Source organism: Aythya marila, assembly GCF_965140915.1.
Source record: "Aythya marila genome assembly, chromosome: 16".
Taxonomy (NCBI): domain Eukaryota; kingdom Metazoa; phylum Chordata; class Aves; order Anseriformes; family Anatidae; genus Aythya; species Aythya marila.
In genome coordinates, this window is record NC_139057.1 from 5,824,747 (window position 1) to 5,968,338 (window position 143,592).

At 45.0% G+C, this 143,592-nt stretch overlaps 2 protein-coding genes and 1 long non-coding RNA gene across 4 annotated transcripts; 1 reads left to right on the forward strand and 2 right to left on the reverse strand.

Moving 5' to 3' along the window:
• Positions 1–34,356: 34,356 nt before the first annotated feature.
• PCK1 (phosphoenolpyruvate carboxykinase 1) lies at positions 34,357–42,140 on the reverse strand. Its single transcript, XM_082773470.1, has 10 exons — positions 41,984–42,140; positions 41,510–41,785; positions 39,924–40,105; positions 39,103–39,306; positions 38,594–38,781; positions 37,471–37,633; positions 37,116–37,340; positions 36,891–37,022; positions 36,058–36,153; positions 34,357–35,463 (listed from the first exon to the last, which is right to left on the reverse strand). The coding sequence occupies exons 2-10, from the start codon at positions 41,731–41,733 to the stop codon at positions 35,009–35,011; spliced, it is 1,869 nt and encodes a 622-aa protein (XP_082629596.1). The 5' UTR covers positions 41,734–41,785; positions 41,984–42,140; the 3' UTR covers positions 34,357–35,008.
• A 22,991-nt stretch (positions 42,141–65,131) lies between these two features.
• On the forward strand, positions 65,132–85,252 carry LOC309884605. 2 transcript variants are annotated; one of them, XR_014318647.1, is made up of 5 exons: positions 65,132–65,253; positions 66,974–67,107; positions 69,708–69,816; positions 79,264–79,385; positions 84,256–85,252. It is a non-coding gene; the product is annotated as an uncharacterized lncRNA (long non-coding RNA). The 2 variants fall into 2 exon arrangements; XR_014318648.1 differs by having other exon boundaries at positions 79,267–79,385.
• Positions 85,253–121,543: 36,291 nt separating this feature from the next.
• On the reverse strand, positions 121,544–134,928 carry RBM38 (RNA binding motif protein 38). Its single transcript, XM_082773175.1, has 4 exons — positions 134,695–134,928; positions 134,151–134,274; positions 133,469–133,523; positions 121,544–123,005 (listed from the first exon to the last, which is right to left on the reverse strand). Exons 1-4 carry the CDS (start codon positions 134,860–134,862, stop codon positions 122,705–122,707), a joined length of 648 nt encoding a protein of 215 aa, XP_082629301.1. The 5' UTR covers positions 134,863–134,928; the 3' UTR covers positions 121,544–122,704.
• Positions 134,929–143,592: the final 8,664 nt, after the last annotated feature.

The following is a 143,592-nucleotide window of genomic DNA, read 5'->3' on the forward strand; positions in this document are numbered from 1 at the left end:
GGGAAGGCTGTCCTAGCTGCGGAAACCTGCCCTGCCAGCAGCCCAGTGGCAGGACCAGATACTGGTGGCTCTGTGCTAGCAGATAACCTTTAGGAAGCAAAACGTGCATTTCAATGTATGTGTGTGCATGGTCCAAAATGCACAAATCATGCATGGGGTCAAGCAGGTAGTCAGGCTGTGATTTTATCTTCATCACAATCGTCATCACCTCCACTCCTACATACAGCCTGCTTGCAAGCACTGCCACCAACAGCTCTAAATACAGTGGGATCTCCATGGGGCTGTAAAGTGCTCATGGAAGATCAGCCCCTACCATAAACCCCCACAGATGTCTCATTTCATGTACTGTGAATAAAATAATAATAAAATAGAATATATATATAAATAATGAATATATATATATGTATATATAATAAAAAATGAAAAATAAAATTTCTCCTTGCTCAGAGCGTAACACCATGGATGTGAGCCCTGAGGGAGCAAACAGCAAGGCCAGGAGATGGTGAGGAAGAGCCCATGTGCTTGAACATCCCAGCGCTGGGGGCAACGAACGGGGTGCTGTGGGCTTGCTGTGTACAGTCCTTGCAGGCAGCAGGGCAGCGATGTGCTGGAGCAGTTCCTGAGCATCCCAACCACTTGCCGTCCTCTTAGTTCACCCCAAAATGCCCAACTTATGTGAGAGGGGCAGTGCCCCCTCCCCAAAGCCAGGCTCACACGTACCGAGGTAGCAGCAGCCACCTTTCCCCAGGCCCACGGGCTGTGGGGAAGGGCAGGGTTTTGTTTTCAGTCTCTGTTTTGGAATGACAGCTTTTTCATTTTTGGATTTACAGCTGAAACCGACGTCTTCCCACAGAAAATGAGAACTGAGATGAAACCACATTTTCCAAAGGGGATTTTTTTTTTTAATGAAAAAAAAAAAAAGGCTACAAAAACCAAATCCAACCAACACAGTGCGTGGGAATGGGCAGAAAAATATTGTTACTAGGCTACCTTTCTGCAGCTAATAGGGTGATCTGGGGACACTGCAGCATGGCTGATTGGCAAAAGATTATTTTTAACTTTTTTTTTTTTTTTTTTTGTAGCTCAGCGGAAGAAACAGTTTTGTGACTTTTGGAAACCACAAGTGGCAAAGGCTTTGATTTTAAACAGATTTCTGTGCTGCAAATTTAATAGAACTTCAGCAAGGAGATTCAGCTTCACCCTGCGCTTCCAGCACTGAGGCCCTTTTTGCAGCGTTTCTGGCTTTGCTCACTGGAAGGTGCAAATTCCAACTTCAAAGCATCCAAACTTCACAGCAGCTTTATTTTTTTTTCCCCCTTTTTTGTCTCTGTATTTTATCCGCCTGTCCTAACCCAAACCTTGGCGGTGCCTTCCTGGAGATGCTGTGCTCACCCACCCATGCCAGCCTTTCCTTGGGGCGGCTGTGCCCAGTGGTAGCTCTGTGCTGGGCACAGGGGACGTTTCCCCATCCAGCCTTGGCACTGGGGCACAATGCCCTGGCAGTGCTTGTGCTGCTAGACATGATCAGGCTGGAAAACCTCTGCCTGAATCCATTTTGTTTGCAGGTTGCTGGGGCAAACTGGCATCACCCGCCCTCTGCCCCCGCTTGGGAGCCCTGCAGCAGCTCGATCCTACAGCACAGGATGTGTGGGGCTGGTCCTGCAAAGGTGAGCACAATCCCACCCTGCCCTGGAAGCCAATTTAAGCTGCCCCAGTGATAAGAAGGCTTGTTGGATCCTCTGATCCACTGATCCAACAAGCAGCAGTCTTCTCTGTGCTTGTTCTTCTGAGGTATGCTTGGGATTTATGGCATTTTTTAGGGCACCCTGCAGGAGCATCACAGGTGGCTCTGAGTGCACTGACAGCCTGTGGTGCTGCTGGTTCCTGGGGCTGGGTGGTGGCTGCTCTGCTCTGCAGCATTCCCCCTGCTTCAGCATGTGGAGAGCCCCTGCTCAGGAAAGGTTAAAAGTGCCCACGTGAAATTTGGAGCTCTGGCTGAGCTGATGGCTCTGGACCAGGCAGAGGAGCTGTGATATAAGGCACAGAGGCTTAGGAAGACAGAAAGGTGATGCAGTGTGCTTGGAGTAGGCTTTGAGATGAAGAGATGAGGGAGAGCCTCTGTTGCTGGTTGGGATTCATTGCTTGTCAGCTCCCGGTGGGTGCTCGGCCCTCTCCTTGTGCTGTCCTGGCTCCCGGCTCAAACACAAGCAGCTGCCTTGAGACTGATGGCTGGCAGCAGCCATAAATCATGATTGCAGTGGTTTGCGGTGAGTTCTAGGTGCCAGTCAGAAAGCAGCTCCTCAGGGTGTTTGTCCCCTGCGCTGGGGAGCCTGGGCAGTGAGCAGTTAACTCAGTGTGGCTCTGGGGAGCTGTGTTTGGTTACGGGAATGACTGAAGTAGGCAGCCACTGCCCTGGTGTTGGGCACACTGCTAATGAGGAGCCTGGGGGATGAGGCAGCCCCCCCATGCTCCTCACCAAGCCACCAGGCCTTGCCTTCCCCTCCCTGCTGTGGCCTCACTGCTGTCAAGGTGTAAATGGGAGAGTTTTTACCTTCTAGGTGTACACCCTGAGCTTAGGGCACATCAGGAGCATTGCAAGGTGACCATACATGACCCAGGGTCAGGGTGCCACCCTGGGGACCCACACAACCCCGGGGGGGGGGGGGGGGTCACTGTGCTGTCACAGGTGGGTAAGCTCCCTCTGTCACAATGTGCCCCCGAGGAAGGTGGGCTGTGGCCACAGATCCTTCTCTGATACTCGAAGTGTTGAGTTAAAGATCTCCGCACAGTAATGACAGCATTTTTATATGTGGTCCCCTTAAGATGGGTAAGGATTAGGTATCCATGCCCTTTAGGAGCTCTGGAGTAGTCATGTAAGGTCACCTTCAGGGTGCTTTGTGTTCTTTTGGGGAAAGACTGTGGGGTTTGGGGTAGGCAGCAGGGCTAGTGTGGATGTGAGGAGAGCTGGGGTGGGTTGTGCCTCAGGGTGAGCACACACCGGTGGCATCCTCACAGGGGATGACAAGCCCTAAGCACATGTTCACACCAGAGAGCTTGTTCGTGCACTTGTCCATCACAGAGCACACAGATTACTTCTTGAATTCCAGAACAAAGCTCTGCAATATTCAGATGAGGAGAATCAGGCTAAAAACCAAACCATGTATGACCATGATTGGCCCCACTGCTTTCTTCCTCACTCCTATTTCTGCTTCTGGAGACCTGCTCTTTCCCTCTGCCCAGCTGTGTGGCTCTGTTGGTTTTTCCCAGCTGAGGAGGAGGAAGGTTTGATGTTCCCTGCAGTGCTCGGGCAGCTCTCCCGTGGGTGGGGTGGGAGCTAAATATAACCTGGGGAGGGAAAACAGGGGTGTGGGGTAGGAGCGAGAGCTCTGTTTGTTTTCCTTCTGATCTCTGAGCCCTGTTATGTTTCATTGCTCTGCAAACAGGAGGTCTGGAAAGCTTCCTCTTCCTCCTGTGCCACTGCAGGTCAGCTGGGAGTGTAGTCCCCACACTGGAAGAAAAACTTACTAAATATGTCTATATTTACAGTAACGTTGGAAGAGCGGCATGAAACTGCACCTCTATTTACCTTTTTCCAGGATAGATTTTACTGTAAATGTTCAAATAAACTATTTGTATAAACAATTCCTGCAAATTTACGCAGTGCCTGGATGTACTCGCACCTTGCTGCTGAGAACTTACACCCGTTGAGTAACAACGGGTTGTTTCCTACAACGGGGAAACAACCCGTATTGCGGAAAAACCCACTGAAGGCAATGCAGACAGGTGCTTTCTGTGCACCACATCTCGAGGAAAGCGAGGGGTGTCCAGTACATTTGGTCTGCATGTACCTACAGGGATGTGATCCCCATTGCTTACAGCCTGGCAGTGCTTCAAAGGAAGCCCTGCCATCGCAGGGAGCGTGGTTGAGTAGGTGCACCAGAGAACAGAGGTGCTGTGTCAGGAACGTAAGCGATGCTCGTTGTGCTGTAGAAAAGGCACGACGTGAAGTGAGGCTTTAAGGAAGTGGACTGACTCCTTCGGTCTGTTCAAGGTTGCTCAGCTCTCCTGATTTCTCAGATACCTGACTCTTTAGGAAGTCTTCTGCCCAGAAATGAAGTCTTAGTGTCACGATCAAATGTGACCAGTCATGAGCAACTGCTGTAATCAAATGTGAGTTTGGAAAATTGACTTTGTCTTTTCTTTTAAAGTCTTGGTTTATGGGAAAATGAACTGGTTTCACTTTCCTGTTCTGGCTTCCAGTGCTGCCTGCACTGGAAAAAGCAAAGCCGTGAGCGCTGACCGTCCATGAGGCTTTCTCTGGTCTTCAGCTCCTGGATCAGTTATAGGACTTCAGCACATGGCACAAATGCCATCTGGCATAGGTACAAATTGCTTTTAAAGCAAGTCTATATCACTCTGTTATTTTTTTATTCCTACACAGGGGGAAAAAAAAAATCCCTGGGGTACTGCATCACATTGTCTTCCATCACCACGAGCCATCTGTGTGTGCTGTCCTTTGACTTTGTGTTCTCCCTAACTCAGGGCATGCAGAGGGGATGTGTGAGTGAGCTTGTCCTGGGGCCTCACCCTGACCATGGCTGATCCTGGCAAATGTGGAGGAATAGCTTAAACTCTGTTACTTTTTGAATCGGACACAACAAAAATGTTCTCTTCTTCCAATTTCTCTCTTGAACATTAGATCCATGTGAGCTGGCAAGTGGCTGTGATGTGCAGGGAGCTAAGGTTGCAAATGTGTTCCTGCACATTTGTGATGAGGGTTGCCACTTCTTTCTCCTCTCAGGCTGGGTACTTCAGAGCTGTGTGAGCTTCCCCATTATTTCTTGTCTCTCAAGGATCAAGGTTTGGCTGCAGGAACATCCCAGTTCCCCATCTCTGTCCTTTGTGGCTCAGTGCCCTAGTGGCAAACTGACTGCAGCACTCCCCATTGCCGCGACCCCAGTCTGTGCATCCTGGAGGCGCTCCTTTATTCTCCAGACTTGGCAGAGATGCAGGGTGGCAGCATAGGACTTGAGTGGAATCAAAATTGCATTTTAATTGTAAACATTTGTCCAGAAATTAATGTTTCTGAACTAATGTTTCTCTCCAGCCACTGCATTCAGAAACAAATGACTCTTGCTAATTGATTTTCCCTATATAGCAGGAAATGTACTTGTAAAAAATCATCCAAGCATAATTGAAAATTCCCCCTCTTTCAGCAGGTATCCACATCATCACTCAACTGATGCATTTGCTCGTCCTCTGGCAGTTATCACCTAGGACTTGCATAGCTGTCTGTGGAGGAGGGTTAACTTTTCCTAATGTTTGTTTGTTGAGCTGAATTTTGTGACAAAAATCAATATATACATGGAAGACTTCTTAAGTTTGTTTAGAGTCCCAAATAAGTGTACCCACAGGGGAAATGTAGTTGATGGCTTCCTGCTTTGGTTGGAAAGGTGTATTTGTGTTTTCACACCTGAGATCAGCGATGCCACCACTTGTCCCAGTATGTAAAACAGTTTTGAGCAACATCCAAAGGCCTTTAGCAGCCCATCACTGGCTCCTCCCGCAGCAGCTGAGCTCGTTTCCAAAGTCCCTTTCTCTGCAGTGCCAAGCCAACCGTCTTGACACCCTGGAATCAAAACTTAGAACCTTGTCTGAGCTGTAAAACTGAAACAGACCTATTGTGTTCTGCAGGTGGTGGATGCTGAGGGGAAGGCAGGGAAGCTAAAAGCCTGCTTAGGAAGAATGGATGATATGGTTGTGTTCAGTGGCTGCTTGAGGACCAAATTCCACCTTTGGGTACCCATGTAAGATTTGTATGTGATATGAGGTTATAGGATTTGTTTTGCACCAGGAGTGACTGCATGAGCAATGTTTGGGGCTCCTTTGGAGGCTGGGGCTTCCAGGCAGCAGCTTCCCAGCCATGGATTGACCTCTGATGTCTCAGCCTTGGAAATGCTGAACCCCAGGAGTGTGGGGTGTATACATTTCTAGCAAGCGTATGGCTTGCAACAACAGCTTGTAGTGCCTCTAATGGTACAAGTCCACCCTACTTCACACAACTTGCTTGCTGTGCACCTTCTGTGGCAGCCCATGGCCAGCCCTAGCAGTCACGTAGTGCTTTCCAGTGGCTTCCCTCTGATGCTTTGACCTCTCCTATCAGCCTGAATAGATGAACGTAATCTGGGTTTGTTCAAAAGAAATTTTGTGTTGGAGCGTCTCTTGAAGATCAGATAATCTGCTTTTATTTTGATGTTTTTTAATAAAGCTGCATAACAAAGGGTTTCCTCATTCCAGTGATACTGACTGTAATGTGCTTGCAATAATTAATGCCACTACTAATGGAGGATTATAATTCTGCCTTAATTATATCATTAAGATACATTTCATGCATTTAATTGTTTTCGTAAAATGACAGCTAAGCTCTCCTGCCTCATATTTCCTATTTCCTGATCCAATTACTTCACATGCAAGGGCAACCTGCTAGTAATGGTGTTTCACAGCTTTTTGCTTTCCAGGGGAAATCAAGTGGTTTTTGGTTAGATATGCCAATACATTTCAGGTTAGAAACACTTCCCTGTGCTGTTTGTCAGTGTTGGTGGTGAACAGATGCACTGAACTCTCTTCTCCTTGCTGGCCTGCATTTCATGAAAAATAGGAGTGTGGGGGGAGAGGCATCAAGGCAGGCCTGGAAGACCAAAAAGGTTTAAAATCAACCCTAACACATGTCCTGCTGCACCAAGGGAAGGTTAAACTTAGTTGAAATGTGCCATGTGTGGCCCAAAGGCAGGATCAGGGACTTAGGCCCTGGGGACTTGGGCCTCAGGCCTCAGCAAGGCTGACCTGTGGGCCCAGGGAATCACTAGCAAAAGTTCCTGGTCTATGACACAAAATGCAGCTGGTGGAGAGGAGTTGGCAGCTCTGAGCAGGTGGCATTCCCTGCTGTGAGGAACAGAGCTCAGCTGTGAGAAGAAAGGCTGGGACTTGTCTTTGTCCCCAGCTCTGTAGCTGGTCTAACTGGCACAAAGCAGTGTGACCGCAACAGGCGGGGCTGCAGCCCTGGGCCTTCCTATGGGGCAGCAACAACCAAGAGGTTCAGGACGACCCGCTGGACACATGCAAAGCTTTCTGCCTTCTCTCTGAAATAAAATCAGCCTCTGTCTCATCAAGGCCTGAGCCACTTGCCCACTGCAAGGCCAGTCTTCTGATGAGGCATCTAGAAGTCATACAAATCCATGTGGCCCACTGTGGTCCAAAATAAGCCCTAGCACTCATAGCAGTGGTGATGTGCGTGCATGTGTTTTGGATGAGTAAATGCAGTTTTCACTGGACAGGAATTTGTTACGTTTGTAATTCCCAGCTGCTCAGAGGGATGGGAGTGGTGCGCGCACTCTGCTCTTTGGGCCTTCTTTGACTGCCACTCCCTCCCAAATCTGTAGTTATTGTATGACTGCACAAAAACAAAATTCGGGACAAGTGGTTAGGAAACAGGGAAATCTGACTACGGTAATCACTATAGAAAATAGTGTTAAGTTGCCTTGAGGGGGAGATATCTTTTTGCTTGAGCATTGCCACTGGATTTTTGGAGCATCTGAGAACAGTCAAAACTTCCCATAAGGCCATCTGGATTGTTGCTGCTGTTTGCATTACAAAGCCAGATGCCAACCAAGTGTTGTACATGCTATTTGATCAAAAGAAGATATTCAAGTGGATTTGTGCAGATGACAGAGGGAGAACATCCATGCCATGCAACAGATGCAGCAACTGGTAAATACCTCAAATCAGTCAGCGATGAGTTCTTTCCAAGCCCAGTTCTCCTTAGGTTGGAGACCACTGACTACTCTTCGGTACTCTTTGGTTTTCTTACTGGTGCTAAGAGCTATCGCTGGATTTATCTTTAACCTTTATGGCTGGGGAGCAGGGGGCTGGGTCTGAACTGCCTGTGCTGTGGCAGGGAAAGAGGACAGCAGGTGAAAGGAGACTGAAGAAAACACTGAGCCCTTCCACCCTCTGTAAAATATGGCTAAGTATGAGACACCATGTGCTTTTGGCCTTCTGTAGGGAGGAGACACTGTAGAAATACTGATTTATATCATAAAAAGAATCCTGAGTTAACTAGAGTTTCCCTCTATCACCAGGTAAGTTGTACTTGCCTTCAGCTCCTTCCCACTAAATGGCACTGAGAAATTAGAGACACCAGAAACCAGAGAGCTGAATAAGAGATGTGAGGACACTGATTTGGATTTCCACACTGTGGAAAGTACCATCTTGCATCCCTCTGTTAAGAAGCTGAATTTCTAGTTCAATTTTGCTTACAGGTCCTGTCTGTAGCATTGTGTCATTGAATAGCTTCCCCCCTTCCCCCTTCTTGTTGTGATTATTAGTAACAAAGTTTTCGGTTTGTGTTTTATTGCAGGTTATCCAGCAAATTTTGGGACAAAATAGACAACCATTAATTGTTTTCTCAGAATAAATCAATATAAATTCTCAACGTGGCCATAACAACAATGGTTGTTGCCCTCTGTTAAAATACTCAGGTTGGAAATAACGACATTATAAATGAAAATAATGGTAATTACTCTCTGAAAAGGCTTTTGTTGCTACACTCAATATCATCTTTGAGCCCTTCCATGAACGTAAGTCACCATAAGTAAAAATAAAACTAAAAATTCGTTTTCCTAGAGATTGTTGCGTTACATCTGTTGTGTGGGAAATAACAACTCTGACTTTTTGTTTTGTTTGGGATTTCAGAGTGGTTTGTGGATGGGAAATTTCAAACCAATACCATCAGGAGAAATCAACTGCTTTTATTTAGCTAAATTTGAAATGTTACATGATATTATGAGTATTTTTGTATACAGTGTGTGTATACATATGTATACACACCTTGAGATCAATATTAATATAGAAACAAGACATTTACTGTATCAAAATGAGAAGAAAACATCAACATAGTTCTTCACACTTTCCTACTGAAAAATGCCAAATCGTGCATGTTGTCAAACTGCCGGCAACATATTGAGCTGGGTGCAGCTGAGCTGAGCCCAGGCTGTGCTGTGGGGAAGGGTATTCATAGAATCATATCCCTTCCTGGGCTCAGGACCCTCGGTGCTGCTCACACCTGGTGCTCAGGGCATGGCAGGGGCTTTGGGAGGTCTCTCACATGGTCCCAGCACATTTTGGGTGGTTGACCCAAGAGGGTTGGGTGCAGGTCCCCGTGCTGATGGACACCCAGGAAATACTGTAGAGGATTCAGTGTCTGCCCTGACTCTCAGCTCAACTGCACAAATGCACAAGAAGCCTGGCAGCCCTGGGGTCTCCCTCTCCTCTCTCTTCATGCAGACCTTTGCAGCTTCTCTCTGTAGGAGGTTTGACTACTACAACAGTCCTTCCCTGGAAAGTAAGAGACCATTGCATGGAAAGGATGTTTTCAGATTGAATGAGCAATAAAAAGGGGAGGGATAAGTACAAAATACAATGTGACACCACCCTCCTGCGCTACTGCAGAGCCTGTGGGTGAGGTGCCTTCCCCAGTTCCTCCTTTCCAGCAGGAACAGGCACCTCCTGGGAGGAGATGGGCTGTCCCCATGAGTTGTCACCGACCCGGGGCTCTGGAGAGCGTCATCAGCGGATTCAAGAACCAAATGTGTGTTTGGGATGTTTCTGACCTGGATTTGGGGCTGGAGGAGGCAGGCAGGAGCTCGAGGGGGAGCTGCTCAGAGCTGCTCTTAGGGCACAGTCCAGGCACCAGCTCCATGTGGCCACTTAATGCTTCCCCTGCTCCTTAGTTCCTTGTCTCACCTTAATCTATTGAAATGATTCCCTTATGAACTAGTTCCTGATGTCCTTATTAAACGAGGAGTAATTAATTATTAATTAAGCAGCCTGGGCTACTTATTAATTCAACTTGTTAATTAAGTTTAGGACATTAACGAGGCAGCTTGTTAATTGAGGTGCTGGGGGTAGGCGAGGAAGGGGAGGCAGCAGTGGAGCAGGGAATGGGGCTCCTTGTTGAGCCGTGGGTTTGTGGGATCTTCCTGGGCCTGCTATCATCGCCCCACAGCAATCCGTCCAGAAGAGCCACCAGGACCTGCAGGATGATTTCTTAGTGATTTACTCAGGGCTGAGCCGTGCTGGGATGAGGACAGCACCAGCCTGATGGGTGAGGATAGCTCAGAGGTGTGGGTGGTGATGGGGAGCTGTGGCCTCCTGCTTTTGTTGGCCTTACTGAAATTCACAGATAGGAAATGTGCTCGTCAAAATGACTTCTGCCCAAGTTGAAAGATCTACAGTTTAGAAACAATAATCAGACACAAACAAGGAGCCTCTGCTTCTCCAGAGATGTTGCAAAGAGAAAGAGTCCTGTATCTCTTTCTGGGAAGCTGTTCTGAGGTCAGAAAGAGCAGAAATATGGAGTCACGTTCGTCCCAATTGAGTTTTTGAAGACTTGCACTATTATGCAGATGCTGAAAAACCAGTGCCACAGATGGGCATGCTTCCAGTGGCAGCTACCAAAACCCAGCCATGCTTGCTGCCCTTCTCAGCATTGCTCACCAGGTTTTGAAGGCCATGACTCAGAGAAGAAGTCCTCTAGCTAGTTTTTCGGGGTGGGTTCATGGCTCAGGGTGGCAGGAAGATCCCAGGCTAACCACCAACGAGGTGACCATTGCAGCTGCTACTCTGACTCGATACTGGTGCAGCCTTCCAGGTAAAGAAGACTCAGGGTATGTGAGGGGAGTGCACTACCTGCTAAGAAAGGCTTTAAAACAGCAAAAAAAGAACTCCTTAAATGTTAAAGCTTTGTGAGATAACCCCATGCTGACATCTTACTGGTATCTGGTAATCGGGAGTGGTTTGGTAATTTCAGGATGGTTTCTCTGAGGAGCTTGTTGATGGGCCACTTCTTGGCAGGAAGGCTCCAATGTCACTGGGTTTGTTCCACTGCTAATGCCATTCCCCAGGTTAGCTGAAAATAAAACCATTTCTAATAATTTCTGAAAGTTTCTGAAAGGAGCTGGGGGAGGGAGAGAGCTAATGAGGAAAACACACAGTGTTAGAAAGAGAAGTGCATTCCCTGAAGTCAACAGCGTAAAAAAAATTTTTTTTTGAATATTCATTTCTACGGAGATTTTCCATCCCTATAATTAATTTGTCGCAAATACACTGACAAAGCACTTCTGGTGCTGTGATGAAGGCTAGAGGCAGAGGTGTGCTCAGCCTCTTTTTGAAGAAAAATAACCAGCCATCAAATAACTTTAAACTCCTAAAGCTTTACCAGCCTGATCTTACTGCTTTCATCAAAGAGCGCTACTTGCCCTCGAAGACAGCTAAAGCTATTGAAAAATCGTTATATGGCTTTATTTTTTGGTTGATCCAATCCCCTTCTGGTGTACTGGCCTATTATCTGCAGCAGTGCTTGGATTCAGGAAGGGTGGAGGACAGCTGGAGATTTTTTCCCCTGCATCCCTCCCATCCCAGCCCTGCTGTGCCTGGGTGCGCAGCACAGCCCAGTGGGCATGGGGTGACTCCTGCCCCTCAGCTGCTGTGACAGACATGGGGGTTTTTGTATGTTTTTTTGGGGGGTGGAGGGGGAAGAAGAGAGTGAAATCTTTACAACACCCAGGGCTGGTGGCTTTCCCCTCCATTCATGCAGGGAGCAGTGACGTTGGGACCCTGGGACTCTCACCTGAAGAAAAAGACCCCTGACCGCACCAGGCAGCAAATCGATGTCAAATGTCTGCAGTGGCTGACAGGTAATGACATCTGCCTCGTTAGGTCACACCTCTGCTCCCCACCAGGAGGGATCAGTCGGGTTGGGGAATTACTCCTCACAGAATCACAGAATCACAGAATTTCTAGGTTGGAAGAGACCTCAAGATCATCGAGTCCAACCTCTGACCTAACGCTAACAGTCCCCACTAAACCATATCCCTAAGCTCTACATCTAAACGTTTTTTGAAGACTTCCAGGGATGGTGACTCCACCACTTCCCTGGGCAGCCTGTTCCAATGCCTCACAACCCTTTCAGTGAAGAAGTTCTTCCTAACATCTAACCTAAAACTCCCCTGGCTCAACTTAAGCCCATTCCCCCTCGTCCTGTCACCAGGCACGTGGGAGAACAGGCCAACCCCCACCTCGCTACAGCCTCCCTTGAGGTACCTATAGAGAGCGATAAGGTCGCCCCTGAGCCTCCTCTTCTCCTCAAGGTTTCCTCCTTTGTCTCCCTACCTCAGAGCCCGTACTGCACGAGTAAGGGGCAGACACCCTCATGGGCCCAGATCCTTGGGACTGCTTTCTGATGGGAGAAGGATGAGACCTGACTCCGTAGCCATTACTCACACCAAGCAGTACTCGTTCAGTAAGTCTGTGCGTGTAAATAAGTCTTTGTTGACGTGAGTAATGGTGGCAGATTCTGGCCCTGAGTTATTGCACGAAACTATCTGAGGCTCAGGAGAAAGCTGCATGATTCAGAGCTAGCCTTAAAAATAAAAGTTCTAAATCCCAAGTTATAATGTGCCATTTGGCTCCTGCTAAAGTTGGTCTAAAAAGGCTGTGCTGAATAATAAAAAAGATCAAGCTTTTGATGTTGAGTTGCATGTTCAAGCATAAAATCCAGCCTTGATGAAGCTTAGCCTGGCTTATTTCACTCAGGCAAAGACACTAAACAAGAACCTTACACTATTTCTCATTTAGAGGAAATGTCTGTGCATTTAAAAAAAAATACTTGACAGATAAGTAATTAGGAAACATCTGGCCAAACCAAAGGCAACAGAAGTGATTCCAATCAAAGGTGGCTCACTGAAAGCTTTTCATCTTGACTCCAACAGAAACGGCAAACTTAGCGCTTAAAAAAAATTCCAGCTTTCTGATGAAGTGTTAAAAAGGCAGACAGCGAAAAGTGCATATACAGACACCCAGCACAGGAGGCCGAACACAGGAGGAGAAAAATACTGGGCTGTGCATACGTGGAGGTGTGTGCCGAGGGCCCTGAGGCAGGGCCAGTGCTTTGACACTGCTGCGGTGTCTCTGATGGACTCCCCAGTCCATCCCTGGTGCCATGACCGACACCTTGTTGGGAAGGGTATGGCCGTGGCTGCCTTGCAAGCCCCAGGACCAGCACCAAGTGGCACGTCCTGCCTTATGGGCACCTCTAGGGCAGCAGGGGTGAGGCTGGTGCTGGTGCCAGGCTGGGTTGCAGGAGCTGAGGTTGCTGCAGCCCTGGCAGATGTTGCAGCATTTATCTTCCTCAAAAGTTTCATCTGAGCTATGCATAGAGCAATGGCACAGCCTTATCAGGGGTTGGGGTGAGCAATGCTCCCGTTCAATAGTCTCTGTTTTGTTTGGCATGATGGTTTGAAGATCTTTTCCCTGCATTTAGTGAGTGGCAGTGGTTTGAAGGCTCTGTTAAAAGAAATACCTGAATTGTCTGTCTGCTTCCCTGCACTGATTGTGCTGGAAGGACTTTGGTGTGCTCCTCAAGAGGAGATGTTTTCTGATAACACCTTACCTGTTGCAGCTCCTGTTAGAAATGGTTCCCCATATATTTTTTTTAATTTCAAACAAGCTTCATTTTGGAAGTTTTGGGCAAAGTTTTAGATTTATTTCTCTTTCTCCCTGGCAGGTCTCTGCAGGTCTAGACTCTGTGTCCATTCCCTCATGGTGCTCCCGTGTGGAGCTTCAGCAGAGGCTTTGCAGGCGCTCGGCATGACGAGGATGGGAGGAAGGAGAGGATCGGTGCTCCGACACAGCAGCCATTTTAAGCTGCTTCTTCCACAGCTGGAAATCATTGCGATAGCATCAGCTGCCAAGGAGAGTTATGAGATTTGGCAGGATTCAGAGGGAAAGAGGTAGCAGCTAAATCACTTGTGAATAGCAAGCGCTTCAAAGGCAGAGCGCGGGGCCCCGGCTGGCTGGCGGGTGCTGTGCTGGGACGGATCCGGACCCGGTGAGGGTGCTGGGGGCAGCACAAGGCTCTGAGCAGGGTGAACGGCACCCACAGGGCCTGACCTGCTCTTCGTGGCCCCACCGGTGCGTCCCCAGGCACAGGCAGCTGGGACACCTCGCAGCTGGAGCTGATGCATTATTCAGCAAGGAAATAAGTGCTCTGCAACCCCACCGCAAAAAAAAAACCTCAATAATGCAAGGATAGGAAGCATACAATATATTCCTCTCCAAATTAATTGCTATTATTTTGATTAAAACACATTATCATATAAATATTTGATTAAGAATGTGATTAAATCTTTCTTGCTTATGAACTGTGACAACTTTAAAGTCTAACCTTTTATAGCTTGGCACCACATCATTATTTTGCTCATTAGCTACGTTTAATAATTCGATCTCATAATATGCTTTGCCATTTGGAACCTGCCTTTGTGTGCCAAGTTCAAATCGATGCTGTTAGTTATTTGTGCCACTGCAGATAATTAAACAAAAATTAAAAGCAATTTAACCTTGCAGTCTGGCTGCGGGTGGATCGGCGTTTGAGCACAAGTCAGCAGAGTTTGTTCTGCTGATGGGACCTGCGTGGGAAGGGGGGGTCTGAGGTGTCTCCTGGGGCACAGCAACTGCAAGCATGTATGGAGGAGCCCAGCCAAGAGCTAACCTCCAAGGGGAGACATTTTCTATTCCCCCAGGAACAGAGGTAGATGCAGGAAAGGCTGCTGCCCCCCCACCCTGAGTCCTTCTGGGGGCTCCAGGCAGTGGGAACAAGGCTGTTACTTTTGGGCAGGGCTATGTGCTGTGGGTTCCCCTTGTCCCTCAGCAGGATCAGGCCCTCGTAGGCAGTCTGGATGCAGAACGATGCCTCTGTCTCTCCCAGCTTACTCCAACCAGCCAGAGCCCACTTTCCTAATTTAAACCGCACACAAAAGCTTGCCTTACATGGTCACGGATGCTATTTTTAGGTTTGCCAATTAATCCAGCTCCATTTGAGCTGGATTAGAAATCACATACCCCCTTAATTATAGGTGTATAAACTCCAGACTGGCAGCTGTTTTGACATTCTCAGCTGGGAAATTTGCCCTAAACAGCCGCCCCCTCCCCGAGCGGCTGCGGGAGCGTGAGCCCGGTGCTGCCTGCCTTCGTGCCCATCTGCTGCGGTGGCACCGCGCCTGCTCGCGGCGCGCTTGGACGCCTGCCCTGGGACACAGGTGCCAGGCAGCAATGAGCTGAGATGGGCAGCCTCCCTCTCCCTCTCCTTTTTTTTTTTTTTTTTTTTTTTTCTCCCTGCAGGAAAATCTCCTCTGTCCCCCAGGCCTTTTCTTTCTGCTGCAGACAGTTTTGTGGTGGGGTCTCTTGGGGAATGTGGGAAGCACGTGCCCCACATTTTGGGGAGTGGGGCCAGCTCCTGGCGCTGCAGGACACTGAGAAAAGCTAGTGGCTGGGCAAGCTCTCACTATCTCCACATATAGAGCATGGGCTGTTGCTGCTGCTTTGAGCATTGCTCTGTGCAGCTCCGGCTGTGCCAGAGCATGTGGGGCTGCCCGCAGCACCTTTCTGCATGCCCATGGATAACACAGGTGGTTATGCTGGTCTGTGAGGGTGCTGTGTGGTCCCCAGGGGCACAGAGCAGGCAGAAGCATGCAGGCAGCACTGGGAGTCCCACAGCCACTGATCTGGGTGTTGAGCAGCGGGATGCTGCCCCTGGCCCCAGGATAGTTCCTCTCTGGGGAAAGGGAAGAGTGAGAGAGGGGAGATGGCTAGAGGCAGGGCCAGGCAATAACGTTGTTGTTGTTTTCTGGGCTTTTAACTGTCGTGCAGCCTTCATACCCTGTGTAAATCAGTCCCTTGGGTCACCGAGAGGAGACGTGCCCTGGCACAGCTGCTGGGGCATCGCTGCTAATTGTGGCTCCAGCGGGACCGCAGCAGCTGCGGTGGATATTTGTGAATGAGCCATACCTGAGCAGTGAGTTAATTCACCCACCAGCCCTGGGTGCAGCTCATGGGGCAGCTCCTGAATCCCCAGTGTGAAGCCCTCCATCTCCTCCTCATTTTAAAGCCTGGTGGGCTTCTCTTTTCTTTTGTTTTTTTCTTTCCTGGTAGCTGGAGTTTTGACAATAGCTGGCATAAATGCTATTTGGTCTTAGCAATGCTTCTATTTTTTGTTTCCATGTGATTTTAAATGCTTGTGAGTGTGCTGAGCGAAGTGCCCTGCTAGGCTGAGCTTGGCAATGCTCCTCCTGTGCTTCTCTCGCAGTGCAGGAGGGGGGCATCCCCATGGGGCTGCGGGCTCCCTCTTACCCCCATCCACTCCCTGCACTCTCCCTGGCAGGCAGCTGAAACATCCCCTTGAAAGGAAAAAATAACCCCTTTTTGGACCCTTCTTGAGCCCCTGCACACCCTCGTTGTTTATGTTCAATCCGGCACGCTCCGTTTTGCAGGCCAGCTCGGTGACCAGGTGCAGGCACCCTGAGCAGTTTTCCGTTGAAGCCGTAGCCGTATACATTTGCTCATCATAGTTTCCACTGCCCATTGGAAAAAAATAGGTGAGTGTTATGACTGCCAGTGCTGCCTTCAGAGAGGGAGAGATTTAATTCAGCGCTGTGTCAGTGCGTTTGGCATTGCTTCTGGGCAGAGGCACTGCGAGACCCGCACGGTGGAGCTCCTCCAGCCCCAGGGTGCTGGTTTATGGAGCCATGGACCCTGCTGAGCCCCTGCCAAGGAAGGGAATGAGCTCTTGGTGCATAACACAAGGATACCAGCTCCGCTGCTTGATGGTGATACCCCAGGTGCTGGAAGGAGGCACGGTGTTGGGCTCACACTGCCACAGCACCTCCTCAGACCAGATCCAGAAGGGAAACAAGCAAGGATTTCCCAGGCTTTGCTGCTTCTGGTCAAACCAGCCATTCCCTGGCAGGCCACCGCTCCCACCTGCAGCTTTACAGAGCCCTTTGGAAAGAAATGTGTGTGTCTGGCAGGGGTTGGGAAGGGAAAAGTGGAGGTACCTGCTTTTACGAGCTCTGGAAAGTTGTACACATTTTGGAGGAGTTCTGGGGGGAGGTTTGAGGCCATCCTGGCTGATCCCCTGGTTTGGGGGCAGTCACAGGGATGAGGGGCTGCCCAGGGCTGGGAGCTGCCTCCCCATCCCGGCTCACCAGGGGCTTCCTGCAGCTGCCACTTTTGCCCAATGTGCTGTTTTACTTGTCCTGGGTGTCCCCACAGGCCAGCACCAACAAGGCCGGTTCCCAGAGGCCATGCTGGCGGCGCCAGCCCCGCGCCTGGCAGAGAGCCCGAGTGCCCTGCTCCTGCCATGAGTCACACCAGTGGCACCAGCCCCTCTCCCGCCGGGCTAAAGAGAAAGAAAAAGCAGGAATGTTTCATCTTTGAGACTGATTAAAAACGGTTATCAGGGGGTGACTCAGGGGACGGCAATTCTGCCCATCCTCACCTGGCTGCTCACAGAGCAAGGGAACGCCAGCAGTGAATTCCAGAGGCTTTATGCATCGCCCAGGTGGCCACCCTCATCGGGACCCACACCCAAAACCTTCACCCAGAGGCGGCTGTCAGACGCTGCTGAGAGTGGGGCTGCTCCCGGAGCAGGATCTGGAGCAGGAGAACGTTCCTGGTCCTGGCTGTGGTGGGAGAAGGTTGCTGGAGATGTTGGCTCCCTCCGTGACCTTGCTGGTGGTGGTCACGCATCCAAACTCTCATGGGGAATCGATTATTTTGGAGTGGCAGAGGGAACTGCCTGTGTCAGAGCAAGTTTGAGACCTTGAAATTCCCCTCATCAATCCTCCTGGGAATAAATGAGCATCAGAGCTGCAGACAGGGGTCCTCTCCGAGGCTGGAGCCTGCAAATGTCCCCAGGGTCCTGTCCCCGCCGGGCAAAGCAGAGGCTCAGATCCTACAGCCCATGTGGAGCCGGGTAGCTGCCCTCAGATGTGCTGCCAGTGCCACCTGCGGTGTGGTTATGGCAAGCGCGTGGCCTGAGATCTCGCACGGTGTGAGCAATCGTCCTGTTCCTAACCACAGCCTGGAGGCAGCTCGGGTCAACTCGCCCTTGGCAAGCACCAGCAGGCAGGTGGGGCTGGTAGGGCTGCGGGATTTCCATGGGTATAAAGGAAATTGCTCATCAAAGCAGCAAATGTTCCCGCTAAAGCCCCTGTTGATGTCAGGGGGAGATGGTCAGGAGGCAACATGCTGCTCCTCCCTCCAGCATTTCTGGACCCACAGTTTGCAGACATCCTATAGCAAGGCTGGAAATTAGCAGCTCTGCATGCAGTTAGCCTCAGACCGAGGAGGGAACAGGGGCACCTCCTGCAGTCCATGGCTGCGCTCTGCTCATCCCACAAATGAGAAAGCCAAGTGGGAGAAGAAACTTTACAAACCCCTGCAGTGGGACTGGGGCAGAGACCTGCCAGCTCCATCTCAGCGTGCCCACCAGCCCCAGCCAGCCCCGATGCTGGGAGCATCACAGCACCCGGTGCCATCCAGAGCCCCCTTCTGGTGCCAGAAGAGTGAAGAAACCCCCCACGAGATGAGAGAGGCCCCGCCAGCCCCGCTGCCGTGCCTTCGACTTCTTGCAATAGCCAGCAGGAACTGCAATTAACGTCTGCTGCAATTTCTTCATTATCATAATGACAGTGCTCAGCAAAATATACGGGAGATATTGACGGTGACGCCCAGATGCTGGAACCATACGATGCCACATGGAAAATCATGGCAGGGTATAAAAACTAGGCTTTTATATGGTACAGCTGCCTCTGCATAATGCCCTTGTAATTTATCAGTGTACAGCATCTGGTTCTTTGCTGTCATTCTTCGACTTTCAGACAACCATAATCTCAAGTGTCTTAATAATAACACAGACCTGCCAGACAGGGGGAGGAGGAGGCTGGGAAGGGGGCGGCGAGCAGAACGGCTCCTTTTGTGCCGTTTATCCTAACTGAGAAAAAAAAAAAAAAAAAAAAAAAAAAAAAAAAAAACAGAAAAAGGGTGAGCATGGTGGGGACTGGGAGCGCTGCGGGGCAGGAAGGTGAGGGCTGCTGGCAGAGGGGCTAGGGCAGGGCCTGCAGGACCCTGCCTGCAGGGGCACGATGCAGAAGCTGCTGCTTTGGCCTGGAAGAGTGCCAGGCATTGGCTCTTTCTGGGGCTAATTTTGCTTTGTAGGTCTAATGAAAACCACTCGGCTGAGCCTGTGGTTGGAGTGTGTGCACAGCGGTGGTGCAGGGCCTGGCCCCACAGAGCTTTCTGGGGCTCAGCCACCAGCCCAGGGGCGGTGTGGGCTGCAGGGCCAGCACCAGGCCTCCCAAAAAACGCTGCTACGAGCGTAGGGCATCAGCCCTGGGGCTGCAAACACTGGGGTGGCTACAAAACCACCGCACTGCAAACAAGGCCCGCCTGTCCCTCCTCCATCGTGGAGGGGCTGTTGTGGGTCCAGGGGTGTAAATCCACCCATGTCACCGCCGTTGGGTTGTGCTCACTGTGGGACAAGAATGGGGGCCGTGAGACACTGCCAGGTGGGTCTCAGCGCCCCGTACATCTGTGGGACTCCAGCCGTGGGGCTGTGTGGCCACGGACCATGTCAGGCTGCCCGCTGCCACCACGAGGTGGCGAGCAAAGGAGCCCGTGGGTGGCCGGGCTGTCCTCTAGGAAGGGCGCTCAGCCTCTCGCCTGTGGCAGGGCGAGCCCAGGGGCTCGATTTTTCCATGATCAGAGATGAGTGCGAGGTGGGAGCACACATGGGGGCACCTGTGGGAGGGCTCGCTGAGAACCAGGATGTCCAAAATGAGCAGAGCAGGGCTTGGGAGCATAGGGCAGGGCATCCTGTGGCCCCCCAGCTGAACCCCAAGGGGAAGGCTGGCACTTTTCATCCCCAACCTCCATCTTCTTCCCCATCTTCTGCAGCTGGGCTGGGGGGGAGCGGGCTGGGGGAGCCCTGTTAGTGCTAATGAGCCACGCCTGGAGGGGGGAGGCTCCACCAGAAGGAGCTGGGCTGGGGCTGCTGCTGAGGGCTCTTTCTGGGTGCTGTGAATGTGCTACCACAGAAGGTAAGTGGTGGGTGCTGGGGTGAGCCCTGGGTACGGTGTCAGGAGGCTAGTGGTTAGCTACAGGCTGAAGTCAGTGTGGCCCTGCTCCTGCCTGTGTCAGGCTGCAGGTGTCTGTGCCTTGACAGCTGAGCTGTGGAGCAGAGGACAGCCCTCTGTGGGGCTGTGACCCTGCAGGCTCCACCAGGAGCCGTGCCCGTGGCCCTGCACGTGCCTGGGAAGCTTTAAAGGGCTGCCCAGCTGTGACTTGCAGGCTCCCGTGGTGCTGGCTGTGGGCAGGCTGGAAAAGCTCATCCTGCAGTGCAGTCCTGGTGTCTGCCCCCCTGCACAGAGGTGTGGGGATTTGCTGGAGAAATTTCCTGTGGAAACCAGCTGACACCTCCACTGGAAAAGATGTCTACAGAAACAAAAAGGGCATTTTATTTAGTAAGTGTACCCGCTGACTTTGTGTGTGAGCCGTCCAGATGCCTCCCCAGCGCTGTGATTGGGGTGGGCACTTACATGACTGCCATTTGCCAGCCAGGCTTGGTGCTGCTGCTGGCAGCTTGGCTGTGAGAGCCCCAGGAGCACACCCAGCACCACAGCACTAGGGCTGAGCCCAGGCGGGTTTGTAGTGCACAGAAATTTATGGCTACTTCGTCCTTTTGAGGCAGGAGGTGAGCAGAGAGACATTTTGAGGCAGTAGGTGAGCAAGGAGATATTTTGTGCTGCTCTTACCATTTATGTAATAAGAGATAAGTAGCATATTATGTTAACAACCAGATGATATGTAATAAACTGGAGCTAGCAGTCCTAGTGGAGCCAGAAAGCTTTATCTTGGTTGTTAGAGGGACCACAGGGGTGTCCCTGGCTGGAGTGAGCGCCGACACTGCCAGCTTTACCTTGCCATGGGAGGTGAAGTTTGCTCAGGCTCACCCGGAGCCCCTTGGCAGGTATCCAGGGGGGAGGTCAGCTGAGGTTACCGGGGTTAAACATTGATGGCAACGAGGCTCTGATGCGCGAGCGAAGCACTGTCACCTAGTGGTAGCATTAGCTGAGCCACAGGAACCAGCGCTGTGGTGCTCAGAGCCTGTGCTGGGGCAGCCCAGCCTCCTGGGGGAGATTTAGGCTAACACAGCACTGAGAGTGTGCCCGTGGCCAGGACTGCACCTGGGAGGGGTAATGGTAGCGTAAGTCCTGTCAGCGTGCTTGTGCATCCCTGGGGGGGCTCCTTGCACCATTAATGCCCAGCCTCCCTCAGCGGTTACCTGAAACGCCGTCTCTGAGACAAGATGTACTTTTAACACAAACAAGCCACCCGGCAGCACAAACAAATCCCGCTCTCCTCCATGCAGTACCGGTGCTAAGTGACCCAAGGCAGCCTGCCCTCTGGTCGTGCTACTGCCTGTCCTGGCTGGGTGGGCACCCAGCCTCGTGTGAAGGGACTTTGTGCTGCTTGGTGCAGGATGGGGCCATGCCGTGCCCACCCCATGGCTTTGTCCGGCAGGGATCAGTGCCAGAGGGAGTTTGGGCAGGGAAGGAGCTGTTGGGTAGGCAGCAGTGTGGTGAGGCACAGGCCTCCCTGCAGCCCTCCTGCAGTCCCTGAACTGCACACCCCAAGTGCAGCACTGGCCCCATGCCCTTCGGCAGCAGACCCCTGCCCTGGGGAAGGCTGTTGTGGGGTAGGGGCTATTTCCTAGTGCCCCTTGACTGTACAGATGAATACACACGTGCTTGGATTTCTTTGCTCCCAAGAACTGAAGCATGCTGGCAGCCTGGGCTATCCACCCCTGGCAGCCGTGGCTGGAGCCACCCAACACTTTCCCTTCCCTGGTCTGCCCGCTCCAAACCCAGCACAGGACTACAGGTCCCACAATGGTTTTTGCAGTATGGGATCTGGACCCCACCAGCCTGGTAGGGGTGAGGGGCTCCAGCATGCCATGACAGCTCTGCCAGCCACCTGCTCACACGGCCAAGCCCCAGGGGCCAGCACGATCCCTGCAATTTCTGCAAAACTGACATCATCTGCCCTGGGAATTTGCCGAAAAAGGCTGAATACAAACAAAGCCGATACGTCCCTTGGTCGATTTAACAAAGTGGCGCGCACGTTCCTCTCGGAAAATAAAATGTTTACTCTGGTGGATGTAGTGCTAGGTTAATACATTTGGGTGAAATGTTCTTGGACCAAAGTACAGCCGTACAACCGATGCAGGAGTCCGACAAGTCGCAAAGCAAACATGTTACGCCAGCGGGTGAGCTGGAGCCACATTCCTCAGTGTTTGTGCCCAGCATGGACGACCCTGGGACGGAGGAGCTGGTGGGGGAGCTGCTAAGTGACCCCTCCTTTTAATTAAAACAAGTGTCTCAGTAGGATTTTTAGGTTTCAGCATAAATTAATATGCAGGTATAAATTCACTTATTTTAGAGCTGCCTCTTTCCTACACTGATGGTCATGTTTTTGTGGTCAGTCTTGTATTTGTCTCCCATTGCACTAATTTTCTTTGTGCTCATAGAGCTGCTGTGTGAGGGGGGCCTGGGGAAGGCTCTGCCTTGGTCCCTGAGCTGCTGCCAGCGCTAGTTTGGGTCAGCACAGGACCTGGGGCTCTGCTGTCCTCCAGCCCTGCCAGTCCCTTCCCATCAGCTTCTGCCCTTGCAGTAGTCGGTGTCAGGCAGCCTGGTAGGTCTGGGGGTTGCCAGCGAAGATCATCATCCAAAGAAATACACATTTTTTGACTAAAAACAAACACTGAGTGCTGTTGAGTTCTCGCTGCTTGCCTGGGTCAGGCCTGAGGTCTGCTTAGTCCCTTCCTCGGGGCTGGAAAGCTGGAGATGTCCCACAGCCTGGAAACAAAACCTGCCCTAGGAGGAAATGCCTTCCTGCTGCCCCGCTGGGAAGCCTGACTTTTTCTGTCCCTTTTTTAAAGCATCTTTTTAAATGTGGCTTATCCACCATTTCAGCTGGAGTCAGGGTGGGGAACGCTGCTGGAAAATAGGGCTTGGATTTGGGAGTTTCCTCTGTGAGACCTGGAGGGGGGTGTTGTCTTATCTCTCCTCAGTCTCCATTGGCAACGTCTATGTTTGAGCTGCTGAAATAGTTACTTCATCTTAGCCTTTTGTTTTGTTTCACTGGAAACCAATACTTTGGCCGTGTTAAGGCTTGAATTCTTCTGTGGCATTTTTAATCCAGGTTCGATGGCTTGCTCGGGTCCCAGAGGTAGAAAGCTGAGTAGAAATAAATACAGGGAAAGAATTGTTGGGATGTAAAAGAAATTGAGGGGAAAAAAAAAAAAAAAAACTGGTCACAGCAATTTGGCAGAAAACCTCCATCAGTTCTTGTAGTAAGGCTCATAGGACTGCATGAATCTCTGTTTAAAGAGGAGGGAGATGGTTTGAGAGCCTCTGTAAAGGCATGGGGAGGTTGGATGGGCTGTTGTCCCATCTTCTGGTGCCCCTGTGTCCCCTGCCCTCGTGTTTGGTAAGCTAACAGCACCCTTACCCAGAGCCAGCCAGGGGCTGCCTCCTTCCCTGGGGCTGGAGAGCTTGGCTCGTGCCTGCAGATGCATCCTCCGGGGAGGACTCTGGACATCTCTGTCTCCTCCCAGCTCCCTGCCTCGCCTGTTTTGCTGCTGATCTCCGGACAAGCAGCTTTTCATGGAGACAGGGGGTTATTGTCCTGTTTGTGCCTGGAGGTGCTGTTGTTGCAAACAACCAAGGCAGCATTTTTGCTGTAGCCGAGCAGCCTTTGCCCAAGTGTGTATTTGCATCAGCCTGGAGGAGAGTTTCACTTGCAGCCTTATCAGCCTTATCTATTCCTTCCCTGAAGCCAGTGCAGTGACGAGTGTTTTCTTCTCATTTATCTGTGTACCTGCCTTAGTAGTTGGCCAGAAGAGATGCGGAATGCTGGGGATATCTAAACAAATCACTTTCTTCTGGTGCCCATAATTTACCTCAGGAATCAATTTTACTGAGTTGCTTATCAGTCTGTGTAGGGCACTGCATTTCCCACTGCAGGGCTCAGCTCCAAATTGGAGCAGAAGCTCTTGGAAAGTTTATCTAGGCTTTGATTTCTAGTGAAGATAGGCATTATCTGCACAAAACAAACCTCTTTGCCCTATAACCCCCAGTGATGGGAGGCTGTGACGGGACTGCCAAAACAGAGATGGACGTAGGGCTGTTTTGCCTTTGCTTTTTTGGGGTCAGGCCGTGCTAGCAGCAGCATTGCTTGGCTCTGCCAGCCAAACTGCAGCCTGACTCTTTGGTGCTGCTCAACCTGTCTTTAGATGCTCCTCTTTCCTCATTGCAACTCTGCCCTGAGCTCCCTGTGAGCACCCAACCCTCATCCCACCCTGGGGGATTTTATCTCTTCCTTTTCCTTCCTTCCCCCAAGCCCACGCAGATGCGACCCCAGGACCCCAGCACTGTGTGCTGCCGGAGCACAGGATGTTTTCTCCTCCTCCTCCTCTTCCTCCTCCCTTCCTGGTGGTGCTGAGGGAGCCCAGCCCCATCCCAGAGCAGACCCACGTCACACCTGCTCGCTCGCTGCCTTGTCTTTGGCAGCACATCGCTGGTAGAGACACAGGATAGCTTGGCCTAAATAATACATGGCAGGAGCTGCTCTGGCTGTGCAGATCATTTTGCTGGCTTTGTAAAGTTAATCAGTTTACATGTTGCCATTAGGTCAGGAAAGCTAAATTTACCTTAAATAATTAATCCAGATCAATTAAACACGGGGTAATTGTGAAGAATAGTGAGAGGAGGAATGACCCTCATTTCTTCCAGTCCTTTATCTTGCTTAGACAACCACTAGCAGTAACACAGCTTATGGAGCTTGGGCAATGGGAAACTAATTTACATTTATGTTTTGTGATGACAGCTCTATCCTGAAGGTTTGACCTAATTACTGCGTCTTGTCTCGATTTCTGTCTGGGATGTATTGTTGCTGTCATAGTGTCAAATGCAGCTAATGCAAAGACCCAGCAGTCCCATTAAAACGTTACGTGGTGAGGCTGCTCTGCTGGGCAAGTGCAAATGAACATTTCTGTATGTCTGAAAATTTCTGTGATTGTCTTATCAAATATTATCACCAAAACAAATACTTGTTAGAGCTCCTGGAGGATATCTTCTAAATAAGAAACTTTTTGAACATGACTTGTAAAATGTATTTAATAATCGTTAACTGGTTTTCTGTATGGTTTCTATCAGCATTTTTTCTGGCAAAGGTGGATGAAGAAGTGATGTGGCATGCTAGAAAGCAGCATAAAGCACCTCTTGTAATGGAGAATTGAAATGCCTTTTGTGTAGGAGAACCTCACAGAGGCTGAGAAAGCTTTGGCTGTTTTAGCCGCTCTTGGAGCGGCTTGGTGGTAGCTTGCAGTAGCTTACACAGACCGTTTCTTGGGATCTTTACTGCATGAATAAGTTGGTTCAACATAACCGCAGCCAATAAAGAAGCTAGCAGAAAGGAGCTCAGGGGCACACTTCTCCCAGTGACAGTGTTTTAGATGAACTCCTTGGAGGTGGGGGCAGAGGGGACAATGCAGGACGTTCCTGGAAGGCGCCTGTTCCCCGCGCTCCCACTGAGTTACAAAACTTGTTTTCCAATTCTGAGAATCATCCGTGCAAAAAGACCATAAAGAGTTTTAAAAGGACTTTCTTTGGCTTGCTTGTTAGGAAGCTCTTTGTAGCAAACTGGCAAATGCTGCTGCCTGCTGTCAAGATACAAGTGCTCCCCTGGCCTCCTCCCAGAGAAAGGGAAGGATTAGGTAAGGTGGAAATGTTTGCAGCTCTCTTAACTGGTGTAAGAATTACTTTAGTATGGTAATCTCCCTGTCCCTAATTTCCAGAAAGAACAACAGCGAGTCCCTGGGCTATGGCAGACTTCAGGAGTAACACTGCCCGTGTTACAGAGTCTTGCTAACCTTTCTTCAAAACAGAGACTCTTATCCCAAAGTGAAGGCAAACAGTTTCTGGCCCAGGAGGGTGTGCTCAGAGTGCCGAATTACTGCTCTGAAATCTCTGTTGCCACCCTTCGCTCTCGTGGAGTTTGTCTGCTTGTGGTCTGTTGTGACAGCTTTGCTTATTCTTTGTCCTCAGGCATGGTATTTTTATATGGTTACGTCTATATATAACACATTATCAAAAACATACTGTACAGTAATAAATTGCTGATCTTTTCCCTTCTGATAGAGAAATTAGAGGCTTTGTTTCTTTGGCTGTAATTCCTGGAGATCAGCATGATAACAAAGTAGTTGATAAACTTTGGGTTGGATGTTGCAATGCCTTGCTAGCTGTGGTGCTTATCTGGATTACTTTTCAGAGGACTGATGTCCTGTCTGCTTCACAGGGAGGTTCACAGAGCTGTCCATAAATCCCTGGTAATGCATACAGTTGATTTTGTTTTAATGTATAATCTGCCAAGTCCCAGCATACTGCTAACCCGTTGTTGATCTGGCCGAGGTGCCTGCAGCATGGACATAACCCGCATGCGGCATGGACTGTGGTTCTCCTTCAGCCTCAGTCTTCCCACCTGGTGGTCCAATGTGTCCAAGGCCTGGAAATTCTCATGCTGCAAGGACTTTGGTCCTAATGCATGGCTAATATCGTTGGTCCCTGTGTTGTGTGCACCGCGTAACAGCAACATCAGGCACCTGGCATCGGTGGTGTTAGTATTGAGAAATATCTGGTTGTGCACACAGGCAGGCTGCGAACCTTCTGTTAACAAAAACAGCCACCGAAATCCTTGACCTACTTTGTTCCGAGAAATTGCATTCCCTCTTCTAGAGGCTTTTGAGTTTTTGCAGTAAGGGAATGCTTAGCACTGCAGCCAGAAGTTTGCGGGGAGGGAAGCTGGCAGCTGCTGCAGCCTTGGGTGCTTGCAAAGAGTTAACCTGCACCGCTGGTTGCATGACAGCCCCCAGCTGTCTGTGCCTTCCCCTCTAGCGTTTCTCTCCATTATTTCATCAAAGCAACAGGCATGGTTTTAATTTTCCATGACTTGCTTATGAAATACGATCCTTGCTGTAATAAAGAAATGATTTGGTTTGTAATGGATACATAAGAAATCAATTTCCTATTTTTAAATTAGGTAGGATTAACAATGAAGCAAACAATAAGCAGAGCGACGGGGAGAAAGAGGAATGGGAGAAAGACCCAACAGCCCTGAGACAGGGCTGACTGCACTTGGCTGTGTTACACTGCATTTGTTAATTGCCTCACTGAGGCACTCACAGCTGTAGTGTTTCTTCCAATGTATATTCATTTTCTGCTTGAAAATTATGGTTTGGGGAAGATTGCTGAAGATTCATGACTCTCCTTCTGCCTAGCAGTGACATTTAAGGTGCAACACAGTTCCTGTTCAAATTCATGGTTCAAAAACACCCAGCGCCACCATAAATGTCTCGGGAACAGATGTCCTCCCCAATTGTCCCGCTGCGTCTTCAGCAGGGACAGCATCCAGCCAGCATGTTTGCCTGGACCAGGAGGCTGGGAGCTGCTCTCCAGCAACTGGAATAGGAGAAGCTTCCAGCTTCTGCTTTCTAAGGTTAGAGCAGTACAGGGGAGAGCTGCTCGCTGGTAGATACCACAGCGGTGTGATGTAGCCTGTGAAGGGGGGGTTAATTGCCAGTGCTAGAAACTGCCAGGTCCCCGAGTGTCTGGTTTCCCTCATCTACCTTCCCCCTACAGCACCTGCTGGGCAGCTGTCAGAGGTCCTGCACAGGACTAATCAGCACAGTCACCTTCCTGGCACCTGGATGCACTTCTCCCTGAAGAAAATAAATAAATTAATTAAAAATCCGGTCCCTGCTGTAATAAACGTTCCCAGCGCTTGGTAACCCTGTGCTGGTTCCCCATGCTGTGCCTGCTGAGGTCTGCCTGAGGGCCCTGGGAGATGCAGGGAGGTGGCATAGCCCTTCCCCTCTGGGGATGCTCTGTGTGCTCTGTTCCCTGCCTGTCCCAGGACAGCCACTGTGTGCAGGGCACGCAGCAGCTGCAGGGCACCTTTGGCTGTGCGGGGGCCGTGCTGCACGGGCACCCCTTTCTCTCCAGGGTGCCGTTCCTTGAAGTTTGCAGGCGTCTCCGAAGGCGGATTGCCCTTTAGACCTTGGACTGCAGACAGTTGATACAAGTTTCCCTGCCAAGCCACACGGAGCGCTGCCAGCATGTTTTTGTGTCATTAACAGATGTGCTGTTGCTCTGTTTGCCTATCCACGCACGCAGCGAGCTCACTCCTCTGCACGGGGAGCTTGAGGATCAGGCTGTCCTCGGAGCTCTCTGCCTTGGAGTGCTCTGCAGGTGGGGAGCTGTGGGGTAACGAGCCCGTCCGAGTCTGTCCCCCTCAGCAAATTGCGGAATTGCACTCTGGACTTGCTAGAGCTGCTCTTTTGGTGCCAGCATCTCCTCCTGGCCCAGCTCCACGCTTGTGCTAAGTGGCTTTGGAGCTGCCCCAGGGGTCTGTCACGGGTTGGAATTAGAGTTGCATTTGGCTGGCTGGTCTGTCTTTCCTTCCTGGATGCTATTGCTTTTTTTAGCTTATCTCGGTTCTGCATGGGTTTGTGAGTTCCTGCTGAAGTCTCTAACAAGATTTGTATGGTGGCTTCTTTTTCCTCCAAGCAATCATAATTTGGCCAGAAATAAATGTCTGCAAAAATCTTTTTAAAGTCTCTCCTTCATGTAGGTTTCAGCAGTCTTCTTGAGAGACAAGCCATAAAAACTGATGGGACTTATGGAAATGGTTGGTAGGACTTGTAGGACTGGGCAGAAGTCCAAACAATTTCTTGTAATCTTCTCCACATAGATCAGTTATTGCTGGGGCAGGTACCAGATGCATTATCACTACTAATCTCCTTCAAGGGTGGAGGGGTGCCTGAGTGCAGATAACTATGATGAAACAGAGCCAGGTTTCTGTCTTTGCTATAAAGTCCAAGAAAACTCCACAAAATCTGAGGCCTGCTTCTACTTACTAGTGTCAGAAGGATATTGTTTTTGTACTCTTAAGACGCACAGTTCTCAAACATCCTCCTCCTCCCTTTCCCAGCTGCTGTCCCAGGCAAATATATAGTTTTCTTTCTCTCTCTCTCTCTCTCTCTCTCTTTTTTTTTTTTTTTTTTTCCCCTACTGGCTACCTCGCTACCTCTGGAGCTTCCATTAACTATTGGTAGAGTCCCCAGCTGAAGGGACAGAACAGACTAAAACTACAAAAACAAACCCCAGCAGAAAACCCACAGATTCTTCTTGTTAGCTGGGGGTTCTGCCTTCCAATTCCCCTGGTGCGCTGTGTGACTCTTCGCAACCTTGCTGTTTGGTATTAACCTAATCCCTCCCAAGGTGGAAAGGAAGTTCAGGCATGCTTACCTTAACCTGGTCATACTTGAACAAGCTATAGGAAAAGGAAAGTAGGCACTAATTTGTGTCGGAGTCTGGGCAAACCAGGAGTCAGATTGCTCAACCAGTCTGTGCAGCGCGCTGTCACCTCCAGAAGGTTCCCTTGGGTAATTCCTGGGAGAGCCAGACTGCTCTAGGCTTAGCGGCACATAAACACAAAGTCACACTGCTTTTGTAGCTCTAGTGGATACCAGGGGCCATGCTGCTCACCCTGTGGGCTGGAATTTATCTGCATGCCACTTGCAAGCAAGGCTCTGTTGCCTCCTGAACCAGCTGAACTGGCACCATCTTGCAGCATTTAGGCTTCACTCTGCCTCCAACCTTGGATAAATTTAAAGCTGCTATTCATAGCCACTCGCAGGATCTGGAGCTCCAGAACACCATGGGAAGCTTCTCATCTGTTCAGGAAGACACAGATAAATATAGGGATGGCTTCCGGTGGGTAAAATAAGGTTTTGTTGTGCTCGTCACATTCATAGCTGAGATGGCATTCTTACGCGCGTGCTGTCGCTGTGCCAGGCTCCAGTGTGGATCGGGGCCTTCCTAGGATTTCACTGCAGAGATGTGGGGAGCAGCAAGAGTTCAGGCTATTAGTTTAGCTGGTTTAAAGCCCCCAGGGCTATCCAAAGCAGGGGTAAGATCTATTAGCTGTGAATTTAGAAGGTATTTTCCATGGAGGGTGAGCTTAGTTTGCTCTGGAAAACAGCTGTTTATTAGGAGCAAATGTATGGGAAGGGTAATTCCTTGGGCATCTCAACCTGGAGAATGGTGTCTGGTGCTTTACAAGGAAAAGAACAACCTCTAGTAGCTTGGATAAAAACAAAGAACAACAACAAACAGCAGCTTTACAAAAGTTTCCTTTAGCTGAATAAAAGGCCTTGAGGCTGTGCCCAAAAACTTTGATGTGTTCCTTTGGGAGGATTAAACAGATGTTTTCTTTTCTCTTTTTCTCTCTCTTTTTTTTTCTCTCCAGTGGTTAATATTTCACATTTCCAAAGAAGATACAAATAACAATTCTGGGGTGTGTTGACACACCCCAGAAAAAGTTCTGCTAGCAGTTTATCAGCTTGAACTAAAGCTGAAATTAAGTAATCTCGAAACCTACATCTGGTCACATTTATTCTGGAGAGGAGTCATGGCAAGCCCAATGGAGCAAGCATGAAGATGAGCAAAATGACTGCAGAGGTGGCTGGTGGTAGTGAAGGCAGTGCAAAGCCCTTCATGCCATGGAGGGACAGCTCAGGTCTCCTGCACAGCCTCTTACAGCAAAGAAACCATAATGATGTTTGTGTTTTCGGTGATCAGAAACGCCCTGAATTCTGCATATTGGTATACGTGGATTTCTGTAACTTGCTCACAAAATCCTTCTCTGTTCAAGTTTTTCAGCCAAAAGTTATATCCGTGGTGGTTGCAGAATGCGGTAAGGGCATACAATAGCAATTTATTTTTTCCTTTTCTCCTCTGGTTTTATACCTTGCTGTTTTGCATACAGATTCACAGATGTGGTGGGACGTGTTTTGGAATCCTGTTGACTGAGGTTTGCCAGCACCGATTTGACAAATGTGCCCTTTTGTATTGTTGAGGTTAAACCACTGCCAGAAATGTCCTCCATGATCAACAATAATGATTACTAATTTGGAATTCAGAGTGCTCTGCTTTGCCATTCATAAGCAGCATTTCAGTAGCCTTCCAGCCAGGTATGTCTCCAGTCACGATAATTGTCTTCAGTTAGGGAGCTAATTGACTATACTGCAGCAAGTATGGAATAAATCATGTTACTATGGTAGCCAAGGTTTTTGGAAAACACTATTTCCCACAGCATAAATGCCATTCTCCGAATTTTTTTTCTTTCCATGAAAATAGCCCTATCATCACAGAGTTGTGAGATTTAAAGCTGGATTTTGCTTTTTCCCAAGAAGGGCTCTGCAGCAATGTTGCTTTCTCAGTGTTCTTTATTTGTTTTAGCCTTCACACCTCTATTCTGTTAACATGAATGTTGATAACCTGTATGCTTGGACTAATTATGGCCCAGACTGGAGCCTGAGAGAGTTTTGAAGGAACAAGACAAAATGCAGATGAAAATCTGAACCTTGAAACATTTAGAAATGAGTTCAAAGCAAGGTATCCAGCTCAGAGACTTCTCTACCTGTGCAAAGATTGGACTGAGGTCTGGGTCTGAGCTTTACAGATTTTTCTGTACTAATATGGGTATTGGGCACTGAGGACAGGATTTTTGTCTGAGTAGTTAAAAGTCAATTAAAGAGACTGCACTAATTTTATGGGAGTCGAGCAGGGCTTCCATGGATCCGGTGTGTCCATTGCTGTGCCATTTCGTTTCAGTGAATCGTGGCATAAATAAGGTATCAGACCATATCCTCAACAGTATTCATGGTTAAACTGTGATTTTGACTTTGTCTCTCTTCTTTTCAGCCACCGGTACATCCACAAGTGTTTTAACAAAGTATTTTGTTTCTCGCTTCCCAGAATACCAAGTGCATTTCATAACACAGCTGTTGCAAATGTTATGGCTCTGTACACTTCATGTGTTAGTCTTTCCTGTGCTTCCTTTCTCTGAATTGCATTTAATAGGCCAAGTTTTATATTTCTCTACTAATTTGTTGAAATTTATTGCATTTGTTGCCTTCCCCTCTTTCTTTTGAAAATCAAGAGAACTTCCAAATTTCAATTTAAAAGCATTTTGTTCTAATTCATTTTGTTTTTATGGAGCATAGTATTTGTTGGAGGGAGAGAAGTTGAGATCATAATCTGGCACGGTTGACTAAGTTTCTAAATTTTAAACCGCCGCCTTCTCTCTTTTTAAACATTTTCTCTGCCAATACTAAACATTTTGATCATTCAAAATGTAAATTGTACTCCCCATAGATGCTGATGGGTTACAGATATATTTACATACAAAGAAGCTGTTGAATGATTCACGTAAAAAGTTATTTTCTTGTTCTTAGGCTTAACGGTACAGCAGATTTTTTCCCCATTTTCTGTAGTCTTTGGAACGATTCACGTGCCCGCCAGTCTCTGAGCAGTACTTGAGAAGGTGCATGTGGTTAAAACGTGTGGAGCCAGAGAGCCATAAGTGTTTTAAACATTTTTTTGCCAGAATTCCTTGTGATAGCCCTTTCTCATGAGTTACGTGAAGTTATATGGGAAGAGCACCCAAAGGATGAGGGGGAGATGGAGTCTGACAGCCCCCAGGTGAGGCAGCCACTGCTGGAGAAAGCAAGGGTTTAGCTGCAATACCAAATCCAGTGTTTTGTGTTGGGGGATGATGTTTTTGAGGCAGTCAGCACCTTGTACCACAGACTTTGCCAGCTAAGGGTGGGTGTGCTGTACACAATGTAGTTATGCTGATCACAGTGATGGTACCTGCTCCTTGCTGAGCAGCATTTCATGGGACAAGTGTCACTCACTTGTCCCAGGTCCGTAGTTTGCCAGACTTTGGCCTTTGGCACAGGTCCCTGTGGCATGAAGCATGAGCCACTCCTTTTGTCATATTTGGAACATTGAGCCCAGTCAAAAAGGCAGATCAGCATGCTGGAGATGCTCAGAGGCACTCTGGAAAGCCCTGAGCTTCTGTACATCTCCTAGGCACCGCTTCAAAACGCGCTTGGAACATTTCTGCACTGCTCAGGACTAAGATCCTCTCACGAGGCCCTTAAAAAACTCTGGGTCTGTGATTGGCCATAATTCTCTGACATTAGCCTGACAGATTTTCTTAGATTTCCTAAGTATAGGTTTGACCAAGTCAATCAGCTATTTATAGAATTACTCTATAAACAACTCTGTTTTATACATACGATAGCACTCTTTGAATCCCACAGGAGCACATAAACTAGTTTCTGTTGGCTTGCTTTTTCCTCTGCTGAGTTATTTACAGTCTTCCCATTTGGTTTATTTATTTATTTTAATTTGGAGCCCATTCAAGAGTAAGCAGGCTAAAGATGACCATACAGGAGACTTGCATCCATGCAGATATGCTGCTGACCAGCAAAGAGGCCAACTGGTCATCATTTCTACAGAGTCTGTGCAGCCCTCCTTCGCTTTCCTCACAGCTTTCTATTCCGTTTTGTGTTTTTTGTTTGTTTTTTTTTTTGATATTATTATTATTTTATTTTGTGAGATCTATCTATTGACTTGTGTTGTATTGCTCGTTTCAGAGTTGATAATGTTTGTGTTAACTCCTAAATGTGAAGCCAGGAGGTAGTTAGCAGCTCTTTGGGCTATGTGACCTCTCCTAGCAAACTTTGAAGGGCATCTGTTGACCAGCCCTGGTTCTGTTTGCTTTGTGAGGAAGCAGGGTCTATAAAAAGGCTTATTACACAATGTAAGTGATTTTCTTTTTGCTAAGCAAATATTTGCAATATATTTGGGGAGATCAAGCATTCAAAGTGAAAAAGCAGGATACCTGCCAGGCACATTAGAAGCATGTAAAGGACACCTTTATTCGGGAGCACATGGGACAGTTTTAGTATCTTGATCGACAAGGAAACCAACTTTGGGCCCATTTAGCCCCCAATTTTCATTGAGCTCTAAGGCTTTAGGCATCTCGCCCAACCCAGAAAACTTCCCAAACTGTCTTTACTTCAACAGCTCCACTAGTTATTTTTGCAAAAGCCAAGGTATTGTGGAACAGAGAGAAATCCTATGGCTTTACCAAAGGAGCAACAGCCTAATACAGGGCTTTCTTCGAGGGTAGTTTATTTTATAAATGTCTGAAGCAACTAATAATGCCCAGTTATGGAGAGCACATGTCTAGTTGGATGACTGCTCTCAGCTGGTATCATAATCTCTATATCATTTCTTTGGCTTGAATAAAGGTTGCAAAGAAAGTGTGTGGTTTAAACAGTTTTGCTTAGGAGTAGCAGACCAATGCTAGTCGGCATCTAACTTCCCCAAGTGAATTTGTCTCTGTGCTTGGGCCTGCTGTGTATTGACAGCAGGCCCAAATTGTAGGCATGTAGTTTTATAAACAGTGAAAATACTGGAAATGAGGTCATATTTTGTATAAACATTTATTTCAATAGTTTAAAGAACAAGCCATGCAAAACATCTGGAAATCACAGGAACACGAGGCATATATAATAGCAATATCTTAAATATGCATTAGTAATACAAAGTCATCTTTCACTCAACAAGTGATACAAGTTACAACTTCATTTTTCTAAAAAATATTTAAGCCATGAAATATGTTTAGATAATACATATATACAACATTTAAGTCTCATTCTTTCCTCTGCGTGATACTGCTGAAATATGAAAAAATTAATCTGAGACTCTAGTGGCTTGTGTGATGGGAACAATGTACTACACCTTGCGGGGTGGATCGTTTTAGATTGTATCTGCAGAGCTGTCAGCAAGTAATTTAAATACATCAATAGCTATATGCAGAGTTGTGCATGTGAGTGACAGATCAGAGTTCTGAAGACCGTGCACATACATTCTCACAGCTGCTCACCAATTCACAACAACTGATGCAGTTATAAATCATTAGGTCTGGAGATACTTTAGGATGCCCTTATCTATAGCCTAACCAACCTAAGACCTACTTTCATTATAACCCCCATTCATCAGTGTGGCGATTTGGTAAAATGTTTTTGTCCTGTTTTAGTATATGTGGATTGATAAATAATTGTTTTTCTGATCAGCTACAACTGTTTTATCCTCATCTCCAAGGCAAGCATTTCTCTTTCTATTTCGTAGGGAAGGTCAGCATTAACTTGCCCTTCAAAGTATTGTTTGATTTCTTCCACCTCCTTTTCCCAGAAATCTTTGGAGATATCAAACAGTTCAGTCAAGTTGACATCTTCTAAACCCTTCAGGTTCAAAGCAGCATCAGCAGGGATGTAACCTATAGCAGTTGGCTTGGCAGAGGCCTTCCCTTGAATTCTGTTGAACATCCACTCCAGCACACGGGAATTTTCTCCATAGCCAGGCCACAGGAATTTCCCTTGGCTGTCTTTCCGGAACCAGTTAACATGAAAGATCCTTGGTAGTCTTGCCGCTGGGCGATGTGCCATGCTAAGCCAGTGGGCTAAGTATTTGCCAAAATTGTAGCCAAAGAAAGGTCTCATGGCAAATGGATCATGCATAATGATTTTGCCTGTTCGAAACACAAATGGAGAATGTTAAGGAATAAATAGCACATTTATTCTAAGGCACAAAGAGTCAGTTCCTCCCAGGATTTAGTACCTAACCACCTTAGCCCCTTAACCACCTTTCTGCATCGGAACCAAAGAACTTTAAGAAATGGTACAAACGTGAACCTTGAAGTACAAATTAAATTAATTTTTGCAGTCAATGGAAAGTAAATTTCTTAAATCTCAGGCAAAGCAGCTTAAATGAAGATCCTTGAGAGCTGGCTTTCATTGTTCGTGTATTTTTGTTGAGCTCTAGCAGAACAGAAAATGTAAGTTTACTTATCACAGGCTGTAACAGGAACTCTATATCAACTCTTCTGGCAACCCCATGATTGCACCCTGTTCTGCATGCTTGCCACCTAGGGGATTATTTTGCTTAATTTGACTTTTACAGAGAATTTGGCTTTTAATTCCAGTACAAATATTTTCTATCACGAAAATGCACAGGTTGCAAAACTAGCTGCCAAGATTCAAATGTGAAAGAGCAGAGGGGGAGGACAGCTCTCCAGAGAGGTGATTGCTTTTAATACAGGTAGGCAGACTAGATTTTGATTTACCTTTGTGCTCAGCAGCTGCTGTTGCTTCAGATCTCATGGCTGCTCCTATAAATACTCCATGCTGCCAGTTAAAGGCCTCATATACAAGCGGCACACCTGTAAAGAACAAAGTCACTTCAGTAATTAGTGATCCAAAAGCATTTTTATAACAGGTTTTGCTACCTGAGATACTGCTGTATTGTATGCCTTATAGTATGTAATTTATTCTAATTTTTCTTTTTTTTTTTTAACATAGTTCGTTTCCTGCCCTCTTAGAGTAATTTATATGGATATTTTCAAAACTGGTTACTACTTATTGAACACATCTATGTTTAGGTACTCAGCTGACCTGAGTCCTGGGGCCTCAGAATTCCCAGTAGATTTTAGTGGAAACAGATACTGGTTCTGTGGTCACGATCATGGTATTAGACTCAGACCTAGCATTACTTCAGTTTATTTTCCAATGTTAGGTGACCTTTAACAGAACAACTTATTTCACTTAATTATCTGCAAACAGTCTACAACTGGTTTAATTCTCTAAGCATTTCCTATCTAAACTGGTTAGACTCTAAGCAATTTGAGACAAATACAATAATTTGCTACATGTCTATGTATTACCCAGAGTAGTGGGTCCTGATCTCTCTCCTGTCCTCTACTATCACTACCTGTTTTTTTTTAACATCTAACAATTTAGATGTTGAAATATCAGTGGCTGTGTGTGTGTCAAAGGCTAGCATGGCTATTTCCTTGCCTTTGCAGCCATGATAGCAAGACCTGTGTCTACGCCCAGTTGTATTTCAACCCTTCTGTGATGAGCACTTCCAGGCTTACTACAGGGCTGCTGCATCTCTTACCAGCAGGTCTGCGGCCTCCAAATATTATCCCTTCAATGGGGACACCTTCAGGTGATTCCCAGGCAGGATCCATGATGGGGCACTGGCTGGCTGGAGTGCAGAATCGTGAGTTGGGATGAGCACAAGGTTCCCCTGTACAGAATACAATAAAAAGGTCATAATGGCAGATCAAACTTTAATTCAGCAGAGAAAGCCAAGAGAGAATGTGGAATAAGGCAGGGTTACCATTATCTGGGGTCCAATCCTTGTTCTTCCATGAAGTCAGGGTTACTCCTGGTGGCAATGGCTCATCAATGCCTTCCCAATAGACACCGCCATCACTGGTTTCAGCTACGTTGGTAAAGATGGTGTTCTTGAATATGGTTTTAATAGCGTTGGGGTTTGTTTTGACTGAGGTTCCAGGGGCAACTCCAAAAAACCCATTTTCTGGATTGATTGCCCTTAAGTGCCCTGAAAGTTAAATGACAAAATATAAGTAAATAAAACTGTTTCATTTCTCTTCAGAACTTTGTAGCATGTCTTGCTGACCCTAAAAATAAACAGTAGTGGACTGTACTACAATGCAATTTCAGTTCAATACCTTGTTCATCAAATTTCATCCAGGCGATATCATCGCCCACGCACTCAATCTTCCACCCTGGCAGGCTTGGGTTCATCATGGCCAAGTTAGTTTTTCCACAGGCACTAGGGAATGCTGCAGCAAAATACTTCTTCTCACCTTCTGGATTTGTAATGCCCAGGATCTATTGAAAAGCAGATGCAACTGTTAAAAGGGTTTCTTCTTGCATTTTTCATTTTGAAGATTGTCTACCAGCAAGTACTAATGATAAAACATTTAATTATGCAAATTTCTTCCTACAAATGAAGCAGCATATAATATAGTTGACAAATAACGCAAGCTATATTTTATTAATCAAAAAGTCCTCTCTTCCCTTAAATAACATGTGAGGAGACTTTTTTTTTTTTTTTTTTTTTTTTTTTTTTTTTTTTAGAAATGTCAGGTGTATATGATTCAATTTTTATTTATTTATTTTGCCAATTAAAGATATACAGCCTGTATACAGCTGTGTTTCTCAGCTAAGACAAGAAAAACAGGCAATATTTTTTGGCTGCATTATTGCTGTGGAGTGAGAGCACTTTATGTATGGGTACTTATGCACTTCTCATACTATGTAGATACATTTTCCTGAGACTATTCAATCATGAACTTTAAATTTTCAGTGGTATTTTATAGTAGTATGATGTCTAAATGACAACAGAAAGCAAAGGCAAGAAGAGCACAATGCAAAACTCATATAGAAAATCTAATCTTTTCAGATTTTTGAGTCCATTGAATTCTTTATAATATGAAAGACTGCTTTCAAAATTTGCATTAGTCCTTCATGATTCAGTTTGTGGATGCCCGGTGATAATGTTCAGGCTTTGCTCAAGTACATGAATCTGCCTACAAGTAGCCACTGTCAGAAGTTCTAAATCTTTCTTGGTTCCTGATTTTATAGGTCCTACTTTAAAATGTTTGGTACTTAACCTTGCAAGCAGTTTCCTATTTCTGAAAAGCCTGCCATGTGATATATTGATATCTAATGTTTCAGGACTATCCATATGAGACTGTAATTTCATTGACACCAAGATGTGATGCATTTATGTTGCGCTAATTTAGGGTCTGATGGCTGTTCAAACACACATGATTTAATAGCTCTTACCAGCATGTGCTCTGCTAACCAGCCCTCTTCCTTGGCGATTCTGCTGGCAATTCTGAGAGCGAAGCATTTTTTCCCCAGTAAGGAGTTTCCTCCGTAACCGCTGCCAAATGAAATGATCTCTCTGCGATCCGGGAGATGAGCAATCAGCGTTAACTCTGGGTTGCACGGCCAGTTGTTGATTAATGGTTCTGCAGAACAGAATGTTGTGCTCATGAACGCAGCAATTTCCATGCTGGATCAGACTGTGCTGTTTCATCAGCATTGAGCCTCTGACAGCAACCCACACCAGATGCTTCAAAGGAAAGCCCCTGGTAAGTACGAGAGATAATAATCTCCTTTCCATGAAACTATGATTGAGCTTTGATTCCTTTAATTGAGTTTTAAACCTAGTGCCGTTACACAAACCACCCCAGTCTTCTATGGCAAGTGTTTCCTGAATGCAAAGAATGCAGTCAGCTCTAAAATGTGCTCCTGAGAATTTCCATTGGTGAGTTTTTAATCTTCCCTACCTTTGAGTGGTAGAGGACATCCAACCGAGTGAAGGCATTTTACAAACTCTCCATTGCTCAGGGCTTTCAAAGCATCTGTTCCCATCCGCGTCATGATCCTCATGCTGGCCACCACGTATGGTGAATCTGTCAGCTCAATCCCAATCTTGGACAAAGGAGACCCAATAGGCCCCATGCTGAAGGGGATGACATACATTGTGCGTCCTGTAAGATGTGGACAGGAGTAAAATGAATGATATGTGACAAGGCAAACCAAGGAACTCTTGAAAAAAATCTTTATTAACATGGAGGTTGTTTCTCACTTCTTTAAAAGCTGTTTGTCTTGTGGGTGTTTCCTATGTTTAAACATCTAGCTTACTGTTTGTCTGATCATGTTGCAAGTTTTATCTTAATTGTTAAAACCAGCTGTTCAGACAAAATGTCTAACCAGCAGTAAAGGTGGGTGGAGGACAGTTTCTCTGTGGTGTAAATCACTTAAGTTATTGCTCCGGATGGGGATCCTCCATTTTCACCTCATTTGCTATCTGCTGCTGAGTTGTTTTGTGACTTGAAAAAAACATACAAATTTTCCCACCATGCTGTATCTCTCTTTATGAAGAACAGATTTAATTATTTAGTGAAAAGAGACTGAGGACTATCCTTGTGCAGGCATTTGGATCTGTGGTAAAGATCCAGATGAAACTTACAAATTGACTAGTATCTAAGTACTAGTATTTAAGTACCTAAGCCTTCAGCTAACATCTTTTGTTAAAGATCACAGTAATTATTATGGTGTTTCAGTAATCCTGAAAATTCAATGTCAACCTTCCTTTCTCACCCACCTTGCATGCAGCCTGGGAATCTGGTATTGAAGGCTTTCTCAAAATCTTCTTCTGACATCCAGCGCCCCAGCTGGCTAGTTCCAGTTTTAGGGATTGGAGTGGTATCTCTCTGTTCTTGAGTGATAATGACAGTTTTGCTCTCAATTCTTGCTACATCTCTTGGGTCAGTGAGAGCCAACCAGCTGCATTTCAATGAAAGTCAGGAAATTAGATTTTTTAAATTATTATTATTTTTTAAATCAACATGACACTTTTCACCCTTTTTTTAGAACCCCTTTAGTACAAAAGAGTACAATGTTTTGTAAGGCTAAAACTAAAGTGACAGAACTAGAATAACTAAGATAATCTCAAAAATTAGTCAGGCACATTCATACAAATTGTTTCAAGACTTTACAGTATGAATAACAAATTATATGGCTTGGGAAATTCTGGTTACATGTTAATACTCCTTTGCCTCTTATCTCAGCTTTATTCTCTGTTACTGACTTTCAGGAAAAAGTTAAAAATCTCATTTAATTCTCCTTCTCATCAGTATACAGTTGTTTTGCATAGGGACCACAAAGTGATGCCTGAAGCAAAGCGGATGCCAAGCAAGTACTTTAAGTGTTGGTCTACATGCCAGTGGGTTGAGAATCCAGCGTAGGGGATTGGCATTGTCCTTTAAGTTAGAGGCATCACAAAAGAAATATTGACTGTAGGCAGGATCATAAACAGCGAAGGAGTTTATTAAATAGCATTCTTTTTTTCCTTTCTGAAGAATTTTTGCTATTTATTTACATTAGAGAGGATTGTTTTACATTTTCACCTCTGCGCATAGAAATTTTCTACGAATATAAAAATGTTCTAGTTGGGCTGTCATAACCATCATCACTACAGCTAAGCATATAATTAACAATGAATAATTTATCTGGTGAATCTTGCCCTTTTCTCTCCCAAATAGTCTGCAAACAGATTGCCAAATTCCTGCACTTAGTTATTCAAAAGCCTTTGCAGATTTCTTCCATGAAGATTTCTTAGTCGGCACGTAATTCCTGAGCATGTACTTGTTGTTAATATTCCCCTTTCATGTTGGGTTAGTTGGGAGAGATGATGAAATATTTGAAAAAAGTATTTGCTGAATACATTACAGTCAAAGCTCATCGGCATGATATGAATAATGCCTGTACTGAATAATATTTGAACACCCACAGAGCTATTTGAATGCCACAAAAAAAAAAAAAGTATTTGATGAATAAACTAATTGACTAAAATAGTAGAGTTCTTCAAAAGATGTATTTGCTAAATAATATTTAACCATTGCTAATGATTAGTTACATAAGTCTCGTGACATTATTTCAGTTCCCTGATTTATGTAACTGATCAATAGAGACAATGTACAGTTGACAATCTTATTGAATAATATGTTTTATGCTAATTTTTAGAGGAAAAGTTTGCCTTTCCTTTGTATTTCACCTACGTAAACTGCTGTGCCAAAATGTTCATGGAAAGCAAATATTGAAGAATTATGAACAGTTTTAAGTGTAAGTGGACAGAAAATACACGTCACTGTTCTGAGATGCTACTTGACTTCCATTTATGCTACTCACCAGTTCTCATACTTGCTCAGCTTCTTAATCATGCCTTGCTCTACCATGATGTCCAGAATTTTTTTGTTTTCTTCTTCTGAGCCATCACAGATGTGAATGTTCTCAGGTTGGCACAGCTTGGCATTACTTTCAATGAACTCCCTTGCTTCTGGAGGCAGGCTCTCCAGATCCCCCTGGGTAACCTTGGGCATGATGTTTACTTCAGCTTTCAACTCTGGGGGCATTCTTGCAGCCTGCAGTGGATCTTGTTGAGGGATTTGAAATACTGATCACAATCTAAAATCGAACATATCACATCTGTTAGCATGCTATGACATTCTAACTGGTCTTAATCTGCCTCCCTAAGGATGCATGACGCAAAAACAGAATTTGTAGTAGTCTTGATTTCTAAGCAGAAGTATATAATTAATATAAACAATTTGGATCACTGGCAATCTCAAACTGGAAAAAATGTGTAGAAACCATTCTACTTACTGTCTTTGAAAGATTGAGTTGGATGGATGTCAGCAAGTATTTGGCTCCCCTTTCTGTTGATCCAGTTTCACTTGCTTTGGAGTGCTCTTGTTTCCTAGGTGGCTTTCTCCTTCCTTAAATATTGTTCGTGGTGTCCATCCCACTGGGTGAGGTAAGGGAGGCTTGTTCTTTATGTCACTATTGGATATGTCTTTGGACACTGCCACTGACGCATTGTCATCGTGCAGGATTGTCAACAAAGCAGCCCTAACAAGGTAATCATTTAACAGGTTTGATTAATGAATGCTGAAAGCGGTGGCTCTTAGCCCTTGGGTTTGCTGTTTGAAGCAGTTACAAAATATAGCAGTTTAACCAAACTTTGATCTAGTTTGACTTTGAATCCGAAAGCGTCATAAATTCTTGGTGTGTGGGAAAGGTTGAGTACAAAGAGTATCAGGAACTGGGAGCCAAGGGGTCGCCCAGGCGAGGCACAGCTGGCACGCTTTGTCGGCAGATGCTCGCTAGTTGGCTGTGAAGCGGGGGCTCATCCAAGGTGTGTTTACTTACCTTGGGAACGCTGCCTGATCTGTGGATAAAGTTCAATGCTGAGCACTGATCGGCCTGAATAACCGCTAAATATGCCTGCCTGGCGCCTTGTTTTTCTTACTTTTGTCCATATTTTTTCCTTCAAGAAAAAGGCAATATAAATCTAAATGCTGAGTTTCTTAAAGAGCTGGAGAGAAAGTTTTTGGTTATGCCTTACTTTAGGCTCTTGCAAGCTGAGGAATTATATTCCATCTCTACAAGCTCAGAGAAGGCAGATCAGCAACCGTCTTAGTAATTAACCCCCTCCCTCAAATCTTATCAGTAATTTTAGTGGGAGTATTATGGGGGGAAAAATATTGACCCATCTTTAAATTAGTACGCACACAAAAAGGACAAAAACACTCTGAAATGACTGCACCCTTCTTGTGTATGTGTCAAGTGCACTACACGCACATCTACAGATGTAGGCAGTGAATGACACCAACAGCCACTGCTATGCTTGTGATCATGAGGGTGTGACCTCAGTCCCTTCAGGGTCTCTCCTCTAACTCTTCCTCTGGCTGTCTGTCAGCTCACTACCTTTTCCCACTCCATTTTAGACCATTGTACCTATAAAGAGAGGCTGATTTTCATGTCCATTTGTCCATACAGTCAGGATGTGTGAAGGCTGAAGTATTTCAGACAAAGAAAACTGTAGAAGTGACCCTGCTGCCATTTCATCTTCCTCCACTTCCACCCAGTTCCCAGCAATGCCAAACTGGCATTTTTGGTATTGATGAGGCAATTTGTAGAACAGGAAATTTGGGAATCCAAGTTAAGATTTTGGGAGTTCTCTAAAACAACAGATTTGAAGCAGGTGTCTTATACAAAGGATATTCATAACCCGTCACTTGCTCTGGTTCATGCAGTCAGTGATATGTTTCCTGCAAGGCTTTCTCTGATGTAGACAGCAGAGAGCTGCAAGGCCTGAAGAGCCAGGTCTGGCAGAGCAGTGCAGAGCGGAGATCTGAATTTCAAATACCATGGAGCTGAACCTCACAAGTGCAGTGGTCAGAGACCACAGGAACGCTTCTCCTGGGAGTGTATCCTCTATCTCTCCTGCAAAGCCTTTTATTATGTTTTGTAAATGCAAAGGGAAGAAAATAGTGAAGTAAGATTGGCTGTCCTTGATGCGCAGCAAGGCCAAATATTGCTGAAAAGGAAAACAAAAATCTGTTAGGATGAGAGGTGCTAGAAATTGCTTCAGAAGGGGCTCTGCATTAAGCAAAGGTAAAATCAAAGACAATTTAATAAAAACACAGTGTGTTTGGAGTCCACATGCTCCATTGCTGGTGGAGCAGATCGGAAATATTTTGGTCAACCACTTTCATGTTAAAATATATATTATTAGGTACTTTAGTAAAAATAAAATGCAGCACATTCTTCACTAATACTGAGCAGACTGTTTTTCTAGTGAAGTATGAAAATAATCCCAGTCCTTGCTGATGGCCAGATAAAAGTCATTATTGATAGAAATAACCAACTGAGAGTAAAACAGCATTTAAAAACAAAACAAAACAAAAAACACTACCAGTTTGATGCTTTTATTCAGACTTCACCCATGCTGTGATATGATCATTTTCTGGTCCTGTGTAACAGTGCAGGATTAGTCCTAGTGCCTCTTCAATTCTCAGCAAAGGAAAAAATCCCCGAACCCGGAGCATTAGTTTCTGCCAATTAAATTATAGTCAGGCAGGTGTTGTGCAAATTTTCTCATACTGCAATCCTAACCTCCCACAATCTTGCTATACAAACTGTGGGCTTCTCTCGAGAAGACACTAAATATGCCAAATTGGTGGCACTGTGTTATGAACATATGTCCATTAAAAATCACATTAAGGATTCCAAATGTTTTTCATTTGTGATGGCAGCAGGGCTTGAGTGCAGATGTCCACTGGGAATTCTAGACACTTAAGCATCAAATTACTTGTATTTAGGTAACACCTCGTATCAGAGAATCTCAAAGCCTATCACAAACACACAGTAAGCCTCAAGCCCCTATATAAAGCATGCATAGTATTTTATACTATGGTGTAATGAAGTAAGTGGAGCATGTGCAAATCGAGGCCAAGATTTTTTTTTCAAGAATCTTCTAATTTAGAAATTCAGCATTTAGATACCCAACACATGGCAGTAAAGGTTTCATCTGAGGATAGTGAATTCTTATAACCACCAGTGGCTGCCACAAAAAATAAAATCAGAAATGGCATCTCTAATAGATCAATTGTAGTGGTCTTGAGGTGTTCCCCCAATGCCAGCACATACGGCTGTTTGCCACGCATGTGTCTGCCTTCTGGATTCAGTGAGCTGAGAGATTTCACTAGTGAGAAACATGGGAGATGGACTGGGGGAATGTAAGGACTCAAAAAAAAAAATTGTCTTGAATGTAAAGTTTATTTTCCATTTAAGTGAAAGATCTTTAGTAGTAACTATAATACTCCTCTAATAGCTGATACAACTTCTTTGGATTGCACTTTTTGGCACTTTATCTCTGTGCATCTTGACACTTAAAAGTGATGCTCATCAGGTGTCTTCTTGGAAGCTGTCAAATTATTTAAATGAGCGTGAATCTGACATTTCTAGATGATAGTGTTCAACAAGTGCCTTGAAAGGAGTGTTTTTGGGATGTTTGCTTTGATGGACACCATTCAGCCTGTTCAAAATAAAGGTTTTGAGCACTTCAACTTTTTCTGACTTACTAGAACTTAAATAAATGTGAGGCTTCTTAGGGGCAAGGAGAAAGTGTCACAAAGCTTCAGACTTCATTGCTACAGAGCCATAACAAAGCACTCTCAAGGAAATCTGAAAGTTAATGGCATATAACAATCCTCAGAAATTCTACCCCCTCCCATAATAATTATCCCACATATTGTCATTGCAAAAGAGTTTTTATGTCACTTGTTGTTTTGTTAAAGAATGATAGCTTTTTTTTTAAAGATTCTCCCAGCTAGTCTGCTAGCTGAAGAACATTGCTTCCCGATTGTTATTTTTGCTGTGAGGTTGTACTCAGTTGACACTGAGCTTGCTGCAATTGCTGTTTTACTGGGTGCTGCACAAGCCCTGATCCAAGGGCAGCCCTTGTAAATGTACAGCTCACAGAGACCAGGGCCTGCTCTCTCAATTTTAGAGAACAAAACCTGACCTGTGCAAATTACCTGTAGTTGCAAAAGAGCCTGTGACAGAGCCAGGAGTCTATTCCAGACACTGCAGCCCTGTGTGGTATTGCCACCTTACAGCAACTTTTCTTGGGGCTGATCCAGCTGCATGAGATTTGGGGTTGCTTGTAGGATACTATGTTTGTGGATCACACAGGCAGGTTGGTTCCTTGACTATTTTTCTTCTGCTTTGGCAAAAACTATTTAGTCCTTTTCTTTAGAGCTCGCTTTTACAGGTTCTCAGATGTTATAGTCACCAGGGGAGGTGAGGTTCTCTTTTCCATCTTCTCTTGTAAAGGATAAAAACTGGAGCCTTGGCTAGGGAGATACTGTGTGTACCCTTCTTCACGTGATAAAGGATACAGAGGATTTAATTCCCTCATATCACACTGGCAACCCTTATCAGCAACACGAGACACCCAGTTCAGACTCCAGTTTTGCAGCTGGAGCTCAGGTGGGAGACAGCACGCCACAAGCAGAACAAGGCAAGCATTCCCCATTAACGGTGTTTCCTCTCTTGGTGGCTCTGAGCTGCACGTTATTCATTGTTCATCCTTCTCTCTCACCAGTCCATTAGTTCTGGAGATGACATTAATTGACATAATCTTAACCTTGCTATGTAGGCATTCTTTGGAAGCCATTTCTCAAACTGTGTCTCTACTCTGGGGAACACTGTCTTTTCTCTTAAAACCCACGTCAGTAATCAGTGTGAATATCTGGCTGTATCTCTAGCCACTGGTGTCTGAGCAGCAGCCAGGTACATGTAATCCTGACAAGAGTCATCTAAGGAGCTCTTCGAAGCTACTGTATAAGGTCTAATAGGCACGTGCAGAGTTTGGACCCACCAAAGTTTTGTCTGAATTTACCTCAGCCAGCTCAAGGCTGGTAAGGACGTGACTGATTTTTTGCATGGTTAATGCAGTTTTTTTGGCTGGATGCACAGCAGAACCACAGCCAGGAGAGAAGGGGACAAACTGTACTAAACAGAGTGGAAAACAGTCAGCATAAGGTTGTGTGTTTCCCTTCACCTATGCAGCATCTGCTCTGCTCAGTCATACAAAGCCCAGATGGCACCGAGATTTAGCTTTGCAAATAAAAATGGTAACCCTTGCTGGAGTGAAATCTGTTCATCGCAGTGCTGTGTGTTTGCAGCTGTCAAGGACTCCCTGCTTCCTACCTGTGGTGGGGGTAAATGACAAATCCTTATACCAAACCCACACAGTTTCAAGCAGCAGGCTGTGTTTCAACCTCTTGTTCAAGAGCAAGCACTTTTCTAACTTCCTGCTGATTACTGGGATCCTACTAGCTATGCCTTTTGACAGAGATTTCACCTGCTCAGGCCTTATGGAATGAAATGGCAGCACCTTTTAAAATGTAAACTGCTTTTTTTTTCTAGGATGAGATAAACCTGGCTACTGGTGCTTTTGCATGCTGTTCTTTATGTCCCTCTGTGTTCCCTTGCTTGTTATCAGCATTCCATTGTCAGATGTCATTTCAGAGTGACACTGCTCTGTCTACCTGACTGGCAGCATGGTTTTTCTTATTTGTTGAACTATTCTCGTTTACCTTTTGTCTCACTTGTCATTTTTATTGCTCATTGCATGCAATCTGGCCTACTGGACTCGGATCTGTATGTTCTTCATGAGCCAACTTTAAAGAAGGGTGGCTCTGAACGCTAAGAGTGGGTACAGACTCATAATTTTAGGTTCTGTGTCTTCCTCTGCTATGGATTTCCTATTTGACTTTGGATGTGTAACTTTACACCCCCAAGCCTTTATCTTCTCTGTGGGAAGGGGGTTGGGAGCTGATGATGCCAACTTTTCTCTCTTCTTGTGTATTCTTCTTAGTTTGATTGATAGCTCCTGGCCTGAGGAGTTTAAAACCTAATTAGACAAGATCGTTATCTCTTACTATATTTATGTTCGGTGCCACAGATAGTCCCTGCTGGGTACTCTTTAGATTATTGTAATGCAAATAGTATATTCTTATTTGAAATGAAAAACATTTGCTATAACCCGTTTTCTGCTTTGATGGTACAAAAGCACCAACTTGGGCTGAACTGTGCTTTCTGTTTCAAGTAAGATTTGTTCTATATTTTTCCCAGGAAAACAGCTTTGATGAATATTTCAAGCGCTTTGTAACACTGGAAGTGACAACAAGAGGAGAGAGAAGCTGATTGTGCAGAAATAAAGCCAGGCTACATCTAAAGGTCAGAAGGCAAGCGTGCCTATGTCAAGCACTACATACCTATCGGTTCTTGAACCTGACTGCTGCAGGAAAATCAACATTACAAAAACCAATTACCTCTGAAATAGAGCCTGTGTTTATTGGTAAATCCTGATGTAAGTGTTAATAGGTCAGGTGAAATCCTACATAGTCTACATGTATTCTTAGCTCATTTCTAATAGGAAGATGGCAACTTGGGTAGACCACAAGGGGATTTTTCAATGTAAAAACATTCTTGTTTGGCCAGTGTAAATGGTTCCTAACAGACAAGTGCCACAAGTATGACTTTTGCTATAAAAAAACACCCAGTAAAGAGGTCAAGGGTGCAGCTGAGCCCTAGAGATCGTACTTTTTTCTTGTCCTTCTGAGAAGACAGAATTCTGATTTTGTTGTACATACTTCTGTTTACCTACCATCTGAACCTGTCTTCAAATTTATTTATTCAGGATAATTCATAATTATATGACTATTGTTTACTTAAAGAAGAACCTCTTATATGTGAGCTTAAACTAATATGAATAACAACCAACTTGCATCCTGCAAAGAAATTAAAAGCAAGTCATCCATGTGTTAACCTTGTAAAGTTCATGAATTTGCATTGTGATAGCACGAAGGCAGTACCTCCTTATCTGGGGCAAAAACATACACGGCACTCTGCCTAGATATCACCAAGACAGCACAAAACAAGGGTATGAATGACAGATCAACAGACTGTAAGTTAGTAGAGACAGCTCTGAACAAAGTATGAACAAAGTATTATTCACAAAACACCAGTCACTTAGCTGTTCTCATTTGCTTTCTAGGCACTTGCTCATCTTGCTGTTCAAAAAGATTATAAAGAGGAGTACTATAAAGCTGACTTTGTTTATTCTTACAGAAGCATGAAAGATTTACACCTATGGCTCCTTGGTATAGGTATTACTGATACAAGTTCCTGATAGAGATCATAGAATCATAGAATCATAGAATATCCTGAGTTGGAAGGGACCCTTAAGGATCATCAAGTCCAACTCTTGACACCGCACAGGTCTACCCAAAAGTTCAGACCATGTGCCTAAGTTCACAGTCCAATCTCTTCTTAAATTCAGACAGGCTCGGTGCAGTGACCACTTCCCTGGGGAGCCTGTTCCAGTGTGCAACCACCCTCTCTGTGAAGAACCCCCTCCTGACGTCCAGCCTAAATTTCCCCTGCCTCAGCTTAACCCCGTTCCCGCGGGTCCTGTCACTAGTGTTAATGGAGAAAAGGTCTCCTGCCTCTCGACACCCCCTTACGAGGAAGTTGTAGACTGTGATGAGGTCTCCCCTCAGCCTCCTCTTCTCCAGGCTGAACAGGCCCAGATGCACAGGGCTATCTAGCTTTGGACATTAAGTGATGATTTGACATTGGCTGGAAGGAAGACTAAGATTTAAGGTTTCTCTGCTGATAAATATCAAGGAGTAAATCACCTGCCGTCAGTGAAACCACACTAGTATATACGTGCCCTTAAATTCTGTAGTCCATCCTAGATTTTTCTGGATTTTTAAACTGAGAAGCTCAATTTGGGATCCTCAGAAGCTTCAGCATCTGTACAGATTTGTGATCTGAGCTGGAAAAAACTTGCACAGGAAGCCACTGCTCTTCTGAACCCGCCAACCAGTTCCTTACTGCTGATTTTGCAAGGTTTAATGTGCACTTGCTGCATATCCACGTGGAAGCAGAATTTGAACTCCTTTGGGTTGTACATCTCACTTATTGATTTATTAGGACAATGATTTAATAGTCTCATTCTCTGGTGATCCCATTAACTTCCAAGCACTGATGCCTGTTTAGCTGTGCACAAAGAGCTCTTCTCAGAACTGTTTTCCTGATTAAAGATTAACAGTGTGATAAAGGCAAGGAAACACAGGCATCCTTGAATTTTGTTTCTTACATCAGTTGGGTTAAACCTTTACTATCTTTCTCACTGTGTATCTTCGCTTTGTGTTTGGCAATCAAATTCTGCACAGCTCTAGCACGTTTCCTGCAGTTTAGTCAAAACAAGAGGAAAACTTTCTGCCTCTTCAACTTAACTCTTTGACCTTTACACAAACAGCAGCAAAAACCTTTACTAACTAACTAAGGTGAGTTGTCTTTAAAACTTTCTTTGCTATCTCTTGGATTAAAAAGTATTCTGTAAAAACAGAGGAAGTCACTGAGGTGTAGTTAACTGTAACGATGTTAATGTCTTCTGAAATGGAAGTAAAATGCTTCCCAAGTAAATACACTTCTTCCAAACAGACCCAGGCACACAGATCTGCTGTCTGCCACAAGCAGCAAACCATGCATTACTGGATGGCAGAATTTGATCTAAATATATCGCAATGCTAGATGAAACAGTTAATAGATAAATTGCAATTATGGTTAATATTTTTAGACCACTTCCCTGACTTGTGTCTTTCAGCTGTACTTTTTTTGTACTGGTACTTTTCAGTACCCCCTGGTACTTTCAGCTCCAATAAGCTTCTCTTAAATGCTTCCCCTGTTATATATCCTACATCTGTATGCTATTATGCCTTGTTTTATTTTATTTTATTTTATTTTTTTTTTTGTCGTGCTATATAATTATAATTGTTAACAGTATGGAGCAAGATCTTAAAAGCATAGGCAAGACATAAAAGCATTAAGTCCTCTCACTTAATAGAAGTTGTTTAGGTTCTACAAGAACCACTCGTATTTAAAGAGGAGATTTTTCTTCTCAAAGCCAAGAGGAGCACAAAGGAGAGAACAAAGCAAAGCTTTCACTGTGCTTTAGGCACAGCCCGCATCAAGTCAACTGTTTGCTAATGGCACAGTCCAAGCAATTGCTGTGCCTCTGAGAGGGTTCTGCATCACTCCTCACCCTCCTCTTTGCACTGAGAAAGAGAAGTGGTAATTAATACCTGGGCCAGACACTAGTCAGTGAATACCCTCCAGAGTGATTTCTGTTTGTCTTTGCTTTGCTATGCTCTCATTTTCCCTTTGCTTTGGAGAATAAGTAAAGAAAGAAGTAGGGCTGTATATACAGGTAGGACTATATAAGTTTCTGTGTCTGACCAGCTTTTATATGGCTTATATGGGTTCTTGTGCTGTTTTGTGTAGATGAGAAATCCAAGTCAAATCAGGATGCTAAATAATGTCTGCTGGAATCAACTGCATCTCCCATCTCAGAGCCAGATGTCTGAAAAAAGAAAAGAAAAAGATAAAATATTTTAATAATAGTCTTCTTTCCAAGTGATCAGTATCTTTTCTGAAATTCAGAAAGTATAATTTCTCCTGAGAATCTTCTAGGCCAGCACTCTGAAGCACTAAGTTTTTTCTGACTCTGCTACTTTCAGTTGCTTAGAACAGCATCCAAAAAATATAGATTTTTTTTAAATCTATCTCACTGATTAGATGACACACTTTTTTTTTTTTTTTAATTAAGTTTTTTTATGCTCTCTGAAGTAGTGCTTCATCAGTGTGAAAGTGGAACACTAAAAAAAAAGTTGACAACAGCACCAGAAAGTAAAGTGAAAGGATTTCACCATTTAGTGAGTATAACTCGGTAACAGAACAATATTTAAAGAAACCTCATAAATTAGAAGATCATAAAAATATACTCATTTTCTCTGAAATGAGTGATGGTGTAGAGATAGTTATTTACTGCCATTGTTATTCATAGGAGCAAGATTGCACTGCAAAACAGGTGATGAAAGTAGCAATTGTCCCTGGCGTAAGAGCAAAAGTAAAGGCGTGCGTGTTTTCAGACCCATGTTAAGGCACAGAGATACCACTCTGACAGGTGCAGTGTGAATACGACATACACTTGGAAACAAAATTGAGACATTGGAGGAAAGTGAAAATGGAAAACTTTCCAGATGCCAGGTGGAAAATGATATTAAAACTGTCAAAATAAGTCACAACAAAGACTGGGTTTCCTAGTAGACTAACAGGAGTCATGTTCCAGAGAAGAATGGAGTTTTCAACTATGAGAAGGAATATCATAAAACGGAATGATTATGAACATGTGAGGTTAAAGTGGCGTTTATTTATTTGGCTTTTTGCTTTGGTCTCTCTCTCTCTTTTTTTTTTTTTTTTTTTTTTTTCTCAAGTGTACAACAGCCTTGATTTACTCAGAGTTTTTTGGACGGGTCAGAAATGTGTAAATAAATCACACCATTATTGCTTCACATGGTTATCTATCCTGGGCCTAATTCCAAACCCATTTAAATCGATGGCAATCCTTCTGTTGGCATCAGAGGGTGGTAGTTCAGGACCTCTGATACGAAGATGGAGGTGCAAAACATACACAATAAAGGCTCACTATACAGCCTCTAAAGCTATCTGAAATGATTTTCTAAAATACAGGAAGAGAGTGAAACTGAAGATTTTGAACTACCTTCAGGGTCAAATATACTTTATGTTACATCATAATGAAGCTTTTATAAAAAGTCAGCTGCATACAACAAGCAGTAAACATCTTAAATATTATAAAAGGCACTATTCAGATTTAAGTCTGGCAATCGGAATAAATAACCCAATATTTTACTCATTAAAAAAGTCTGTTGATCTGTTCATACTCAAGGGAAAAATGTGGATCAGACCAAAGTTTGCTATGTTTCCTTAGTGCAGCCAAGGGTAGAATATACTCTGCTGATTTAGGGTTTTTGTTTGTCCGCATATTCACCTTCATGCACTGCTAGATTCTTATCAAGAACTTATGTGCAATTTTGTGCTTGAATTTTGTTTCTTTATGTAATGTTATTTTAGCACAAGAGAACTGGTATAAATTAAAATTCTTGCAAATGGAATGTCTTTATATTCCTTTTAAAATATTCCTATAAAAATAATTTGTATTGAGTATGTTTACCCCACCAAATATCATTACAACTTAAAAAAAAAAAAAAAAAAAAAAAAAAAGTAATCGATTCTTCTCATGATGTTTTATGCAGAAATATTTTGTTAGAAAGAAATAGTCAAATAGTCCCTGTAGAGGAGTGGGTAGAAGTCTGATTGCAGTTAGAGATGCCATAAGCAGTATTTGGTAGCTGGAGATTGCATAAACAACATACCATAACAGCCATTGCGGAGCTGTTAACCTTTATTGTGTCAAAACATAATAAGATGGTGCTTTAGTTTGCAGATTGCTGATCCAAGTGGCTCCTTTAAATTCAACCTAAATGAACTGAAGGGCTATTCTGCCCTTCACTTTATAATCCTTGAGTTATAAATCCTTGAAAATATCAGTTTATAATGGAAATAATTACAGACCTTTAACTGTAGCTTCGTGGATGGTGCTGGTATTAATAAACCAGAAGTACAAGGCAGGACAGCTCTTGGACCCTGATGACTGTTCAAGTGCAGAGAAACTCATTTTAATGACCTAAAGCAGGATATATATATATATATATTTTTTTTTTTTCTTCAGTGCCCTTCAACTATCATAATGGCACGATATACGTAGCAATTTGAAAAGACTGACCGGTGCCTAAGAAGTATAATCTCCAGCTACAGTCACCAGCAGCATAATTTTATTTATGTATAGTGTATTCTGTGTCCTGTTCTCTGGTTTTGAGAGCCCACAGATTCTGTAGATTACAAATAATGTGGTAACTATGTTGAAATATTAGCCGTAAATTGCTGGAATGCATATTCTCCCTTAAATAATTGCTCTGGATTTGTGTTGATTCGATGTAACATACTAGTCATGACTAATTTGCAGTTATTAAGTGTAAAAAAAGTATATATTATTCTTGCATTTAGGAGCCTGCAGAATTGTAGATAGGAGTAGTTGTTGTTAAGGGTACTTATGGGAATTACAGGAACCTTCTGTCTCTGAAGATAAGGCCCAGTAAAGTCAATGACCTCAAATCAGGTTTGTCATGAGATTTGTTTTTCAAGATGTGAAGATTTTAATTTGTCATCCTTACAACTTGTTATAATGACCCCACTGAGTTACTTTTCATGGCTACAACTTTTGCAGTAATCTGGATCACCGGCTCTTCCAATGGTGCCTGCTATCTTAGGCACACAAAACACAAAAATGTCTGGGCCAAATTCTGTGGAAAAGGGTACACGTGGCTCCTGGATATGCAGCAGTGCTAACTATATTGTGAAAAACACAGTATAATATAGCCACTGGGCAAAATACCACCTTGTCTGATGGAACAGTACAGCTAAACAGACAAGGAGCATTTGCTACTACTTTGTACTAATGATATGAGTTGGAAATTGCTGTTCTAGAAGGGTACACAAGATTAAATGTTAGTGTCTCAAATCTTGCCAGTTTACCTCAAAGATATTTTTACAATACCTTTGGAGAACTCTTAAATGTAAAACTTCTTGTTCTCCTTGAATAACCAATCCTGACCTAAAGTATAGTACAATGATGCTTACATACTGCTCTACTGCCTCTGCAAATGTACTTCAGTCAATTTTGCAAAATACTCGAGATCCCCGTGTAAGAGATGCTGCAGTACTAGCCGTCAGCCAGCTCTTAAGGAGCACTCCAGCAATGTGAGGCGCAGGCGGCTGGAGTATTTCCGTATGAGAAACATGGGAATCATTTTAAATATTTTGAAAGTGGGGAAACCAATTGAGCTCAGCCCTGCGGTCTCCAGCTGAGCGGAAGCAGAAGGTTAAGGGCCTACAATTAAGTCTGAGAGATCTTCACCTAGGACACGTTGTGACAAAACATCAGGCTGATTCCACAGCCCGGTCACAGGGCTGTGCCACTAGTTCGACACACGAGGAGCCTGGCTCTCTGCCATCCCTCAGGCATGGGGTTTTAGAGGTAGGCCATGGTGGCAATCCTAGATAGTTTCTGAGGTATGATCATATCCAAACTTATCAATTAATAAAAAATGTCATGGTCTTATGACATGATATCATGCCATAAGACAAAGGAAAAAAAAAAAATTGTCCTTTTCATTTAAAAGGCAAATGTACTGAAAAAAATCTCGAAAAGATGCTCAGAAACTTGATAAATTTTGAAGAGTTGGGTCTCAATTTCTGTAACTCTTCAGTGCCTGGATATACTGCTGAATGTTAAATGTGAATTTTTGTTGCAGTTTTGTCCATGATACATAGGATGAAAATGAGTTAGTGGGTTGCTTGCTGTTGATAGTTATTTTGCCACTAGCAACTTTTGATTAAGGAAGTTGAAAAACTGTTTCTTATTTAAATAAATTGACAGAGATAATGATGCCATTGCATTTGAAATTAAGGTACAGCAACTGACCCCATCTGAAGAGGAGGGAGGAAAAGAAATTTTTTTTGCTGTTGGGGAAGCAAAAGGCCTGAGCTGTAAAGCCAGTGGTGATTTGTCAGACACGCATGATGAAGCAGAAAAGTTCCAAAACCCAAGCATCCAAAATCTCAAATGACTGCTCCACATCAGAAAAAAAAAGGTAAAGAATTGACTGCATAATATTTGTAGTTCATTTTTAGATAACATATTTTAAGTTAAATTTAGCAGTGAGGTTGAATTTTTTATGAAATATTCATGCTGTCAATTGTTAAGTTTAGGTTAAATTAAAGCTAATTTTCTGTGGAAATTTGAAAGAAGGAAGAATACCCTTCATCCTTAAATTATTAAATTTATTTGTTCAAGTTGATGTAATCTCTGTTGTGTTCAGGAGCTCCATTTTGGATGGCATTTAGAAGTTAATGGTCTTTTGAACAGAATGCAGTATTTGAAACCTCCAGGGAGACTTCAAAGTTAAAACTGTGTAAAAATGCCTTTGAATAAACCTAATAATAATTTATTTAGCCTTTCCTAGTCCATTCAGGTTCAAAATGCATGTGTTCATGGGTTTATGAATGAACTTAGAAGGATTCCAACTTGTTGGCTGAGAGTGGTAGGCAAATACCAGTGCCTGTCAGCAAGGTATCGCACAGAACCTCAATAAAAGTAACAGGGAATAGCTGTTATAACGTTTTAGGAATGTAGAAGTGTGCTGCAGAGGGCAAGGACTGACATAGAAGGGAAAGGATAAGTGTCTGTTTTCCTAGAATCTGTATGTATGTACTGTAAAAGTTGGATGACATCAGTAGAGTTGAATAGTCTATGGATGCGCGCGTCATAGTATCTGGATATTAAGGTATGTCGGTGGAGGTTGTTTAAAGTATGGATATTGTGCCAGTTGTTAATGCGCCTTGGTTTAGTTACTGTGTTTATAGGAAGCACACTTGAGCAGCTTTAATAAAGCTAACAAAGTTCTATTGTGTGGGCATGAATCCACAATGAATAAATAACAATAAAGTGGTTTTGTTTGCTGTTATTGAAGTGAAGTGTTAGCTGCACATTCTGTGTGGTACAAAGCATTGTATGAAATACATTTTGGTCTCAGCATGAAAATCATTACAGAGTGCACTTGGGAGCTGAGACAACTGTTCTGGAAAGGCTCTTCAAATATGACATATTTGCCATTTTGCAGTTTCAAATCTTTTTCAAAACTGAAAGTGCTGCACATTTCCTCTTGACTTGTTACTCTCTAAAGAAATTCATTACTGCTGTGATAAGAACTTGGAAATGTTACGTAGTTCACAAAGCATAACTTTATTCTTCTATGAATTCATCAAGGTATGAATCTTTCTTTCCATAAAATCAACGTAATTTTAAATAGGCTTTTACATACACTTTACTGATTTGGGACTACCAGAATGCTGAGAATAGTTTAGCTTGAAATATCCAAATCTTTAAACTTAGCACTAGTTACACAGTTGACATCAAGAAATGTATTGTATAGTTTATAGGTACCTTGATGAACCGCATCTTAATGATGCTATGAAGAGAGGAACTTTCATCCTGTCTCAGAGGTGAGAGCTAGAGTAGGAGTTAGGATCCCTGGAATTAGGTATTAAACTGTATCACTAACACATAGCACTATTTTGGGGTGAAATGCTTAAGTCTTAAATGGAAAAAATAATCTCTGTCCAACAGTTTGACTCTTGTAATGTATTTTGAAGCTCTTTTATGTAAAATGTGAAGTATTTTTTACCAAAACCAGAAGAACTATATTGAAATTGGTACTATCTTTGAAACATAAAGTCATTATTTTGTGGCTCATGATCTAAATGTATCTTTGTTCTCACAGGAGAAAAAGCAGTCTTCAAATGTGATTTGTGCACATTCACCTCACTCAGCATATCAAGTATTAACCATCACATGAAAATTAGTTCTGAAGAAAAATATCGTGTGTCACCTTTAGACTTTTCATTCAGCTACTCTCCTGCATAACCATGTGAATGCACATACAGGTATTTAACATGTGAAAATACTTCATCTTACGTATTGTCTGCAAAATTTAATTAATGGGGAAGTGGTTCACATCTTGGAGAGAAGTCTGGTGCAAGTAAACTAAATTCTTATTTTAATGAGTTGACTAGAAATGTTCAAGAATGCGCCTAGTGTTACCCAGGACTTTGATAGCATAGTTCAAAACCTATGTATGTGTTTGGTCCTCAACACTGCTGTTTCTCTCTGCTCTTATTAGACTGTGCTGATTGCCAGTGTTGATGTAATTTTGATGACATTCATGTGTGATGTGACTTTCTGGGGAAGAAGAACAAGAAAAAATTTCCCTTTCTTTTCCCACTATCAATGCCTAGTGTTGTATCACTTTTATTATGGAATTACACCTGTTCATTTCCTCTCCTTGCACATCTGATCATATCCACCTACAAGATGAAATAAATAATAATAATAATAATTCCTGATTAATAATTTAGAATTATTTTAATGATTTTATGCTTCATCAATTTGACTTGCAGATTCTGGAAATTTGCATCATAATCAGCCAAGTAAAATTCTTTAGCCTTTTGGGCATTTTCAGCTAATGTTTAGATTTTGGTTGTTCTGAGGGCTGTTGCTGTTGGATGTTTAGGTCTGTGTGAATTTTGCATTTCTGTCAAATAAGCAGAGCTTGTAAGCATATATTATTTTAATATTTTTATATGTGAAAAAAAACATATGGATGTTGTATTTACCGGGCCAAATTTGCTCAAAGTGGTAGCATGACAATGCATGTGCTACAGAAGCATGGAGAAAATGTGCCAAAATACCAGTGTCCACATTATAGTACCTTTATTGCACAAAAAAGTGATTTGGCTGAGTTTAAAGAGAGGGGAAAAAATAATTTAAAAATAATAATAATTAGGGATGAAGTGTTTCTAATTTTCACTGCTTATAATGATATAAAATATATGTGACTTCAGCATTACGGAATATTTCTATGGAAAAAGTGTTCGTTGTTGATTTACATGTTTCCCCTACAAGGAGATGTGGTGACATCTTGTGGCTGATGTTTTAATTTGTTTAAAATACAAAGTATCAAGTATTTAGCTGATTTTTTATTTTTTTTCTCTCCTTGGTACCTGTGTGATCTTCTGTCTTTCTGTAAGGAGGTACCTCACAAAAACCTACATCCAGGTTGTATGGAGGAGTTACTTCTCAAAGCCACAAAAATAGCCCAGATCTCCATGAAACCATTTCATCTCTCAAATTGCTTTGTTCTCAACTCTGCTTAAAAACTCCATCTAGCTATACAAGGCACTAAAATATATTGAATACTTAAATATATATATATGTTTTTGCATATGGAAAATCAGTTTTTACATCTTAGTCTGAAATTGTTCAGTGTTTAGTTGCTGAGCACTTTGTCCTTATAATTTAAAGAAATACATGTAATTTCATTAATTAGTAAAGTGTAAATTAACTTTAAGTTTGACCTAATCAGCTGAGCAGATGATGGTTTTACTGTGCTTAAAACATTAAAACTCTTAAAATTCTAAATTTGATTTTAACAATATCTAATATTATTTTTAGGTTCTATAACAGTTACAGAACATTGCAGGTGATACAATAAACGGTAATGTATCTTAGCTAATTGAGGTCTTCTCCCAGAATGTAAAAAATAAACGACTGTATAAATTCATTTTCATTCTATATGCAGAAAATATTTTTTTTTCCTTTGTCATCAGTTTCAAACACTATTGATATACAGGTTGATTCTGAAAATATAAATTTAAATTACAATACTGTTTAAAAGTTTTTGTTTGTTTGTTTGTTTGTTTGTTTTCCCCTTGTTAAAACCACAGTTATTTCAATAGAAGCCCCCATAATTTTCTGGGGATTTCATGCATTAAATTTTTGACCTATTCTTGTTTGGAAGAGCGCTTGATTCATATATCACCATACATATATTTCATGTGTAAATTCACTTCTCTTTAGGAAAAAGATGTTCTTGTACAACTCTCAATAGCATTAGAGATTTATTAAGAAATCAGTGTCTTAGAAAAATAGCATATTTACTGTATTTTAAGTGGTGTAGGTGTCCAATATAAACAAAGTTAGATAAAAAATTTAGATTTTTGAAAATGTATGAAAAAGTTACATTAAAAATATTTGGGCATAGAGAGAGGTCTTCAGTATCTATTTGTATTTTCAAATAAAGGTCCCATTTAAATATATTAAGTATTTCAAGGTAGAAATTGAATTATCTACATATGTACAATTCCTTTGTTTGTGTATTTTTTTCAATTTCTGTTTTTATATTATTTGCTACTTTGGGTAGCATTTTGAAATTAATCTTTTTGTGTGGATAAAAGCAGAAAATAACTGGACTTTTCAAAAGGATTTTTGATTTGTTAAACTGCTTAATTTCTCTGGGAACTTAGTGTCTTACTGGAACTTTAGTCATCCAAATTCTTTTGAGAAATTGCCTGTGTTGCCTGTTTGTCAATTTATTTATCAATTTTGCACCTATTGCAGAGAATAGAGAAGGTTTTTTTTTGTGTGTTTTACTCTAGAATAAATTCATTACTCAAAGCTATCCCCAGTCTAACTCTTGTTAAATATTATGGAAATCCAAAATTTACCATTATAATTAATTGCTTTTAATAACTGTTCAGGTGTCCACTTGCAAAATCTGCATTTATACATGGTTGTGGCAATTACATACAGCAACTGTGAAGCTGTTTTTCATGACTGTTATGCTCTTACTCAGCACTAGACAACTCACAGAGATGAAAAAACATTCATATGTGATCAGTGCAGCTACACATGCAAGCAGGTATTTAAATTCACTGAAAAAATATTGCATATTTAATGGCTGATTCAGCAAGGTGGGGTTGGCTTTGGGGATACATTTACTTCAATAAGATAAAACCATTTGTTACTACAATCTAACTAAAATACCACAGTTGTATTTATTTGCAAGACAAATGATTCACAAATGAACAGTAAAATAGGAATGCAGAAAAATACGAGGCTGTCTTGTTAAATCTTTTGTACATGAATTGTTTAGAAGCATAAAGAAAGAGCAATCAATTTCAGTGACATTGTGATGAGCACAAAATAAAATATTTGTGCTTTAAGTGTGATATTCAGCATTGTCAAAGAAAAAATCAATCTAAAGTGAAACATTTATTTAAAAATAATGTACTATAAAAATACATTTAGGATCACGTTAATTTCCAACTCTGAGGAAAGACTGGATTTTGACAGTAGATTATATCTTTAATTGTATTGTTTACCTTTGCTGTCATCTAACTGTACAGCACACAAATACCATAGAAGAGCAGAGTACTTCTTTATGCTGCAGCACAGTAAACACTTCAGTATCTTAAAGATACATTTTTGTTTTCTAACCTCTGGGGAAAAGAAAAAAAGGGGAGTGTGTATGGGGGAGATTGCAAGTCAAAATAAAGTGTGTTAGACTGCTAGGCCAACTGATTGAGAGAAGTATATTCTCATTTATATTTATCTCTGTCAGAAATACTTTTTATACATCTGTAAAAGCTAGAATGAAAGTGCTGGTTATGTTGCATAGTATCAGTGAATGATCAGCCATGAGCACATAACTAAAACACTTATTTCCAACTGCCCTCATTTCAAAGCTTTCCAATTAAATCCCTTCTCAGTCATCTTTGAGAAGTCTGCCATTTTGCCCATCCCCAAGGCCTGTAACAACATGGACCTAATTTTTTGGATCATTTACAGGTTTTTATCTGTTCTGGGTCTGAACAGTAAAATGGAATCCTGCTAAGGGTGCTAGGAAAAAGAGTGTTAGACAATAGAATAAAGTTCTTATGTCATAGAATAATAGAACGGCTTAGGATGGAAGGGGCCTTAAAGACCACCAGCTTTTTAACAAACCTTACATTGCTGGATTAATAAAATACCTTATAATATAATACCTTTTACTTTTAGGTAAAAAAATATCTGCCACATCATAATTTCAGTGTTGGTACTGGTTTGTATAATCCAGTATAGGTGGTATTAATGCTTAGAATGCTTAGTAGTCTTCTCAAATTAAAAAGCAGTGTGAAGGTATAAATTTTAAGAAAAATTGAAGAACTTGAAAAGGTAATTGAAGTGAAAGAGAGCTAGAATTAGTTCAGCGATAAAAATATAAAATTATTATTCACTTCTTCAAAAACTGTATGCTGTGAGAATATATCTCCATTTTTGATTAACCGTGCAGACTTACAAAGCAAATGTAACCTTTTTTTCCACATAGAAGTTTTATCTTATTGCTTATCCATGGATCAGAAAATAAATTTGAATTTATATCCACTAAATTGGCAAAGGTCCTTTAAAGGGTTTTAACATGTATCCTGGACAAATCTTCAGGAGTTTTATGGAAGTTGTTGACTAAGCCTTTCACTTCATGTTCCCAAATTTGTCTGCCAGAACCATATGTGTTTTTTTGTGTGTGCATGTGTTTGTTAAAGTGCTTACATACATTAATATTTGATTCATTTATTTATGCTTCATTATGCTAACAGAATAATATGTGTAAGTATGCTGAAGATTATGGACTGGTGAGGGCAAAAACTGCTACACCCAGAAAAAGAAGCAAGGGCAGAAGGAAAAAATGTGAGAACCTAAAGCGTGTTAAGCAAGAAGGTAATCAGCGAATAAGTTAGAATTTAATCATGTAAATTAGAATCAAGAATAAAAGGCTAAAGCAGTGAATCTCCCCTGCTGTTTAATTACTGTTTCACAATGAAGCTAATTTAAGTGCTAATAATGGAAGAATACTTTAGAACAGCCTTGAATTGTGTAACAGAAATTCCAGTCATCTGAGCTGGCAGTGCTCAGGTACCCATTCTGGGGCTGCTGTTCCCCTGCTCCTGCAAATATCTTCCTAAACTCCATGCTTAGCAATGCTTACAAATGCATTTTTTCTTTTCCCTTTTGGAAATTCATTTTGCCTTTATAAAGGTGGATGAAACATATTACTGAGTTGAGCCATAGTGAGTTTTCTTAAGACCCCTTTTGTAATAACACACTACTTTAATACAGACCAGACTGAAAAATTTAGTTTCAGAACTCAAATTGCATGTTAATCACAAAGCACATCTTAATAAAGAAACTCTGCTTTCTCTCATACTTTGGCCAGATTATGATCAAACATAAAAATTCTATTGATTTAAATAGCTAGTCATCCTTCTGCCAGGATCACTGCAGAGGTGATCAGGCCAATTTACAGAGCTCTTGGTTCAGCACGTCTGTACAATCAGAAAGGCACTTGTAATTACACTCACTGTTACTGAAGATAGCTCTTGAGAGCTGAGTGTTTGTTGCTTAAATTTCAATATAAAATAAAGGATGGTCCATAGTTAATCTCTTTCCTTCTCTTTCTTCTGCTTCCTCATCTTTTGTCATTAGTTTAAGGTTCCCAGGAAGTGAATAAATTTAGGTTTGGGCAGAGCAGAACAGTAGTAGGCTAATTCATCAGTGGATGCTCTGTCAGAGAGGTCTCCACAGCAGTAACAGGAACACCTTTTCTGGTTTATATTAGCAAATTCCTGATACAATCATTTATGTTTTTATCTTCTTTGCAACTCTCAAAAGAGACGAAGTAAACTGTTATCCTCTTAAACCTTAGCCTGTCATCACATTTGTGGTAATATTGTAGTAGTTTCACCTTACAGTCTAAATTTGACCCAGAGGAGGTGTTCGCTTATGTTATTTACGTGCCTTTCTGTTGAGCTAGGCCAAGCATAATATACAGTATTCAGCTAGGAAAGGCCGTGAGCAGGACCCCAGGTATCCTCATACATCACACCTTTTTCATGTCTGTTCATCTAGTGCTGAATCCCTGCACTTTTGCAGGGTTAGAGTTTGTCAGATGTTTCTGAGGTCACGTTCAGAGCCACCAGCACCAAAACAACTGTTTTGTCTGATCAGAGCATCTGGACGTTTTTTTGCCTCTCTGCTTCCCAGATGCTGTTTGAAAGCCACAGTTGTCTTCTTGATACAATTCTCCAGGTGATTTTTATGGACTAAGAAACAAGAATGGCAATACATCTGGGTGTCGCAAAATGTTATGTTTTGGTATAGCAGATTATAACTATGATGATTTGTGGCCAATGACACTGAGATAAAATTTGACGTAGTTAGAAGAAGAAATGTTGAAGCTTTTCTGAATCTAATGAATATATATCAGCAGCTGAGTTTACATTAGCACTGACACTTCTGTTTTCACTGGTAAGGCTGTAATGGTATGGTTAGAGAGAAATTTACAGCTGGAGTGTGCATGTTTTTGCAATAATTAGATTTAGCTGTTTATTAATGTTTTGCTACATGCAAACAATATCTTTTTGGAATCTTCCAGATTGCTTAATCTGGAAGCTTCAATTTTTAGAGCTAAGAAAATGTCTCTTTAGATACTGCGCCTGCAAATTCTCAGTCTGCTAATTGACTTGCACAACTATTAGAGATTTCTGTGCGGGTTCCAGAAATCTTTTCAAACTGTTGACACTTGCAAGTATACATTGCTCTTCTTGCACAACTTGCAGGGGCACAGGGAATCCTGTATGTGGCTTTACAAAAGATTGCATTATCATAAGAGCTATGCCCATTTTAGGAATTACTCGTGTGACCGGTGCCATCGATAATTTGCACTTACATGTATTTTCCTTTTTAATTTTTAGTATATGAGAATTAAATTTCCAGTTAATGCTTAGCTTTCCTCTAATAAGAATATTATGGGTACTAGTCACTAACTTGTCTCATAATATCCAATGTAAAATTTTGTTAAGATAAAATATCTTAAGGTATGATGTTGCTATATATTGAAAGTATTTTTGCCACTAAATTAAATTGCCTAACTGTGAAATTAATGTAATATTTATTTGTCTTTCTGCTTAATTACCACAATATTTAATTTTTGCAAAGCTGACCTGGAATCATTTCAAGACGTCTTGAAATAGGCATGTGAAGTAGATGGGTTTGCTAAAACTGGAGTGTAATTTTTTTCTAGATTCACATACTGATCTGAAGCAAATTTTTTCCTCAATATTTCTATACCATTGAAAGCTGTGTGAACTTCAGTCAATTTGTGCTTTCCTGAGGTGAGCACATGAAAGGCAATAATATTTAAAGGCAAGGAACATTTACTAAAAATCCTTTCTGCAAACACAAAACAGGTGCCAATCTAAAAACAACAACAACAAAAACACAACTAAAAGTTACTAATTATGGAAGAATCATGAAATAGATAATATTGAAGAATTCTATAGTTGCCTCTAACAGTGTCCTCAGATAATTTGGTTATATGAAACAGATGATTTCTGCTTAAATGGAAGCATGCATTCTGAGTATCTTCTGCAAGTAAAAATTGTCTGTGCATTAAACAGTTAATGTAAGAAGAAAAGTACTGTTTCTGCAGGGCATATGAAATGTACCATGCCCAGCAGATAAAAGCAGAGAGAGTAAAAATACTGCACTGGGTACATTTTTACTAATTAGGCTCCATAATATAACTGAGACCTTGGAGCAGAGTAACTCAAATATTAATTTGTGTATATAATGCTGCAAAAGCAAGCACATTTTGATATATCCACTCGAATGTAACTGTCTCCCAAAATTATGAAGAATTGTTCTAAAAAAACTCGTAGAAACTGCCAAGAAGATGATGGAGTGGGGCTGTGACATGAGATGCCTGCCTTCATGGTAGGGTGCAGCTGTGCTGGGTGGAGGAAGAGGAGGCGCTTCCTGTAGATGGCAGTGCAGGTTCACAGCTACCCAGCCAGCAGAACAAATTATATATGTCAAAGGTACTTTGATTTTATATATATATATTTTATTATTATTATGTGGATTTTTTTGGTCTTACTTTGACTTAATAAGGTGTCTTGCTAATCATTTTATGCATGTGATGGCTAAACAGAAAATGTTCTTGCTAGCTTTTTTTCTTCGCAGACTAACAAGTTATAGTACCACCACAAAGTGCAGCCACCAATGCCAGGAAAAAGGACGGGCTGTGCACACCTGCCTGGTAGTAACAAAGTCACTCTGCTGCTAAAGCAACAGTGAGAGTTCCCTGTCCCAAAGTGTAAGTACACCTTCTTCCCACCCTTTTTCCCCCTAATGCAAAGTTAGTATATTTTTCAGGTACTTTGAGGCAGTCTCCCCCACCTTTCCCACATTGGCTTGGTGATGCTGCTTGCTTGGAGGGTCAGCTGGCACCCTTCAGTCTAGAGCCAGAGTGTAAGATGCTGGATTTGTCTCTGGGCTGTACCGAGATAGTTGGTCAAGACGTAGCCAAAATGACTGGCTAGGTTAGATACTGTGCAATCTGATTTTGGAAAATTTATTTCAGTGTGGGCTTTTTACCCTTGCTGAAAGAAGGCCTGATAATATTTTATTTCCTCTTTTTCCTTTTCTTTTTTTTTTTTTTTTTTTTTCCTGTTTTATTATCTTTGTTTTTTTCTTTGTTGTTTTTCTGTTGTTTCACCAAAAAATTTAATAGCTGGCTACTGCACAGCATTTATCATTGGTAAATCTTTCGATAATTTACAGAAATATCCAAAGTACATAGAGGGCACTCTATGTACTCCCCCAAACCCACCTAAGAGGCTAGCATCTGGAAATTGAAACCAGATGCCTTCCATTGCAGTACTCTCCTCACTGGGTAGGATTGTTGACCCACACTTTGATGAAGAAATAGTGAAGATCTACTGTTACTGATGCGACAGTAAATTAACAGACAGGAAAATAATTTTTGTTGTTGTGAAAAAGCCTAGCTGTTTCTCACAACAGTAACTATGGGGTCTCCATTGTACAGATGAAGAAGAACAGAACAAAATTAATCTCTGACTTAATTATTTTGCCTTTAGGAGCAACAAAACCCACTGATGATGCAGTATGCTGCTGCTTATTAGTAGTTTAATAATCTCACTGAACTAGAAATAGAAACTCAGGGGTGTTGCAGCATGTAATGATTAAGTTACATTAGCAGAAGGTGGTGAGCAAATGTGCAAGGACCTAATGACATTAAGCCAGTGCTGTTAATCACTTCCAGAGACATTAAACTCAGAGAATTAAAATTGAAATAACATTTCTAACTTCTTAAAGGTCAGTGCTTAGGCTGATATAAAGGCACTGTGGCAGCATGACTAAAGGCCATGGATGTGACTGGTAGTAAAGTATCTCACTGGGAGGAAATACGTAGGGAGTCTAGTCAGGTGGTAATTGGGAAGGCTCATAAAGGAGATGCAGACTCCTAAGTCTTAAGACCTTTCTAAGGTAGGAAGAGCAAACTGAGTAATCTTTCCTTAGACCCAACTAGACACCCCTTTTGTTGTCTTTCACACTGAATGTAAGCTGCCTCTGTGTGCTTATTGATGAACGGCTGAGGTACGGGTGACCAAATGTTACGTGGCTCTAACAGTAACTTCCACTTGCCCAGTTTAATATCTATTTTTTGTTTGTTTGAGAAACCGAATACGCATTTGAAAGCAATTTACATTAATTCAGTATGCCTTCAGGCAAACATCATTCCCTGTTGTTGTGCTTTTAAACAGCCCAGCTATTGTTTGAAGTTAGTCACTGAAACATTTGGACTCTGTCTAGTGTTATGGGTCTGTGTGATCATTACAAAACGGTAAAGAATTTTCTGACAGTTTTGCTTCAGTCTGTTTTCATTTTGAATGGGTATTTGACAATGACGAATTTAGTTTCTTTCTCCTGTGGTAGTTGACTGTTTGAGTCACCTCTGTAAATTATTTTGACTATTTTTAGCTTTGTTTTTGTTTTTGTTTGCTTGTTTTCAGGTTCTGCCTATCACTAGTTTTATCCCTGCCCTGCCCACACAGCAACATTCACAGCTAATGGGAAGAATGCAAAGTGACCTTGCTGTTTGCTTTCATAAGAAAGAGCCTTGCTTTTATTACCAGCTAATCAAATGGTGGGTAACAGCTAATGGTGATTGTAATTAAGATGTAGAACTGCTATCCTTTTTCTGGAAGAATTTTATGTTAAGCCATCCTTTTTAGGCCGAGGTGGTACTCCATTGTTCTGGTACAGTAATTCATCAGTTGTTTCATGATAAAATGAAAATTATAAAAATGTTTGCAGCAGTTACTTTGCCATCCTATATTAAATGTTCTTTTGGAACTGAGTTATGTATCCCTGCATCACTTAGCATTGCTGACTCTGAGTTAAAATTGCTTAGTTTAAAACGGGCTGTATCCTCCAGGCCATGCCCTCCAAAAAAACTTTTGCAGCAGTTTTATTTCAGCACCAATTGCGTGATAATAAATGTGATAATAATGTTAATGTTCCTATGCTCCATCTTTGCATAGGTGCAAGTTTATAGTAAATCCATTTAGTTCAGTGAATTCATCACAGTTAGATGGGACCTGAGACAGTCGTCTCTTCCTACTGGGGCTATGTTCCAGAAATAATGCATAACCAACAAATCTCATGGAGGACTGAGATATTCAGCACTTTTTCGGATTAGGCAATGCATCTGTGCTTTGCATACAAAAAGATTGTTTCTGCTTGTCTTGAGATTCCTGAGAGAAATGCAGAAGTCTGTGCGAGTGCCTGCCGGTTTTGTCTTGACAGAAGAACAGCACAGGAGTGAACTACTGTTATTCTGTGGCTTGCCACTCTGTCTGGCAGATGCAGGCTAACTACAGGAGGTCATATATATGGGCAGGCAGGCTGTCCTAATAGCGGAGTTTTCTCTTTCTCAGAAGCAGATGACTGAATAGAAACAATACGTTGCTTTCCCCATTTGATGATGAAGACTGACAGTTTGTAGGAGATGAGTCAAAGGTTACTGATGAGAAGATCCATCCAGATAATTGCTGTAATTGTACCCTGAGGACGCAGCTTCTATCGTGGAGCATTGCGTAGTGGTTCTGTTTTGTATATAGATACTTGACAGTGGGCTCTATCCTATGCCTTGAATCAGGAAAGTTCCTTCATGAGATATAAATGAAGAAAATTCTCTTAACTTTTTAAGTCAATCATGTTTTCTTCTGTTGGCAAGTGGCTAGCAAATAGTCCCATTCTGAGACAGACTAATAGTTGTGATTTAGACAGAAAAATGCCACTTAGTGTCAAATGCTTTGATGAACACAATAGCTGTTGTTTTTTCACAACAAATAATGTTAATCAGCATAAATTTGTGAATATATAGCATTCATAATAACTTGAAGGTGCATCTTTTTCTTACAGTGGTTGGTTCTTTTTTCTTGACTTTGTTCGATAACTTTCTTGCAACTTAATACAAAAAGATTTTCCACTGGGGAATGAACAGTATAGACAGGACACAAAAAGTGTCACTGCCACAAAAATCAGCTATTTAATCTATGCCTTCACCACGTGCAGAAATCAGCAACACTAAAGCATTAGTATGAAAATCCATATGGGGAAATAAGAAGCGACATAAGCACATAAATTGTTTATACATATTAATTGCTGATGTTTAATGCATGATTAACAACTGTGAGTTACAACTTAAAAATGAATCTCATAACAGCTTAGAAGCAGGTTAGAAATTTTAGATGTTGTGGGCCTAGCTTCTGAAACTTGTAATTGAGAAGAAAGTGATCTCCTAGAAAGTACACAAGTCATTTCAAAGGAATTTGTGTGTCTGGCAATGCATTAAAACAGAAATGTAACTTTCAGAAGCACCAGTGGCTACGTTACCCATCCGAAGGAGGAGCCCCTGAGCCTGTGCAAGCAGCATGCCCTGGGGCTGCTGGGGGTACCCAGCGGGGTTTCCAGCTGAACAAAATCTTCGGGGCTTCAGCCTGCTTGGTACTGCATTTGGCACAAAACCAAGCCTGAATTTGAGAACAGCCATTGATTAGTGCATACAGACAAAGCTGCTTGGTGTAATTTCCACTGAAATCATTTATCACAGATTAGTCTTTACTTTGCAGGATTCAGATTGATGAAACCTTTATGAAATCAGCTGAAGCCCTGTAGATACCTTGAAAGAAACGGATTCAAGACCAGATGCTATATTTAGAAACTGAAAATGCTTGTTTAAATTACTCTAACTTGAGAAAATATATCTTGCCTGAATACATGAGTACTCTTGCTTAATAAATAACTTGCAAAAGTCCTTGAGCTGCGTGATACAGAGATCGTTCACAATGCAGTGAGGAAGTGATGAAACTTGGTCTCTTCTAAGCCACGCTCTCGGGGACGTACAGCTTGCCTGGGAAGCAGAACGAACTTGGCATATATATGTATTTATTCACATTTACAATAATGCCTGGCAGTTAGGAATGTCTTTTGCTCTTGAATATGACTTTTTTTTTTTTTTTTTATAGCCATAAAGAGGCTATGCACTAAAAATGAAATTGTAAATTTCATTGTAAATGTCAGCATTGATTGCTGACATTGGTTTGTTCTTCCCAGCATAGTCTTTTTTAGTTAGCTGTCTGTTCCAAGCTTATATTTATATATAATCTTTATTTTAATAGACTGTTTCTTTGATTATAGGGGAATTTTTCTTTTCCTTTTTTTTTTTTTTTTTTTTACCAGATGCCCAAGGGATAAGAAGCAAAATGTTTGTTTTTGAAAAAAAGTTAGTGTTCGTGTTCAAAAAAAAAGCTACGTAAAGATTCCTGTTAACCAGCCATTAGTAAGGAAGGTAAGTAAGTACCCACCGTTATGTCCAATCATGTTGATTAACAGACGGGTACATTCAGCGTGCAGCCAGCGTGCTTCAGGTATCAGTTTTCTATGGTTACCAGAAGCCGACAGAATAAAGAAGTGCAGGGGTAACCTGGCACTGCTTTAAATAAAGACTTGTTCCTCTCTGATGCACTTGGGGGATTGTTTGCATGTCGAGGCCTGTTTCCTACTGACAGTTATACAAAGGCCAGGCAGAGTACTGTTTTCTGAAAACTGATTTAGATTTTTTTTTTTTAATTTACTGTTGTTTTCTCCTTCATGTGTTTTTTTCTGTTTTGTTTGGTTGTTTTGTTTTTTCTGCTCAAACTCCAAGGAATTGTGGTAGGAAAGACAAGTACCTTTCTCTAAAGTATTTGTCAGTATAGGTATTATAATAATAATAAAACTTTGCTCTTGTACAGCAATTTATTTAGCAAGATTTCCTTTTTTTGTTGTTGTTCAGTTAAAGTGCTATGAGACCTCTCAAACTGATAAAGGCTGCAGTGTCAGAGACACAGCGGTTTTCATCATATAACTCTCATGGAAACATAAATTTAATCCTGTCTACTGTTATGAGATCAGTAGGTAGTAACACAGTCACAGGAAAAATTGTGCCAACTTTTTTATATACTACTACAAATTGTTTATAGGTTTCAGACTCATTTAGTGCAGTAGATTATGCATACAAGCTGTTAAATCCAATGATTTCCTGCTTACTTTGGCAGAAATTCCTTTGAAATTATAAAAGTGTGGTTCAGAACAGAATTGTATGTTTTTTCTAGTAGTTCAAAAATAGACAAAAAGGTTGATATTATGAGTTTTAGTTTATGCCTTTTGCCAGTCATTCAGCAAAATATGTAGCAGTACTTTAAGCCTACCATGTATCTTGATGTTTAATTAAAATTATTTCAGTGTCTCTGATTCACATATACACTTGAAAATCTCCCCAAAGCTCTTGTACTTGGGAAACTAACAGACTTACACAAAACTTGTCTACCATTATTAAAAGCTACGTGAGAGGCTTGGGAAAAAAATCTTCTTGAAATAGTATAGAAGAATTGCAAAAATTTGAGACTCTTCTTGAAACAGCTGCTGTATAGGAGCTCTGGCAGCTATTTTTGCTGGGAGTGCTTAGGGTAGAAGGCAAACATGGTCAAATTAGCTAGAACGCTGGAAGTTCAGTCAAGGATACTGCCCTAAATAGTTCGCCGAGAAAGGAGAAAGCTTTCTTAGGGACAGCCCCTTCAGGACTCCAATTGCAGTAACAATTCTTAGTAAGATATTGAGCATAGTAATTTTGCTGCTATTCTATTTCATGACAGATTATTGGAATGTTCTGACATCAAGTTTGAACCCCTTTACTATGCAAAACTCCCCGATGTAAATATTTATTGCCAAGAGTAGACCATAGCTGTTGTCCTATGCTAGACTATTGTTTTGCTGGTTTTTTTTGTTTGTTTGTTTGTTTTATTTTCCTACTAATGGCAAAGTTCATATAGCCAAAAAAGAAGGTTGATGATAGTTGATGATAAGATGTTAACATTTAAAGGAAAATGTTTTCACTCCTTAGGCTTTTGTTTTGTGAAGGTTTTTATTTCTTGCCAAATACTTGGTATTTGAGCTCTCTGGGCTCAGATAATACTGACTTAAAGAGCAGTGAAGATTATCTTCTGATACAGGAATAAAATTCGGTATTTGCTCAGAAATATTTTAGTATTCATTCTTGGTCATCTATGAGGAAGATGGGGAGGAGTGAGGTTGCAGGGTAGGTTGTAGAAAAAGAAGGTGCTGCAGCTGTTGGGGATGCAGGGCCTCATTCATGATGCCAGCTCAAGCACGTTTAGGTGTCTGCAGAAGCTGGCTTGATCACCTACCTGTGCCGAAGACAAAGGAGAATTTCTAGAGAATAGCAGCAACCTCATTTTTGCTTCTCAAGGAGATTCTGGTGCTTTTTGATGTGCTGCTTGATGTTACAAGTAAAAGCTTATCAGAGCTCAATTTTGGGGACTCCTGACAGCTGTTAGAGGTGGCAGATGTGTGTGAGGCTGGGCAAAACCCTTCTGTTGCTCAAGGAATGGAGGTGGCTGGGAGTTTCTCTTAGGTAGTTAGGGGCTATGCTCAGCCCACTGGCATTAAAAGGGTAATTTTCAAATGTCAGAAGTAGAAACAATTCTGTAGATCATTTTGTTCAACCCCTTTTCAAAACACAGCCCTCTGTGTGGTTTCAGTGGTCTCAGCAAAGGGTTAACGTGGGCTGTGCACACACCATCCCCTTACTGCCTCTGCTAAAGGAACATTAATTATAGAGAGCCCGAAGGATTCAGAGCAGCTAAAAGGGCTGAGTGGTATTTAAAACCAAGACAGTCAAATAACCAGTTGGGCTTGATCTCTAATAAATTACAATGTTCTGATGATAAAATTCGGTAAGTGTGACAGTCAGCTGGGGGTTTGGCAGCAAAAGTTTTAAAAATAAATAGTCTTGAATTGCAGGAAATTACAGCAGGCAGCTCCTTGGAGTTATTTTTCTCAGCGCATTGTGTGGCTGCGAAGCCAGGCAGCCTGCTGGCAAGCTTTTGACCTTTTGTCTGTGACATAAAATATGCAGGTGCAGTAGTGTGAATGCACAACGGGTGACAGTAACTTCGGGCTGAGGGTTTATGTCATGAGAGCCCCGTGGGGTTGTCTGAGGTGCTCCACATCAGCCACATCACACTTCAGGCAGTGTCAGTGAGAGGCCATGGCTATAAAGGATTGCAGAATGGATGTAATTCCTAGAAGCCTTACTGTATTCAAAATCTGTATGTCAGCTGATGGAAGTCTCGCTTTCAGTTATTTTCCTGATAATTGACTTGGTGCTTTAATTACCATGATCTGGAGGAACTCTTCTCAGGGCACTTGAGTTTAGTTCAGTTACATTGCTGTAACTGTCATTTAAATCTCTGTTCCTTGTATAAAAATTTCCATGGGATGGATTTTTTTCTTCTCAGTGTAACTAATTATATTTGAAGAAAGCCAGGACAAAGTCATATGAAGGCATTTTGAAGGTTCTTTACTGTAGCATCTGAGTAGCTCATAATCATTTACATACTTTTCATTACAAGAAAGAAAAAAAAAAAGAAAGGAAACATTATTGTTTTTGTAGTATTATTATTATTATTATTTTGGTTTTGGAGATGACGCAGTGGAAGACTGACTTACTGTCTAGAGAAGTTTAAGGGGGAAAATGCTGTAGATCTGCCCCAAGCTGTAGACTGAACGAGCAGCATGTTTTTCTCATGAAATCTTTGTCACAGTGAGCAAAATATATGGACCTTCTTGAGGCAAAAATAATTACCTTCTGTTCTAATGTTTCCTTGTCCTCTTTAAAAAGCTTTATGAATTAGATGTGGGATGACTTGCATGCAGATGGTTCTTGCAAATGTATTTGAGGAGCTGTTTTCAGAGGTCTTGCTTTGTGTACCCCACACTGTCACAAACAATTTTGTATCTTTATAAATCTTAAAGAAACAAAAAAGAGAGTTGTACAGGAAAGTATCTAGCCAAATTTTTATCTGCTGATAGATTACATTTTGAAAATTTTCACCTCCATTGTTTTAAAATAATATTTGAAATACTATTTTAAAAAACTAAAGGGTATGCCTTTGGAAGTTTAAATAGCCTACACAGAGAAATGTGTATTCTCATCTGTTTTTCAGCTAAAACCAGTTCTAACTATTATCTGCTGGTGGCACCATTACACCAGAAGAGTTTAATCTCAATGTCTTAAACAGAAAGTATGACACAGATTATACCTTTCAATCTGATTTAATGGAAAAAATTGTATTTTTCGTTCTTTAGAGTTTGCTGCCCATTAGACTATCAAGCTTTTTGTCCATCTTTCTCAACAACAGATGTAGTAAAACAGGTGATTGCAGCAGAATTTATAATGAACATACCAGCATGGCTCAAACAGTTCATAAGGAAAGGAAGAACAAACACTTATCAAGTTGAGTATAGATATTGATATTTTTACTTGAAATACATGTGATATTGATGAAATCTGGTAAGAACTGGTGCCCTGGGACTCTGGCTGTTCTAGGATGGGACTCACTCTTTTACTTCCAGCAGAGTTAAGGGGTTGAGCATAGTTCCACTAGTAAGCTTCAGAGTGGACCAGGCAGGTCAGACAAAGAAGAACTGCAGCATTCTGTCAAAAAAGGTCCATGTCCAAGGCAGCTGGAAAAACAAATGTTAGTAACTGGTAGGTCTTTGACTATCTCTACCCATATGTTAAAATTACTCGCCTTGTAGCTTCAAGAGATAATAACTTTGACAGCAGCATTTGCTTCCATCCCTGACACTCTGGACTGCTCCGCATGCCTTTTAAACAGCTGCAGAGCCTGGACTGTGTGCTCAGTAATAAAACCTCTTCTGAATAGGGCATTTTGATGCCACTGGCCCTTTGTGGGTGACTTTTAAAGAAACGGGCTTAACAAGGAACCTAATGGTGATGTAACAGCGAAGGAAATTGTCTGGCAGCATCACCTAAAGCGGGTCATCCTTTGTGCAATCATACCCTGGTTTCTTCCTGCATCAGAAGTATTTCTACACTGAGTTTTATTTGTGTATTTTTTTTTTTTTGTAAGGAATTTTGGTACAATTAAACAAAAAGGCAGTTTAGAACGCTGTTCATCTTATGGATACCAATGATTATTCTCTCACAACTGCCTTTTTTAACTGGAAGTGGAAAGGAACAAGTCCTTAATCTTACATCTCCTTTCTGAATTTTCACAAAGGTTTGGTTTGTGGTGTGATCCATTTGATAAAAAGCTTCCTGGTAGCTCTTCATTTGCTACAGAATGACAGAACACAATTACATTAGCTTTTGTCTCTGAGGTAACCACAGACATTTGTTTTGTTTGCAGCTAAAACAGGGAGAGCTGATTCCATTTTTTTTTCACAGGTTTATACTCATGAAAACAATCTATGGATTAGAAACAATACCTCATATTTTTAAAATGCCTGTTGTGTTTTTATGTGCAGGGTTTGGGAGTTTTGTTTTTCATATAATAATTTTTGTACGTTCAAAATCTTTGAATACAGATTATATCCATTACATGCATGGTGATTGTGCATGTGTATATTTAATATCTGTACCAAATCTTTCTGCTACCTTAATTTTTAGGGATGATGTTGACTGCTGCAGCTGCATTGTTGCTAAATTAGTGTGGGCTTAAATCATTCCTCTGGCTCAGGAAGTCCCTGAAGAGACTGTGTAACCCAAGAGAATATTCTGGGTCTGTTCATGTCATGTTTACCTTGCTCATAGTACTCCTTTCTGCAGATCTACTGCTGGCTGGGGCTGGAAACAGGTTGGTGAGTTTGGAGGCTCCTCCTCCATCCAGTGAGTCATGCCAGTTGTTAGTTAAATGGTACTTTCTGTGCACTTTTTCACAGAATAGATCATAGAAAGTATTTGAAAGTACATTTTGCCTTTGTTTGCTGGTTCTAAGTTCTCTGAATCATTTGTTTCTACATTCCCTTTAAAACTTGGACTAAAAAAAATTGAGGTGTGAAAATGCCCAGCCTCGTAGTCTCTATTTTATTTATTTCATTTCATTTTTCCTAGTCCTTCATGTCATTTCCTTCACTTTTTATCATCAATATGTGGTGATGTGCAACTGTATGAGCCAATTGCATACCCAGGCACACCATGCACTTTGGCTTCTTCTGTGGCTAGGAGAAGCAATCACTTCCAAGACCCAGAATACTCCATGTAAGTTTTCTCTAACTTTAACTTTTAGATTAATTCTGTGAAGTTTCAAAGCTTTTAGTCATTACTGAAATTTATCTTTCTCCTTACTGGAAAACACAAACACTCCTAATTGAGTATATAATGGATTGTATTAAGGTCTAGCCGTTCTGTTTCTTACAGGAAGCTAATTACTTTAGTCTCCATCCTTCACTCAAAAATGGGGAAATCGTATAACACTTCAGTCTGTTATGAATGTCCTTATCCATGGCACATGGTCTCTGTATGTGTTAGGATTAAACAAGAGAGAAAATTATGCAGTTTATAAATCCTCTTGTAAACCTTGATAACTTTCTTTTCCCCCCAATTTTTTAGAAAACACAAATTCATCCCATGTTGCTTTCTTGGTTAATGCTGGTTTATATCTGGGCAGAAGTAATTTGTGCAAGACATATTGCTTATAGGACAGTGCCTAAAAATATTTCCAAAGGTCATTGCACATCAGACAGGAGGCAGTGCTTGTTCCAGCTACTCACTCTGAGAACTACAGGTCTTTGTTAATATTAATTGTGTATATTTTAAACAGTCCATGTTTTAAAAATACACTGTACAAACATGCAGCAGTGAATGTTTTGTGAGCCCTGGGATTGGATAATGGAGGTCATTTCTTCCCTGATGATTTTAGGCACAAATGTTTGCTGTTCTTATTAACTTCAAGGTTTGTAAATTAGTGCCGTGTTGTGCACACGCTTCCAGAAAAGTGGGGCATATTTCCACGCTCACCATTTCCAAAACATACAAGTGAAATACAAATAGTCACGAAGATCTATGAAGTATCGAGAAGATTTGTAGCTTGTCATTTGCACAAACATTCACCACGATTGTGCTTATAATAGTAACTGTGCACAGCACATGGGAAAAAATCTGCTGGGAGATCAAGACCCGATTCCCTACGTACTCAAAACCAGTTGAGTTTCTCTGAGGAGGCAGACATGCAGCCCTTGGCAGCTCCCCCCTTCTCTCTGCCCGCCCCAATAACCAACGGCCTAAGGAAAGAGAGCTCAGGGCTTACAAAGTGACTGCCGCAGCTGCCTTCCCATCCGGCCCTTGTCCCTCTGATGCTGCCAATATCCAAGGCCAGAAGCAGGCAGGATGAGCTGCTCTGTGGGCTGGAGTTAGGATCAGGCTGCCTTGTCCCCAGGGACTGTTCTTTCTCAGAGGATCTACACGCTGCATAAGGGCGAAATGAAATCAAAAACTAGCTCCAAAATATGTAATACATACTCCACTTTTCTGATAGCCTTTCTGGTAAGCCCAGACAAAATGAGAAAACCCAATTCTCTCTTCATGTGCAAATTATCTTAGAATGATGTTTCTATGAAAGTAGCTCTGATTCTGAGACTTTTGTTTGTCTCCAGAGAAAATGCTGCAATATTTGAAAGACCATGTCAATATTACAAAAAGAAACGCACCTGGACACCATTCCCATCAAGGCCACTGCACTCCAGCATGCGTGGTTTGTTTTGCAATTTAGCCTCAATGAGAAAATGTTGAAAAGGTCTGATTCTGGCTTTGCATCAAAGGCAGCAAAGCAGTACGTGTACGTAGTTGTTTATAATGTGACAGTGCTGCATGGCAATTTACAAACCAAATTCATGTTGCTGTTGAGTCTGGCTTTTTTTTCTTTTCTGAAAACTTGCATAAATGTGTTTACAACAGTAATTATTTGTGCAGATTTCTAAGAAAAAGAATGCTGGAAATATGGAAGGTAGTGACAGTGACAGCATCCCAAGTCTAGAAGGTGATACTCTGGTAGGTACAGTCATTTCAGAAATTCTTTAAATTTTAAGCTTATTAAGACTAATTCTCTTCAGGAAGAAAGTCTGAGGTAAAACAGATAGGGGTTGCCAAGAAAATGGTTAAAAAGGAAGTAATGTGCACATGTTGGCATTTCCAGCTTTTGCATCTTTTTATTTTTTTAAAATAATTTATGAAATAGCCTTGAGTGGAATAGTTGTGTTTATTAGTGTGGTATGGAGGCAAGCATTCCTAGCATCTCAGAAGGGTTCACTTGCATTGCACCTCTTCTGTTGTATTTGAGCACCCTGTTTTGTCCCTGCCCACTAAATGCTTTTATTTTGTTTTTGAGAAGCAGAACTACTTGGGCAGATACTTGGCAGCACTTTGTACTTGTGCATGCAACCCTTTCCCATATGGGGAGGGTAAATGTGAGCGGGACTTCCACCACCTTCCTGTGTCTGCCCAATTGAGGTGGGAGGTCCTCAGCTCTGCCCAGCACACAGGTTTCTCTTCTCTCTCTCTTCCTCCAAGCACAATTACAATTCAGTGCATTCCCACTCTCCCTACCTAAGGATCAGATCCATGAAGTGGGTTGGGAGGGGAGGAGATTGGCAGGTTGAAGGTGAAGCAGTGTCTTCCTCCTACCCCATGCACTTCATGTCTTCCACCTCTCTGCTCCCCAAAGATCCCCAGGATTTTCCCTGTGAGAATCTGCCTCTTCCCTGAGCTTTCCCCCCACACCCCACACCAGTATCATGTAACTCTGCAAATAATGCAAATAATGTTCTGCTGCCTTTTTTTTTTTTTTTTTTTTTTTTTCTTCTCTCAAATAACATTTGAACATATGTTTTATATGGAGATGCTGATGGACAGCAACATCTGCTGCTCCCTGTCAGCTCACGCACTCTTATTTGGATTGTAATTACTTCATCGGCTGCGAGCTGTCCTGTGTTTGCCCACTATCTGTTTCTGTCAGGTCTCCGGCTCCTACAAACTACCCATTATGTAGTGACGATAATTAAATCTCCCCTCCGCCAGGCAGGTCTGAGCAGTGTAAGAAGGGCCTTCCTTGTCCAGGCAGCTGCCAAAGAAGATGCAGTTCATAATGATGCCTTAATCACCTGCCTGCTAGACAATGGACGGGACCACCTATTTGTTTCAAACAAGCTATTTTAGCAGCTGTCAGATGCTAATGGCTTTCAGCTGCTGACAACCTGTGCCCTATGCAAACCAGGGGACATATCATGGAAATGTGCATAAATATTCATGTGTGACTAACAAAACCAAAAGTGCAAGTATGGTTATCAGAGCTCTCGCATGAATATATTGTGGCCTGCCCTGTTGTGTTGGTTTCAGTACGATGAATGTGATGCAAATGTTTTCAAGTAATGTTGCCCTTATATTTTTGAGAGAAAAAGTCCACTGAAGGTGGTGGGACTGCAGAGGTGTGTGAGTAAGAGCAGAATTTGTGTCCCTGCATAATGTAGGCAGTCCTAGACTGGTGATGCTGTATACCGCGGGTGATTTACTGAAACCTTTTACTGGGAAAAAGGAGTTACTTTGTTTAATCACTCTTTTTGCATTTGTCTTCTAACCTGTGTGTGAAGAATTGAAATTCTCTCATGAGGTCTGTCTAGAAGCTTAAGGAACACGAGAACCCAGTGATTGACTTCAGTGCTTTAGTGTTTGAATGAACTAATTTCAAGAATAGAAAACTGATTTGGTGAAGACTTGATAATTTCCCACCAGTTGAGCTCCCTGAAACAGCAAAGTTTCGCCATCAAAAAAATGTTGTTAGTCACTCTTTAGACAGATTGTTTTACAGTTTATCAATATTTCTGCATGAGATTATTTAAAAACATTTTGTTAATAATGCACTTTTGTTTTCCTCAGCAGATTCTGGATAACTGTGATGAGAGGACATATTCAGATTATGGTACATGATACGGATAAAGAAGATTCTGTAACAGTTGAGTCAGTGGAAAGGCCAGTGGTCATCTTGAAACTCTTCCTTGGTAGGTACCTATAAGGCACATAAGCTGCCAGTGATATTTATTTGTTCATGTTTCTCTACCATGTCACCAACCTGCAGTAATATTCAAAACATCTGTAGAGTGTTTTTAATTAGTCTTTTGCAAAAGTAGTCAATTTGAGGGGAGATTAATAAAGCAATCTTTATATATCCCTTGCATTGTTTACATTTGCTACCTGGAATGAAGTTTACCATTAAAATTCACTAAAAATTTGCCATTTTTAGGATTGCATAAAAGGGCACTGAGCTGGACAGGGATTAAACAATCAGTCCTGCAAACAGCTGGGACACAACTGATTTTACTTATGTGAGCTGCAGTGGGAGAAGTTCACACTGTGGTTTGACTGGTGTGATTCTCATTTGCACTGATGCTGCTCTGTGCTGCTAGAAACATGTTGGATTGAGTCTCGGGCAGCACTGACCACATGAGACTTGTTTCTTTAGTTTGTGTGAACTAGACAGGCTCCATGCAGGCACCCAGTTGATTAGCTTCACCTAAACCCGAAATATTTATTATAAAGTATTATAAATTGCTTCTAAGAAACTTAATTCCCTTGCATAAGTATCCATGTAGGCTATGTATGTGCATTTTTGTGGTAGAGAAGACTTGTAAAAATGAAGTTAATGTAATGTTTCAGATATAGAAGGTTATTTTAATTAAAAATTGCTATCATAATAGTTACACAAAAGGATTCAAATATTCTGTAACTTGGTATAATAAAATATTGAAAGATACAGGTGTTGTTTATGAACCATCAAAGAGTTTTCCACTGCCACAGTGTTTTATTAAATTCAAAAGAAGAAGAGAAAAGAAAAACCAGAGCCATGTGCTAATCCTTTCCTTTGTTGCTTAAGGGAAATTTCAGTATAAAGTAGCAATTTCCATATCATTTGAATAGCAGTTGCAACCCATTGATGTTTAAAGTAAAACGTGCAACTACTATAATCAGCAAAACAGATGCAAATGTCTTGTCTGTCTTTAAATGTAGTTCCCTACTTGCCGTCTCAATTAGATTTAGAGTGGTAAATTTGATCAGATAATTAAAAACAGAGAAGCTGCTCTTTCACTTCTTTCATAGTAGTAGTTTATTAAAAAGCAAGCTTTGGCAAGCTGGGCCAGATGCAGCGGCACGAGGAGTGAGGGTCTCAGCTTTGACATGGGCAGCCCTCCCTCCTGCGCAGCAGGACATATCGCATCTTGTGCTGTCTTGGAGGTGGGAAGGGGACACATCTCCCACCCGCCATCCTGCCTCGCCCTCGTTTCTGCTGCCCCTTGGGACAGCAATGGCCTTTTGGTTCTGTTTATGCCCGGTGGCATCCCACAGCGAGGCTTTGCATATTTTTGTAAATAAGCAACAACAAAAATAAATGACATTTAGCATTTAAATCCCCGACCAGTGGTTTTGTGTAGGGTACAGTACAGCAGTTTAGGCAAAATCCTGCTGAACCCCCTGAACTCTGCCATCGCAGGCTTTGGGTGGCTGGAGTCATTCCTCGGAGGGCTTTTTAGCTCTTAAAAAGGAAAAAAAAAAAAAAAAAAAAAAAAAAAAAAAAAAAAAGTAATGGTATGAAGAAAGAGTTTACTTTATCCTTCATGCTTCCAAATTAAACAATGAACACATGTTGACAGAGCTTTTCTCTGCTTGGTGTATCTAAGCTACCGGCGTATCGAGTGGAGCTGGCTAGGGATTTCCTTCAGGATCATTTCTGAGTGAAACTGCCCTTCTTGGAAAAAAATGGAAAACTTCTCAGGAAAAGGCTTTGGTTTTAAATTAAACCTCTGCTAGTTAAATGAAATTGATTACACCTTGGCTACCCACCTGGATAAAAGAATCTTACCCATTTCTCTACCATGTGTGCTGATAAAATCCCTCTCGTGGAGCTGTGCTTATCCTGAGCAAGGGAGGAAAGCAGGGTGACCCAGCACTCTGCTGCCAAACGGATCAGGCTGCAAAGTGGGAGACCCAGCAGCTTCCCCATCATTTTGGAAGCTCTTCTAATTAATTTCCTGGATGGAGAAAGAGCATGAAATGGGTGAGGTCTCCCAGACAAGTTGCTGACAGGATGATATTCTATTCTGCTTCTTCTAAAACACTTCTCTGGAGAAAGGATGTATTTTTTATTACTTTTCCTAATCAGGAGACATCTAATGGAAAAGGACTTCCATCTTGTGGTCAGCTGTGGTAGTAAAACACTCCTGGGACCATTCTTTTTTTTTTTTTTTTTTTTTTTTTTTTTTTTTTTTTTTTTACTAAACCAGGATGCTTTTAGTAAAAAATAATGCTAATCTGTTGTAGTCACTTTGCAGGTAGATGTTGAAGACCTCACAAAGTCTGCTCCCATTTGTATATGGGCATGCCTAGCTGTTAGGAAGTTAAATATGTATATATATTAAATAGGTATGTATATATGTATGTTTCAGGATTAGCTCCCTTCAGAAGGTAATCTCTGGAACAAAACAGAATCCTGAAGAGGTGTAATATAAGCTTTTCATAACAGAATACTCCACTCTAGCAGATTAAACAGCCTGATGGCCTTAGGAGCCATGCACAGGAGCCTAGATCCAGAATTTTTTCTAGCCTTAGCAGAAGAGAGGCTGCTGCTCCTGAACTTCTGGGAAAACTTCCCAGAGCCAAATATTGTTGCTTGGATTGTTTTCTATTCCAGGATGATTCTTAGGCTTGCTGCAACGTCATTGTAACTTCATGCATATATTTGTTCTTTAGGGCAAATTTTGAAACTCATGCTTTAATCTAGAAATAGTAAAATGTTGCAGGGTTAAGTTGCTGGAGTTCACTGGAAAATCTACTGACTTTAGTGGGAGAGATTTTTTAACATGTTAAAAACAAAACAAATTTAGAAAGTTCATTTTAAATAGTAAGATCTGTGGCAGAGCTGTGTGAGCTGGGTTTCAGGATCCAGTGTAAGTTGTAACTTAGGTCCCTTTTAAATGAACTCTGTTGCACAAGCATACAAATGCAGATGAGGCTGTTAAAAAGGAATAATTAAATTATTATTTTTAATAATTATCTTATTTGTCCAGTTATATACCGTGATGCCACCACTGATTACACCAAAGATATTCTGACTGACATTACTGGAATGAGAGCTGGACCATCCCTGAATATTTATAAGGAGAGTTAAATAAGACCTCAAATCAAATTCTTATAGCTACTTGTAAGAACTTTTATAGGTTCTTTTTATTTTGGGGGCATGTAACTAAAGGAGATGTTCAGCATGTTCCTTAGTGGGTGCCAAAAAGCTTATTTTCAGAAGTATCTGAGTCTCAGGGAAAGTCAGTGACAGCTATATTTACTCTGAAGTCTATGCAACTGCTGCCAAAATCAAGCCATGTTCTTCTTGCAGGAATAATAAGAAAAAACAGCATTTAGGTGAAGAATCAGGCACCATATGGATGACTTATCTGACACAAAATTATACAGATTTTAAAGATCAGGTCAAAAAAGCCATCAGAGGTTATGACTTACATGTTACCATAAGGAAAGCAGAAAAGAAAGGAAAAGTTCTTAACTTTCTGTAGTGTTTGGTAGATATTGTTTCCACAAAAACTTACTTTCATAGTTTGCACATGGGGCTTGTTCTATTTGTAACCGGAGTCAGTGGGAGTTTTTGCCATCGCCTCTGCTGAAACAGGATCAGATTTCTTTTTGTTATGTGGAAATATAAATCTTGGACCTTAAATCATGCAGACGCTAAAGGAGGAAAATACTTCTTCGTTTTACTTTTTTAAAAAAATATCATCAGAACTACTGGTTAGTTAAAAGCGTTAAAAATACTCAAGGAAGAGCTTCCTTAAATCAAACAGATTTCTCATTTTGCTTTTAGATCTTCCTGGAGAGGTCTGTGTTTATACCATTTATTTTAAGTGTGAGAACTTTATGTCAGACCAAACCATTAGCGGCTCTCCAGGGAGCAAACAGCAAAGTGCCGGCGAGGCCCAGGGCCACTGTGAAGAGACAGTTTCTACACTTACACGTTTCTCCCCAGGAAGAAGGCGATGAGGAGATATTACTGAGGAGGGGAGAGAGGAGAGCAGCAGATCAAGCAGCAACAACAAAGCCCCTCCAGGCAGCTTTGGAGCAGCAGCTCAGGGGAACAGGCTGGGAAACCTGGGCCTGGGCATCTTTGTTGTGATGGGAGCTGTACCCTGAGCCTCCAGGCTGCCTGCAGACTCTGGGGTGCCCACCGGTTCTGGGCTATTCTGTCAAATGCAATATATACGTGTATGCAAATTTCTTCTTTCAACATTTTAGGAGTTCATGCATATTCCTATGCCCACAGTTAAGCTGAAGTTGGGGGCCTGTTGCTGAAGATGATGATTTGTTTGGGGATGGAGGGATGAACAACTGTTTTCTTCAACCTGAGGGATTGCTTCCCATCTCTGTTTCAAACTACCAAGTAATCGCAGCCAATGAAAGACTTTGTTTCATTCATCTCATGCTTTAATGTGACTGATAATATTACCCAGTAACGTACGGCATTCGTGTCAGCGAAGAAGGATTTCACTTGTCTGAAGTTGCACTGACAAATACCTGCTTGCTCATATGGAGGTGTGGTTTCTGCACATACTTGTGCTTTAATTTCGAGCAGTTTGCCATGTGCAGGCAAATGTAATGCCTACGTGAGCTCTCGTGTATCCTGCAGTTCTGACAGTAGCGGGTGGGCGCCATCCTCCCTGCCTCTGCTTCTGCGGGAGAGGAGCACTTTGTGCAGGTTTTGGTTCCCACGTCCTCAGCTTTTCAAACTGTATGAGGGAAATAAATATGGGTGCTTGGAGAGAGCTGGCTGTCCAAATGTCCAATTTTTTATTTTTTTTTTCCTTTTCTTTCCAGTTGCTAAGAAATGTCTGAAGGAAGCTGTCAAGCACACGTCTGTTGTGTTACTTACCATATAAATGGCTGCTGGGGCTACAAGAGGCAGCTGCCAGCAGGTCGGAGCAGCAGGGATGTGTCCCAGGTGCTACCAGCAATGACTTCCAAATAGACAGAGAAGTATTTGTGACATGGGCACTCCTGGGCATGGCTGTACTGGGATGCATCGCTGGAGACATTATCTTGCCTTAAAAGGGGCTCTTCTGGCTACCACGCTTGGTTCCCATTGTCTCACCAGCTCTTAGCCATCGTTTCAAAGCTCCACATTGGGAAATGATCCAGCAGGCCATTCTGAAACCGGGCAGGTTTCAGTAGAGAAATCATGAGGTGGTGGCAACCTGGGCAGGGAATCCCAAAGGCTTGGAAATCCTCTGCCCAGAGCTTCAGAGCAAAGGACCAGAATCTCCTTCTTCAAAACATAGAGCAGAATATCTCATGGGTATGTTTTGCACCCCAGCACACCAAGGGAACATCAGGTGTCTCGCCTTGTGGTGAAGTTCCCAGTGCCCCAAAGCAGGGATTTCACCTGCTCAAAACTCGGGTTGTTTCTAGGTACCAAATATAGTGCGATTTCTGGTGGCTTTATTTTTTTCTGCACTTCTTAAGCTGTGGGTGAGGTTTGTGACACCAGGCTGCCAGCTTTCAGCAGCAGCATCCCAGAAATGCTGGTTAATCACAGGTTTATTAGCTCATAGCCTTAAGGAAACCTGAAATCATTAACAGTTCATTTGTTGGGCTAATGACTCTTTTTTGCTAGATGTATAATTTAATATATGGTAACTTTCATGCTTAATTATGCTCTTCAAAGCTTCTTTTGAAGGAATTTATTATTTTGCATGCATTTATGTAAAAGTGTTGGGAACTGGCTGGCTTTCCTTCCCCACTACTCCTTGTTAAAATCTAGATGGTTAATGTAAGAAGATTTTAATTTAGATATGGGTATTTCCTCCTTTGCTTGTTCTTTCAATATTTTTATCTTGGACTATTTGAAAAATAAATAATGCTAAATTACCAAGATGTTTAAAATGGCATCATTTTATGCCTCATTGTAACTTGCTACATTGTTTTGGACAAGACGTAAACCCAAAGCCCTGATCAACAGGGCCTATTGTGCCAGCAGTTTCCAGATGAATGCAAGTCTTGATCTCAGTGTCCTGGCCGCATTCCAGCCTGGTTCACATTTTACTCAGCGGCAAGTCCCACTTCTGTTCTCGCTAACCTCAGTGGGAACAGAAACAGGCCACTGTAAAGTGCTGTTAATCCCACGTGCCATTTGCATACAGCACTTGTAAAGCATTCTGGGATCAGTTTGGATGAAAGAGGCTATGCATGTAAGATGTTTTTCATTGGCATCCCAAATCCATTACTATATCAATGAAAGAAGGTTATGACTTTGTCAATCGTGATAATTTTTTTGAGCTAGGCAGCCGATTGAGGATAATGATGAATTTGGTTTTCTTTCTGTGAGCTCTAGTGTCCCTTCATGGAGATTAAAAATTTCCCAGTACTGTTTTCAGCTCCACAGAGCAAGCAAAAGATAATCTCCTGCTTGGATATACTCACACTATTGCGATCCACTAATAGGATCGCCGTACAGTTTTGACTTAACGGGCACTGGAAGAAGATAATCCTGTTTATTCGGTCATCCAAAACACTGATGATCTGAGATAATCAGTGGGCTGAGAGCAGGGGAGGAGGGATGCATGAGGTTCTCTGCCTGGATTATTCATCTAGTCAGATGCTTAGCGCTGGGGAATGGACTGATCTCATTACTGCAGCCCTGACAGAGCAAGGGAGGGTACCTAAAACCTCGTCGCAGCACAAGCCAAAGAGAAGCCAAACAGATAAAATAATAGCATTTGGTAGAGTCTGGTCCAGATGTTGTACTTAACAATTTTAAACTGTTCTTTTTGTGACAGAGTTAATAATGAAAGACTGATATAAGTGTCCAGCTTGCCAGGTTGGGTTCTTTGTATGAAATGCTTTGGCTACCATGTGGCAGGGATTGTGTGGTAAATCACTATCATACAACTAATGACATTTTTGCTAGACATAAGACATTACATTCTCATAGGACGTTGGATATTTGTACGTGAATATTAGATCTCTGTGAATGTAGGAGCACATGCAGCACATCTCTTCCCAAAAATTATAATCCACAGGGTAATTCCCCTAGCGATCCAGAGAGAGGCCTTGAAACTGAGGGTTACAGAATCACTTGAGGTGTTAGTGAACTCTCAGAGGGTTTTCCTTCTCTGTGCTTACAATTGTTAAAACTTTCACACTTTATATGACTTCCCATTAATTTATTGCCTCAGATTACTATGAGAGGTCTTATCTTCTATTTTATCTCATCCAGCATTCATATTTACCAGTCAGTGCTTTCCTGTTGCAGATATTTTTGTGTTGGTAACATTAACTCTTGGAGCTGACACATGAGCCATGAATTAACTTCAAATAGTGATGTTGCCTTGTAAGCCTTATTTTATGATCTCTGAGCTGTCCCAGGCCGGATGACAGGTTTATAGGTTGGGAAGCCAGTAGCAATGGCTGAGCAGTTGCTCACAAGCCTTTATAACTAACACACTGTAGCTAAGTGCTGAGACCAACTCTTCACCATGGTGACACTTGCAAATATTGAACACATGTAAAATGATTCACAGGCCCCAGTATAATGCTTACTTTAATTAATATTTTACAAGACGCTAGCTGTATTTAACTTTCCAAACTTGAATGGATATGGGGACATGATCCAAAGGACAGAATGTTGCTATGTAAAATTTATAGACACTCAGATGTCTGTGTGCTTGTTTTTAAACTTATATGTTTGTTTGTTTATGTATTTATTTATTTCTCTCTCTCTGCTGGCAGGTTTTCAGGGCCCTGCAGCTGGCTCATGTGGATTTTTTTATGTGTGTAGTTGAATGATGAGCTCTGAAAAGTGGTGTTCCTGCTCTCCTGCCTTCCCCCCTTCTTTTGCATCCAAGTCAGTACTGCAGGGCTGTGCTCCTCCTGAAGGTGCTGTAGGTTACCTTGTTTGTGCAGAGAGCACCATGCTGTGGCACAGTGCTGCTGGGAGGTGCACAGCCCCGCGTTCAGTCTGCTGAAGGCACCACTGATGCATCCCAACCACCAGACCCTGCAGGCTGAAGAATTAACCGCATTCCCCTGAAGTAATTACACGTGTTGGACAAGGAACACCAGATTCTTTACTACAGTTGGCAAGAAAGAAAGGATATGGTATGCTAGTTGCAGACTTCTGGGGCTCTGCAGAGTTCTTCTAAAGAGGCAGCATGAGTTAACCAAGATTAACAAGCCTTCAGGCGCTGGCCATAAGTGGTTTTGCAAATGCATGAGAAGTCTTGTAACATTGCAATCTGGAAATGACCGATTTTACTCACCGGGTTAACGTGGTTTTGCTAGGTGACAGCAGTTCTTAAATCAGCCCCCAGGGAGCAGTAAAGCGGTACGGGCTTGGTTTGCTTTCCCCAGTCCCTGCGGGGACAGCCTGGGTTTGCCCTCTGCTCACACCTCTGTAGGTGCAGGCTGTGCACCCACCCGGCTGCAGCTCAGCTCTGTCCCTGGGGGCTCTGGGCAGCCCATTTGCACTGTCCTCATCCCACCCTGCCCCTGATCTCCTGGCCAAGTGATGACCATTCACCAGCTGAGCGATGCCAAGCTTCCCCGCCCCATCACACTGCCTTTGTGACACCAGAATGGGCACCTCCTAGAGATGGGCTGGCTGAGGCCAGCACTGGGAAGTGATGCTGGAGATGTTGGTCCGTGAAGGCTGTGCTCACAAGAGGTCCTCTCTAATGCTCCACTGCCTGCTACTTTGGAGCCCACGTGCTACCGGAAATCTGAATAGTCAGGGCAGCAAAAGGTTCCTGAAACACTTTTATCAGAAATTTAGCCTCTAGGCTGTACTTGAGAAGTGGATGGCTGTGGTGAGTTATTCCAGATTTCCATGTGCTTTAAGTGGAATTCATTGCACCTAAGGATGAAGCTACAGACTCCCTAACAGCTTCACCTGGTAGAGAATGCATCAAGCCAGTACCTAAGTGGTGGTTGCACCATCTTTAGAAGTGGTTGTATCCAGGTGCTTTCCCTTTGGTTATGTCCTAACAAGGTGAGATCTCTCTTCACATTCGTAGCCATGACCTCTTACAACAACAACATGATGACCATCAGGAGGGATTCTTGTGAGTGCTTCACAACCTGGAAATAACCGAAAAAAACGTTCTCAGTATTTAGGTTAATATATAAATTTCACTTCTACAGCTAAGATTTCCTTTTGCAATTTTTTCAGCAGTAACTGTAGACTAACAAACATTACCAAATTTTTTAGACTCATGAGCATTATTCTGCAAGACAGGAAAGAAATGGCCCATCAGTACTCCTGTTAGTCACAGGGCTCAAAGAAGCGCGCATTAGTCTGTGTGTCCCAACCTCTTCTTATAAAACTGAGAGCAATGGAGGCACTGACAGCACTTGTATTTGTCTAAATTGAATCCTGCAGAGAAGAAAATAAAATAATAAATTCCTCTTCACACTAGCATAAAATACCTTTAGAATGCTGAAATGATCTGGATTTACTCCATTGTGGTTTTCCCTGCATGTTTGGTTTCTGCATTTCTTTCCGCTTGCTATTTGTATTCCATTTTCAGTTGTGTTTTTTTCCTTTCCAAGTCTGAAATATAGCACGATGTTACAAATTTTGGCCCATGACAGCTTGAGTAGTATGTTTATTTGTTTAGATAAAACCTCTTTCCTTCCAAGTCTATTTTAAATGCCGTGGAAACGTTCTCTTAGTCCTGAGGTTTTGTTTGTCATTGTTAGTTATTAAATGCTCAAGGTCAGCCGTGACTGGGCATCGTTTGTAAGAGGCATCCTTCGCAGTCCTGGGGTGGCTTCAGGAGGTCAAGAGGGCACAAGGGAGAGGATAGGAAGATGACAAATAAGAGTTTCTCCTAGATGATTTGGAAGGTTTCTTTATTTTGAAACGTGTAATGACAGAAGTAACCACGAGGCAGGATCTGAAAGCCCAAACTGAAGACTGGCCCAGCCCAATGTCAGCAGACAGCCTCTGGTGAGTTTTGTTTCTTCCCCTGTCCTCAGAGTGGGAAATATGCCGTGATTTAAAACCATTGTGTCACTAACTGTCCTCTTATACAAAGCAGGCAGCTGAGTGACTGACCTCATCTGCTAGAACAAGTGTTTTCGTGTTGGCCAAAGTTCAAATCAATCAAAAGGTCGAGCTTGTTTAAGGCTGATTATCTGTGCAATGAGTGATAAGAGAGGGGATGGCTCAGGAAGCTCATTCCCAGCCACGGGAACAGAGCCAGCCTGGCTGCAGGAAAGACTCCAGATAGCACAAACCCTGGAGAACGGCAACGGACATAAAATTGAGGGCTGAGTCTTCTCGTGCTGAAGATGGCTGGCCGGGATTCCCAGGAAATTCAGCAGAAGAAATCTGGGCCCTGGTGAATAGGGCTGTGGGTAATTCTGACAAGTCCTGGTTAGGAGTTAAGTCCTGGTTTCTTTAATTTGGTGGGGTTTTTAGTTGATTGGTGGAATGTCTAGGTAGAGGAAAATGTGATTTTTCTTAGCTGAAAGGCCTCTCTTGTGAAGAAGAAGAAAAAGAAAAAAAAAGGTTGCATTTGTTAAGTTTGCTCATCCCATAGCAGCTCTCTGAAATGGCAGCTCTCAGGCAGCATCGCTATCAGCATGGAAAGAAGGGTCAATGAGAGATATGCAAAACTTCTGGTCAGTAAGAAAAGTCCAAGGAAAGCTGAATCTGCCTGAAAACCAGCTTTAAGAGGATGGTTATCCTCTTTGGGGGGGATGGGAGCAGAGAGAAACCTCACAGATCACTCAGCTGTGACTGGAGCAGACATTTCTCACAAACTAGCAGGGGCAGAATTTGTCCCTGCCAATGTTTTCCGCCATGCACGGGGAGAATGTGGGCCCTGCAGAAACCTGACCTCCTGGCTGAGTGGGGACTGCCCAGAACATCCACCGAGATTAGTTCCACCCTTTGCACTGGCTGCTGCTTCTCTGGCCATCTAATGTCTTTACTTTAAACAAACAAACAGAATTAAAAAAAAAAAAGGAGAGGTAGTGAGGATTCTTGAAGGATGCTTCAGCCATTCGAATTATGATGGGGGACATTACTGTGGAGTTAGAAAGCCCATGGCACACAGCCATGCTTTCGTAAATTTGCAAGGGATGGATTTTTTACATTTACTTTTTCTCTTTGGTCAAAGAAAGCATTCTCCAACGGCCAACTACAGAAAAAAGTCTCTGGCCTTCTTGGCAGAAATCCCTGTTGCTTACACAGCCAGGATTTCCTCCGCTCCAGCTCTTGTGTGACCCATGTTCTCAGTGCATCCAGGGCCAAATGAGGATCTTTTTACTCTGGGTTGAATCTGACCACTTTTCTTGTGTGGAAAAGATGCGAGAAATTCTGTGGGCTGATGAAAGATGGTACTGGGGATGAAGAAAGGTGGCCTGGGGTGCTGGCCTGGTGTAAAGAGGAAGGAAGGGCTGAGGACCAGGACACAGATCTGCTCCAGCATTGCCTGTTAGATCTGATGGGAAGGGGTGGGCTGGGCCCCATACCGGCGGGGGGGGATACAGCAGCTTGGGGCTGTGCTGGTGGATGAACAGCTACTCTTTGTGTTATAGTTCATGACTTATATCTAAGTGAAATTAAACTGAATAACCAAAAGTGCTGTTCTGCAGCACCAGGACAGAGCAGGCAGTAGAAATTTGGTGACAATCTGGACCTGCCTGTGTGTGTGAGGTCTTCTTGTAGCAATACTGTGCCCAGGTTTGCCAGGGCAGTAGCCACTGGGCTACTAAAACAGCACCCTAAAACATTGGTATGGTGAAAAGCAGGGGGGAAGGCAGGCAGCATCACGTGCAGAGGGCTCGGGAGAGGATCAGGCCAAAGTTCTCTGCAGCCCAGCTCCAGCTGCTGCTGTCAAACTGCTCAGCATGGGAGGCAGGAGGGTGTCTGCATGTCCCGTCCCTCCAGCCTCAGAGATTAGATCTACTCTGCTTTTTACTTGCCTTCAACTTCCAAATGAGCATCGGCAGCAACACTGCCACAGATATTTTTTTTTTTCTGATTTATGAAAACAGATGTGCCTCTGCTTTTTTTTTTTTTTTTTTTGAGCTCATTTGAATGTATACAATGTTCTTCCAGCTTTGCAAAATCATCAGTTACCAGATGTCTTTTAAATTGTTGTACTTTAGTCAGAGGTTAAAACTATGTCAAAACAGTCACTGATAAGACTTTATATCACACCTAAAATACAGTATGATTTCCTCCAGCTCTTTCCAATGAAAACTTCTCTCATGGAAATTTTATGGCTCACAAAAGATTTGCCACCCACCCTTCACTATGCTTTCAGTCCTGGATTTACTGATAAATGCTTTTAATAATTACCAGTGGCTCTGTACCTCTTTCTGACAGACATCTCATCTCTCTGACAGCAGAGAAAAGGCCTATTGTAACTGGAATTAGGGCGGTACCCTGGTGAAAAGCACCTGCAGTTGTACAGTCTGGGTCCACGTTCAAATCTTCTCCTGTGCCTGAAGTTGTTCATGAGCAGAATTTTGGCCAGTTTTGAACCCAGGGTAGCCGGAGGAGGGGGGATGGTTGTAGATCTCCTGTGGTACAGGAGGGTTTGGGGTCCTGTGGGGCTGGAAGGGAGCTGTGAATGTTGAAAGCACGAGCAGGTTGGGCTGTGGCTGCCTTCCTGACTCTGCTCTCCAGGGTCTCATCCAGCCTCAGCACTAGCTGCCAAAATCTCATACCGAGCGGCTATTTTGGGATAAAGCAACACCGCGCGTTACTTTAGAGATGTTTGGAGATAGACTTAATAAAGTCAAGTAATAAGGTTTGACAAGCTGAAGATTAGAAAGAGCCATTCTGAACATCTGCCCTGGCCTCAGTCGTAAGAGGCTAAATGGGGACACGCACCGTCCCGGGGCCAGGATGCCCTCTCCAGGGATGGCATGGGCTGCATGGGTGCCTCACCTAATAGCAAAGCAGTCTGTGAACTGTGCCCTGTGAGGGCAAACCAGCACGGATAACCCGGCAATGGTCACTTGCCTTATAAAAATAAAAAGGGAAGAAAAAAGCCAGCTCCCAAGTGCAATGTTTCAGGAGTTGTGAGCAGCCGCACTCTCTGTGCAGCAGGCGCAGGGCAGCCGGCTGGGGGGGTGACTCCAGCAGTTGTCCTGGTGTAAATCATCCTGTCCCCAAAGCTGCAGGCTCACGTGGCTCACACTCGTCCTGACAGCAAGCCGCAGGGAGCGGGGACGGGGGGGCCCTGCCACAGTCCTGAGCTCTGCAGGATCAGTGGGGCCATGCTTCTCCCAGCTCTGCTTGTCACCAGCACTAGGGCTGCAGAGCACAGCTGCTAATTGCTTGGGGCTTTTTGCTGTTGCTGGTGGTTGTTATTGTTTTGGTTTGCTTTTTTTTTTTTTTTTTTTTTTTTTTGTCGTAGGGCCAACCCAGAATAGAATCATGAGATCGGTGTTTATAACCTCCCAAATAATCCATACACTGTTTTTAGTGCTGACACTGTGCATGAAAGGCTGTGTCACCACCGTGCTCATGTTTCCTTGTGACACCGAAGCTTGCTGTTTTTTCCCATTTCATAACTAATAAGTGAAATGAGTTTGACAGCCTTGGTTTAAGCTTTAGCTTATTGGTTCCCATGTCACAGACAGGCTCAGTTAGCAAGAAATTTTTGTCAGAGGAGAATTACAGTTCAGCCTTGAAATGTGCTAGCAGCCTGTTCAAAGTTTTAAATTCTTGACCAAAGTTAGATAAAGCTGACTAAAAGTGTGACGTTTGACGTACACTGTCTATTTATCTTTTCATTCTGACCAAAAATACCTAGAGTGGAAGTAGTGTGTGCCTCATTTGCATCCAAGCAGAGAACAGTTGAGCTCCTCTAAAGAAAAGAGTAAACACTGCACTTTAAATATTTTTAAAATGTTTTCAATTCTCTGCAACTCTCCCTATATGTCTGTATTATAAATATGTATATATAACCTTTAAAGAAAAAAGAATTACTTGTTTTCAAGGTGCAGGAAAAGCTTATTTCGTTGGTAATAAGAAAAAACTGTCAGCTCTCCCACAGCAATCATTCCTAGCTCCAAGTTCCAGCCTGAATACAGATGGAGCTTTGATTTTATCACAACTTTGCAATGAGTTTGTGCTCTGTATCCTGCTGTTAATCCTGCGGTGGAAATCAGCTCCTCGTAACACCTGGTGCCAAGACACAGCCGTGAGCCCGACCCGAGCACAGCCGGCTGCAGTTAGAGCAAAAGCAGCCTCGTGGTCTGGAAGTGGGCAAGTCATCGCCAGGCACTTTCACACCGAGAGATCCTGCCTCTTGGTGTGAAATCACTGCCTGGCCCCGCAGCCCTGGGCTGCCCTCCTGGGTCCCTTTCAGCCCAGCTATTTATTCGAGCTCCGTTTGTCTGTGCTCGTTGGGGACCGCTCCTCCCCTCTGGGCACGCAGCAAGAAGAGCTGTTTTTAGACAGTGTTTTTAGTTATAGTTTCCAGCGGGATGAGCTATCTCGCAGCACAGCTTGGATGAGGGAGGAACAGCATGTGAAATACAGCAGCTTCTGGGGTCAGCTGAGGAGCAAGTGCCTGCAGAGCTGGGAGCCCCGGGCTGCTCCATGAGCCCTCGGCGTGTCGGCTCTGGGTGCTGGGCTTCGTCAGGGCGATGCTGTTTACTGAGCCTCCCCGCCGGGCTCTGGCTAGGCAGGGAGCGTGAATGCTGTAGGAACTGAAGTCGAATGTAAATTCCAAATGTTTTTGTCCTCTTTGCTGACTTTCTGCCGCCAGGTCTTGTTCTGTCTTTGCGCCGCGGTTTCCAGAAGCTGAATGGAAGGCTTAGGGGGTTTTGGAGGGGCTTTTTGGGGAAATGTTTATTGCACGTATGCTTTAGATCTGAAGGGACCCTGAGCCTGACCTCTGGTATATAACATGAGTATTGAATTTCATGCACTTAACTCCCACAGTTTGTCCAAGACTGACCACAGTGCTTTCCAAAGGGAAAAAAAATGTTCTTAAAAAAAGAAAATAGACTTCTTTTTTTTTTTTTTTTTCAGTCTGTTCAACATTGTAGAAATGCTTCTTATTCCTAAAAACATGCCAATAGCTAGGAGTCAGAGGGATTTTCAAGAAAGCTCCCGGACAGAGCTCCCGATCTGAGGCTCTCCCTGCCTTCCCCGCCATCCCATTGCCCTCCCCACACTGCACCACTCTGCTCTCCTGGTCCTCTGCTGGGGAAAGGTCATGCATTCCCACCCACCCCCAAAAAATTCAAATTGGAGCTCTTTGTCAGCCTGAAATGAAACTTATTCTCCAATCTATGATTTTTAAAGGCCAAAAATGAAGATTATTGTCCCAGGCACCTTTTTGCCATATCTGTAGCAGACTATGAGGGAAAGCTAATGGGAGCCTTGAAGAGATAAATGAAAACAATGTTTACAAGGTTGGACCTATGCCCCTTTATAGTACAATTTTGTTTTTTACAGCCATGGTTTGACGGACATTAAACAAGCTAAGGGGGCAGAGGGAGGAAGAGGTACCCTTTTGGGGTACCTCTGGAAGTGGATATCATTTGACTCAGCTCAACAGCAATGAGATTAATCTGCCCATGCCCTACATTTGGATGGGAAACTGCCAGCTCAAGAGGTGTATTTATTATTCCATACGGATGTCTACAATGAAGTGTGAGCCATCACTGCTGCTTCTCTTCAGCACAAACCCAGTGGGGCTGGGCATCCCACCACTACAGAGAAAAAAGCTGTCCCTACCACAAAGAGGTTTCAGACTCATAAAGTAATTACTTATCTTCGGCCATTAATTTCCCTTTTTGTTTTTGCAGTACCCACATAATTTCCATTCTCTCCCAGACTCCCAAAATATAATGCCAAATAAATGATTTCATATAACCTCCTGAGATAGGGAGGACTGTGATAGAGATAGTGCCACCGGGCACTGACATGCCTGAGGCAATGGAAGATTGGGGAATTCATGTGGGGCATGCAGAGATCTGGAAAGCTGCACCATGGCCTTTCCAAAATGACACAGCCGAAGATATTCTAGAGATTATCCTCCAAAATCTCAGTGGTCAAGGGCTTAATGACTCTCGAGCAGAGGTCAAATGTCTGCTTATTATCAATCACCTATTGCCAGTTTAACTGCAGTAATGAAAGCTTCTTGATAAAAGCCGCCTTATCGTCCGGAACTGAGATACCCAGCCTAATGTGCCCCTGCAAGGCTTGAGGAAATGCCCCTTTCAGCCAACAAAAGAGATGATGTGTCGCTTTCATGCTGCTGAATTAGGCTGAGTCAAATGGTCAGTCAAGAAAGAAACGATTTCTTTCACCTCTCGGTGTTAAATGACTTCTTTATCCTTTTGCCAGGAAGGATCCTGGCTGCCGTGCAAGGGTTTTGGGCCCCAGCACATACACCTTGCTGGCCACTTGCAGTCGCCTGGCCTGCAGCAGCACAGGGCAGGCCCAGGGCACCCTCAGGGGGGCACGCAGGGGAGGCCGTACATCTGCCACAGTCACTTGGCTCCCTGGAGAAAATGGGTTGGAAATGGTATTTAAAGTTGTTGATTGAGATTTTTACGGATTTATTACCTGTTTTTTTGTTCCCTGTTTGGCTGCCTGCTCCCCTTCCATCTGCCAGCTCTGTAATCCACCTCCTCTTATCTCAGCACAGTTTGCTCCACCTCTTGCTCATTTTCATTTTATTGCCTAGCTAATCTCATCCTCCTGCTTTTCCTGACGCTGCTCCCCCCTCCCCATCTGTGGAGATTAAATCACTGCTCCTTTTGTTTGGTGCCGCTCAAAATTCCCTCATTTCACTCAGGCTTTGGGATGCTTCCAGGCACTTTTGCTGCTGTTGCACACATCCGTTTTCCTGGCACAAAGAGGCCCGTCAGCATCTGATGGAAGCTTTAGTGAGTCCTCGTTTCAACCAGTTCTCAGAGATGTCCTGAATCTGAAATGGAGCTGAGCTCAGCCTGGGATGTACACAGTATTACAGAGGCAGCTCTAGGCGTCTGGTCGCTGCAGGAACATCAGCAGGGTACTCAGGGCAACTCTGTAGGGAGAGCCTGGCACCTGAGTACTGAGAAAAAAAAATCTAGATCCAAGGCATGGGCTAGAAAAATCTCTAAGCTGCCAAAATGCAAAGCTTGCAACTGGGTGTCAGTAATTCCCTGTCTCCCCATCCTGGGAAATTGCCAGGAAATTCCCAATTTTCAGCCTGGCCACCCCAATGTGTTATCATCCTCTCTGTAGCAGCAGCAGTGTCTGCACCCAGCCCTTTCCCTCATCATCCATCTGGAAAAACAAAAGAAAATAAACCAAAAAAAAGAAACTAAATCCCAACTCATGGTCAGCCTAAAGTAGCATTCCCCCAGAATATGCACTGTAGGAAGCCAAATATGTATATGATACATGAGCATATGTTTTCCCCAGAATTTTCAGATGTAGAGAAAACCAAGGTTATGGATGGCATCAAACTGATAGAAACCAAAATGCAACCAAATTATCATTACTCAAAATCTGATAGAAGTAGGACAGAAATGAACTTGGCAAAGGGAGTCACAAAAATTTGAAAGAAAAACTCCCTGTTCTTCCAGGAAAAATGGATTAAAGCTCTAATGAGGCTGAGGTAGTTTTGGAGTGCTTTCTCCTATTGCTAATGATGCTAATGATGTGTGAGTGTAGTCAGCCCATCATCCTTGTATACAGCATCTAGCGCCATGCCAGTACTCGTGGCCTCAAAACTCCCTCATTATAGTTCACCTTCTGAGAGTTGCTGAGGGTTTTGGCTTGACCACTCTCTGGTCAAGAGTGTGAAATGCATCCAGGTTTGGAGTCATCCCTGCAGGAACATCCTGCCCAAACCTCCTGTTGGTTGTGTCCCTCCACCTGTGTGACTTTACAAGTCCACTGATTTCAGCGATCACATATCAGATCTGGAACCAGCAAAACTGAGACAATTGCAAAATTGCTTACAGGTGGGGGATCACATCCTTTTACTGGCCTCAGCAGAAAGCCTCTCCTCACAGCTGCCAGCCTGCTGCTCTCCCAGCTGCGAGCACCCAAGTGTGTTTGCTGCCATGAGCTGGGCCAGAGCAAGACCTAAAGTCTAGCTTCAGATAAACTCCCTTTGAGTGCATGGGAGATATTCCCCTGAGTGAGGATCACAGCTGTTTGAGTTCAGGTATTTATTTTTAATCTGTTTTGTTGTTTTTTGTTTTTTTTTTTTTCCTCTTGCCTTAATTCTCAACTTGCAATGCCAACTGTGAAGCATTTGCTACATCCCCCTTCACTGCTTTTGTCTGCCAACGTGTTTTAAATAAGTTTAAAGAGTACAAGAGCTAAAAAAAAAAAAAAAAAAAAAAAAAAAGCAGCTTAAGATAAAAGCCAGCAGCATGCTTTTAAAAATAGACTGGCCAGCCCTGTGAGAGGTGCCGAGTAAATGGGTGCTCAGGAGGGGAATGGAGCAGGCTGAAGAGACTCTGTTTAAACAGAAGGTAAATAAGTGGCAGGGGGAGCTGCAGTTCATTTTGTTCCCTTACGTGTTGCTGAGATAATGCAACATATCTTCAGGCAGGCCTGTTCTAAAAATGGATGCAGCTCTTGGGTTTCACTGGGTGACACTCAGGCTGAGGCTCTCGTACAGATCCTCTGAAGCATCTGCGGGGTGAGTGCATGCCAGTGAAATAAATGTACACGGAGGCATTTGGTGTTTCAGACCTGCAGCAGCACTCAGGGCTCAGCACTGCTACTTTGTGAAGACTTTTGCAGTGAAGGATGGATGTCTTTGTATTACACCGAGGCGCCTGATGCAAAAGGGGCTGCATGGAGATCCCTGGGGTCAGGCAGCATCTTGTTAAAATTTTTTCCTGCTGTGGTTGACCTATGAGAACAGCAATCTTCTGACAGTGACAATGGCATTTGGTTAGTAATTTAGGTTTTAATTGTCCTGTCCAGTGAGTAATTTCACAGAAGCAGGGTTTGGGATTGAAGTTGGTTTAATATAACAAAACAATTGTCTTGAAAGCCTCCTTGGCATTTTAATGGTGTTCTTCAGATTAAATATACATGAGGAGCTGAGAGGATGTGTAAACCGAGCAGGAAATACAAGGGACCAAGAGAAAGACTCAAAACCTTGCCCAAACTCCAAGCTGCTATGCAAACCTGTGAGCCCCTGACTTCCTATGGATAGGGCAGACAAGCCACAGCCCAGGGAGCACCACTCAGCATGCCTCTTTGCTGCTCCAGGATGTCTGTCTTGTTATCTCTCTGCTTACCCTCTGCTCTGCTGCCTAGTTTAGCTCGGCTCAGCTGTAATGAGGAGTGCTTGCTGCCCTTCGGTGGCTGTGGCAGTGATCACCCAGCTCTGGATCTTCTCTGCTCCCTAGGAGACTGCATCTGAATTGAGCACATGTTGCTCACTGGCACAGAGAATTCTCCATTTCTTGCCTAAATAAGTCTTCTCAGACTGTCCCTGTCCTATAAACAGCAAATTCAGGAGAGAAAGGACAGCAGTGCTCCTTGGCCGAACCATGGTAAGCTGTTGTGTCCTCATTCCTGCAGTCTATTATTCCAATCTGTTCTGAGGAGGCAGAGCCTTCCTCCTGGGAATAGAGTGTTCCCCTCTAGCATTGGTGCCTGTTGGGCAAATTATTGCCTACAAGGTTAATTATCTGTAGAAAATGAGCTAGAATATTTGGGTGTAATGAATCCTACTCAATCATTACTTTTGAGGAGTGACAAGCTAAATTCGTGCGTGTTTTGAGCTTGTTTTAGTGCAATGCACTTTGCTGTTTTTCTGCTTTCATTTCTAGATTTTGGGAAGTAAACCAACATGTCCCGAGCCTGTAAGCTCTTGCAATGTTTGATTATGCAAAGTTTAATCTCTCCCCCAAGTTCCTGAGCTTACTGTTCCTCAGAAGGAACAGCAGGTCCTTTGGAATCAGTACACTTGTCCCCACCTTCACCAGATGTAATAATAAAACATTATTATGAAAACAGAAAAATTCTCCTGAGCTACAAAAAAAAAAAAAAAAAAAAAAAAAAGAAATTATTGTGTTGTCCTAGTGCTATGAGTGTTGTTACCTGGCAGTTCTGACTGAGCTGTAGCACTCTCATCTAGGAAAGTACTGAAGTAGAATAAATGAGAGATCCACCTCCCATACCAAAGGAGCCTACTGGTAGCAAGACTCATCAGATCCTTCAAGTTCCTACTGTCCCCAGAAGCATCTCTGGAAGTTTTGTGTGGAATTAGACCTATCAAACTATTAAGCTTAAGGCATAGATAGGCTTCATAACCCTTGTAAAGTAAGCACAGGCCAGGTGCTCCTACCTGGAAGATGGTTTCTGGAACAGGGCTCAAGATGAGATGAAGGACACTGTGTAAAGGAGGATCTTGATGAAAAGAACTTGTTCTTAGTCTGCTTCAAGAGTCATTGTGCATCTGGGGGGAGGGGGGGGGAGCTGAAGCCTGACACCAGCTGTTTCTTGTGTATGATTATTATTTTTTTATTATTATTATTTATTTATTTATTTTGGTGTGGCACCAAGGTTCAGCTGGTTCAAGATTTGGGGAGCTGCCAACAGTAGGACGATTTGAGTTCACAGCATTTCTTTTAAATAGATCAGTGGTTACAGGGAGTGAGTGGGACTGCATCAAGCTGGCAGACTGCTGGTCTTTGCCAACTTGTGGCCTCTGGAGTTGCTTGACTGAAGAGATCTGACAAACCTTTATGTCTCTTGAAGGCACACATTGGTGTCAGCCCAGACTGTGAATATTGCTTCTGTCCCCACTGCCAGAAGACATCTGTCTCATTCATGGAACAAAGAGCACTTAGAGTTATCAGAGACAAACATATATATGTCAGACAGACATATAATGTTGCTGCTAATTATAAGTAAGAAACTAATACAGGTTGGGACTAAATTAGTCCATTTTGCCCCCATGTTTTCACAGTTGCCCTGACTGTAGCTCAGAGGGTTATGTTCTGAGCTGTAACCTACTCATACTGGTCTTGTCTCGGCTGATGTGGTTGCTCTTAGCATGATCGCGTGCTGACTCCCTCTTACCAAGTGCTATAAAATACATCGTTCTAACACAAAGTGGAAACTTCTCCTTAGGGTGTGCAGCTCTTACAGGAGGCAGGTGGTGGGGGTGACTGCTTATAGACCTGGGGGTGACTGCTTATAGACCTGGCCCCACACTTGCAGATGTGAATTCATATAGAACATCTTCTGTGAGAGCAGCTCTTCTTGCTCCTGCCAAACTGCTGTGAAGACCCACACAATGATGTTAATTGTAAACCACAAGCAGGCTCTTATCTTCGAATTGTTTTTCTCTAACAGTTTTGAGAAGAGCTCGGCATGTTCTCAGTAGGAGCTGATAGATGCTGAGCACTTCTGAAATCCTGCCAATTTCATTTTGGTTCCTAAATGGGAACTGAGTGCTTTTGAGCATATGATCCTAAGGGTGCATTTTATAACACTGCAGCTCTGTCCGTATCATTTCTTTCCTCTACTGCTGTCCCCAGAGTGCTCCCAGCAGTGGCAATAACACTAGCAGCACCAGGCTAGTCTAGGCTTGAGTGATGTCTCAGTTATTATGTCGTCCCAGGCAACACCGAATGGAATTAAATGGCAGCAGTTAAAAAGCGGGTGCCTGCCAGCATCCTGTCTGCAGCAGGGTCCCTCCCCATCACTGCTATCAGCAGTACGGATACAACTTAAATGGCTGTAATGGATTTTATGTATGTATGTATATATAAAAACAGAGCTCTAATGCAAGCTCTGCCTTCTTTTTTGGAGTATTTTTTCTTGAGTTTCAGGCTATATACACTGTATTTGATGATGCTCAATGCCTCAATTTCAGGATTCAGACTTCCTTTCTTGGAGCAGAAATGATGGATATTTTTTAGAGCTTATGGGGAAGAGGAGAGGGGAAGATAGGCCTTTATGTGAAGCTTTTCCAGCAGAGTTAGTGTGTGGAAGGCATTTGTTTTGGTCCTGTGAGGCTGACATCTTCTCCCAGCAGACTTGGCAGCAAGAGGAAGAGCCACATGTCAGAAAATCTGGGGGCCCACGCACTGTGGACGAAAGTATGGCAAAGAGTTTAAACATCAGCAACTGGAGTGCTGTTGGAGGGCTGGCTAAAAGCGATTAGCCTAGCGCTCTGGAATGTGGAGCTTCAATAGCCGCTCCAGAAAGATCTGCAGCCCCATTGACTTTCGCAGCGTCAGTAAAGAGCCCTTGCACGCTGGCTTTTGCCAGTCTGAATGGATGAATGTGCCGGGCAGTGTGTGCAGGAATCGCAGAGCTCGCTGCTCTGGCTGCTCGCAGGGCATTACGCACCATGCCCCACGTGCTTGGGGGTTTTCCTTTGCTCCAGAAACATCTGACACCCCAATGACTCAGGTGGCTAACAGGGCGCTCGTGCATTGCCAGGAACCCCCCTGAAAGTTGTTATCAGTGTTAGGCCATAACCTTGTTGTTTGTTTGCACCGGGTCAAAGCAACAGGAGCATTATTTGGCTGTGAGCTGACTATTGTTAGTTGGTGGCAGCGTGGGGCTGGGTGTTTGTGTTACTGCTGCCTAGGTTTTGGTCTTGTTGGGAATGCACCCAGCAGGACTGAGCATGTCTCTGTGGTCAGAATTCACTTGATTCGTTTCCTTTTCTATTATTTTTTTTTTTCCTTCTGATTTCTAGGTAGATAAAATGTGGAATAAATTAAAAATAAAGCTGGGTAGGAGCTGTGCCTGATGTGAGCACATGCATTTTTAGTTGAGGTGGGAAAAGAATGGACTCATTCAAGCCCTCGTTTAGGCCAGGGAATTCCCTAGCTTTTGTCTAAATATGGCATGCAAGAGCAGAGCACAGGCAACGCAATACTTCACGGAGTATTGTTTAAAAGGGTGTTTGGCACCATTCAGCAAGTAGGATTCTTGTAAAAACATGGCACAAGGAGTTGTTTGACAGATTTTGACATAGCAAAGTCTTTACAAGAGGTGGAAAAAAAAAAATAAAAGAATGAAAAGAGAGAAACTACAGAGTACATAAAGCCAAAAGCATGCTCTCTGCCCAGGCAGAAGGTAGAATAAAACGAACTTAGCACCGACTCCTGTCCTGCACGGTACGTGGGTCTGATTGCATTAGTGACCAATGGCACTGAGTTTAAAATGTTGCCTGTGGTCAGTCATTCATAGAGAAATGATGGTGATAATGAAGTGAAAGCTGGGGAAGATGGTGCTATTGCTTGAGTCCCCTGACCGGGGCCTACCACAGGCTTTCCTGCCTGGATTGGCCTGTCCTCTGCTGTCCTGGTGTCGCTGTGAGTGTTTCACCCTGCAGGTAGTGGCACGTCACTGCCAGATCTCTGGGTGCAGTGCTCACTATCATGCAGTCCCTTGGGTTTGGTAGTTTTTTTCCCTTTAGCAAAGCTCACGCTGAGTTGCTGTGACTGTGAATACCTCTCACAGCAGTGAGCAATGATTCGTGCCTGGAAGAAAGCCCGTCTCCCACTGCCTCAGACACGTCTGTAGACACTGGGAGTCCTTCAGAGCACAAAGGCCTGTACACATCTCAGCAATGGAGAATTTTGTCTCTAAAATCTCCAGTCTGCTCTTGAAGCATGGCCATTATGTCCATGTGTTTTGAGGGAAAATTTCTCTGGGATTCAGACCACCTCTGGAGGCCTCAGGAGCCCACATCTCATCTGGTGGCTGGTGCCAGCTACCCATCAGCTCATGTGGCTCGTATGGAGAAGGTCTTGGCTCAGCCTTCGCTGTAGAAAGTGAAGCCCTTCTCTGAACCCATCGCAAACACAGCTTCTACACTCGATCACAGCTGGGGTTACCTCCTGTCAGAGACAAAACACACTTGCCCGGGTTGGATGGCTGGATGGTGTCTTGCAGCGTAAGCTAGGAGAGCAGAGGACACAAGTACATCGTAATCAGCGTATAACCTCAGGCAGCTTTGTAGTTCCTGAAATGCAAGGGCTAAATTCTGTTCTGCTGCACTGGCAATGTCTAAGGTGAGTCCTTTAGCTTCTCTGAATTTATAGTAGTGTAACTGAACACCGTTCCCTGAGAGCTGAACAGCTGTCTGGCATGCAGCTGGAACTGGCAGGTCTAAAATGGTGCTGCCAAAGGGAAACCCATCATATATTTTAATGTGTTGCCCATCAGATACACTCAGAAGCAAAGCAACAAAGCCCAAGAATTTCTGGGTCACCATAGCAAAACTCAGGAGGGAGTGAGGGCACAGGAGCTCTCCCACACCCTTTCTGAGCATTTTGGTTGATGCCGTTAATTGAAGAGGAGCTGCTGCAAATACTTCTGAAAGCAAATATTTGATGTCCCCATCCAGTAGAAAATGAGTGGGAGAACCAACCGTCTGCCTGCTCACCTGGTCATCTCGACAAAGCCAAGCCAGGGCTGACAATAAATAGCAACGACTCCTGAGCTTTTGTAGGCAGCTTGTCTGAAACAAGAGCCGTGCGGAGAGCAAACACCACCTGCACAGGAGGAGCTGCACGCAGACCGAACAAAGGCAGCAGGGGCTGGTGGGCAGCGAATGTTTGTGCAGCCGTTGGTCTCCAGGGAGGGGCAGCTGGCAGAAGCAAGAGGAAGATGTTATCTCCATTAGCCCATGCTAATGCCATGCTAACGCGAGGAGCAGAACAGCCAGTGCCCTGCTTCCTGGGGAGTCAGTGAGGGGCGCAGCCGCCTGGTGTCCTGCAGCAGGGACCGTGCCTCGAAGCATCAGGGCAGCCTCCTGAGAGGGTTTGTTCCTTGTACAGATGGCTTCCAGCAGGTCTGCCTCACTTCCAGCAGCCTACATTCAGCCCAGTTCCCCATAGAACAAGCAGCCAGGTGAGATGCTCCTTGCCAAGAGCAGGCTGAGGTATGTGGATTGAGGTTATACTCAGTAAACCCAAGACAGAGGAAAAGCTGCAGGGCTTTAAGGGCAGCTTCTGGGCTGTCCATACCACAGCATTTCACCCAGCCCAGGAAAAAGTACTGATGGGTTAGGCCACAGGTCCCGTGAATGGCCCCAGGAGGCTGTTGGCAGTCCATAATGTGAGCATCTTTGTTTCACACCTCTACCCACTACAGTGTGAATGCTGCTAAGGAAACCAGCACCGCATTTTCCAAGCTGTGAAGGGAAATAGTATGTTCTTCACATGCTCTGGTTGGGCATACACACTTCCCAAATACCCATTGGCTAAGTGATCTGCTTTTGGATGCTGGATTTTATTTTTTTCTTTGAGCCTTCTCAAACTTAGGATTCATCAAATGGAAATGATCTCATCGCATTACAGATGAATTACAGATTTGCTTTCCTGGGAAACTAAACTTCTGGTATAATCATGGGAAAGTCTCACCTTCCCTTTTTTATTTTCCCTTAACCAAGTCTCTATTGAAATTAGCTTGGCAGGCTAGCAGCTCAGAAGCTAAGAGACAAAAGACAACCCTTTGTTACTATTAGGTTTTTTAACCTCATGATTTGCTTACCAATCTTGTGATTTTGGGGACATGGAATGTGATTTTTGAATATCTAATGATATAGAACCAAATATATACAGAAGGTAGGCCCCCTCATAATGCAGAGCTGACATTTTACCAACACAGTAGTCTGTTTGTCCCACTGCCAAAATAAAAAATAAAGATGTAAAGCCCAATAATTAATTACTGCTCTATCTCTTGTTGTTTTCTTTGAGCCGTAACGCTTTCTGTACATGCTTACTCTTTTTCTGCCTCTTACAAATTCTTTGCACAACTGGAAACCCGGCTCAGCAAATCCAATACAATACCACTATAGTAGAGCAAGGAACAACTTGGCTCCTCTTCAAAGGGAGCTTTTATCAAGTGTTTGGTGTGATGTGACAAAGCGGGGAAGTGTGCCACGGATGTGATGCTTCCAAATCTCCCCCTTCTACCTTGATTAAACTTGAAAGCGATTACCCTCGCCGGGGTGATGAACCCTCCCAATGTGCATCTTGTTTACAGCTGCACTGAGCTTTTAATGCCTTTTCCTGTTCCCAACAAAGACAACACGCTTCCGCTCTATGCCCTGAATAAAATCCCATTTAAAATATCAAGTTTCCAGGTTTTTTGCTGCTAGAGACACTGAAATGAGAAAGATGTGCTTGGGGCTGGCAGTGCGGCCTATATGGGCCTGCACTGCTGGTGGGTTGAGCTGCACCCAGGCCTACACAGACCTGCAACGAGGCGGGTGGACCAGGGGCCGAGAAGGTTGGCTTTTCTGGTGCTGATGACAGGAATAAGCTGTCTGGTGTGAGCAGGCTCCAGGCACTGCTGTAAATTCCATACAAAAATTTCAAGGCAGTTGCCATTCTTTTTGCCTTGTTTTATTTTGTGTCTTTCCCTCTCACTCTAGCCTCCATTTTATTCCTTATTTTGATAAATGTGGGTGATTGGACAAATCTTATTTTTACTAAAAAAAATAAAAAAAACTTATTTCAGCAAAAATATCCTTGGCAAAACGTTTTTAATTTACCAGTTTCCCAGTTACCTATATCAGTCACTTTATGAGTTGCATTTAACTACTTTTGCTTGAAAATATGCTCTCTTTTTTCTACTTTTCTTTTATTATTTTTTTCCTCACAAGAACCAGGCCGGTTTCCACAGAAACTCGGAGAAACTCTAACAGGGAAAAAGCACATCAGCACCCTGTGAAATTTCCATGTTTGGCTTTGAATCTGTCAGATTATGTGGAGAAAAAAATGTTGTGAATTTTCCAGTTCAGTGACTTTGTAGTTTGGTGTTCTTGCTCTGCAGTGCTGGTAGACAGCACTGTGGGACAAGGGGTTTTCTCCCTGTTTTTCCTTCCTCTGCCCTGTGTTTCATCCAGCTGGCCCCATCCCATCGCTCCATGCCCAGGCAGCCAACTGGCCTCCCCCCCTTGCTCTGGGTAATCTTTTCCCTCTTTTTGTTCACTGTACTGACATGAAACGCTCTATTTCAGTTGCAGAAATCCAGACTATGATATCAGTGGAGCTGAATCCTTCTTTGCCAAGGTCTCTGCTGTTACTGCTGCTGCCATTCGTGGTGGGAATCCCGAGCCAACCCATGGGGCACCTTTAGGTGTGGGTGCAGCAGCCACCTGCTTGCTGCCGCCACCGTAAGCCCCGTGCTGGAACATCAGCCCACACTGGTGCCTTGGCTCTGTTGTTTCAGGCCACAATGGATAATTTTTAATCCCTCTATTCAGAGCGTTTCATGGAACAGGAGGAGAAACATATGGCATATGCTCACCTCAGCTCCCAGGAGGTGTGGGGCAGCATGTCCTAGCAGCTGCCGGGGTAATCCTTGGCCTTCTGTCCATGGCCACGGCCGAAAGGGGTGCTCAGAGCACCTGGGCACTACCTGCAAGCAGGTGCTGGGAGGGCAAGGACCCTTCTGAGGCCCAGCAGGGTCACGGGCAATGACAGTGCAGCATGGAGGGACCAGAGGAGAGACTCCCTCCTCTGCTGGCCTTCCCTGGGTCTCCTCCAGGCAAACCAGCTCTGCAGCAGCTTCAGGGGCACCCAAAAGGCACCATTTATCCCACAGCAGTCATACCGGGGCAGAGACGTCAGGGCACGGGTGTCTTAGGGGTTTGGAAGCTGCTTGGATGAAAGAAGGTCTCCGGTGAGATGCAGGCTGGATGCAGCTGTGGTGAACGTGCCGCACCGTTCTGGCTCTGTGGGGCTGAACTCGAAGCACGCCAGGAGCTGGACTAGGTGGGGGACAGGCTGCAGCTCACAGCTGCTGGCTACCTGCCTCCAAGGATGCTGAAACTCGGCATCTTCCCCTCTCATCACCCCTCCAGCACATTGTTCTGGAGGCGCTGTCATCGCTCACTGGCCTGGCCCCTATCCTCACCCTGCTGCAGCGCACAGGAATGGTGCTGATGGTGGTGGTGCAAGCAGCATCTCCTCTTCTCCCTTCATTTTCTCCCTCCTGTGTCTGCCCCAACCAGCATCTCCTCCCTTCGTTTGCTCCCTCCTGCGCCCACCCTGTCTGCCCTGGTCCTGCTCCCTCACTGCATCGCCTGCTCTGGGCACCATCTGGTGAGGTTTGGGCTGCCTCATCTCACCAACTGTCGTTTGTCCTGGCCGTGGCGTAAACGCGCTCACATTTTGCATCAAAGGACCCCTGAACCATTCACTTTGCAGACCAGCCGGCCTGTCGGAGAGGAGCCAAGCAGTTGGCACTCAATAAGTGACGAGCATTAATAAGAGCATTACAGTGAGGTTAGTGCCTCATTAAAGTGATGCTAACGAACCGGCTGTCTTCCAGAAGTATGAAATTTTAACTAAGACTTCTAATTTTATGTATAATTAAATCTTCCTAGGGAGGCAATAGTCACTTCTGCAGGCTGCTGCTTTAGAAGCAGAGCCAAATTCAGAGGAGTTGCTCTAGAAGTGTACCGGGGCTGGGGAGCAGCCTCCAGCCCCACGCTACAGTCTCACAGTATGGGGTCCAAAAGGCCTGGGGGGGCTCAGAGCAGGTGATATGCCCGTGTCCCCAGCTGCCCCTCCCCCAGGGCTGCTGATGCTGTCTGTGTCTGCCTGGATCTGAACCCCATCTGAGCTGGGGTACAGGACCCATACATGCTGGGGTCTAGCTTTGCACCCTGGCTCCCAGCACTTCCAGCCTGCAGCCGGCACGCCTGGATCATAGCAGCCAAAAGGAGCTGCTGATTCTGCTGATTCAGGCCCAGGCTGGAATTAGACCAGCCCCAGGCTCACGGGGTGCAGTGGTGCCAGGCATGGTGGCTCTTTTCAAGCAGGGTGCAGCTGGGCCAAAGCCTGCCGTTAGCTTGTAGAAATGCTGAAATAAAAGTATATGCAGCTCGTGCCTCGCTGCTTGTGCTCTGTGCCAGGCACACTGGGGAGGAAGGATTCGCATGACTTGTGCACGGGAACCCAAATGCCCCGTGGTGCAAGGTGCTGCCTGCTCTGCCGGGCAGCTCGTGCTGGGTTTGGGCTGGGAATTGATGCGTCTTGGCCGAGCATCTCGAGCAGGAGGCAGCAGGGACTTGTACCCGAGGGGTTTTGCTCTGGGCCCACCTGCAGCCTCCTTGAGTGCCCTCGGAGCTGGCTCCAGGCGGTGCCGCTGGCCCCACACCGGACGGCTCCATTGTAAAGCAAATTAATTCCCCCCTGCACCAAGGAGTAACCCTGCTCTCAGGAAGGTTTGGCAGCAGCAGTGAGGAAAGCAGCTGCTCCAAGATTCACAGCCCCTCGCCCCTTTATTTTTTATATATTTTTTTTCATTTGACTGGTTTTAGCAGCAGAGCGTTCCCATGTGATGGGCGTGTGAGCAACGGCTCTGCTGGTGGCGTCTCACGGGGGTGGTGGCTGAAGCTGCTGTCCTCTCCTGTCCACGTGTATCCTCTCCACTTTTCTCCCTCCTCTTCCTCTTCCCTCCCAGGTTCTTATTCTCATGTTCTCTTTGAAGCAAACTCAGTCATTGCATTGTTAAAGGATGTGTTAGATGGATGAATCCCTCTCCAGGCCAGCCCCTTTTACCATGCCTCCTTGCTGATGGGGAGGGCATGCAGTAAAGGCAGTGGTTTTCATGATAAAAGACAATTCTTGAACTGAACAAACAAATGTGTTTTCTGCCCTGGTTAGAAGCTCATTCTGACGTTAGAAGCTCATTCTGACGGTCTGCCCAGGGGAGATGGTGGTGTCAGAGTGAACTTACTGCTAAGCTGATGTCTGATTTTCGACTAGGAGAGGCAGACAGAGCTGAGAGGAGATGCAGGCTTCTGCTAAGGATGCTCCCCTGCTGCTTCCCCACACTTACGGGTTAGAGGGAGCTGCATTCACACCCACAGCTTGTGGGTGTCTGGGGAAGGCAGACCGCAGTCTGGGGGAGTTCACTTCTCACTGCAGAATTTCCTCCTCGTTTCAGGCGTTATGGCATAGATTTTCTTCTTGCGAAGGCGCCAGCTTTGCAAACAGGCACTATCCTTGCTGCAGTGAAATTAATAGGGCGTCTGGGGCAAAGGTGAAGCTAAAATACATAAGTAAATGTTTGCAGGATCAGGACCTTATTCAGGCATAAATCAGGTAGCGCCAGCCAACAATAGAATTACCTAAGTATAAAATCCCATGTAAGCCAGTAAGATCAGCTCCAAACCTGCTATGAATTTGCTTTTTGTTTCCATGCCAAGAATATATCACTTCTAACTGCTGCAATCAGGTCTGGTCCTTTTTATTTTTTTTAAGTGCTTTTGGGCACATTTATTTCCCGTCACCAGCAGATACACACGGAGCCTGACCCTCCTTTTCTCGGGCATGTCCCAGCCTGCTTCACCCACACCAAGCTGTCCCTATCAGGAGGGTTGTTTTTTTTTTGTTCCTTGCCTATTCTGCTGCTGCATTCAGTAAACAAAGGGACACCAGTGACGATCCCAAACTGCTCTTTTTTATTTGCTTGGGAACAGAATCAACTATTTGTTGGTCTTTTGTTGCGATTATTTTTTTTTCCTTTTAAGCTGGTGACCGTTGAAACGTTGGCTGGTACCTGTAGCTTTGCAGCAGCCACACTGATGCTGCAGGATTTGGTACCCACTGGCTCCGGGCAATCGTTGAGGAGGCTATGGAGAAGGCAGTGAGCTGCATGGGGGAGATATCAGCTCCAACCGAAGGTCCAGGACAGCACAGTCCCAATTGTTCCTCTCAGACTGTGGGGATATTCTGCAGGGGTTTCTGGTCATCTCCCTCCCCACAGCTTCCCCAGATCTCAGTGCACTCTTTGCAGATGCTGCCCTGAGACAAGAAGCCTGGTGATATTTGCACTCTCATGAGGCAGGATGAGGCAGATTCTTGCAGATGAGCTGGGCAAAATACCTGGGAGAAGAAAGGCAAGGAGAGGCAGAAGCACCTGGGGAGTGCTCCAGGCTCTCTAGCTCCAGGACAAACTTTTCTCAGCCCCTGCAGCCAGGGGCCTGTACCACAGCAGAGCAGCAAGGCAGCAGCTCCCAGAGCTCTCCTCCTGCAGACCATAGCTGTGTCCAGCTCCTTCCCATCCCCTCCTGTCCCTCTGGCTGCAGCCCACGGGCGGGTGCTCCAAAAGCCAGGGCAGAGCCTCCCTGTTACAGCTGCACAGCTTCAGGGCTGATTTGCAAAAGCAAACACCAGAATCAGCCCCAATTCCTGCTGGTGGCTGCTGGGGCTGCATGGCTGGAGGGAAGTGAAGGGAAGCTGGGGGTGATGTGGGCTCATGGCCAACCTGTGCCAGGCCTTGCGGGAAGGAAGCTCCCTGGGGATGCCATGCCCATCTCTCCTGCATTTGCTGTATGAATTCCTGTTGTGTATTTTTTTCCAATGTTTAGTCTCTGAGCATGACTCAGCTGCTCTGTGTGAGGCTGCAGGTGGGCACCGATGTCCCAACACTGCCCGTGATGCTGGAAGCCCATGGGGCAGGGCTGCACAAAACCTTCAGCAGGACACAGCAGCACCAGTGACAGTCTGTGAGCAACGGGAATGCCTCCACTGCGGCATTTGCCAGCAGCAGTGACATTTAGCCTCTTAAATTATTTTTGAAAATGGCCCAGAGGGTCCTAATTATGCACTCTAGCAAATGCTACTTGTGACCTGCTTTGCCAGGAATGCCCCATATATAATGGTATATTTTTTTACTGTGCTTTGCCTTCTCAGTCTCATGTCTTGAAACAGCAGCAAGCCCCACCAGGTAGCTGTGTGTGCTGTTCCCACCTTTGTGTTTTCCCCATGGCACACCTCTGCCATAACCTCGGCTTGGTATCTCGGGTATGTCTGCAATGGGCGTCCACTACAGAAGGCCTGGCTGGCTGGCAGGAAAAATAAATCACTCTGCGCTGGCATTGTTTAACAGCCATTATTTCAGCAGCCCACAAGAATGAAGAAGTGATGAGGGGGCGGCCACGCGTGACTCCCCCGTGGCCAGGCTGAAGCCCAGCGAGCTCTCCGGGTGGCATGGCACCACCATGCCTTGGGACACGCCACAGAGAAACCTCCTTGTAGGCTCTAGGGTGAGAGTCGGGCCCTCTCTGAATGCAGGGGGAGCCCTGGTGGGCTGTGCTGGGCTGTACTGGGCTGTACTGGGCTGTGCTGGGCAATGCTTCAGAGCTGGAAAGGGCAAGGACCCAGTGCGGAGGATGGCTGGATGGCTGTTGTTGCAAAGGTTTCTGGAGGGATGATGGGTTCTGGCTGATTATGGATTCATTTTTTTTAATTGTGTACCCATAGTGTTACGCAATTAAAAATAAATAAATAAATAAACCTACCCCCCCCCTATAGAAACTCATTTCAAAACGAATAACTGCAACACTTTTTCAGTCATTGTCTAAAAAGAACGTTTCAGTATTGCTGGGACTTCCTTTCCCTCCACCTCTCTTCACCAGACTGCGATGTTCAGATACAGCTGACGAGGTGTTTGGGGTCCGACAGCATGTGCTTCCACCCAGTTCCTCCAGCTAGCTCTGGGGAAGCCCTCCTGGCACCTCGCACAGGCCTGGAGACCCCCTCCACGCCTCAGCAGGGGAGCTGTGGTGACACAGCCCTACACAGAAGGGCTCTGGTGGTGGCCTCTTGCTGGGCTCCAGCAGGTGACTGGGGCAGCAGGTGCCCTTCAGAAGCTCTCTGCTATGGAATAGCTTTAAACAGCAAGAGCAGAACTGTGTGGGTCAAAATTAACCCCATGAAACTCCCAAGGCCTCACTTGGCTCTCCTGCCCTGTGTGGGGCCTCAGGCCCAGCCTCGTGCTTGTGCATCTCTGGGGGCAAACCCGGCCGGGCACAGGGCCACCACGTTGGCTCAGGACAGGAGGGTCCTGCATGGCCTCAGCTGTCACTGATCTTTACCTCAGGGAGAAACCTCCACAAAACCACTCGTAGCATTTTTAATAGCAAAATAAAAGCCGCCTGGAATGATTTGTTGGTCACCAAACAAGTGTTTAGCTGTTGGGATATTTCAGGGGCAGTTTATGTCTCGATTTACCAAAGTGCCAAAAACTCGTCACCTCTGCATGCCTCCCCATTCCCTGCTGCTGGCGGGGGGTGAGTGGGACAGGATGGGGTCGTGGGGCCTGTGGTGGGTGGAGATGGAGGTGGAAGTGGAGGTGGAGATGGACCTGCCTGGTCCTTGGGAGCTGCAGGAGCCTTCTGGGGCCGCAGAGTGAGGAGAAGCTCATTTGTTATGCAAATGTCTGCTCGAGCCTGGCGTAGACAGTGGAAAGCTCTTGAATTATTTTAAGCAGAGGACAAAAGTTCTTTCCCTCCCCCTATCATCTTGGATCCTTGTAAAAACAAAACAAAACAGAAACCTCGGCGTGAACCATCTGACAATGATCAGCGCTCTGCTTGCCTAGCGAGAGCAGCAGGGCCAGGCGCACACAGCCGCATGCAAGGAGAACAATTAACTCAAAAAAAAAATGCATTTGAGGCAGCCGGGCTTTATTCTGTCTTGATGACAGCACAAACTAAGCATCCTCTGCCCTTATCTTCACCGGTGTTCTGGGGACAAGCAGGCTGCAGAGGGACAGGGCTGTCCCTGGGTGACCAGCTGAGGCACGTCCCTGCTGTCACCTGCAGCAAAGAGGGGCATGGGGCGGCTGCTTTGGGACATGGAGCACTCACAGCCCTCAAGTTCCAGCTCTCAGCCCGGCTCGTGCCGAGGAGCCCCCCGTGTGTGTCAGAGAGGCGCTGGGCTGTCCCGCCGTGGCACCACGCCGGAGCAGGTGTGCGTTGTGTGGCTGCTAGGAAATGTCTGCAAATATTTGCTTACTGCTGAGGGGTGTGGAGGGGATGCACCCGAGCCTTTCCTGCTGGGAAGAGCAGTTCCATGCTGCCCTGACAGCAGAGGGTGAGTGAAGGTTTGTGCAGAAGGTGAGCGAGGCTGTGGATGCAGGGGGAAACCCTCCAAAAACCCAAACCACCTCCAGAGCCCCCGGCAGAGCTATGTTTAAAGATGTGCAGCTTTGGTGGCCCCTCAGCATCCCAGGCCATGGCTCACAGCATCCCTGCACCATGCTGCCTGGCCTCGGCTCCCTGCCCCAGCGCACGGGGCCACATGGAGCACCCGCAAGCATGGGCTCCATGCTCTGGTCCCCATTAAACTCGAGGAGATCAGGGCACAGCCCCACACCATCACCTGCACCACGGGGCAAGGGCCTGAAGGCTCCTTTGAGGGGCACCAGCACCCAGTCGAACTCCCAGGGTCACTCACAGGCACCAGGGCCTGATGCTGTGAGCTGGGTGCAACTGGGATGCGGTTTTCCCGTATTAAATGCTCCATTTCCTAAGTGTAATGGCAATGCTGCAAACTCCCCACTGAAATTCTTAACTGTGCAAAAGCAGTTGTTCTCATAGGCATTTTTAAAATTGTGAGAAAATTTGACTGGGCATTGCGATGTTTGTTTTCTTTGAAGACTTTTTTTAATCTTGTTTTCCATTAAAGTAAAAAAAAAAAAAAAAAAAAAAAAGCTCAAGATAGATAGGAATTGAAACTGTGCCTTTAAGTATGGCGTGCTAACAGCTGCACAGAAATAAAAGCGAGATTGGAAAGAGCTGGATCGTGTGCCTAAAATCCACCGTGGAAGGCTGAACTCCTGTATATGTTTGCTTGTCCATGCTGCCCCAAGCTCGGGGAGCAGCGCCACGCACTGCGCCATCAGGGGGTTCAGGCCGTGTGCTTGCAATGCCGTGTGCCTGGGGGATGTTGGCATCGCCTCCTCGATCTTCTCCATGGCACCCAATGTCACAGAGCCACAGGGGCACCCCAGCAAAGCACACCCCAACCTCCCCGAGCAGCGCCAGGAGCAGAGGGGGAGGAAAAAGGTGGTGACAGCAGCGAGGGGAATATTTAACGTTTATTTTCAGCAGCAGAGTTGTTTTCCAGAGCTGGAGACGAGCCGTGCAGAGAGCTGCGCCTCCCCCAGCTCCCTCCGCTTCACCGGGGCTCTCCGCTTTGTTCCCTAGCCGGGGACTTGGCCAGGAGACACTCGGCCCGAGCCAAGGGACAGGGGCAGAGTGGGGGCCGAGCTGCTGGCAGCGGGGCACTGCAGGACGGGGACACCGGGAAATGGAGGCAGGGCTTTGCTGCGCCATGCGGCGCTGTGCTCGGTGCTGTGCCCCTGGGCGAGCACAGAGTGCTGCCTCCCGGGCAGCTCTGCCTCCCCAGCAGCACGTGGGCTGCTTCAGTTTTTGGGAAGCGAGCCTTCCCACGGGGATGCTCCTGCCCAAGGCTGGGGCGGGAGGAGGGGGAAGGCAGCCTGCGGAGAGGGCAGCGGCACAGCCCCTGTCAAATGTCACGCAGAGCTATTTTAAGATTTTATCTTGCTGCCCTCTGACAAAAATGTGCTTTGGAGTTGAGCTTATCATCCATGCGGCTGGCACACGGGGGCTGGTGAATTTATCCCAGGGAGATGGGGAGAGGTGGAGCAGAGCCGGCACCGCTGCAGGATTTGGTGCTGCTGCTGCCTCCTGGGGCCCTGCCAGGGACTGGGCACAAACCAAAGGCACAGGGAAAGGGCAGGTCCCTGAGCCAAAACGCCAGCTGGGCCCTAAAGGAGGGGAGCACGAACCCTTGGTCTCAGCACCCTGGCACTGCCCAGCTGCACTGCTGGTTGCGCACGGCCCTCTCTTCACTCCTGCTTTTCCGAAGTTAATGCAAATGTTTGCAAACTGTTAAAAACACTGCTTTATCCTGATTTTATCCTCTTTACCTGGTAAAACCACCACACCCATCTACACATCAGACTGGGATGCTCCTCAGTCCCACGGGGCTCTGCTTTGCTGCCAGGCCGAAGAAAATGCTCTGTTGGGCCTGGACGAGCACGTGTGATTTATTCTACCTCTAGTGCCCAGGGAAACCCAGGCACCGGTCACTAAAGTGTCCCCATAACCATGTCCTGGTGCCCGTCAGGACCCTACCCACAGGCCACACACACTTCAGTCCTTCCCTCTTCCCACGGTGGCTTCGGTTCCCAGCCCCACTGTGGGCTCTGCTCTGGGCATTTTCTCTCGCAGCAGCAGCACAGATCCACGGCGAAGTCTCTGGGAAGCCTCCAGCACTGGGGCACAGCAAATGGCACTTTTAAATACTGGTGGCACTGCCCAAGTGCCAGCACAGCCCCCTCGGTTTCTGTACATCTCCCAGCAGGGTCTGCAGGTCCCCGTGCCCCGTGCACTGCCGGGAAGCTCCTCTCCTGGGGTGCGTGACATCCACAGTTGGTTTTGGCTATTTCCCTGGCAGCCACCTGGGAAATTAAGAATTATTTTGGCAAGGTTAACTGAACCTTGCAATTTTTGGCCATTTAGAAGCAAGGCTGCTCATGCCCACCCTGATGACAGGCACTGGCCATGTGCTGTGCCCTGACCCTGCTGCATCCCATGGGGTTGCAGGGGTGCTGGGCTGGGGGGGATGCTGCATCCCACCCCCTGCGCGGTGCAGGCACCCATGCAGAGCCCCCAGCGTGCACCCCCGGCCACGGGGTGGCTGTGCCTTATCACTTTTGCCTGCTTGGCTGCTGGGGCTGGAGATTAGGGAGCTGCTCCTTATCGGCCCGCGGCCCTGCAGCCCCAGGGCCCCACTCCTGGTCCTACTCCCTGGAGAAATGAGCAAGCATCAGGTCGCCTTGCTGCAGCCACTGGGCCATCACGGCTCAGGGTGGGCTTTGCTGGTTATATTTTTCTTTTCTAAAGCCTCTAAAGCAGGACATGTTGGAGATGCTGGGCTGAGGGCTCACTGGAGCACTGCCTTGTGTGTTTGGATCCAGCAGTGTCAGATGGGGACGGGGAGAGGAAACTGTGCGTTTGTGTGCCTGTGTGCATGAAACAGGGAGCGGGGAATCTAAGGGTCTTCCCTGCGCTGACTGCGAGCACCTCGCTCCCACAGAAACCCCACCAGCTGTGCACAGAGCTCTGTGTTGTCTGAACCTGGGCCCAGCACCCTGACATCGGTGACCTGCCATTAAACGGGTTACATCGCATGGCTGCTGGTGTGTGCTCCTCCATCGAAACCTTCTGCTAATCCGTGCTTCATCTGGCACCTTCAGCAGCCAGGATGTAGGAAATAAAAGCTTAAATAGCAGCTGAAATAAGTCATTCATATGTATCCACGCACACACATCTATATTTACATACAGGTATATGTACAGTCACATGTATTTACATATATGTGCACTATATATATGAGTGCATATCCATTATATAGTATGTATATCCACTCATATCTACCTATATATTGCTATTTGTATAGGAATACATAGCTATTGATAGAAAATGTGTATGTTTGTCCACATATGCTTCTAATCAGACTTTTATCTGATATAAATACATGACTAATGTATATATGCACATATAAAATTAACTGGAAACAGGAAACTGAATTAGTTTACCTTACTAAAATGGCACGAAATAAATAGCAGCATACAGTGCTGAAAATAAGGTAGGATGTGGTTTTTGGAGGCTTTTTTTCCCCCTCAGGGTTCATTCTACATGTTTACATCTGAAAACCTGCTAATTTTAAAGCCCGATCGCAGCAAACTAATGGCACCACGCATTTATTTCATTTCACTTTCATTTTGCAGAGCTCCAGCTTTACTTAATGCGCTCGCATGGACGAAGCTAAAGTAAACACGGCCAGCTGATGTGACTCAGGAAGGCAAATGGACGCTGTGGCTGCCGGCGCACGCTGCCCCCAGTGTTTATCTAGAGGGAGAGATTAAACGGGAACCACTCAGGCATGCTTAGTCCGGGTTTCAAGGATCTTCTGAGTGTTAAACATGCATTAAGACGCTCGGCGCTATTTTCAAAGCGAGATGTGTTCCTCGCTGCTTTACAATAGGCCACGCTCCCTGGCTTTGCATGTCTGAATGCCCCTAAAAACCTGCTGCTAGGACCTGGGGGCTCATCGAGGCAATGGCTGCGAGTGAGCCGACTGCCGAGCCGCTACTGAACGAGGGCTTTGAGCCCTCCTCGCCCAGCCCTCCTCCAGGATATTCCCCCTTGAGCTCCTCTATCTGTTTGCTGTTGGAAGCTGACTGGATCCTGCAGGACACTGCAAAGCACCCTTTAATAAAAGTGGATAAAAAGCTGGGACACACAGGGCTGGTGCCGGGGGTGCCGACACGGGGCAGCAGCTGCAGGAGGTGCCCGGGGACCAGCACATGGGGGACAAACACTGGCACAGCCCCGCTGAATCCTGCAAACCCACGGCTTGATGCTGAGCCTGCAGACTGAAGGCGGCTGCAGGATGGAAGGAAAATATTTACTTTGTGTGTATGCATAAGAATTTTTGTATATAAATGCTATATATGTGTGTTTAAACTTATCTGTATGTAATTATATTTTTAAATTATATGTAGGAATTTTAATATCTGCACAAACAAATAAATACACTCGTGCACATGTATTTTGGGATCGCTAGAGGAAGGCGTGGAAGCCCTGAGTCCCTCTGCAGCCTAACGCCAGCACCTTGCCCCGTCCTGGCCCCGGGTTTGGAGGCCGAGGACTGCGACCCCCCCCCCCCCCCCATCTGTGAGGTCTCCCCCTCTGACCTCTCCACCACAGGCCTCCAGCCCCAGCACCGCCAGGCTCCCAAGCATGCCCCGCAGCTGATAAATCAGAGCCTGCACTTGCCTCCCACCCCACCCGGCCTTATCTGGGCCATCGCCCCGTCGCCGTGCCCCGCTGCCCCCTGTTTGTGGGTGTCAGACCCCCAGTAACACCACCAGTGCCACCAGTGGCTCCACATCGTGGGGCTTTGCAGGTCTGCCATTATCCTGTGAAAGGTCCAGCTTTGGGGATTATTGATGGAGCTGAAACTACACAAAATGTAGTGCATGTGTGTGGGGAAAATATAAAAACATTAAAAAAAAAAAACATCCTCAGGAACCCTCCCCTTCCCGGCCAGGTCGCCCCCGCAGCGGTCACTGCCCAGCTCAGGAGCAGGACCAAGTTCTGTGCCACCAAGGGGAAGCTGTGACTGCTCCACCCCCCTCCCTATAATTTTAGGATGTTTCCCACACCAGCCCGGCCGTTTGCAGGGGCACGGTGGTATCAGCAGCCCGCAGGTCTATCGGGCCGAGCAGAAGCTTTTCCAGGAACTATCTCGTGCAGCACATGACCGGCCCCGGCTGGCGATACGTGACCGGCATGCCGCGGGTCCCTGCTGCAGGCAGTTGACTTTGCTGTTCAAACTATTTTAGTGATGGGTTTTTTAATCCCAGGCTTAAGTTTTACTCTTTCTTTTTTTTTTTTTTCTTTTTTTTTTTTCCTCTCTTCACTTTTTTTTCTCTCTGAACAAGGGAATCTCTAAGCTGGCAGGATTCAGAGAGGCACAAAGGAGGGAAAAACAAGTTTCAGCCAGAAGTGGGAGAGAAAGAAAAGGATGCTGTTAGCATTCCCTGGATGCAAGGGGGCAAAACTGTTTTGCTGTGAACTTCATTTTAAAGGGCAAGTGCCACCAGCGGCCCAGTTACTGCACAAAGAAATCCTGGGTTCAGCCTTCCCCTCTCAGGGGTGAAGTTTTGGCTTTGCCTTAGGAATGGTGCTGTGGGCAGGCTGTGCTGTGGTGCCCTGTTCCCCTGGGGATGCCACTGTCCCTTAGGGCTGGGGGTGCAAGCCTGGGGGGCTCCCCACCTGTCCTTGGCACCTTGGGGGTGTCTTGACACGTTGCTGCAGGACAATGTTGGGATGGGAGCTGATGCCGGGCTCATCCAAGGCTTTGATGCTGGTATTTATGGTGGTGATGTGCTCCAACTCACGGTGCTCACAGCTCAGCTGGGCAGCCCAATGTGCTGGGTCCTAGGGAAAACATCTGAATTTGTCTTGCAAAAGATCGGACACAGCCCTGGGACACCTGTGCCCCACAGCTGGTGGTGCTGGGGCTGCCCTGCCAAAACCATTCCCCTCAAAAAAAAAAAAAAAAAATCCTTGCCACTCTTCCTGCATCCCTCCAGCCACACTTTGACGCACCAAAGCTCCTACAGCAGCACCCCGTGCCCACCCCGTGCCTGCCCCAGCCACAAGGAACAGAGCTCTTCTTGCTTCATACCAGGACAGTGAAATAAAGTAAAATAAAATAAAATACAAAATAGAATAATAAAATAAAATACGAAATATAAAAATAAAATAAAATAAAATAAAATAAAATAAAATAAAATAAAATAAAATAAAATAAAAAGATAAAATAAAATAAAATAAAATAAAAAGATAAAATAAAATAAAATAAAATAAAATAAAATAAAATAAAATAAAATAAAATAATAAAATAAAATAAACCTTTCAAGCCATTGCAATTCAATTTAAGCACTTTTCCCTGTACCCAGACCAGCACACAGCAATCCTGTGGGTTTTCCAGACTTCCCCAGCACTGGGTGAAGGAGGTGCTTGGGCCCTTTTTGGGGATAACGCACTCATCCCTCCCTGCCTGCCCTCGCAGCCATCGCGCTCCCACTTCCACGCGGGAAGCTTGCTGGCGGATTTCATTATCATTCAGCCCGGCCACAACTTCCCAGTTGGGCTGTCAGCGGCAGGAAGCCGGCAGGTTGGCTGGGCCTGCTGGGCTGGTGGGGTTGTTTCTCGAAATGAGCCCGGAGCAGGGCTGAGCGGGCTCCAGGAATCCCTGGGGAGGGAGAGAGCTGAGCTGTGCTGCTTCTGAGCGCCACTCATTGCCCTCGCTTGCTGGCAGTTTTGGCCACCTTTCAGGAAACCAGAGCCAGCTCGATGGAAACTCATCACTCTTCTCGCTTCGCAATGCGCTGGGCGCTTTCTTTTCATCAACAAATGGCTCTGAGAGGCCTCGGTCTCCCTGCTGGCTGGGGCAGAAGCGGGTCCCAGGTGTGGACAGTGGCCACGGAGCCCAGCGGGACCTCACTACAGCTCAGGGACAAGGACACCATGGGGCTGGGGCTGGTGCTCCCATGCAGCTCCCCGCACGGCCACTGGCCCTAAATCCTCCCCCACCTCCCCTGAACCACCGGTGACAGGCAGCAAGAAGAATTGCTGAGCAATCCCCAACCCACAGGACTTCAAAGCCAGCGGCTGCTCAGGCCAGGCCCCTCTCCCGCCGGCCGGGCTGGATGCGGCTGGGCTCTTACTCCTTTGGCAGTCCCGCAGCCGTACGCAGAAAGCAATTACTTAAAAAGGAAAGAAATGTCACCCGCGTGGCTCCAAGTAAAGCCCCGGGCAGGGCTAACAGAGCACCATCAGGCTCCGCGTTCTCATGCAACACGAACCAGGGAGGAATGAGCTGTTTCCATTCATCTAGATGGGCTGTTTACTCTGAGGCCTACTGATGACGTTAGACATGCCCCCCGTGTGCCTCCAGCTCCACCAGGGCACTTGATCAGACACAGAGCCGTGCTGCCACTTCTTCCATCCCATGGCACCCTCTTCCCCCCCGTGCTGGCTTCAGGCATCATCCCCTGATCATCCCCTGCGCAGTAACACGGGCTGGCGCCAAAGGCAGCGATGTCTTGGCACCAGTTCTGCCGTAGCTTTTGCAGAGACGAAATAGATCACCGGCACGTTCAAGTAGAATCGTTTTTATTTACTTTTAAAAACAGATATTGGAAGTCAAAATCCAAAAATCAAATTTCTAAAGCAGGATGGTGAGGTAAAATCACACGTGGCCACAGGAGCAAGGCTCAGGGGCGTGCGGGTGCCTGCAGCAGGCCCGGCACTGCCCGCAGCCTGACCAGGCCCTGCCTGCCCCAAGGGAACCTCAGCGACCCGACATTAACTGAAGGAGGGCTCAGGCAGACCTCCAACCGCTGGATGGACTCCGTTTTGGATAAAACAAAATAAAATAAAACCTTCCTCTGAGCGAGTAACAGAAGGAAAGGCTGCACAAGGTGCGGATGCTGCTGCACCAGGACAGCGGTGCTTTACCAGCTCTGCTCCACAGCAGCTGGGCACGAACACCAGGGAGACCTCGTGTATCCAGCAGGGCACTCCAGGAGCTAAAAAGCCCCCAGTGCCAGAGCCACGGGTGACTCAGGAGATGCAGAGCCACCAACAGTGCGTGGGACGTGTGTCCCAGCCCCCCCGGCACATTCAGGGGCCAAGACCAGTGCATCTGCATCGGGTCGCTTTGCTACTCCCCCCTGCACTCCGGCCACGCAAACATGGTACCATACAGTATCCGATCCTTTTAAAAGTTAAAATAGTTTATTGCTGTTCTTTGTAGAAATGCACTTAACTTACATTGTCTTTTCTCTTCCTTTATTTGGCTGTTGCATTATAGGCATAAAAAGGTTCTGTTTACCCATTTGTTCAATGACTTAACACCTTTTTTCCTCTTGCTCCACTCATGATATTCCCCTAACCTTTGCTGGCCAACAGCCCCAAATCTCCTTTACATAAATACTGTAAATGTCTCCATAGTTTGCAGCATTGTAACAAAAAAATCTACCAAAGTAGACAAAAATGTTCGGTATTCTTGGTTGTTGTTTTTTTGCATTTTAAAAATATACCTAAATTTGAGATAATCTTAACAGAGTAACAATTACAATAAGAAAATAGTACAGTGCGTTGACTAAAGGAATATTCTGCTCTCCTTCAAGCCAATATTCCCTTTTGCATGTTGAAGTGATTCAGCAATTACTTAGGAACTTTTACCTACATACAATAATTTAGTAAAATGAGAATTAAACAAGGCAGATACTTACTTACTACTATTCTTCTGTCTGCAATTCACAGCTCATGCGAATAAAATCGCAATAAATATTAAAAAATAGTTTTTCTTTTTCTTTTTTTCTGTAAGGCATCTCTGAGTATTACAAAGTTTTTGTACAACCAAAAAATAAGATTGCTTTTCTCCATGTTCTCCGAGTACCTCTGTACCTCAACAGTAAATAAGAAGATTGCAGGTTTGATGAGGAGGGAGGGCTGGCGGGGCAGATGGGGTGGGGGCTGGAAAGAAGACCATAGGTGATGGAAGCAGACTGTGATGTGTGCAAGAATCTGTAGTTTTCCTGTGAAACATTTCAGTCACTTTAAGAACATCTTCAAGACAATATCTGTCCAGATCCAAAGAAAACTTACCCAAAGTCCTTTTTCATGAGCACAGTCAGACTGCAAGGGTTTGGGTTTGCCCTTAACACTATAAATAGCTTAGGTATTGATATGCACCTAAATAAACGGGATAAAGGGTCAGGGTGATTTTTTGTTTTTCCTTTTTTTTTTTTATTTTGTGTTGTTTTTATTTTTTTTTATTATTTTTTTTTTGCTGTTGGTTTCGTCGTCCTAGTCGTCGTCCTTCCCTCGGCAAAAGATTGTCCCGGGTGGCAGCGGCACGGGCATGGCCCTCACTGCATGCGGTCAGGCTGCAGCTGCTGGGGCTGGTACTGCACGAAGGCGGTGGCGGGCGCCGCGGGGTTGCTGGCGGTGATGGGGGGCTGCACCGCGCCCGTGTAGCCGTATCCCACAAAGCCGGCGGCGGGAGAGGCAGCGTAGGGGTACTGGTCGTAGGCAGCTGTGGTGTACTGGGAATAGGCTTGGCTGGCGGCGGTGTAGTCGATGTAGGGAGACGTGATGGACTGCACGGGGGTAGGGATCACCACGCTGGGCTGAATGATAGCTTGGGGGTAAACATAGTGAGGCGTGAGTCTGTGGAGGCAAAGGGAGAGGGTCAGCGAGGGGTCTGCTCCCTCCAGCCCCAAATTCACATGCCCCTCCTGCCCCAAATTCACATGTGTTGGCCACAGGATGGTGCTGTCCCAGCAAGGGGTGCTGCTGGGGGCAGGAGGGGAGGCAGAACACAACAGCCCTAGAGCCCAGGGTGGAAGCAGCACAAGGCAAAGCAGAGACGGCGAGGGTGGCCACACACCCTGCTCTCCACTCCTCTGCTTCCCAGGGGTCAGATATCTGCTGCTACCCAGGCTGCCAGACCCCAGAACCCCTGCCCAGGTGGCCACAGCACACAGACACCACTCACCTGCCCCGTTCCATCCCTGGTGTGCCCAAATTGTCCCCACCAGCCTCCAGCTCCACATTTCCCTGTCCCCGTCCCAGCCACTCCTCTCCGCATCCCATCACCAGGAACAGCCGAGGGCCTTCCCTGCTGTTATCAGTCACCACACATTGGGGCTGGTGTTTCCATAACAGGGGATGTTTAGGGCAATGCTACAGGGTGTTTGTTGTAAAACACGAGGTATTGGTGCTGGCTTTCTTCCCCCCAGTAAGGTTGGCGCATCTCGGCTCTCAGGGTCGGTGCCTCCAGCGCTGCCTTTCAGCACCTGCCCCAGGGGTGCTGCCACGAGGAACCAAACCACGCCACTGGTGATTAAAATTGAAGCACGCTGAGGATGGTTAAGGTCAGATCGCCAACTTATTGATAGGAAATGCTAACTTTTTTTTAAAAAACAGCAAAACGGAAGGGTGTGTTTTCCAAAGAGCCCATGGGAAGTAAGGCTTGAAGTAAGAGCAAGAGCTGCAGGTTCAGGTCTGTCCACACAAAGTGCCACGGTCCGTGGCGCAGAGAGGAGTGGGTGAGCGCTGGTGCAGCTGCAGGGCATGCACACAGCGGCTGCCCTGCACCGGGAGCTTTGTGGTGCTGGGCCCTAACCACTCCGGGGCTTGCAGAGGTTGCTGACTGCTGAAGGGCAGAGCCACGGGCACCAGAAGTGCCTGGTGTAGGCAAGAGCTCTCTGACCAACTGCTTGCCCATCTGCAGTAACCAAAAGCCATCCTCCAGAGAGTCCCCAGACCTCCTTATTTTGTTGAGCAAAAACCAAGGTGAAACTCCGCACGGCGCTTATGCAGATTCAAACATTTTGGGGATTTTTGTGTGGATGTGCGCGACAGCACATTTCCAAACACGACCACTTTTAAAAGCCTCCCACAGGCTTTTCACAAGCCACAGGCTTGTACGTGCCTGCAGCACTTCGCGGAGCGGAGCTCAGCTGCTCGGGGAAGGATCCGCTGCCCACTCACCCATCTGATCCCCGTCAGGAGCACGAGAGGATGTGCAGCGCTGCCTGGCCGTGGGAAGTCCCAGCCAGGAGCTGGAAGCTTCTCCTGGACCCATCACTGGCCTCCCTCGTCCTGCCCAAGTGCCTGCCCCACATCTCAGCCGGTACCCGCAGCGTCCTAGGGCCCACCTGGGGCTGCTGCCCCTGTCCAGCAGCTGTGGGGCTGTTCCCATTTGCTTCCCACCCAGCACTGGATGCTAAACTTAACCTGCTCTTTGGGCAGGAGAAAGGCTTCCTGTGAATAAGTGTGCATCTGACCTGGGTTTTCTCTTGTTTTCCCACTCACATGCTTTTTTTTTTTTTTTTTTTTTGAGGCAATTTGCATTATGAGAGAATGACTGCTATCCTCCCCCCTCGCAGCAGCTCTGCCTCTGAAATCAGCACCCTCAGATGAAACGAGGCTGCCCAGAGGAGCAGCACCAGGGAGGGAGCAGGATGGATGGACAGCACGCACAAATATTAAATGCAAGGCCACCTCCCGAGGCCAGAGCCGCCACAGCACGCAGGGAGGGAGCTCACAGCCCTGCAGTCCATAAATACACGGCACCCGCTATCACCCTGTGACTAACAGGAACGAAATGAGGGGACAGAAATTCACTGAATCATTTTTGTTGCTGCTCTGATCCAAATTAAGGCCGGCACGGCTGAATCAGAACAAGAGCTGACGCCCAGGCTCCGACCTCGGGCCCAGCGCCCCGGCCGGGCTGCAGCAGCGGGGCCCTGAGCCGAGGAGTGGGCACAGCCTGACCCCAACACCCCTTGGGCTCCGTCACCGAGCCCTTGCCTGCAAAATGAGCGGTGCTACCATGGAGGCTGGGCTGGCAGCCTCTTGGGACACAGCCTGAACATCACCCTGCAGGAACGTGTGCCCAGGGACCCCGCACGTCGGTTCTGATCTTCAGCACACCGGTCCCCTGCTGTAGTTTGCACAAAAAGGCAGCAAACCCATGACATCCTAGACTACTTCTTTGTCAGGGAGGAAAAATTCCATCGCTTCGATGCCTCTCTGAATAGAAAACACCATTAACTGAGAAGACAATAAGTATTCTTGCACTCCGTTTCCAGAAATAACCCCCGGCCCGCCGCACACACAGGCACATGTCTCACACCACCATTTGCCGCACTGAAAACACGCTGCCACTCCAGAAGCTGCTCCTGTGTACAAGCAGAGGATCTTCTGCTCTGTGGGCTTTTAGTGTTTTAGAATCACACTCGGGATATGACGTGGTTTGGACTTCGGGATGCAGTGGCCAGATGGCAACTCATCGATTCCAACAAAACACGCGGCCCAAGGTAAGGTCGCTGGTTACTTGTGGCTAACGAGAAACCAGAAGCAGCGCGGTACGGCAAAGTTACTGCTGGCTATGTTTAGCATCCACAGGAGGTCTTGAAATACTTTCCCCTCCTTCACTATTTCTGAAGATCTCTTAGAAATAAAGCTGTTTTCGAGTGCTGTCTTTTTCAAAAAATCAGCAAGCTCTGATCTGAATTTCTACCGGATGAGTCACATCTGTGTTTTACGATGCCTTCCCTCCCTGCAGTCCTCCTCCGGCTCCCACAACGCGCCCTGCAAGCCAGAAGAACTTCACCTCCATACACAATGTGACCAGAAAACGGCCCCCGGCCACGGCAGGAGCTGGTTGTGCTGAGGTGGGGGACAAGTTGCAGGAGGGAAACAGCACCACACAAACACTCGGGACACGAGGAGGGGCACAGGGCTCTTGGCAGCCTCACAGAGATCAGCACACAAATGCCACCACCACGACCAGCCCTTTATTCCCTGAAGAATAAAAGAAACAGAGCCCTTTGTGTCTGCCAGTGAAGGCACAAACTGCAGCATTTGACCCCGGGAATTTGGCCTGCGTTTCCACCAGCACTGACCCGTCAGCTGCTGCAGGGACACCCACACAGCCACGACACGTGATGGCAGGACAGACGGATGCGTCGGAGCCCTCCGGACACACGGCACCAGCCAAGATGCCACGGGAGGCGATGCTGGGCTCCGTCTGGTGGGTGGTACTGCAGAATGAGCTGAGCACAGCCACAGCTGCACACGAGAGCGACACAAAAACCGCCTGTGGTGAGGTGACACCTCCAACCACAGCCTGGGTGACAGGTTTGCAGAGAGGTATTCTGAAGCGGGGTCAGGAGTGCGAGTGCAGCAGACAGAAGTAGCTGTGGGAAATACCCCAGCACGGCCACGGAGAGCAGCAGCACTCCAGGAGCTTGATGCTTCCATTACCAGTGCTGCAACACCACCTCGGTGCTAGTGGTGTGTGGACACAGCTGCATCCTGCCACAGCTCGTGCCCCAAGAGCAGCATTCCTGAAGGACAGCCCCAAGCCCTCAAGGTGCTGCCTGGGCACTTTAAGCCTTGGTGGAGCGTGGGTGGTCGGGCAATACCTACAGCCTCAACGCCAGGCTGTAGAAACAAGAGAAATTCAAATCCTGGTCTCAAACCCAAGCAAGATGCAGTGGCCAGGTCAGGCCGTGTCTGCCAACGAGGACTCCTGCTCGGAGGGGCCCCTGCGGGGTTTATTCACCGACGTGTGAATAAACACAGCATGCTGCACACCAGGGCATTCGTTCTGCGCCGACCACTCCACAATCCATCAGCAGTTACTGACATGGGCTGGGCTTCGTCCACTGACATGACAAAACTCTGAATTCTGAAATGTCCCTATTAAAGCTGATTAAAGCGCGCATTGAAATGTCAATGGGTTCTGCCTCATCAGCCAGCTTGAAAAAGGACAAGGATGAACCCTGCAGCTCCGTGGTCCAGTATTTACGCTTGCCTACTGTATTATGACATAAACACAAAATAACATCAAAAGAAAAACCACAAATTTCTGCTCAAATTTCTGGTCATGTAACTAATTTGCCTGTCTGTCTTCTGCTCTTCCTCCTCTCTCACCCTTTGGGAAGATTTATGCAGCAGCCCAGGCAAGCAGGTACCTGGTACACGACTGGGTTTCCTGCTGGGCCAAGGACTTCAATATACAGGGGGACAACGAAAAAGGAACAACCTGCCGTAACAGCCTGTCCCAGGTTGGAATCAGTACAAGAGAAAACATGGCTATGTAAGAGGTTTCAACGATAACTTCTACCAGTTGCTGAGCCTACAAAAATCATTGTACACGAGCTATCCATGATTTCAATCTAATTTCATTTTGGCAGGAGAGAAAAAGCTTAGGGAACAGGAAGCACTGCAGTAGCTGCGAGTCTAGCGCAGCCCAGCAATGCCATCACTTCGCAGCGTGAGCACAGCTCGGCTTCATGATGCAATGAACTCATGGAGGTGGGTCCCACAGACACAAATAAAAAGAAACGCCATCTACACCTTCCCCAAGAAGCACAGCCAGTGCAGAGGTGGGGAAAAGAGGAAAAAAAAAAAGAGGTTGTCTATCAAAGATGAGAGTGAATCTCCTCAAAGATCTCAACTTTTTTCTTAATTCAACCAAGAGCCTGAGATCAACATCCTGAGCTCAGCACCAGTTATCCAGGCTCTACAATTTACAGCTTTATCCTCTGCGTCTTGCTCCCCCACACCCAAAGGAAAAAAAAAAAAAGAAATACAATAAAATAATAATAATCCCAAACAAAGGCATGTTGTGCCGGACCAAAAATAGGCTGGAGAAGCATGCTGAAAAACGCTCAGGTAGCAGAGCAGGAGATAACATCTGCCTGAAACAAGAGCCATCTGGCACCAAGGAAAAAGTCACATGGAAGTTTATCCACAACTAGTCAGCTATCCAGAGAGGGAAAAAGCCCTCCCCTTACGAGTTATCAGCACAGCCAAAACAGACATGAACTGCCAGACAAAACAGAAAGTGCCTCACACCAATACACCACAGCAGCCCGAGTCCCTCAGCATCAGTGTGAGAATCCCAGGAGGATGCTAGATTCGTCCTGTCCACGCAGGAGGAAAAACAAGAGACTTTGGGAGATTAATTCCGAGGAATTCCACCTTTAACTAAGCTTTCCCATTTCCTTCTGCAATTTGGAGAAAACCAAAGGCTGCAGAAACACCTTTAAAAACTTCCCAAGTACCTGACAAGTTTTGGAATAACACATACATAAAGTTGTCTACTTTTATGTGACTCCATTTTTTTAACAGACTTTTTCTTTACACGTGATTCCTTCCATTGATTTTTAATTAAAATCACCAGTACATCTGATTTAACAAAAACTATTTCTTGGATATACGAGGGATTTTGAAGCAGAACGCTTTAACCATGCAAGAATAATGAAATAGGTTTTCTTTTATCAGAAATGGGTAACTGATAAAACAAGTGGTTTCTCAGCCAAGAAAGAAATTCCATTTTAAGAATTTTAAGGGATCTCTACTGACAGCCTCTAGATCTTGTTGATCTAGAGGACCCGAGGCACCCCTCTCCACGCCTTCCAGCAAAGCGGGAGCAGCCAGGGGTGCATGCCAGTGGCACAGGACAGCCGACACGCACAGGGAAAGGGCAGGGGCAGCGCGGCCCTGCCTGCAGGATAGAGAGAGGGAGAAACAGGATACTCAGTTTTAACTCTGAGGTCCAAGACTTTTCATCTTTTGCGCTCACAGAGTATATTTAGCTCTGGTATGTAGCCTGCTCCCATCTGCGGGGAACAAGTTCTTCATGTAAGTCATATTTAGAAGTGACCCAGTGTCCTTGCCACCGAATTATCAGCACAACTGTCTAAGTTCCCTCTCTGGTGTCCCCAGCTCAGAGGCAGGCTGCTCGGAGCTGCATTTATCATTCAAATTACTGGGCATGTGTTTAATACTACCAAAGTTAGGGACCGGCGTGCCAGCAGCTGCGCAAAAGAAAGACGAGATCAAGAACAGGCTGCACTGCTCTGAAAATTCAGGCGCGTGCACGGATCTGCTGTGCTGGGATTAAAACAGCACCAGAACGGGAGAAGCTTACATCTGCTGCTCCCCGGCTCCTGCAGCCAGGGGAAAGGGCCTGGGTCGCTGCTCCGCAGAAGACAAAGAGCAAATCCACTGATGCCAATGGAACCACAGCAAGGAGAAGGCACTTTCCTTTCTGATCTCCTTTTACGTTGTTCTATAGGATGATACAAGACGTGGGACACGAGCAAACTGTACCCAAAGCAACAGTGCCAAGCCCTTGGGTGCAACACCAGCACATGCAACCTCGAAGTAAATGTCCAAGAAAAACTGCAAAGCTGTTGGATCTGTTTATAAATACACGTCTATTCTTAAAAACCAAAAAGCTCTCTGACTGGCAAGCGCTCGGTCTGAATAGCAGTGAGCGTGCCTGAGAACTAGCAGCTGAAGCCATTTGGAAAATGGATTTGAATGTTTCTTAGGAAATCCCCCCCCCGAAAGCTTTCATGTTATTGGCACACGACAAACAACAGGTGCCGGGTGAGCCATCCCCATGGGAGCCGCTTGTGACCGGCGGAGCAGCCCGGGGTCCCGCAGCAAGCCAGCTTTTTGATAAGTGGTGAAATAGGAAGTCAGAGCACGGGGGATGCCAGCTGACAGAGACCGAGCAGAGCAAGGACAGCATGCGCCTTTTTATAAGCATAACCACAGAAAAGATGAAAGTTTGTTTCCTTTTATTTTTAACCCAATAGAGAAGTTTTAAGGATAAACAGCTGCAAGGGAGGGTGGGCTGACACAAAGAGGGACTTTCTTCACTTCCTAGCTGCAGCACCATCAGCACACGAAACGTTAAACTCAGAGATTTAACCATTTCCAGTGCTGCCCGACACCAAACACAGGCCGAAATAAGCAGCTACAGGCCAGGAGGAGGTGGGGTCTCTGGAGCAACGACACCCCATGTGCAGATATGGAAAGAGCTGGATCCTGCTGCAAGGACAGCGATATGTTTCCAAGAGCTCAGTCACTTACTCAGCCACTGGTAGATCTCCCACACAGATAGCTCCTTTGCTGAGGCACAGCCACAGGAATGCATCTGCCATGCACTGCCTGCATCCAGAGCTGAAAGCACGGCTGGGGAGAAAAGAATCAGGGAATCCCCCGTTCCCTGCTGGGGCTCACGCCTGCTTTGGGTGCCAGGGGCCCAGAAGAGAGGACCACGAGGGGGACACAACACAGCTCTGCTGCACCACCACGTACTCCTGGCCGAGTGGTCTACATAGGTGCTCTTCACAGCTTCCAAGAAGAGTGATGTTTCTCCAAACTTCTTTAAAGGGCAACTGCTTCAGTAAGAGGCTGCTGCAGTAAAAGACAGCTCCATTTGCAGTCTCACCCTCCTCTATTCTCATAAATACAACGCCACGCCAGCCAGCAACTGCAGGCAAATGCTGTGGCATTCCCATCTGCCTCCAAGCAAAGCGCAACCTGTAAGCTACCGACTGAGCCCCCAGGCCTGAAGTTGCTTCCCTAAACCCAGAAGCCAGATCTCCGAGTCACCCTGACACAGATGCATCCTTCGCCTTGCATTACTGTTAAGATCTCTGGTTACGACAGCCTAGAGACTACTTTTCAAAACAGGATTTACTACCGACTCCGTGCTGTCTGCCGTGCATGTGCCTCCCCTGCCAGGACAGCAGGAGGAAGGAGAGAGGCTCTTCATGGTTTCTCTTTCTGTTCCGCATACCCCGGGCAATATTTACAGCTGCATTTGGGTCCCTGGGGCTGGGGGGAAGCCTTCAGTTTATAAATAATCTTCACTAATGTTTGGGTAATTTTCATAGTTTCCATTCATTTTAAGTTTCACCAAAACCTGCATTTTGCGGCTTTGTAGCTCGAATGTGACTGGCTGGTCTTCTCTTCCTTAACTGCCTAGCAGTTCGCGGGTTGTTCATTCATTTCTTCCTTGCCAAGTCCAGCTTGCACACCTAGCACCCCGTGTCCCATAACAACGGTCTTTCAGAAACTGCATGCCAGTGCCTGGATGCAAACACTTTGCAGAGAGAAACTGAGGGAGGGAAAGCCCTGAGACGTCTTACGTATGGCAACGCAGACCAGCCAGAGACCTTTATTTGGGGAAGCTCTACAAGGCGCACAGCAAATGGGCAACAGCAAGTTGGTCACACTTCCCAAGTCAGACAGACCCTGATAAGCTCCTCACCTACCCTCAAATCCCTCAAAGGGCAAAAGAAATTGTGGCTCCAAAGGAATGCAAGAGCAGAGCCCTCTTACTTCTGCTGGTCTCCTGACAAGACAAAGAGGGAACCAGTGGCCAAGCTCCGCTACTTGACTGAGCACCTGATGCTTTGCTCAGAAGCCACAGAGCAGCCTCAGCCAAGGTGCTCAGTTAAATGGCTCTACGTTTCGCCAAACCCATGTTTCTAGTGATCCTGCTCCAGCAATGTCCGAATGCAATGAAATTCGTGTTTACCAATGCTTGCAAATAATGATATATAATCTGCTCCCTCCAGTCTCCTGGTTCCTGTCTCTTGGCAACTGATAAATAATTTACAGTGCTCTCTGCTGTATGTGCTCACTGCAGCTCTGCTGGTTTAATGACAGAACCAATGCCGGAGAACTGGAACAGTAACTGTCTAGGTCACAAGGAACACCGAGTCAGTTGATCCCACACTCCTCTGTACATGAAACTAAGAGCAAACTGTTCAAAAAGAAAACCCACGTTTTTCACAGCTGCAGAGCTGTGGCTGCTGGGTAGGAGCAGCACATGCTGGAAGAGCAGATTATCTGCAAGGGGAGCTGGTGCGAGCTGACGCTCCTGCCAGCACTAGGGCTTTAACATGCTTCACCATTTTGCTCTTTTCTGTTGGCACGCATGGTAAACCTCGTAACATGCTGGGTTTTATCATCAACTTCTATTGTGTGCTCTTGTGCGATTTGGAAAGCCTCCGGTGTTTGCATCTCGGAGATGCTGCCTGCCTCTGAGCCTAGGAAAGCTGCTGTAGCTCCCATGCGAGGAGAGCTGTTGAAGAGCAACAGCTTGCCTACCTGGACTACTGTGGCTCTTGCACCAAAAAACCCTCCTCGTTTCATGACAGATGCTCTTCAAGTCTTTCCAACAGAGCCGTAACCACTTAGGAAAACTGGCGTGTTTGAACCGTACACAGCGCACATACACTGGGTGTGCACTATTGTGGCAACACAGCCTCTTACATCCATAAACTCATTGGAATGAGATTACCCAGGCAGTTGGCAGAGAAGCGAAAGTTTCTGTTTTGTTGTTAGCTGCTCCCCCCACCCGCCCCCAAAAAAAAGAAAGAAAAGAAAAGAAAATGCTATGAACAGAGAACAGGGAATGGATGAAATATTTCTGTTGACAAAGGCCAAGATCCCATCTATTTATATTAGTCACATAAAAACCACAACAGAGCAGTTCTCAAAAGCTTTAAAAAATGCACCTACTTTCTTAATGCTCTTAGAAAATAATAATAAAAAAACCCTATCAATATTCACTTTCTGAAATGGTGTAAAAAAAAGAACTGCATCAATCATTAAACAGTTAAATGAAGGCAGTATGACAGTCACTATTGTTCTCGTGAAGCACACTTGTCTTTTCCCGAGCAGCTGCCAGATCCTATTAGATGTATAAAAAGAGGACTTTTCTAACCGAGTAGGGATGGTATAAGCTATTGAAAACAGCAGACAAAAGCCCACTTTTGCAGACTATTCAAGCCTTGTATAACATCTGTCCAAAATCAATTTTTGACCTAATGTTACTTTCATTAAGTAACAGACTTTGTTTCCAATGCAATTTGTTTTCTAGGATAAAACTGTACCCTGAGCATTATTATGTGGGAAACGGCGGAGAGGAAGCAGAAGATCTTATTTGAGAAACATGAGAACAGAATTTGCTTAATTGTTTTGACACCTTAAGTACTGCAATAGAGAAACTATTTTCCATTTATTTGAATCCTTGAAGCTGGCAAAGAAGAGAGCAATGCAGTGGGCTTATTATGGCTAAGATTTACTGAGGATAAAGGAGGATCTTTGGGAATTATATGAAAGCTGACAAATGCACAAAACTTCTGAAATCTTCACCAGAAATAAAGTACTCCATGCATCAACAACAGCTGTTCAAACTGTCCACTCCTTACAGCTAAGGCTTTTTCATGCATTTTAAATAATGAGGAAGTTGATTCATGAATATGATTTCAAACTGACTGTTAAGAAACATGTCCACTTACCCAAAGGGTCTCTGAATAAAGGCTGGATGTAGCTGCTGCACACCTATGGTAAAACCTAAAGAAAAAGGGTTCGGAAAAAAAAAATATTAATGAATGGCATCCGCCATACCATTCAACTCACAATATACCCATGTAACTACACCTCAGACCACATGTACATCCATTTCATCTGCTATGCATGTGAGCAAATTTAGAGTCCCATTTAGAAGCAAGTTAATTTTAATATGCATATGCGATATGCACAAAGGCCAGATGGGAGCCCAGATTAAAGAGCAGTGCTCAAGTGCTGCTATCAGAGCAGACAATGGGGATAATACCTTACTTTACACAGGGTACTGTGTGTAAAATTAAACCAAGGGGCAGAATGATGGAATGGATCTTAGCGCTAATGCTGATGTAACAATGAAAGAGGAGAGCAGCAAAGCAGACCAGCCGTGGAAGGAAACGGCTTTAACTCAGTTATACGAACTTTGGTGTATATTGGCATATAACGCTAGCATAAGAGGGATGGGGAAGAAGACAGGGAAGAGAGGTTAACTGATTACAGTGTCCTCAGTCCACGAGCAAAACAAGGGGGGATAAGCACGCACCATCGGATCAGATGAACCCAGCCCGAGTAGCTCGTTCCCTCGCCTTACAAGTTATTCTACTAGTTAGAGACGGGCTCTCCCGGCTGCCTCACCAGTTTGAATACTCCTCGGTTTTGCTCCCAAATACGCCAGGTTCACATTTGCTTTCCTGCCGTCGATGATGGGGTTGGGGTCTTTGCAGGCTCTTTCAGCCGCAGCCCTGTCTGCCATGGTCACCTGCAAGGAAGCACAGCATCGGTTGTGGCAGCGGCACTGGGGGAAGGCTCCGGCAGTGGGGCTGTTTGCTTGACTCATCTATTTTGACCCAGGAGCCAAACGCCGCTTCTCCAAACAACCCTGATACATCGAGACGGGGGGGACCTGGCGGAAAAGCTGCTCCCCATGGCCAAAGCTTCCACCAGTGACCTCCCCTCTGCTCCCTGGGCTCCTCCAAATTAACGGAGCCGGTCCCAAACCCCCCGACGGCAGAGGCTGAGACGGGGCAAGCAGCACCGGGGGGCTCAGGGCAGGGAGATGCGGGGGTCCCAGCCACCCCCCAGGCTTTGTGAGGGCACTGCGACCCCCTGAAGGCACTGCCACCCCCTTGAGGGCACTGCCACCCCCAGCCTCCCCCCCGGGCCGGGCAGCGGCACTTACGAAGCCGTATCCCCGGGATTTGCCCGTCTGCCGGTCGGTGATCACCACCGCCTCCTCGATGTCCCCGAAGACCTCGAAGTACTTCCTGAGGGAGGAGTCGGTGGTGTGGTAGGGCAGCCCCCCGACGAAGATCTTGGTGAACGTGGTGTCCTTCTGCACGGTGTGCATGGTGCCCGGCGGCGGTGGTGGTGGCGGCGGCGACAAACACCCCCCCCCACCCCCCGGGAACCCCAACACGGGGTCCCCCCCCACTCCCCTCCCCGCTCCCTCCCGGAGCGGTGACGGGGAGCTGCGGCGGCCTCCCGGGGCCCTAGAGCGGGCTCATGGCCGCGCTTTGTCCCGTCAGCGCGGGCGGCGCCGCGCCCCTCCCGCCGGTACCGGGCAGTAGCGGCCGCCCGCCGCCGCCGCCGCCTTTGTAGGGCCGCGCCCGCCCCGCCCCGGCCCGCCCCGCCGCGCAGGGGAGCTCGGGGCGCGTAGTCCCTGAGGGGACGAGGGGGGGATGTGAAGGGGATAGGAGGGGGATATGGGGTGTGAGAGGGGGATGTGAGGGGGATAGGGGGTGCGAGGTGGGATGTGAGGGGGATAGGGGGTGCGAGGTGGGATGTGAGGGGGATGTGAGGGGGATATGGGGCATAGGGGGGACAGGGAACCGCAAGGATGTGGTCGTGGTGGGGACAAAGTGACCAAGGGGTGGTCTTGAGTAGGGAGATTAAGGTCCCTAAGAAGGTCAAGAGGACGAGCTGGGAGTGCTGAAGTGTTCCTAAGGAGGTCCCTAAGAAGGTCTTGAGGTTTCTGCTTCTCCCTCCTGCTCTTTGGACAGCGCTGGTTTCGGAGCAGCGAGGTGTCCCTGTGCCACCGGGTTCCTCTCCCTGTCCCTCCAAGGCTGGTTGAGGTCCCTGCCCCTGCCATGCCCCGCTGGCTGCAGCCTGACCCAGGGAAGCTGCGAGTCCTGCCCCAGGAGAGCAGCCCCACAGCCTGTTCCATGCTCCCCTGTTCCTAATTGCTGGAAAACAAAAGCCGAAAAGCTACTTAGGGCCTCAAAATCCACCTCTCAGCCGTGGATTGCTCACAGAGCTTTAATTCCTCTCCCCCTGGTGCTGGTTGGAGCCTGGGGTCTGGGAGGGGGTCCCAGACATCACTTCTCAGTTGCAGTTTCCATCACCCAGAAATTCATTGGCCAGAACCTCCAGAACTTGCCCCTGCCTTGGGTTTATTGTGCCTTTACAGCACTATCAATTGGCAGAGAAAGAAGATTTTTTTTTTTTTTTTGGCCATGTGATAAATGCAGAGGTAACATTTTAACAGGAAAAAAAAAAAAAAAAAAAAAGCCATTGAAGTCTCTAAATCTCCATCTACTTTGGCTTCTAAACAACAGATTCAGTCTCTACAGACATTTTTCTTCCACAGAGCCCACAGAGAAAAGCCAGTTATTTCAAGAGAAAGGAATGCATTAATGTCTGCACTCTGTAGTTATTCATTAATATTTTTCTTGCACTGCTTCCATAGTTCTAAACACGCTATACTTCATAAAAGAAAAAAAAAAAATAAGGAAAACCATTAAGCTTTTCATTTCTAAAGCACCAGACTTCAAGACTAGGACATGTTTCCATTGACTACGGTGGAAGAAGGATGGAGCTGGGCCAGCAGTGCCCAGATCACTGCAACATTAATGCCCCTCCGAAATGGAGACGGTCACGTTGGGACCTCTGGAGCCTGTGCTTTATGCAGGGATGTGTGATGTGCAATCAGCAGCTCCCCAGCCGTCACAGCAACAAGCCCAGAACATACCTTCAGGGGCAAAATACAGCCAGAGGCCAGGGCCTCTGCGCCACTGGGTCACACCCCTTCTGTCTGCATGACTTCCATCACAAACTGCACATCAGCTGCTTCCTGGGCCGCCCTAGCTAGTGACAACCCAGCTGGCATTCAGTCCCTGTCCTGTACAGAGCCTCATTCTGCTCCACGTGATGGCAAAGATTCAAATCATCCACACGGACTCCTGTTCCTCTGCAATGAAAGCAAGGTTCCCAGAGTTCTCAAAAGCTACCGAAGTATTTCAGTTCTCGATGCTTACACTTGTCAGGAGAAGAAAAACATCACATACTTTCTTCCTCTATTTTCTTTTCCTCATCATTGAGCCCCATCTCTCTAAAAGGAGGAATCCCAGTTCCTCTTCTTTCCTAGAGACAGGAACAGAAGCTCTCACAGGCAGAAGGGAAAAAAAAAAAAAAGAAAAAAAAAGGTAAATCCTGTTCTTAGTGAGCACTTCAAGTCCCACAGTACCACTAGCATGGCTGGGGGGAGCGTGCATTTGTTTTGCCACGCCCTGGAAAGCAGGATGGGAAATGAAATCTCCTGTCTCATGGTACAGCTATTAAAAGCACAGGCTCTGATGAGCTGTTACCACAAACACAGCAGGAAAGAGAAGAGAAAACGAGTAAGGGTGGCTTTACGAGAGTTTATATATATAAACTACCTTGCTCTAACATTATATACATACTACACTTTTATGTATTTACATTTTATATATAACATTTCTCCCCTCGCTCTTAGGATAAGTCATCATCCTCCCCAAAACACCCACAGATTAAATCCAACCACTAGATCAAAACCGCAGGAGCTTGGCAGAGCTAGTTTGCTGACGTCTTCCCGTGCTTTTACTCTGGTGAGAAGAGTACCTGAGAAGAGCACATTGCAGGCTTCTGTGGTCAACAGGAGCTCCCGCAGAGACGGATGTATCTCAGACTATGAAGCTGCCTTGGGGAACACTGGACAAAGCTTAGCATGAAGCTGAGAGGAGGCTGCAAGCAGCAAGTCATGGACGACAGGAACACAGACGTGGTACGTGCTACTGTACAGCTGCATTTAGTTCTGTGTAGTTGTTAGGAAGTAAAACTGCACTGATCAATCAACAGGCTCAGAGAAAAATGATCTCTGGCAGCTGTCCTTCATTTGTATTGCAAACCCAGAACATCCTATTCTAATACTGATCAGGAAGATTAAATTTAAAGATAATTCAATGTAGTTAAGAGAACTCACTGGCTTTTTACTCGCATTAATATATTTTCACTTATGTTGATATATTCCTTGAGGCTTATGCAAAACTGATACACAAAGGCTCCTTCTGGGGGACAGACTTCAGCAGGATTATCCAAGACCTGACAAGGAGCAGCTACAGATCACCAAACCAATTCTGCTGAGAAATCTTAGCAAAGCACTGTAAGACCAAACAGGTACAGAACCACGTAGAAGTGGTCCTTGTCTAAAGGAAGGAAAACAAATTACAGCAGAAGGAGTGTACTCCTGGGAGCACATAAACAGGATTAGAAAAAAGGAAAATAAGTAGCAAATTCATTGCAGGAGTGAATTTAGCCCTGTTCCTTCCTTGCTCTAAAGTCTTTCCTGTTCTTGTCCCTCGCTTGGCAGGGATGGGTATCATGAATGTCAGTGAAGCTCTGTGGTGCTGTTTTCACATACTTTTCTGCTTCTTCCTTTGGTGTCTTTGGGAGAATGGTGTTGGGACATCACTTGAAAGCCATTGAAGAATGTCCCTCATTTCTTACAAAATTGATGGGCTTTATTTTTAAAGTGGAGCAGGGCTGCTGTGGAGCCCCGACCTTTTTCAGTTGCTGCTGCTGCGTAGCCAAGACTTCATTGCTGTAGGGCAATGCCCTTGGATTTTGTCATGGATACCCGCTCACTGGTTATTGCAACAACAGTAGATGAAACATCCCTCTCAGATGCTCCACAGTTAAATAAGTTAGCTGAAGAGCAACGGACTTTCTGTGGGAACTGTTTGGTTTGTTAGTTTTACTAATGCTCAGTCTGGATGCTGGCCACCAGCTAGGCTGTGAACAGTAGCGTACCAGGGAGATCTTGAGGGAAGCTGCATTCAGTGGCATTTGGTTTAGGTTATATCAGGAAATTCTGCATCTGGCCCCTTTGTCTGATTTTCTGCTTTGATGCCCTGAACACACCACAACCATTGCTTAACTCAGAGCTGCTGCTGCAACGAGAATTAAAAAATAAAAATTCTTCCTCTTCAGGCCACTTTTAACAAAATACTTGAATAGAGGATGTTCCTAATCAGGAGTGCTCTTTGAACAAGCTTTTGCATTAGTAGGAATCTTCCAATAGGATTATTTTTTCTTGTGAAACATTTCAGCACTGGGGATGCTGAGCAAGCTGTATTTCCTTTGCTGGCTACACTGGTTACATAGAGTCACTGGGTAATGCTAGGAATCAAAGTCCATTGGATGGTAAATGACTTTGAATCGCTATTGTGGTGTGCTGCCACTATTGGAGCTCCCTCTGCTCCCAGCTATGAGAACAGATGAGCTGTGACAGTAAGATTCCTCCCTGGCACCACCACCATCATTGTTTCCTACAAGTTTCCCAGTCTGGGCTCAGCTAAAACCCCGTGGCTTGTTGCTCTCTCTTCCACATGCTTTTGCACTTAATATACATGTTGCAGATGATGTTCATGACTATCCTGGTGGACTGTTGACAGGGGGATAATCATTGAGACAAGCTTTACCCGGGAGTAAGAGCTGGGGAGGAATGAACCACGTTTGAGACCACTGATGTTTGGGTCAGCAAGGAAAAAAGCTTCACTGGGCTTGTGGTGAAGGTGCTGCCGTGCACCTAGAGTAGTCAAGCCCACATTCATCCATGCAAACTGGTGCTGGTTATTCTGCTCTTGGGGAGTGTCTCCTCCATGGTCTGTGTTGTGCTGTTTATCACAAGTTCCCCTCGAATCCAAGGAGCTGTGTGTAAAAAAGTCCCAATCAACTAGACTATCTAGTAGCCTATCCAACTGGTAGGCTCAGGTATACCAAAATCTGAAGGGAAAGAGATGGAAGGAAGGAAGAAGGAAGAGAGATAGAGACCAAAAGAAAAAGCATGGGTGTTCCTCCCTGATTTTTTATTTTTCATAGAAAATACATTTCATCTGAGTCAAACTGCCAAGCTTACAGCTCAAACTAGTTCAACAAATGTTTCATTGTTTACATTTAATGTACTTAGGGAAAATGTTACTTCTATCTTCAACCTTTTGTTAGCATTTTAAAAACCATAAACTACATTTTAAAATGAGGAAGCAGCGATTTCATGTTCTTTAAAGGAAGGAAGCAGAAATTTTCAGGCATTTTGAAACATTTTTTCCCAAATATTTGCTGAGCTGCTATATTAAAACTAAGTGGTATTTTCTGATTAAAAACAAAAAAAAACAAAAAAAAGAAAAAAAAGAAAGAATATGCCAGAAGGTTCCTAACAATCTTTACCAGAGCTGGCAGGCCCACATCCCATGACCTTTTCATGGAATTGCACGTGACACCACAAAACAAACCGAGCAGGAACTGTCCACCCACTCCAACCACAGAATAGTTAGGACGAAGTAAAACATTCAAGAAGATGTCTCAACTCTGCACAATTGTATGGGCATAGAAGACACTCTTAGCAGCTAAAGAAAAATGAATTCAGAGCTGGAACACATCAACAGCACTGGGGTAGACCTCAGGAGGGCCCTTTCTATTCTGCTTCCCACAGGTGAACATACTGGGTCTCAGCCCCCTGCATTACCTCCTTAATCTGGTGGTGTTCTCTTTCCCAAATTGCTATATTATAAATCTTAATCATACAGACTCTTCTGCCTTGCCACGTCTAATGAGATAAATAATCCATATGCCCCAATATCCCCCTTCCAAACTCAGATACTTTTAGAGGGTATTTAATGCCTGGAGAGAACCTGCCAAGTTCAGAATACTTTACACAAAAAAAGTAGATACCAGCATGAGGCCTAATTAACCTTCTTCAGAGATTTGGTTAGAAACACTTAGAGACTTGTAGTTGCCATGTTTACTCTACTCAAACACAAGGCAGCAAAGATTCATTGCAGAGCAGTGGCTGCCCAGATTATGAGCACAATTGAACTGTCTAGACGTCAAAACAACGTATCAACATTGGATACGAAAACCATCTCCATAGAGCCCAGCAAAGTATTTAAAAAGAAAAACAGTTACCTGGATTGAACTTCGGGCAGAATGATTCCAGCTTCTATGTGATTTTGAATGGCCTGAAGTATGCCTTTTTCAAAAAACCATTACTGGAAGGCAGTCACAGGCCACAGAAGGTCAAAGCTCATGAGATGGTATCATCTCGCTCTTTACTGTCCAACACTTCATTCAATCTGCTCCAGCATCATGGTCACTGCTGAGGGGGAAAAGCCATCAATAGCTTAGGAGGATATTGCCATCAACACGATGTTCTTAACATTGCAGCAGGACAGTGACATCAATGAACGTGAGAACTGAAAATGGAGAGGGGGGGGAATTTCCTGCTAAATCTCATGGACTAGTTACTGTATCATGGTTTTAGGTAGTGGATAAGCACACAGAAGAGCGTAAGGTAATAAAGAGGGTATGTTACATATATTCTCAGAGGGAGAAAAGGGTTGATAGACCTGTTGATCCCTATTTGAAGTAAATTCGAGCTCAACCATATGGCTTAGCACTCATCAGGAAATTCCCCTTCTTGGATACGATTTCCATTTTGTCAGCCAGGAACAGCAAGGCAAATCCTACATCAAAGGAAATTTTCATCAGCCTACAAGAATTAAAAACAACTCTACTGTTTCCTTACCGTAAGGGCAGCTTTGACAGCACTGTCCACAAAGACAAGGAGGCCTAGTAAGAGCAAGACAGTAGCAAGTAAATTCTCAGATGACTGTGATAGGAAAGTTACTAGTGGGGAACTTTTACCCTGAACCTAGCCATGTTCACAATAGTTTGAAGTGCTCAGTCATATTCTCTTTCATTTCCCCATCGCTGCTGGCAGGACCACCAAAGAAAGGTGCTCAGATGATGAACTGGATGACCTAAGCCATTGTGAAAGACATAGGTCAGCATTAGAGAAGGCCTCGAATGGCAGCACGCAGCCTGTGTTTGAACAATAGCCTGATAGAAGAGAAAGGGTTCAGTGAAAATGGTTTTGCTAAGCTCTTCTCTTTTAATAGACATTTCCCATCTTTCTGTGGTTTTGTGAAAAGCTATTTCAATCCAGTGAATGCGCTTCTGAAATGCTGCACACTGATGTCTGACAACTTTCAACAGATGCAGAAGTTGTTCTTTACATACTGGGTACCATCCCATAAATTAAACATTAACGCATAAACAACTAATTACTGTTGACAGCCCTACTGCTTTAGACCACGAATGAACTTATGTAGAAGGTTTCCAAGGAAAAGAGTCAGATGTCTGCAGAAAGCAATTACTCATCAGGTAAGTGATATCTGTTCCTCTGAGTCCGTATAAATCCCACTGAAGTGTTACAGCAGGAGCAGGGCAGACAACCGTCCTTCCAAAATAATAAATGTTGTATTTTTTAACTTTAGTTTTCATCATTTGAAAATAAACATCCTTTTCTACAGCAGGTAGACAGCTAGATTCCAGTCTGAGTACTTTTTTGAGTACAATAATTGTGGCCTTTTATAAGCAAAATGCATCTCCCTCTCTTGTAGATTAGATGCATTGTAGGCCAGCAGAGGAAGGACTGAGCAATTTGACAGTGGCTCAGAAAAGAGCATTTGAAATTAAACCTTTCTGGGAGAAGGCACAACCATGATTAAATACTTTGGAAAGGTTTGAAGAAAATCTACTGAGTTTTACTTACACAGTGTTCCCAGGAAGTGAACATGATTATTCTCATCTGGTCCAGCAAACCAAAGAATGCAGCACTATTAACGACCTGCATTTAAGAAACACTAATGTCAGGAAGCATTCTGTATCAAACTACAAAACATTTGTTAATACACCATAAAGTAAGGAGAGAGTCTTAATTGACTCAGGTATTTAACCATCAGTTTTCAGCTTTCTCCTATTGTTACAGTAGGCTCATTATTGGATTTTAGTATATACACATTTCACATTCATAAAGCTGTTAAAGCCTGCAAAATATATACTGGATAGTAAAGGGTAAACATTCCCTTTTCAGAGCTAAGAGCACTACCTTAATCTTTTATCTAGGCCTGCTTTTCAGCGGCACTTGATACGGGAGCTATACGAAACACTTCCTTGAATACATAAAGCCAGAGATTGAGTTACACATGATTCAAGATCTATGCCACTCGTAAGACAAAAGCTCCTATATTACCTGGCACATGCCTGCTAAATTATTGAAGTGCCTCTTCAAACTGAATATATTCACTGGATAATTAGTCAACAGAAGAAAACGGTCTCTCTTTACAAAGTCAGTGTTGACAGGTATTGTATCTTTTACGCACCGTTTAAATGAAATATTTGCAGAACTGATGCAACACAAACATTTGGAATTGCTCTACCAACGTGAAACTGTTCCAGAGGCACATGGCCCCCTTTGTGTTACTGCCTCAACCTCCCACTGCCTGACAAGCAAATCCTCAACAGTGTGAACATTTTTAACTGAAGCAGCACTATCCCCATTTCAGAACCAAGTAAACGGCAAAAATAAAGGTAGGTTTGCTTTGCATTTGAGGAACTAGCCTGATCCAAGTGAAATAGATACGTGTAATCCTCACTCCAGTCCTGTGCTGTGTCAGCCTCTGCTGCTGCGTCAGGCAGGACTGAGCTGGGGCAGTGCAGACAGCTGGCTGCCACTTTAACTCACAGCACTTGCAGTATGCCAGCGGGCCCCTCCTGTGCCTGCATTCTCACCAGCCTGTTTCCTGCTGCAGGTTGTTGGGAACACAGGCTACTCCACGGGTACGCAGAACATGTTGCACAAGGAAAGCAACGAGCATCTGTCTGCTGGAACCGCCAGGGCCAGCCGGCTGGTGTTGCTGTGTTTATTTTGACCTGGCAAGGGAAGAACAGTAGCAGTTTCCACAATTAAAATGGCTGTCCGACTGCTGGGGTCTCTATTGCC

Bases quoted from the DNA above. Each gene is read 5' to 3' on its own strand.
- PCK1 (XM_082773470.1), bottom strand. From the start codon at position 41,733: ATGCCCCCAGAGTTGAAAGCTGAAGTAAACATCATGCCCAAGGTTACC. The intron at 39,307-39,923 runs GTGGGTGAGAAA...CACATCTTACAG, and splicing joins ATTCCCAGGCTGCATGCAAG to GACGCACAATGTATGTCATC. The intron at 38,782-39,102 runs GTAGGGAAGATT...TCTGTTCTGCAG, and splicing joins ATGTCCTCTACCACTCAAAG to AACCATTAATCAACAACTGG.
- RBM38 (XM_082773175.1), bottom strand. From the start codon at position 134,862: ATGCACACCGTGCAGAAGGACACCACGTTCACCAAGATCTTCGTCGGG. The intron at 134,275-134,694 runs GTAAGTGCCGCT...GCTTCCTTGCAG, and splicing joins AATCCCGGGGATACGGCTTC to GTGACCATGGCAGACAGGGC. The intron at 123,006-133,468 runs GTAAGTGGACAT...TTGCCTCCACAG, and splicing joins TTTATTCAGAGACCCTTTGG to ACTCACGCCTCACTATGTTT.